The 109,717-nt window shown below is 52.4% G+C and overlaps 3 protein-coding genes across 11 annotated transcripts; all 3 read left to right on the plus strand.

Annotated features, from left to right (window-relative positions):
• Positions 1-413: 413 nt before the first annotated feature.
• Positions 414-19,727, plus strand: TNNI1 (troponin I1, slow skeletal type). Of its 2 annotated transcripts, none has more exons than XM_074977424.1 (8): positions 414-432; positions 7,011-7,045; positions 8,411-8,452; positions 11,753-11,884; positions 13,385-13,474; positions 15,456-15,632; positions 18,462-18,572; positions 19,148-19,727. In XM_074977424.1, the coding sequence occupies exons 4-7, from the start codon at positions 11,759-11,761 to the stop codon at positions 18,567-18,569; spliced, it is 501 nt and encodes a 166-aa protein (XP_074833525.1). In that variant the 5' UTR covers positions 414-432; positions 7,011-7,045; positions 8,411-8,452; positions 11,753-11,758; the 3' UTR covers positions 18,570-18,572; positions 19,148-19,727. The 2 variants fall into 2 exon arrangements, with proteins under 2 accessions (XP_074833525.1, XP_074833524.1); XM_074977423.1 differs by lacking the exon at positions 414-432 and adding an exon at positions 961-1,079.
• A 17,613-nt stretch (positions 19,728-37,340) lies between these two features.
• On the plus strand, positions 37,341-57,794 carry LAD1 (ladinin 1). Its single transcript, XM_074977446.1, has 10 exons — positions 37,341-37,483; positions 44,926-45,069; positions 45,807-46,332; positions 47,086-47,211; positions 49,895-49,938; positions 53,019-53,091; positions 53,535-53,663; positions 54,306-54,395; positions 55,655-55,714; positions 56,209-57,794. Exons 1-10 carry the CDS (start codon positions 37,446-37,448, stop codon positions 56,212-56,214), a joined length of 1,236 nt encoding a protein of 411 aa, XP_074833547.1. The 5' UTR covers positions 37,341-37,445; the 3' UTR covers positions 56,215-57,794.
• Positions 57,795-67,313: 9,519 nt separating this feature from the next.
• Positions 67,314-109,274, plus strand: TNNT2 (troponin T2, cardiac type). Of its 8 annotated transcripts, none has more exons than XM_074977286.1 (14): positions 67,314-67,376; positions 70,989-71,045; positions 72,588-72,617; positions 73,774-73,809; positions 74,083-74,104; positions 76,991-77,051; positions 77,396-77,512; positions 77,912-77,989; positions 79,100-79,210; positions 80,524-80,633; positions 81,179-81,269; positions 85,932-85,972; positions 105,655-105,714; positions 109,065-109,274. In XM_074977286.1, exons 2-14 carry the CDS (start codon positions 71,003-71,005, stop codon positions 109,078-109,080), a joined length of 816 nt encoding a protein of 271 aa, XP_074833387.1. In that variant the 5' UTR covers positions 67,314-67,376; positions 70,989-71,002; the 3' UTR covers positions 109,081-109,274. The 8 variants fall into 8 exon arrangements, with proteins under 8 accessions (XP_074833387.1, XP_074833388.1, XP_074833391.1 ...); XM_074977287.1 differs by lacking the exon at positions 109,065-109,274 and adding an exon at positions 108,730-108,754; XM_074977288.1 differs by lacking the exons at positions 105,655-105,714; positions 109,065-109,274 and adding exons at positions 91,224-91,229; positions 92,694-93,019 and having other exon boundaries at positions 67,315-67,376.
• Positions 109,275-109,717: the final 443 nt, after the last annotated feature.

Genomic DNA, 109,717 nt, shown 5'->3' on the forward strand with positions numbered 1-109,717 from the left:
AAGCTACAGACTAACATGGCCACCTCTCTGATACTGAGGTCCTGCAGCACCTGAAAAATTAACACTTTTATTTTGGCGTAAGCGTCACTGGGCTGGAGCCCACTTGGTCAGCTGTTGTGTAAGAGCTATCCGTCTGTCCAGCCAATTCATTCACCATTGCTCTGTCTGTCCGTCTGCAAAACACCAGGTCCTTGTTATGGACACATCTGTGTGGAGTGTTTCTGCAGCACACCCCCTGCGAATGCCTGTGCATGTGCATACAGTGGGCGGTCAGTCTCTCTGCGTGTGGTGCTTATGTGAGTACAGTGAAAACAGGTTTGTGCACACATGGCCCTGGTGGGTTTATGAGTGTGTGTCCCGGGGGATTTCTGCTCGTCTTGTTGGTGATTCCTGTCCTGCAGGAGGCTCTCTGGTGAATCCCTCTGAGCTCTCGTAAGTCAAAATAACCCCTCACTGCAGGTCTGCTGGGGCGTTTTATCCCTGCTCAGCCGCAGGGCTCTCCAAAGCCAAAACGTGAGTCTGAGGCGCGTGGGCCGGAGTCAGCACTGCACTGTGTCGGTTGCACATGGGTGTCGTTCCTTGGACCTGGTGGGGAAGCGGGTTCACTGTGTTTGTGAGCACATCACTAGTGCTTAAGCCACGTGCGTGGCTGGTGTACATTTGTATTTTGTGGGCCTCTGACTGCTGCCAATCAGTAGAGCTGCACCAGTTTGAAGGATCTGAAACCCCAGCCCAGGGCATGTGTGACGTGTACCTGTGCAGGAGTGTGTCAGTGCACAGCACCGGGGCTACATAATGTGTGTCCCTGGGGGGGGAGTGGTGTGGGTGCTTAGCTGCGGGGGGAGGGTTTATGCCCTCGGCTTGTGCACAGAGCGTGTGGTGATCTGTGCGTGTGCCCCAGTGTGTGGTGTGCGTGTGTCTGCAGTGAGCCTACGCGTATAAAAGGGTGAGATCTCCCTGCTCTATTTTTACCGGCCAGTTGCAGTCAGGCTCGGATTTAATACTCTCATCCCTTCCCTATTCCCTGGCAGTCTGCAGCTTTCCAGCTTCCAGCCTCCTCTCCGCCTGTACTGTACGAGGTAAGGGGCTGCCGGCAGGGTCAGCCTGGCCCATTCCCCCGCCCCATGGATTGGTTGGGTCATGCTTCGGCACCTGGGGGCTGGGAGAGGAGATTTTTACCCCTTCGCACTAGCCTTAGCTAGACTAATTGTGCTGGTGGCCAGTGTGTTGGTGGGCTAGGACCAGCAGCTGGAATTGTGCCATCTCCTAGGAAGAGATTCAGGCTCCAGGGGTGGGTAGCTTAGAAATGCCTATAGATCTGTCCTCTCTCCCTCGAGCTGGCTGTCTAAACGGACGCCGAGACACTGGTTGATACAGAGGAGTCGCCTCAGGCCAGGCACTTTCCTTCAACAGCGTTTTATCCCTTCTCAGGGGATCTGTGCCCATGAAAAGCTAATCAACTTCTGTCCCTCCTGCCAAGCCCGGTGCCCACTGCTGTAGTTCACAGGGGCCCTGCGGATCAAGGTGGGGGTAACCTTCCACAGCTCCTGAGTGACATCAACGCCTGGGCCCTGGAGACCTTAAAAGAGCCCAAGTCAGTGCCAATGGGACTTAGGGTTCCCGTTGGGGGGGGTGGGGGTCTGTAGAGAATGTGGCCCCAGGTGTAAGTCGAGGTGGTTGCTCCAGACTGGCTCTTTTGAATGGTCTACTTTGCTAAGGGCTCTTGAACTCTGAAACCAAATGGCACTTAGCTATTCCATTGCTGCCTGGTCCCTGGGAGGCAGGTATGTCCCACTGGCCACGCAGGGAGATGAGCAGCAGAGGGGTCTAAAACCTTCTGTCTCCCTTGATGGATGAGTTGGACAAAGCATCACAGGGCACTGGCTTGCCAAGCTCTTTGTTTTAAGGCTCTATTCCCAGCACCCCCTATTCAGGGCAGGATTTGCTTCAAGATGCACCTTTGAGACAGCTGTCAGTCACACACAGCTGTTGGGAGGTGTGTGCGTGGGGGGGTCGTGTGTTGGTAAGAGTGTGTGTCTTGTGTTGGGCTTGTCTGGTTGTCAATGCCTGTGTGTTTGTCTCCTTCCAGCTAGGTGAGGTTAAGGAGTTTGGTGTTTCCCAAACCTTCCCTGGGAAGAATTCTCCTGTAGAAACTGAATTTGAGGAGCTATCTCATTTCATGATTTTCCTAGCAAGCATTTGGGATAATTAGGGCATCCATTCCACTGGGCACAGGAATCTAGTCCAAAATTTACCAAACACTGGTCTTGTAGCCCTATCAGACAGATGGAGGATGGAGCCATAAAACTATTGCCTACGGTCAGGGCTCCCTCTAATTTTTTTCCATCCACGTGCAGAATAAATTTTCTTATGCGCATTAACACACATATGGATGTACACCACCAGTAAAAACACAGGCTGCCAGCTGTGAGCGCTTTGTTCATCAGCTGGGTGGCATTGGTGTCTCGCCTGAGCAGCTGCCCGAAGCACTCAGGTTACAGGGAACTCTGCCCACAATACCCCATAAAAAGGTAGGTCACTTTAGGAGCAGAACCAAACCTGGCTCTCTGAGCCCAGCTGAATATGGCTCTGCAGGAAGTGCTGACTCTTGCTGCATCTTATGGGCTAGCCAACCACGGGTGCAGTCTGCATGAAGATTCTGATTTCTGGCTGCCAAATGGGAGCCATCAGAGCCTGAGAATAATCTTTCCCTAAAAATTGATTGACCCCAAACCCCTGGGTCACGGCCTTCTGCAGGCTCAGGTTTCTGGCTGAATCTGGTGGTTATGGGGAATCTATGGGGCCTGATTGCCCTCTCCGTCACTTTAGTGTTAATTCAAAGACACTCCATCAAAGTCAATGAAACTACACGGATGTCAAACTAGCGTGAGAGTTCTATAGGCTTTTTTGAAGTGGTATGAATCCAATCTGCTGACACCCGTCTATCAGGAACAAATATAGATTTAACCCTTATACTCCAGTTCAGAGAAAGGTAAGTGATGTCTAAAAAGACCTCAAGAGACTCGCCTGCCTCCTCCAGATATTTTCCGAGGCCGGGATGGAGGGTGCTGAGATCCAGACACTTTGCTGTATCAAGGGAAAGCTTCTCTTGGGTGTACAAGTTCTAAACCAAGATGGAACTGATACTGCCTTGAGCTAAAGTCAATGGGAATGGCGTAAACCCACGTAAACCAGGGTTAGAGCTGACTTAAAGGAGATAGAGTTTTGGATGAACAAGTATCTAATTATTATGATGTCAAGCCAATTACTAGAGGTGGGACTGATGAGGAATGGGAGCCAGCCACTTGCTTCCGAGTCTTGCTGAATGCAATTAATATGTAATAAGGGGTCTGTTTGCATTCCCATGATTGCAGCTGCTATATTAATGTGTGGGTGGGGGTCTAGGCAGAGGTTTTCAGCCAGTGTACTGAGAACTTTCCAAGCGTGCCATGAAATTTCAGCAATTTCCCCTCCCCGGGGCTCTTTGTAGAGCTGCCGCAGGGGGAACTTGACGACCCTACCACTCCAGCTGGGGCTCAAGCAGCAAGGCTGCCTGAGTTCCAGCTGATGCGGGGTCGGTCAATTTCCCTCTGCGGGGACTCTTTGCAGAGCCACTGCAAAGGGAAATCCTGACCCCCACAGAAGCCCGTTTGCACTGGGAGGCAGCTGAAATGCTGCTTCCTGGCCTGAACCAGCTGGTGGGGAGGCCTCATCACAGCTCCAATGGGCTGGTGCGGCGAGGACCCTGCTCTCTGGGGCTGCCTCCTCCCCCCTGGAAGTCATCGAGTAACCTCTGAAATTTTCAGCGGTTACTCAATTCCTCAACATCCCCGGCACGGTGCACATTCACTTGTCTGCCTTTTCGTCCACCTGTTGAAGCCAGTGGATCTGTGGTGGATTTGAAACGTTAACACATTTGATCCTTGTTCAGCCTGTTGCATGCACTCCTGTGTTGCAAACCTCTCTAGTAAGACCGTAACTGCAGTAAATGTAAGTCAACGTGACGTTTACGAGCAATCAATTCAGCTGGAAAAAGTAGGTGTGCCATGGAATTGTTTGTCTCATTGAAGTGTGCCGTGTCACTGACAAGGTTGGGAAGCGCTCCTCCAGTGGCTGAGTGTCAGAGGAGATGGATTTTATTCCTGGTTTTACCATTGATGTATTTTTTGGGGAAGTCGCTTCTTTTCTCTTTCCCATCCCCAGTTCTTTGGCTGTCTAGCACCTATATCTATTGCAAGCTCTTTGGGACAGTGACTGTGTATCCACAGTACATGGTGCAATGGGGATCTCTCAGCACTGGTGCAATATAAAGAGTTACTCATCATAATGTGGCATTAAAATGATTCGCCAATACTCTTTCTGATCTGATCCCAAATCCACTTCCCTTGCAGTTGTTATGACCCTCCTTGTGCTTGTTTCCTGGGTGAGCACAAAGGATACCCCAAGGCAAGCGCAGAGCTATTGAGAAAACTAAGCTGGGGACGTCAAAAGGATTTCCTGGATCAGAACAAAATGCTCAACCATTGAAAAAGTTCGCGGAACAAAAGTTCCTGAAAGTTTCGAACTGGAAATGTCAGCACAGAAAACACTGACGTCTTCAGTCGAAATGAAACCATTTGACTCTTCCAAAGACAAAAATGACTTGGTTTGGAAACAACAGTTCAAAATAGGCTTTTTCCATTTCCCTTCTCCCAATCGGAGAACCAAAAAGCGTTCCCAGACTGACATTTTGCTGCAGAAAATACAGGATTTGTTAACGAAAAATCCATGGGAACTTTGATCTGCTCTCGTCCTCTGGCCTAAGTGGCAGGTACTATGTTATTTTTGTTTATAATTCATATTACCATAGTGCCATGGACCAGAACAAAGCAACGGTCCCTGTCCCGAGCAGCTTACAATCTCAGCATGTCAGGAAATTGCAAGTCGCTGGGGATGGATGGGGGAGTACAAGGAGACAATGAGACAGGATGGTTCAGTGCAGATACGTTGGTTTCTGCACACCACCAGCCTGTTGTTGAGTTTTCTGTAGGCGTTCCGGCAAAGGAGAGCTCTGACGAGGCCATTTTGCTGCTGCTCTGGAGAGGTGAGGTGCTCCCTTGGTAAAAGTCTAGGGCAGGGATGAGCAATTAGTTGGAGATAGTTTGCCTGGATTAGCCTCCAGTGGGCCTCCAGATTTTTATGTACCTGCATGTCTGCATGTACAGCTGCTTGCAGCTTCCATTGGCTGCAGATTGCTGTTCCTGGCCAATGGGCACAGTGGGAAGCGGCACGGACCAGGATGCGGATTTCCTCAGCTTCCGTTGGCCAGGAATGGCAACCTGCAGCCAATGGGAGCTGCAAGTGGCTGTACCTGCAGACGTGCAAGGAAATAAGGCACCAGCCCTGGCAAACTGTATCTGTCCCATGGGCCATGTAGTGCCCACCCCAGGTCCAGGGAGCGAGGGGGGAACTGAGGGGAAGTCGCCCATTTTAAGCAGATGGCAGAGAAATTTCAAATTTGTACTTGTGGCTCCTCATCCCTGGGCTCCTGATTCCCAGGGTCTGTACTGCCAACCCGACCTGCTGGTGTTTAGAACTGGGAATACGGAAGAGCTGCAGAGAAGTGACCTGCTCAAAATGAGCTGCAGCTGCAATTTGGAATAATGGCTCCGTTTGGGGGAAAGTCTGCGCTGTTCCTGGACAATCCGAAACCAGGCCAAGAGGCCAGTTTTCCAACCAGCTTCGTTACAGCCCTCCCTCTTTCTGCCCTGCCTTTATCTCGGAGATACTTGGCTAATGGAGCTGCCCAGCCCATTAATAATGGCTTTCAAAGATGCAGGGGAAATGCGCCACTGCTCTCTTTATCAGGTGTCTGCTCTGCTTCTGGTTAGCTTCTCTGTCTCCTTTGTGCTCAGAGGCCTCCACTGGGGCTGTGGCCCTGCAATCTGGAAAGCAGCCTGAGAGGGGGGCTTGCAAGGGGACAGGAAAAGCAACAGGATGGAGGCAGGAGGGGCTTTTCCCCCAGCAGCTGTTGGTGGGGGTGAGGCTGGAATTTTACGCCTGCAACCAGAACTGTTTGGAAAATGTGTATCTGAGCCATGGGTTTTATTCCCACCCGCCCTTTGTTCACGGCCTCGTGGGGCAGCTTGGCCAGAGACATCTCCGCTGATGGAGCAGGATGTCTCTCGTGGATGTTCGAAGAGACCATGCAAAGCCATCGTGCAGTCAACTATCTGCCAGGAGTGGGGGTCTCCGCAGGCAGGGAAGGGCGGGAGGGACAGGGGGAGCGGCACAGCCCTGCACAGGAAGCACCAGGGTCCTGTTTAGCGCTGGGCTTGGTGCATTGGTCTCATCCCGTCAGGAGCTGAGGGCCTGCTGAGATGCAGGCCAGGGTGTCTCCAGGGCAGTTTGCTGAGCAGTGAAAAGTCCTGGTTGCGTCCCTGGAGCACAGAACTCAAATACAGACTCTGGGGCCAGCTGGGGCACTAGAGGCGGCAGCTCAGCTGGAAACACAGGTGGCCACCTGAACAAGGCACGTTGTTACTGCAGCTCAGGGACTTCTGCACGACCCCCAATGCAACTGTAACACGCACGCCTAGGGGCGTGGGTCTCTGTCCCATGTCCACCACCTACCAAAACAACGACTCTCCTTTACAGCTGCAGCTGAGAGGCAGCCGGCTTTTGGCTCAGACTGGAGAGGTTCATCCACTAATTGCCAGAGGTCCCAGGTTTGTGGGTGCATCCTGACCCGCTGCCCCTGCGATCTCTGCACACACAGCTTTGTCTGTGCACCACAGTCCTGACCTGCTGCCCCCAGCTCTGGCAGCATCTGCTCTATCCACAGCTCTCTGGCGTATCCCAGTCCTGGGCTCCTCTCATATACGCCTTAGTTCTAGCCAGAGCTCAGCTCTGTGAAAGCTCCTTAGTCCTGGCTCTTTGGTAAGCGCAGACTGGGAATTGTTCCCATGCATGGACGTTGGCTCACGTTTCGATTCCTCGCGATTGATCATTTCGCTTTCGGGTGATTCCAGGTGCAGAATCAGCCAGCACAATGCCAGAACCGTAAGTAGCAATGCTTCCTCCGGCTTTTTGCTGAACTCTCTGGAGCTTCAGGCTTCTCGGGGAGTTGCGGGAGAGACCTGACTCGGCTCTGACCGGCAGCAGGGTGGGAATGCATGCCAGAGTATGCTGCAAGTGCAGGCTTCTAGCACTGGAGCTAAAAGAGGGAGCAGACTGATCACAGCCTTTGCTGGCTCAGCCACTAGAGGGTGGCAGATTTTCGCACTCTGCTACCACAGGCTTTTGCTTCGGCTTTGTGCGAAAATGGTCCAGCTTGGGAGGGAAGCTTGTGAAATATGTGGAGATAATTGTCCACAGAGCAGCTTGAGTTTTGGTGCCTGGCCAACCTTTTACACTCATAATTTACACTCATAACTCACCCATTTCCAACCCCCAACATTTTCACATTTCTTCCAAGTTTTGACTGTCCATATTCCACACTTCACCTCAGCAAAGAGCAGTTTCCCAAACCACAAAATGTCCACACATGGGGAATCTCCATGTGTTTTGATGCAAACTTTGCACCCGTCAAACTGCCCAAAGAAACTATGTATTTGCACATATGACAATAAATTACACAAGTTTTCACCAAAGTCAGAATCTCTCCCATGCTCCACAGCTACGAGCAGCCAGGAATCAAAGCACAGAGCCAGCTCCGGCCCTTGAGTAGTGATTCTGCGCCTGTGTCACAGACAGGCACTTATACCTGTGGTTCAGATAATGGCATGTGTTCGCACATGAATTGTGTGATCTCATGATTACTAGATGTCAGGCTCCTCGGTCTCATCCACAACCCTGCCTCCGATTTGCAGTGTAATTTCGAGCAAGTCAGCTTCCCTGTGCCTCCATTTCCCTACGTGTAAAATGGGTTTAATATCACTTACTGTATGTGGGTGCTGTGAAGTTTGCTTAATGCTATTTATTACCGTGGGTTGCTTGAATTAAAGATTTCAGACACGTGCATCTCTTTACCATTGCTTTACAATTCTAATAATGTATATGTAATGCCTCACTATCTAAATGTTGGATCATAACTGACATAAACTGGTGTAGCTCCATCAATTTACACCTAGAAAGATTCTGGTACAAAGAAATACAAGGCTGTGGCACATTTTGCATACAGCAGCAGAGTCCACCTGTAACCTTTAATTGCATCGGTTCTCTGAGCGGCTCTTGTTGTCTGTCTATTGATTGTTTTGTTTTGTTTTTTTTCCCTCCCTCTTTCTTCTACTTGAATGAACAACTGCAGGGAGGTAAGTGCGCCTGGACTTTTCTTCTTTTTTTCGGCCTTCAGCGATCTCCACCTTGATGTTCATTTTCTGCAATAAGTTTGCATTGCAAATGTCTTTTCGTTTGTCCTTTTGCTTCGTAGAGAAAGTCCAAGATCACAGCCTCGCGCAAACTGCTGTTGAAGGTGAGTCCCTTTGGGCCTATTCTGTTAGAGAGAGTTTAAGTCAGGGCTGGTTAAAAGCATCAGTGATGAAACATGTTCTCAACATTTCCCTGACTAGACACCTCCTTTCTCACTAGCCAAAGGGTTTATGGAAAGAAAAGCTCAGCTGTCCTCTGGAGACGGGCAGGCTCTGGGTTTTTGAAGATGCCAGCCATGTTCACACCATCCTAGAACCTGTAGCAACCCATCAGTTGCTCAGGACTTCACAGTTAGAAATGTAACACTCCTCATCCCCAAGTTATCAGTATGGATTGAACCTGGGACCTTTTGCACTGAAAATACAGGTCTACATCACCACCAGCCATATCAGCAGACTCTTGTGCAGACCAGCCACTGCAGGGGAGCAGGGGGCACACTCTGCCAGTGTGTCGCATGTATAGGGTTGGCAGAATTTGATTTTTATTGTTTGTGATGGATAATATCAATGTTTATTTTTAAAGCCTTTTTGATTTTGTTTTTCTCAATTTACATTTCCACAGTTGTAGGAAATGTGGGGGGCGGGCAGAACACGGGGGGGGGGCTCGGACAACAATGATTTAAGGACAATGGACACTGAATTTCAAACTGGTGTAATGCTTTATTCCTGTTAAAACACTAATTTGGGAACATTGCTTCCAAATGTACAAATCAGGCTCACAGGGAGCATCTGCCTGCCTTTGCCTGTTGGTAGAAACTTAGTGATTGTAAATGGAAATGTTTTTCGTCAGTTTGTGAGTGTGCGGTGAAATCAACAGTGACTGTTACCAGTTTGCCCATTACTCTGGGGTGTGCTCCTTTAGCTGGGGTTACTTTTATGTGGGTGGGTGGGAAGGGTATAAATCTATCTGCATGCTGCTTGTGTTACTTGTGCTCATGTGGAGCTTTGCTTCTCTCTTCAGCTGGTTGCCTCCCCATGAAGCCACCCCGCAGGATCTAGGTTCCCCGGGACCATTTCTTCCCACCCTAGAATCAGAAGAACACACCCCTCACATCCACTACCCCAGCACTCCTGAAAGGACACAGCACTCACAAACTGACCCCTGGCGTCAGCAGGCTGGTTTGCACAGCAGTGCCGAGCTGGGACCCTTGTGTGCCCTTGGAGTCCAGGGGCTGGGTTTAACCAGCACTTTAAGCTGCCACCCTCATGTGCCCCTAGTTTCAGCACCTCCCCGTCCCCTCTTTTACACCACAACTGTTCTGCTAGTGATCCACTTGATGGGCAAATCCCACAGGCTTTTTGAGTGCTATGGAGATCTTTAGCTTAGGTACAAGGGGCATTGTTGCAAAGAATGAGGAAGCCAAAACAACACCTCCGAGGCGGAAACGGGGAGAGAAAAAGAGAGAAAAGCAACCAGCTTAACTATGGCAGTCATGTATTTCCAGGTCGTAGCCATACCAGGGAAGTCAAACAAAACAGTTACAGTACGAAATCTAACTTCAGTCTGATTATAAACGTTAGGGCTCGAAAACCGGAACTGATCACATATGGAAGGGTCAGGAGGTTCTAAAGTAAACCCTCGAGTTATGCAGGGGTTGCATTCCTGCAACCCCCCTGTAACTCAAATTTTCGCCTCTTGTTCCTGGCTCCCCTCCACTGGCTGGAGCCGGGAAACTGACCAGGACTGCTGTCCTGCTAAGTTTCCCAACTCTGCAAGGGGAGCTGGGAGCCAGACTGCTGCCTGGTTTCCAGCTCCCTGCCACTTGGGGGACCGGGAAACTGACCAGCTCATGGCTGGTGAGCGTCCTGGGTCTCCTAAGCCACGGGGAGCTGGGAAGCAAGGAACACAATCCCATATAACTGGAGGGTTTACTGTACCTAGAGAGAGAGAGGAAGAAAGAAAGGGACCTCACCACTCCCTGAAGCTTGAACTGATCGGGGTTCCCACTTGGTGATGGGAGCTGGCGGTCCAGAGTTTTGGAGACAGGTAGAACAAAGCCCCCAACATGACTGGCACGGAGAGGATGAAGTCCCAATGGAACTGATGCTGAGTTTAGATGCCAGAACAAGTTACTGGAACATGCCAGGTGGTTTTCTAGGGAACCAGCAATGGTTTGAGAAGGAACAGTAGTTTTGTTAGGGATAAACAGACAGTTAAAAGGAGCAATCAAAAGTGGCTCTGTATAGGGTAGACAATAGACAGGGCTCATTCCCAGCTATGGGTGGGGCTCCTTTGAGGGTGCTCTCAATACACTGAGGCAGTTTCAGTGCATTGGATACCAACAGCGGATTTAGTACTCAAATTGGCCTGATCCTCACTGCTCTGGGTGTGGGCAGGCGTTGGTTCCCTCGCATCAGAAGCGGAGATTTCCGACTAGGCAGTGCTCGCCTGCTTTCGTACCCCAGAATTCAGTGCAGTTTGTGCTTTTCTCCATTCTGTATGCCAGTGGAGCTGCCTTCTGCGCTCCTAGCCCGGACACAGATGAGGCTGGGGAGCTTCCTCAGTCCAGTCACCCTGGGTGGTGGGATTTAAGTGTGTCCAACGCTGCCGGTTTTGGTCAAGCTGAGGCCCCAGGTGGGGCCGGGGGTGGGGGGAAAGGGGGCGCTTCCATTATTGTTATCAGCTGGTTCCCCAAAAACACAGAGCTGGCAGGTACCACAACAAAAATTGAACCCTTCCAAGCTGGCGGCACTCAGACCACTGATAAGGCCAAGTGAAATCCATTCCCCAGCCTGAGCAAGGAGGCGTCATGTGGTAGAGGTCCCTGGTTTTACTCCTTACAAGTTCAGCCCCGCCTACTAAAGGGACTTGCACTGGGTTTCCCGAGGCAAAGGGCACTTACTATCCTCAGGAAGCAGGTGCTGCCGCTCCCTCCTTGGTGAACAACAGTACAAATAACCGGGTCTGTGCCAGTGGTGCAGCAGGCCCCTGGCAGACAAGACGCGGCACTGGGGAAAGGTTTCTGCTAAAAGGGGAAAACAAATGCCCGGCTGTGTGTGTGTCAGCAGTGGCAACTCCATGGAAAGCAAGAAAGTCTCTGAACCAGACACGTGGTCCACCCTCTCCCACTCCTCCCTGCAGCTCTGCCGCTCCCTTCCTCCCTGGTTTATCGCTCCCCAGGGGGTCCTTTTCCTCCCGCCCCCAGCAGCGCCTCACCCCACTGGATTGCAGACAAGAGGGGTGGGGTGTGGGGAACATGTCAGTTCTCTGTCCCGCACCGGACCCATGCTGAGCTGGATGTTGGTGTGCTCTTCGGTAGCCGTGTTCCCCTGGCGGGCTGGGGGCGACCGGGGGGCCTGTGGCACAGGAATCCGCTCAGACTATTGCCTGCTGTGTGCTCTAGAGTTTGATGCTGGCCAAAGCCAAGGAAGAATGGGAACACGACCAAGTGGTCAAGCAGGGGGAGAAGGAGCGCTACCTGGCTGAGCGGATCACACCGCTTCGGACCAGTGGGCTGTCCTTCAACCAGCTGCAGGTATGCGCCAACGGGGACCTGCCTGAGGTCTGACAAGAGTTTGGGTCTCCACCCTCTTCTTTACAGCTGAGGCGGGGCTTCTCCAGTTATTTGTGGTTGGGTCCCCCTGGCAGGGTCCATAGGCAGTGGAAGGTGAATCAGCCCAGTGGTATCGAGGTACAGGGGAAGGTGGCTTCCCTGGGCCACAGGAATTTCAGGGCTGGTGACATGGAGACTCACCACCACTGCTGGGGGCACCATGAACGTCCTGCCTGCTAAAATATTTGGATGCCGGTAGCCCGTCCGCAGCAAGGCCTCTCCCCCAGCCTAGAGGGAGGGGCTACTGAACCCAGCAACCAACTGATTATGGGGGCAACAAATGAGAAAACGGGTGGGGGTGCAGGTCACAAGGGTAAAATGAGGAAACCAGAAGGGGACACTGAGCAGCAAATCCTGGACAATGCCACTGCTCTTCAAAGCCAGCCAGGAACGCCACCCAGAGGAACTCTGCTCAGATGTGGGAGTCAGGCATTTCCAGCAGATCTAGAGAGTTGTTATTCCCCTCTGCTCGCCACTGGCGAGGCCACGTCTGGAGTATTGTGCCCAGTTCTGGGCTCCCCAGTATAGAAAGGATGTGGACGTATTGGAGAGGGTTCAGCGGAGGGCCACAAAAATGATTAAGGGGCTGGAGCACAAGACCTATAAGGAGAGGCTGAGGGATTTGGGGTTATTTAGTTTGCAGAAAAGAAGACTGAGGGGTCATTTAATAGCAGCCTTCAACTTCCTGAAGGGGGGCTCTAAAGAGGATGGAGAGAGGCTGTTCTCAGTGGTGACAGGTGGCAGAACAAGGAGCAACGGTCTGCAGTTACAGAGGGGGAGGTGTAGGCTGGATATTAGGAAAAACTCTTTCCCCAGGAATAGTAAAAAAGAGGAAGCTGTGCTAGTCTATACACTATCAAAACAAAAAGCAGTCAAGTAGCACTTTAAAGACCAGCAAAATGGTTTATTAGGTGAGCTTTCGTGGGACAGACCCACTTCTTCAGACCACTTCTTTGGTCTTCTTTGGTCTGAAGAAGTGGGTGTGTCCCATGAAAGCTCACCTAATAAACCATTTTGCTAGTCTTTAAAGTGCTACTTGACTGCTTTTTCTTTCCCCAGGAGGTGGTGAAGCACTGGAATGTGTTACCTAGAGAGGTGGTGGAATCTCCATCCCAAGAGGTTTTTAAGTCCCAGCTTGACAAGGTCCTGGCTGGGATGATTTAGTTGGGGTTGTCCCTGCTTTGGGCAGGGGGCTGGACTACATGACCTCCCGAGGTCCCTTCCAGCCCAAGGAGTCTATGACAAGGGAGGAGCAGAAAGAGGCCCCACTGTCACAGAGAAACCCCCGTCCCCCATCCGCCTCCTGGTGTCACAGCTGGCCACTTTGGCAGGCTCGCACTTTAAGCAGTGCGGTAGCAAGCCAGGGCTCTGTGGGGTGGCTCAGAGAGCTCATGGCCTGGCCTTTGTGACCTCTTGCTGCAGGATCTGTGCAGGGAGCTGCAGGAGAAGGTGGAAATCGTGGATGAGGAGCGGTACGACATTGAAGCGAAATGCATCCACAACACCAGAGAGGTGGGAGGCAGCTGTGCGTCTTCTGCATCAACCCCGGACCACAGCTGTGGTCTCTGGTTGCTCATTTATGTCTGAGTGAAAGGGGGGTTTGTTCTGGTACCAGATGTGTCCCTCACCCCGGCCATTAGTGAGGGACACATCTGGACACATCTGTTTGTGTTGTAGCAGCAGGGCCAGACAGCCCCTGCAGGCCCCAGGGCCAGGTGGGAGAGGGGCCTGGCTCTGCATGCTGGAAGGGGCGGGGCCAAGGGGAAGGGGTGGGGCCAAGGGGAGGGGCGGGGCCAAGGAAAGTCTACCTGAGTTTGGTGAGGACTGCGGCACTGCCCCTCCTCCCACGCCATGCAGATCAGTGCTACTGGCATGTCAAAGGAGCTCGGAAGGCCAGGCCCCAGGGTAATTGTCTCCAGGGGCTCCCCCATCAGCAGGGCTGCATTACAATCATGTCCAGAGGGCATCCGACCAACGCAGAGACCCCTGGCACCAGGGGCTGCCCAGATGCCATGAGAGAATTCCTGTCCCAGAGAGCTCACATCCTAAGTAGCCATGGGTGGGGGGACTCAGAGCAGGAAGGGAAACTGAGGCACAGAGCAGGGCTGCGTCAGTGGCTCTCAGAACAGATCTCAGGCCTCCTGAGTCCTGGCCCACTGCCCCATCCACCGGAGCACGTCATGTCCCGCTGCCTTCTGCTGGCTGAAAACCTCACACCCCAGCCATTTGGCAAGAAACGCACCACTCGCACGGCTCCCCCAGCCACCCGAGCCAAAGCCCTTCGGCCAGGTTAGTGGCTGCGCTCCAGGCCTGCGCTGCAGAGGCGGGAGGGCCTCTCTGCTCTCCTGGCCCAGCTGCTCGGTGCTTTGTTGGCTGGCGGGTGCCCATCGGTTGGGGCTCTGATGTCTGTACGTTGTCCTGCAAGTGCTGGAGCCTTGCCAGAGCTGGAGGTGCGGGTGCAGCAGCCCTTGCAGGGGCCTGTGCTCCATTTTTCACTGCGGCTACGTCTACACATGAAGCCTACATCGAAGTAGCCTATTTCGATGTGGCGACATCGAAATAGGCTATTTCGATGAATAACGTCTACACGTCCTCCAGGGCTGGCAACGTCGATGTTCAACATCGACGTTGCGCAGCACCACATCGAAATAGGCGCAGCGAGGGAACGTCTACACGCCACAGTAGCACACATCGAAATAAGGGTGCCAGGCACAGCTGCAGACAGGGTCACAGGGCGGACTCAACAGCCAGCCGCTCCCTTAAAGGGCCTCTCCCAGACACACTTGCACTAAACACCACAAGATCCACAGAGCCGACAATGAGTTGCAGACCCTGTGCCTGCAGCATGGATCCCCCGCTGCAGCAGCAGCAGCCAGAAGCCCTGGGCTAAAGGCTGCTGCACACGGTGACCACAGAGCCCCGCACGGGCTGGAGAGAGCGTCTCTCAACCCCCCAGCTGATGGCTGCCATGGAGGACCCGGCAATTTCGATGTTGTGGGACGCGGATCGTCTACACGGTCCCTACTTCGACGTTGAACGTCGAAGTAGGGCGCTATTCCTATCTCCTCATGAGGTTAGCGACTTCGACGTCTCGCCGCCTAACGTCGAAGTTAACTTCGAAATAGCGCCCGACGCTTGTAGACGTGACGGGCGCTATTTCGAAGTTGGTGCCGCTACTTCGAAGTAGCGTGCACGTGTAGACGCAGCCTGCGAGTGGTACTGGGAGCAGGGCAGTGAGTGACCCCGTGGCAGGGGGAGAGCACCCCATCCCAGCACCGCCTCTTCTGCCCGAGGCCCCACCCCCGCATACTCCGGGGAGCGGTTGGATGATACAGCCTAGCCTCCAGCCTCTGCCACTGCAGGGAGCCTGGGGAGCCTGGGGTGGAGCATTGGTGGTCTGAAGCAGGCCTGGGGCCTCCCGCGGCGCAGAGCAGCCGCACCGTACCAGCCACCAGCCTCCTTCCCGGCGGCTCCTTTCTCCCTCCTCCGGCAGATCAAAGACCTGAAGCTGAAAGTGCTCGACCTCCGGGGAAAGTTCAAGCGCCCCCCGCTGCGCCGCGTCCGGGTCTCCGCTGATGCCATGCTGAGGGCCCTGCTCGGCTCCAAGCACAAGGTCTCCATGGACCTCAGAGCCAACCTGAAGTCTGTCAAGAAGGAGGACACGGAGAAGGTGGGTGGTGAGATTCTCCCCTGTGAAAAGGGTCCCCGGGAGGCTGACATAGGACATGGTTGGGGCTTGCACCTTTTGGGGACCCTTGCACGGGGGCATGTGCATTTCATGCAATGGCCCAGTTCTGCTTGCACATATGCTGGCGTGACTCTGGAGTGTCTCCATGACTTCACTTCCCACAGCAGCTCTCTTGCTGTGAACGAGACCTCCCGGGATTTTATGGCCTGGAGGCAGGTGGATGCAGCTGGGGCCGCTTCCCAAGGTCCGTGCAAGGTCCTGATTTACACGGAGTATCAATAGACAGAGAGCCATCCACAGGGTCTGTATATTGGGTCAGCCTTCTAGTTCAGCACTCTGCCCAGGGCAGAGGCCAATGCAAGATGCACCAGAGACAAGAAACCCAAGATGCACCTGGCCCATTGTGGAGTGTTGCACAGGGAGGGAATATTCCCCCTTTGCCCCCTTGCCCAGGGACTCCTGTGGTGATCAGCTCATGTCCTGAAGCAGCAGGTCTGGTGACCTCTGCTCCTTGTCTGTCTCGTTGTGATTGCTCACTAGATCATCTAGCTCCTGCCGGATCACCCTGCTCTGCACTCAGCTCCCCAGGGGTAGACATTCACTGGCAGGGTGGGATGGAGAGGGCAGGTCTGGTACTGGCAACACATGCCCCACCCCCACCCTCCCAGTCCCAAGGGGATCTGTACATTGCAGGATTGGGGCCCTTTCACACTCGTTTCCCAGCTGTAGAATCCCAGAGTCCTAGGGCTGGAAGGGACCTCAGGAGGTCATCTAGTCCAGCCCCCTGCCCAAAGCAGGACCAACCCCAACTAAGTCATCCCAGCCAAGGCTCTATTGAGCTGGACCTTAAAAACCTCTAGGGATGGAGATTCCACGACCTCTCTCGGTAACTCATTTCAATGCTTCACCATCCTCCTGGGGAAAGAGTTTTTCCAAATATCCAACCTCCCCCTCCCCCTCTGTAACTTCAGCCCATTGCTCCTTGTTCTGCCATCTGCCACCACTGAGAACAGCCTCACTCCATCCTCTTTAGAGCCCCCTTCAGGAAATTGAAGGCTGCTCTCAAATCATTCCTTGATCTTCTCTTCTGCAAACTAAATAAGCCCAAATCCATCAGCCTATCCTGATAGGTCATGTGCTCCAGATCCCCAATCATTTTCATCGCCCTCTCCTGAACCCGCTCCAGTGCATCCACATCCTTTCTGTACTGGGAGGTCAGAGGTGGGCAGAACTGGACACAATACACCAGGCGTGGCCTCACCAGTGGCAAGTAGAGGGGAATAATAACTTCTCTAGATCTGCTGGAAATGCTCCTCCTAATGCACCCCAATATGCCATTAGCCTTCTTGGCTACAAGGGCACACTGCTGACCCATATCCAGCCTCTCATCCACTATAGTCCTTTTCTGCTGCACCGTTATTTAGCCAGTTGGTCCCCGGCCTGGAATAGTGCTGAGGATTCTTCCGTCTCAAGTGTAGGACTCTGCACTTGTCCTTGTTGTACCTCATCAGATTTCTTTTGGCCCAGTCCTCCAATTTATGTGGGTCACTCTAGACCTTATCACCACCCTCCTATGTATCTACCTGACCCCTATCTTAGGGCCCTCCAAAAATTTTTGAGGGTGCAATCCATCCTCTCATCCAGGTCATTAATAAAGATGTTGATCAATACTGGCCCTGGAACTGATCCTTGGGCACCCCACTTGAAACAAACCGCCAACCAGACATTGAGACATTGACCACTACCCATTGGAACTGACCACCTAGCCAGCTTTCTATCCATCTTACAGTCCATGGATCCGACCCACACTTCCTTAACCTCTGGGCAAGAATGTTGTAGGAGACTGTATCAAAAGCTTTGCTAATATCAAGGTATATCACACCCATTGCCTTCCCCATGTCCACAGAGCCAATTAGCTCGTCATAGAAGCTAATCAGATTTCTCCTTTCCCAGCCATCTCCATTCTGTACTGACTCTAGGGGCCTCAAACCCTTAGAGAGCCATGCCTCTGCCCTGGGCTATAATTCAGCTTCACACAGAGCAGGTACAGGGAAATGACAGGTCTTAAATGACCCACAGAAAACAGGGAGCTCTTGAAATATCTCTGGGTCGTCCTTGCTCCAGCAGCCAAATGCACAGGCCATTTAGGGTGGGTTATTGCTGACATACGCCTGCACCATGCCAGGTCACCCCAGAGCTACAGGCAATGAGTACAGTGGGGTTTGGGGGAGATGCTATGGGTAAGGCTGTAGAACCTGCTGTCCCCTGTGGTGGCCCCTAGACCACTTACACAGAGGAAGACCAAGTCATCCCTACAGCCTTAGCTGTAGTGTTTAGTGCAAACTGCAGATGTGCCAGCACTAAGCTCCCAAGGACCCAGGTTCAAGTCTGCCTGTGAGTGGCTACAGCTGCCCTGGGGGGTCACTGCTGGAGTGGGTGTTCTGGGGGATGGGGTAGGTCACATATCAAAAAGCCCTGGGGATTTAAGTGTGCTCAGACCTGGAGCAGTTTGTCAGCCAAGACAGAAGAAAAGAACACAATCAACTTCTCCTGGCACAATTTTATACCTGCAACATCTCCATACACCCACCTCCATGAATACACGCCCTCTTCTTGCCTCCACCCACACATTCATACCTGGTCATGCACCGTACCCAACCCGCCCGCCGTGTACGCCCCCTGCTCATGCACATGTACCCATGCCCATGGAATCTGTTGTCCCCCGGCCTCGGAGCTCTGCTCAGGGGCACAAACCCAAGGCTGCCTGGGCTCTGCGTGGCTGGGCCCCCTGAGCCCTGCGTCTCCCTGCAGGAACGCCCCGTGGAAGTGGGTGACTGGCGGAAGAACGTGGAGGCCATGTCCGGCATGGAGGGCAGGAAGAAGATGTTTGATGCTGCCAAATCGCCAACAGGCCAGTGAAAGGTACCGTGTTCTGGACACAGTCAGGCTCTGTGAAAAACCCTCTCAGCCCGGCTGTCTGCATCACAGGCCAGCCAGGGGCCCAGCCCCTCTGCAGCCGTCCGGACTGGCCAGCGCCCCAGGTTTGTATGCGCTGCAGGAGCAGCAGAACTTTGGCAGCTTGTGCCCTCTGAGCTGCTCTGCCCGGCCCCTGCTGCCTGTCTGGAAGCATTTAGAGGGCACCGCCGTGGCTGTGCTACAAGATAGGACAGGCCCCCCTTGCCCGGGCACACGTCAGTGCTGCTCGGAGCCTGGCTGTTTGCTGGCTGCAGCTCCGCCATGGTCTGCCTTGACTCGCTCTTTGGCGGTGCCCATCCTGTAACCAGCGTGTGCCTGCGATTGCACTTCAGGGGAGTGTTCTTTTGCTTGTGGGGACTCGCCCTGATTTCTCATTGTCCGCATAGCTCCTGAGGCAAACCCCTCACTGAGCACGGCTGGCTCCGGCGGGGTGTTCCACCTTCCCCCCAACCCTGTGGGCAGAGTCCAGCTACGCAAACCCGGGGCCGCACGCTGAGTGCAGCTTCTGTTCCGATTCCTAGGTGCTGCCGGGATGGATGCAGAGTCGCCTTCCCCTACTGCCTGCAGCTTCGCCCCCTGCTGCCCCCTGTGTGCCCTCCTCCTGCCTGAGCTGTCGAGCCAGCGTGTACGCAGAAAGCTCCTGGAAAGCTCATCCCGTCTGTGTTAAACCAGCCCCCTGCCCCGGCCTGACACGGCGCAGCCAACTGATCAGCCCAGCTCTGGGTTCCTGTTGTCCCCTGAAATTCCTGGCACGGGGGACCGACCCATTGCATTGCCACGGAGGTGCAGCTGCCTGAAGACCTGTAGCCATTGTGGCCTTGAGTGGCAAGGGTGAGAGCCTCGCCAGCTGTCCTGTGTGAGCCCCAAGCCATGCAGAAAGGCACTGCCCATGCCACATGCCCATGGCGACAAGTAGCTAACACCCCGGGGCCTCAGGCATGCGTGTAACCTTGGAATGCTGCTTGGGACTCTTGAGCTGTCCTCCACCAGCCGCTGCAGACAGCCCAGGGAAGAACCTGCTGCTCTGACCTTTCAGCTCTGATGTGTACAGGACGTGGGATGTAACTGCTCTGTCTCTTTGTTCATTAAAAGACAGTTAGGACAGAGGGGCAGGGTCTGCGCTTCGCTTTATGCTTCTTAGTATTCAGTATGTGCCTGACTTTTGCAGCTGGGGAAGGCAGGGATGGGTGGCTGGAGCGTAAGCAAGAACTAGAGGCAGAGGTTGAGGGGGGGGTCACTGTGCAGGCTCACTCGAGCTTAGAGAGACCTCGGCCTTCAACCACTCCACCCCCCCGTCTCCAGAGCACTCAGCCGTGCCGTGCCCCTCAGCTGTTCCTGCCTTGGCTCGTGGCACTTCAAAGAGCCCCCATCCTAACCTGCAGCAGCCCTGTCTGCGCCAGCCTGGGGGGTTCCCAGCACAGCTCGGGTTTACCCCGGAGCAGCTCTGCCATTCAACCCTGCGTGCAATTCACCCCGCTGGGCCCCACTGAGACGTTACAGCCCCGGCGGGCAGGTCCCGGCACTTGCAGCCCTCAGCAGCACCCTGGCTGTAAGGCTGCACCCTCTGAGTTTGTGCTCATGCAGCCATTGCTCCTGCATCTCCCATGGGCCCCGGCTGTGTCATCCGGCCCCTCATTCCCAGCTCGCAGGAGGCTCTGGGACAACTCACTCAGGTGATCCAGACTCAGGTGCTTCTCCCGCCTCCTGTGGGATCAGGAGCCGGCTACAGCCGCCACCCCTATCGTATGGACAGCCCCACCCTCCCCAGGTGTCGGCACTGTGGAGAAGCGCAACGACCTCTGGGCTAGCCCCAGCCACGCAGATCCTCTAAGAGAGGAGGGCGAAGGGAGCAATTCCATTGGGGTGCAGTGGACTTTAGGGGGCCCGTCCCAGCCCCATATCTGTAGTGCTGCTGAAGTAGGGCAGTAGAACTGCAGGGAGCCCTGATCTGTGGAGCTCCAGGCAGGAGGGGGGCCCAGAGGTTGTAACCAGGGGCATGGAGGTTGTAAGCAAGTGAATGAGTGGGGTGGGAGCAGCCGGGCTGGGAGGAGAAGGAGGGACCGAGCTCTGGGGTAGAGCTGGCAGGGGACTGTGGGGAGTGAGGGCCGAGGGGGCAGAGGAACCAGGCTGGGAAGGGAACACAGCTGAGGGATGGGAGCAGAGATAGGCAGAGACAGCTGGGAGAAAGGAGCTGAGTTGGCGGGGGCGGATCAGGACCGGTGAGGGACAAAGGTGGACTTGTGGGGCAGAGGGGAAGGGGCCCAGCTGGGCACAGGACTGATGTGGGCACAGCTGGGCAGAGGGCGGCTGGGGTACAGAGAGGAGAAGGGCTGAGGTGGGCACAGAAGATCGGGGGACAGCTGGGCTGGGGGGGGCAGAGGGGAAAGTAGCCGAGCTTGGCCCAGGAGTACCGGGGGGGCACAGCGGGGCAGGGTTGATCAGAATAGCAGAGAGAGGAAGGAAAGGCACCTGGGGGCAGGGCTTGCAACCGACCAGGAGCTCCTCCTCGTGGCTCTATCCGAGGGTGGAAAACAAGGCCCCATTAACGGTGCGGACGGGGGCCCGGCATTCCTGTCATCTGGCCTGGCCACACCGCACAATGGCCTCTCTGCACCATAGCAGCCGCCACAGTTCTGACCTTCGCCATTACGTGGCCTCGCAGCCACGGCCACTGTCCCGCAGCAGAAGAGGGCCCAGTGGATGGGCTGGGCCAGTGTTTTATGTGGGTGCAGAATCAGGCCTTAGGGACCTTTCACCCAGCCCTGCTTCCAGGGCTGAGGCTGCCCCTGGGGTGGGATGTGATTTCCAGCCTGGCCAGGCAGGAGCCTTCTGTCTCCTCCCCCCGGCTGGGCATCGCTCCCCACCAGCTCTGCGAGGACAACTTGGGGGAGGGGTCCTGCCTGTGAGTCTCTGGGACAAGGATGAGCTCAGCCCTAATGGCACGTCGCTCCCCACTGCAGCGAGTGGGACTCTCCCCTGGGCTGCACTGCTGGGGAGCCAAGGCCAAGCCCTGGGGCTGGGGTGGTCTCAGGAACACCTCCATCCTGCTCCAGGAAGAGGGACGGAACAAGCAGCAGGCGGGAGAGGGAAGGAACGCTCAGCAGTCCGGCTCCAGCAGGGACTTTGCAATAAGCACTCACTTCTGCAAGTCCCTGGTTTTGTAAAGTGACCAGTTCTGCCTTTCCAGAGGGCGCAGGAGGGGCTGTGCCTTGGTGACTCCCAACAAGTTCGAGCAGGAGCCACTGAATTTCCCATTCTCCCCTTTATTTTGCCTCCAAGACCAGTTAGCTAGAAATATGGAGCTGGCCCTTCTGCCTGCATGTTGCACCCCCGCTGCTCTGCACCCCACGCACACAGGACCTGGTTACCCGCCCTTGCCTGGTTCATGGAGGCTATAAAAGATACAGGGAGCTGTAAACCCAGCAACACGGAGCAAAGTGCAGGCCCGCGCCACTTGGCCGGGGGGTGCAGCATGAAGCAGGATCCTGCCGGGAGAAGCTGTTGCTTAGCTGAACGCCTCTGAGGATGGAAGTGCCCATCCTTGGGTTACAAGGAGCTCACACGTGGTATAATAGCTCCGTCCCAGCGCCTGTGTGGTTTTCATTGAGCAGACAAGTGAACCAAAATTAGATGAGAGTTCTAGTGAGTATTAAGTGCATTATGGTAGCACCTACGGAGCCACACCAAGATCAGGTTTCCTGCATTATATAGACACCATAAGAGGTAGTCCTTGTATTTAGTCCATGAGTCAGATGCAAAGTGCAAACCCAGGTGACTGGCCAAATAATCAAAGCTGCTTCCTGTCTGTGGTTAATTGCCTCATGGAGCTTTCTGACCAATTGAGCGTTTAGATGAGGACAGGAGCCATGGCCCTGCAGTTAGAATGCTGGCCTGCAATTCTGAGAACCGCATTTGGTTCCTGGCTCTGACACAGTCTGCCTGTTTGACCTTTGCTGCATCACTTAGTACTTCAGTGGCCCACCTTTAAAAGGAAGATAACAGCTGTTGCCATGTCCCATGGTTTAATGTTCAGCCATTGTGGGCACAGGGGCCATAGAATACCTCATGTAGGAAGGTGACACTGGCTTTTCTTTTTACTTCAAGGGAATTGTTTTTCTCTCTCCACTTACCTCAGTCCCAAAAATGGTTTATGCATCATTGCTTAGGCCAAGACCTTCCCAATCTACTCCCCTTGGGTGGAGACCAACCCTGGGAACTCTCCGACCGGAAGGCTCACGTTTCAGAAAGGTACAAGCAACTTTTAAAACATGGTCTTATACTGGGAACTCTTAGGTAACCTTTAATACTGTTCCTAGCTCTCCAGGAGCAACTACACCTGGCAAAGGAATCACTTGATCTGCCACTGAACTACAGCAGCTGTTGAAGTGAAGAATTCTCTGTAGGATTTACTCTCACAAGTGATTTTTAGGGACAAGAACTTGAGGTGAAATTAATCCAGGACACCAAAGTTAACACCTGTCTCTTACAACCCAGGCCACAGATGGTCAGCCCACACGTTTCATCTGATGTGTAAACCAGCAGCATGGCCTCCACTCCAGCTTCACTACCAACGGACAGGGAGGAGCTCCCCTTGCAATCAGTAATACTTCCCGGGGCATTGAGGATTTTCACTGGAAATCTGCTAGCCAAGCCAAAGTCTACACAGCAGCTGCAAGCTCCTGAGTTCACAGCCAGAGCCGTAATTGCTGCATGCTAGCACCTGTCCCTGCCCTAGACAGCTTGTGACAGGTCTCGGGCCCGGTGGTGACTTGTCACAGGCAGGTGCCAGATTATGCCTCAAGCCGAAATTGTCTGCAAGTTCAGTGGTCTATTTTGGCCCTGAGTCAAAACCACACCTTATACACTCACAGAGTGAACACAGAGAACGAAACTGGCAGCCACCGTAGAGGACTGATGACTACAAACAGTTTCTCGTGTTGAATAGTGACAGAGAAGTGGCCGTGTTAGTCTGTATTCTATCTGAACAAAGTAGTCCAGCAGCCCTTTAAGGCCTAACAAAATAATTTATTAATCATTTATCAATATATTGAATCTGTTCTGGTCTGGCTCTGGTCTGAAGAAGTGGGTCTGTCCCACCAAAGCTCATCACCTAATAAATTCTTTTGTTAGGCTTTAAAGGGCTACTGGACTGCTCTTTTGTTTTGATACAAACAGCTTCATAGTTGAGACAATTGCAAACTGCACTGGACAGATGAGATGAGCTGTTTCAGACTGATAAATGCCCTGTCCTCAGCCTGAAAATCAGAAGGATTAATCTGTGGTTTTGCCATTTCAGTCATTATTCGGTACTCCCTTTATCAGCTGTGGTTCAGTAGTTAACCTCAGTAGTGCTGAGACACAGAAAATAACCTCACTGACACTTGTAAATTGCAGCTATTTTACAAAACGAGAGAGGAACATGTGATGCTTAAATCAGACGGTCATTAAGGAAAAGACGTTACCTGGATGCTTCTAGGAGAAGTGTGTCGTTGGATTGAGCAAAGCCTGGAGTATGGAGGGTCTAGTCCTAGTTCTGCCACTGGCTTCCTGGGTGACATTGGTCAAGTCACTTCCCTCTCTATGCCTCAGTTTTCTGGCTGTAAAATGGGAATAATTATAGTTGCCTACTCTAATGTGGTGGGTGAAACTCACTTAATGTTTGTGAAATGCTTTGAGGGGCTCTGATGGGAAAAAATGGATAACGGTAAAGTTCTTGAATCAGGACTGATTCTACCTTCCCACTCTTTTTTTTAGTTTTGACAGAGATGATTTTTAAAGTGTTTTTAATCTTTTCCTTCAAGATGCTTCAGGCTTTCCTGCCACCTCCACTGCCCCTGGATGGTCCACTTTTCAGCACCCACAAAAATATGTAAGATTTTCAGCTGCCAACTCCCCCCACCAATACTTTTTGAGAGAAATTGACATTGTTTCCGAAAACTGTATCAGTTTAGTCAAAAAGCTGTTTTCCACGAGGAGAAAACAGCATCTTGCTGTCCAACAAGATCTAATCTGTGTGTTAACAACAAAGGAGATTGAGAGAATTAAAGCTGATGCTGCCTCTTAAGGAATATCCCTTCAAGTCATTTACAAGCTGCCTATTTGTTTGCCTGTGTCTACTCAGCAATTAAAAGCCCAGGTCCTAGAGGCAAGGCTGCATCCCAAGCCCAGAGGGCTACATTGCAATTCATAGAATCATAGAAACACAGGGTTGGAAGAGACCTGAGGAAGTCTTCATGTCCAATCCCCTGCTCAAAGCAGGACCAACCCCCAACTACATCATCCCAGCCAGGACTTTGTCAAGCCGGGACTTAAAAACCTCCAGGGATGGAGATTCCACCACGTCTCTCGGTAACGCATTCCAGCGCTTCACCACCTGCCTGGAGAAATAGTTTTTTCTAATATCCAACCTACACCTCCTTCCACTGCAACTTGAAATCATTGCTTTTTGTTCTGAAAACATCCTCTCTCCATCCTTTTTGTAACCCCCCTTCAGGTAGTTGGAGGCTGCTATCAGATTCCCACCTCACTTTTCTCTTCTGAAGATTAAATAAGCCCAGATCCTTCAGCCTCTCCTCATAAGTCGTGTGCTCCAACCCCTTAGTCATTTTTGTTGCCCTCTGCTGGACTTGCTCCAATGCATCTACATCCTTTTAGTAATCAGGAGCCTAGAATGGTGGAATCGCCATCCCTAGAGGTTTTTAAGTCCTGGCTTGACATAGTCCTGGCTGGGATGATTTAGCTGGGGTTGAGCCTGCTTTAGGCAGGGGGCTGGACTAGATGACCTCCTGAGGTCCCCTCCAGCCCTTGAATTCTTTGATTCTATGAATTGGGCATAATATTCCAGATATGTATCAGAGGGGTAGCCGAGTTAGTCTGTTTCTTCAAAAACAACAAGGGCTACGTCTACACGTGCACCCAACTTCGAAATAGATTATTTCGATGTTGCGACATCGAAATAGGCTATTTCGATGAATAACGTCTACACGTCCTCCAGGGCTGGCAACGTCGATGTTCAACTTCGACGTTGCTCAGCCCAACATCGAAATAGGCGCAGCGAGGAAACGTCTACACGCCAAAGTAGCACACATCGAAATAAGGGAGCCAGGCACAGCTGCAGACAGGGTCACGGGGCGGACTCAACAGCAAGTCGCTCCCTTAAAGGGCCCCTCCCAGACACACTTTCATTAAACAGTGCAAGATACACAGAGCCAACAACTAGTTGCAGACCCTGTATATGCAGCACGGACCCCCAGCTGCAGCAGCAGCAGCCAGAAGCCCTGGGCTAAGGGCTGCTGCCCACGGTGACCACAGAGCCCCGCAAGGGCTGGAGAGAGAGTATCTCTCAACCCCCCAGCTGATGGCCGCCATGGAGGACCCCGCTATTTCGATGTTGCGGGACGCGGATCGTCTACACGTCCCTACTTCGATGTTGAACGTCGAAGTAGGGCGCTATTCCCATCCCCTCATGGGGTTAGCGACTTCGACGTCTCGCCGCCTAACGTCGATTTCAACTTCGAAATAGCGCCCAACACGTGTAGACGTGACGGGCGCTATTTCGAAGTTACTGCCGCTACTTCGAAGTAGCGTGCACGTGTAGACGCAGCTAAGAAGTCCCGGGGCGCCTTATAGACTAACAGATATTTTGGAGCATATTCATATGAGTGCAATATTCCAGATGTGGCCTCACTAGCATTGAATAAAGGAGAAAAATCACTTCCTAGATCTGCTGGAAATGCTCCTACTAATGCAGCCCAATATGCCATTAGCCTTCTTGGCTACAAGGGCACACTGCTGACTCATGTTCAGTTTATTGTCCACCGTAATGTCCAGGCCTTTTTCTGCTACACTGCTACTTAGCCAGTTGGCCCCCAGCCTGTAACAATGCTTGGGATTCTTCCGTCCCAAGTGCAGGACTCTGCACTTCTCCTTGTTGAACCTCTTCCGGTTTCTTTTGGCTCAGTCCTCCAATTTATCTAGGTCATGCTGGACCCTATCCCTACCCTCCAAAGTATCTTCCTTTCCCTCTAGCTTAGTGTCATCTGCGAACTTGCTGAGGGTGCAATCCATCCCCTCACCCGGGTCATTAATAGATGTTGAACAAAACTGGCCCCAGGACTGACCCTTGGGTTACTCCACTTGCAATTAAACTCCCTTACAGACTGAGCCTAAGCCAGCTGGCCCAGGCCAGCTGCAGGTGTCTAATTGCAAAGTAGGCAGGCCCGAGAATGTTGCACCACAGCTGAACAGCCAAAATGGTGCCTGGGTGGGGCCGTTTTCAGAGATGTCCAAATTTTTGCCCCAGTTCAGCTGCTGGCTGGGACGTTGCCTTGCCGTCTGGGATGGTGAGGAGCGGGGCAAGAAAGGGGTGCTTAGTCACAGCACAGCTTGCTGCTCTGCACTGGTTAATGACCGGCTGGGGTGCTCAGCTGCAGAACAGAGCTGGAAGTTAAACATTACCTGCCCAGGGCCCCCTGCGGAGCCTGTCCGTGCCCTGTTTGGAGCACGCAGGCGAGGCAGCGGGTGATTAAACTTTGCAATCTGCTCACAAACAATGCAGTCAAAAAGCAGCAGGGCTGGATTCTGATCTCTGTTACAGCCAAGTAAATTCAGAGCAACCGCACCACTGTCGAGGGTGTACTGTGGGTTTACATTGGGGTAAATGAGCCCCTCTGGGCAGATCTTTAGGGAGCAGAGCTGAATTGCCCTCCTTGGCTTGGCCTCACTCCAGAGTCCGATTGAATCTCTCTCTGTGCTCGGGGCCAGTCGGCTGAGCTGACCTGGGAGGACTGTAGCTGTTTCTAGCAGGAGAGCCCCTTCCTGCCCCCGGCTCTGGTATGCGGGCAGTCTCTCTTTCCTCCAGGTGGAGACGAGCTCCCTGCTTGCAAGGGGGCAGCAGATGATCCGGGAAAGGCAAATGCTCAGGCAGTACCATGCACCAATGGGAGTTATGCTGGAGATGCCCTATGGCCGGTGACACAGCAGGGGGTCAGATGAAACGAGCCCCATGCTCTCCTGTTTGGCCTCGTTGACTTTCTGAACCGTGCTGCCAGGGCTCAGCCGATGGCCATAGGCCAGCCCAGCCTGCAGCCAGTGGAAACCCCACTCCATTCCCCTGGGTGCTTGTAGGTGCTTGAAATGACATTGACTCTGTGACTTCACAGACCTCTGCCAGCATAAAGCCTCCCCCCACCTTCCACTCCCACCCCACGCAGCCCACGGTAGGAGGGAAACTGGCACACCTTGGGCCTGGTCAGCTAATCCAGGGGCTGCTGGATCAAGGAGCAGGGGTGAGTTCAGGCTAGGACACCTGGCACGGGCCCGCTCTCTCTATGCCCTAGGGAGCTGCCCCTGCCACCACCCCACCTGCACAGGCAGGGAGAGTGGCAGAGCTCAGGAAGCTGCTGCCGTGTTACCGGGGTGAGTCCACCCCACCCCACTCTGGTCTATACTTGAACAACAGGGCAGATCAGATCAAGTGGCCACGCTGAAAGCAACAGGACCACTCCTGGGCTGTTACACGCACTCTTGCGCATGCAAGGACCTCTGGGCCTCACTCAGTGGCTCTCGCTTTGCAGAAAAGGGGATGGATTTGGGTCTCGCTCAGAGGGGTGAGTGAAACCTCTTGTGGCACCCAGCATTGCTGCAAATTCAGGGGCTGTGCTCCCAGGCAACGGGCCAGGCAGGTCTCTCTGCTTGAGCAGAGCCACACACAGTTTGTTTGATGGGGCTCATTTCCCCAGGTCATTTAACAGTTTGGGCAGGGTGGGATTCCCACCAGAGCTGGGGGATATGGGTTCTTTGGCATGTGCCGGTACAGACAGATTCCTCAAGCCAGGCCTGTTGTTCCCAGAATCACTGCCTGGAGTAGCACGTTCTTCTTCCCCACTCGGCCTTGTCTGCACAGCGGCGTTATCTCATCCGCACCCAACCAGCTTAGAACCCCATGTTCTGGGTTGCAGGATGCTGTTCGGAGCAGGAGTAACCCCACGTTGCAGTGAGTTTGGGTGGATGCCTTCCCAGTCACTGGCGCTCCTCCACCCACTGTCCCACGCCACATGGCTAGAGCTTGTCCAGCTACCTGCGTGTACACCTTGGCTCCGGGGACATCTCGAGTGGCTGCCACCTGTCTGTTTAAATGCAGGTGGGGCAGCCAGGCAGGACTCTTTCTGATACCAGGGAGCAATGCCTTTGCTCAGCTGGCTTCGCCCACCCATTATAAGAGTGCTAGGTCCCCAGCCTGTGCTCCTAGACGGGCCCATGCAGAGCTCCTGGGCTATACTGCACACCCTGTCCTATCTGGAGCAGAGTGACGAGAACACGGGCAATACAGGGCACTCCCAGAACCAGTCCTACGGCTGAGTCAAACCTGTGGAGTTCTGGACAGACCTGAGAACAAGCGACGTCCATGACCTGCCCAAATGATGAGCCACCCGACCATGTGTTTGAAAGTGATGTCACTGTCGACTCAAAGAACGACGTGGTGAAGAGTTAGCCATGAAGCACTCCAGACAACACCACCAGCCACCACGAGCTCTTGGCAAGCACCCAAAAACCCACCGAGAGGTCCCACCCCAGGAGATGTATCAAAGCAACCAAGAGCAGCATGACTCAGCGGATACGGACGTGATGTGGTACTTAAAAGAATTATGCAGGATCTTTCTCAGGGGGATAAGGCAAAATGCCCCATTTACTGGCAATACATATATCAATCACTACTTTACCATGTGCATGTGACCGCCAAGGTCTCCTCACAGTGAGATTGAGCCAGAGTCTGAGCCCAGGACCTGATGGTGCATCATGGGAACTGTAGTCCAACCAGGGCACATGAACTACAATTCCCAGGAGGCACCATGGGAATCAAAATATTTCAGAACTCTTAGGGTCTCCAACTTTTCTATAAAAAGTTTAAATTTCTCAGAGGAAAGGCACCCCTTGTTTGACCAGATACAGAGATGTGGTACTGACACGGGGTTCTCAGCGCACCAAGCGCTGGGTGTTTTAAAAAAGAAAACCTCCTTTCAGTTTCCTGCGCATGGAAAGAACTTTGTTGACTGAGTTGCTCTGTGTTCCCAGTCTCCGTCTGCCAGCAGCTGACTGTGGATGACAGGAACTGGTTCATACTCGCTGGGGCCCTAGGCAAGGCAGGGGCATTCTTCATTCTCAGAAGAGGCAGGGCTTCAGGCAGATGGGGCAGGGACTAGCCTCCTCCTTCGGCAGCCCTGGGTGCAGCCTTATGGGGCTCTGGTGGCGATTTAAAGAGCCCAGGACCACTACGGCTGCTGTTGCTGCCGTATCAACAGCCAGGAATCCCGGTCCCTTTTGAATCCCCAGGCCCCAGGGCAGCTGCCCCCTTCGCCATCCCCCTCTTCCCACCATCAGCAGGCCTGATTGCAGTGTCTTTTTCCAATTCAATTCTAATCCCCTTCTAGGTGCCTTGAAAGTCTGGAGGGTTTGAAGCTGAAATCACAGGGCTGAAGCTGGCCCCAGCCCTGGTAAACTGCCTTAACATGAAAGGCCTCCTGGGAGAATGGGACACGGATCCCTTGTCAAGGGCTCACTCCCACCCTAAGCCATAAAAGGCCCTGTCAGTGCCAGCTCTGTGGGTTAGAAAGAGGGATGAAGGTAATTGCTGTGAGCTCTGAGGATGGCATCACTGGGTGTTTGGGAAATCACAGTCAGTTCCTCGGAAGGCAAGACAATAAAAATAGAAAAAGCTGAAAGGTGGGAGGGGAAGGAGCCAGGGCGCCCGATGAAAGGAAAGTCACTCAGCAGCTGCTGTTCCCTACGTGTGCCTGATACTCCCTGGGGAACATGTGTGACGGTTGAGGATGTGGCTGCAGAGAGCAGAGGTCATTGTCCCTTTTGGGAGCCAGGGCTCCAGACTGGCCTGGGTGGCTCTTGTGTCCAGCAATGGCTGTTAGCAGGGTGCAATGCACATGTTAGACGTTCCTAGCCTCTGCTTGCCAGCAGCTGAGTGTGGACAACAGGAGATGGATCGTTTGATGGTTTCCTGCTCTATTTGTTCTCTCTGAAGCAGAACATGAGACACGGGGCTAGACGGACCATTGGCCGTTCTTAGGCTAGAAGTTGTGTGTTGTGTTTTTCGTAGAAATGCTGTGGTGGAAGGGACATTGTGAAGTCATCAAATCCTGCTTCAGTGCTGAGGCAGTACCAAGTAAACCTACAGACCATCCCAACCTGGTGTGGCAAGGTAAGGCTGGGAAGGGGTAAGAAGGAGAGGGAAAAGCAGGGCAGGAAAACAAACAGGGTGTGAGCAGCTGGGGGGGAAGATGCCCTGGGTCAATTGGGGCCATCTGGTCCCACTTAAGCCTGCTTTTAAAAGAACCCTTGCCCAGTAGGCAGGGGAAGAGAGAGAGGAGGAGAGGAGAGACAAGGACAGGAGCAAAGCAAAGCAAGTTTTCTAGAGGGACCAGAAGAAGGAGAGGAGCGCTCAGCCACAAGGGGCTAAAGCCCCTGCCCAGGAGGCCTGGGATTTGGAATAAGGCCAAGCAGGCTGAACACATAGGAGGAGCCGTACCAGGAGGGGGAACAGGCGGCTGCTGCTGCTGCTACTACTACTGCTACTACCTGGAGGAGGTACGGCAGGGTAGGAATTGTCTGGGGAAGTGGTCCAGGGAGGGGCTGTGGTGCTCATAACAGGGGAAGACCTCCCCCTCCACCAGCAGCCACACAGGGTCCCTGGGCTGGAACCTGGAACAAGTGGGTGGGGCCTGGGTTTCCCCCAGACCACCATCTTCCCCCTTCCCCCTCCTCATGAAGGGCAGCAGTGTCCGGACCAGGGGAGAGTGGACTAAATAGAGGCCTGGAGCCCAGGAGCCTGGCCAGCCTTGCCACACTGGTTTAAAACATTCGTCTTCTTGATATCCCCAAACATTGTTACGGGCTGGGGACCGACTGGCTCAGCAGCAGTGGGTTGAACTGACCTGGGACATCCCACCCCAGCCCCTCTGCAGAGACTTCCAGGGCTTGAGTGGTGCTCAATGTCAACTTCACCTCTCTGCAAGTTTCCAGGAGGCCCTGGCTGGAGACTGCAGCCCATCCCCACATGTGCCCTGTGGCTAGCCAGGACCCCAGACAACATCCACACCTGGTGAGCAGCGGTGTGGGATCCTGGCCCATTCAAGAAGCCTGGGGGGCCCCAAAACAGGCTGCAGCATGGTTGCCACTGGTGATTTCACCACTGCAGTGGGGCAGGGCTGGAATTTCTCTGATCATGACTGGCCCCAACCTGCCATGGGGGAAGCTTGTTCTGAGACTGATGCTCGCCCATGGTTGCAGCTTTCATCAAAGCCAGTTTGGAGGCATTAACATAATGGGGAGCAGAACTTGGTCCAGCCTGGACAAATGCAAACCAGCATTTGTGAATGTGACACATTATTGCAAAGAAATACATTGGCCTCTGCCAGTCACACCATGTACATGGCATACACAGAATTTGCCCCGCGCTATTTGCGGGACCTACAAGTTAAAGCAAATGGCAGTTCAGACTCACTGTTGGTATAAATGGGTCTCATTCTTCAGTGGATGTCTATCAATTCATACATACTGAGCACCTGGCTTGTAGGTTCTTCTCCATGCACATGGCAAGATAGGAATCCCAGATCCCCCTCAAAGATGCTGGGAAACAGCCAATTTGGCTTCTCCTCCCCGATCCAGAAGGAGACGCCTAACTGAATCACCGAGTTCACAACTCTCCATTAAGCTGGGTGAGGGACTGTGTGTGGTGAATTGATTCTTCTTTCTGGGATCCTGCAAACACTTTGGGCCAAATTCTGCTGGTCTCAGCCACAGGAGTGTGACCGTGAACCTGAACCTGGGACCTCTAGAGCTTCTGCAGGAGCTACAGTTTGGGCTAAAAGCCAAATGTCTCTCAGAGAAGGCTGTAGTGGAGACTCATCTTTTCCCTCTGTAAGTGCCACTCTCGGAGAGACTGAATTACACTCCTAGGTGTATGGGTTACAACTGCACTGAAGTGAATTGGTGGGAAAGAAAGCAGAATTTGGCCCCGCATATATAAAAATACCTTGGAGCACTGGAATTTCCACATGGATTGAATCAGACTGATAGCCTGTCTCTCACAGGCTGAGAGGAGACCTCAGGGGGTCGTAAAGTCAAACCTGCTAAAAGCAGGACCAATCCCAACTAAATCATCCCAGCCAGGGCTTTCTCAAGTCTGGACTTAAAACCTCTAAGGATGGAGATTCCACCACCTTTCTAGGTAACCCAGCCCAGTGCTTCACTACCCTCCTGGTGAAAAGGATTTTCCTAATATCCAACCTAGACCTCCCCGTCTGCAACTTGAGACCATTGCTCCTTGTTCTGCCATCTGCCACCACTGAGAACAGCCTCTCCCAATCCTCTTTGGAATGCCCCTTCAGATAGCTGAAGGCTGCTATCAAATCTCCCCTCCCTCTTCAGCAAACTAAATAAGCCCCGTTCCCTCAGCTTCTCCTCCTCAATGACCTCCCGAGGTCCCTTCCAGATCTATGAGATGTGTATCTCCTCATAAATCATTCACCCTAGCTAGCTCCTTAAGACTCTCCAAAGGCCATTTGGCCCAAATCCTCAACTATTTAGGCTCCTAACACCCATTGCTTTCAGTGTGGATGAGGTGCACAAATACCGTTGCTATCTGGGATGTTTTTCCTAAACGTGTGTAATTAATGACAGGCCAGGATGGCTGCTCGTTTTTCTTAATCCAGGAAGCAGTGAGGGTTTACATCCCACTCTCTGTTTGTCCTAGCCAGCTGTGTTCCTACTACCCTAAGCCTTTCTGAGAGCCTGAGATACCCTTTGGCACCAGATTTCATCGCTGTGTTCTCTTTGCTGCTGCTGAGTCATAGGTAGACAATTTATCGTTTGCAAGGGACAAGTTTGCTATTCTCTGGCATATTTTTGGCTTTCTTGCTTATGCCGAAACCTGTTGCGTTTGCTACACATGCATAAACATTATTTAAAGACAGCAGGTGACAGAGACAGAAAAAAGCTGATGATGAGTCTTGCTTGGAAGAGATTGGTCTTTTGACAGATATATCTTTTAAAACCATAATTACAATAAGAAACCCCTTGTTTGCCTGATGCTTTATGGACCGTCTAGCCCGACCTGCCAAAAGCAAATTAATTCACCTTCCACTCACCCTGCGGGGCTGGGGATTGCATATGTGGTAGGTAACAAACAAACTAACCAACTTGCGAGTCAGGTTGGTTAAAGAAAGGACTGAAACGTAGGGAGGGGGAAAAGTTGGCAACAGCAACTCACGTCCTACGGAAGGGAGAGTTGCAATTGTTGGCAGGCACCTCCGAGCAGGTTCCTGCAACGCCCACGCCAAGCAGAACTGGATTGGAATACGCAGCGCTGTGCAGCACCCGAGCACTTTGCAAACCCGAATGGTTTGGCATCCACAGCAGATGGGGAAATGGAGGTGGTACTGATGTATCTACAGCATTTAGGTACTTGATTCCAGTTGCATTTCTCGGAGTGTTGGACCTTAAAGCCCAGATTTCACTGGAAGTGAGGAGTCTAAACACCTGTCCGGATTTGGGCCAACTCCCTGGGTTCCTTGGGAAATCCCAGCACAAGTAAGTTGCCAAATGTCCTGGGGGAGTTTGTAAAATAACTAGATTTGAACCTAGGCTCCATAAATCACAGTGTAATATGCAGGCCACAAGTCCAGCTCTGCACCCCTCTGAATACCAACCCCAGCATTGACTAGTAAAAGAAGTAGCCGTGTTAGTCTGCACTCCAACCAACCAAAGCAGATGAAGTGGATCTGTCCCATGAAAGCTCATCACTCCACTCATTGTCATTCAGAAAAAAAATCATGTTTCCAATTATTTGGTCAAAAACAACCCCCCCTTCCCTTCTCATTTACTCTGAGTGCTGTGCATGTCACAGGGCAGAGCCAGTCAGACAGGACTGGTACCTCTGTCCTTCCCCTTTCCTGAGGGCCAGGAAAAGCTGGTTCTGGATTTTCTAATTCCAGACATACACACCCTGCTGTAACCAGAAGGGATTTCCAGCCTGGCTGAGAGACAGGTGTTCTGCAAGTCTCAAGGAGAAAACACCTGTTCTTAAGCACTCAGAGCCAGTTTTTTTTTACCTATGTGCAGAATAAATTTTACAATATGCGCTGAGGCATGAACAGATGCGCACCACCAATAGACATGCATGCCCCCAGTTGTGGATACTCTGCTAATCAGCTTGGAGGCACCTGAATCTCTCCTGGATGGCTGCCCCAGTATCCAGTTTACAGGGAACACTGCCCAGCAGCCTGGTGTTGCAGACCCAGGGGGCTTAGATAATTTGGTTTTGATCATCTAAGGGGTGCAAATTTAAAAGGGACTGAAATATATTTGTTTACTTTCATTTATTATAGGTACCATGCATAGTTAACCTGTAGGACTCACTGCCACCAGACACAGCTGAATCTAAGAGGATTCCCAAGAGAACAGACATTGATATGGATAGCAAGTACAAGTTATTGTAGACAGGATAAAAATGTGAAAGCAGTAGAAACTTGGATACCTCTGGGTATAAATCAACCACACAGGGCCTGATCTGCAATAGAAATCAGCATCCACTGAGGCTCTGTGCCCTCACACTGAGAACAATGGAAAACACCCCCACCCTGTTCAGAATAACAAGATGCTTGGTGCTTTGGGAAGCTTGGCCATTATGTTCATCAGCCAAAATGGAAGGTGAGGGTTGTTTTTTTTTTCAATTGCCAAGGGGAATTATATACCTAAATAGATCTGTATATTTGGACCTATCTGCATGTGATGGGGAAGCAATTTCCACTGATGGCCAGGCCTGTTATTCCAGACATGTCCAGGCTTGGGATTCCTTGTGCCTCCCTCTGAAGCAACTTCTAATGGTCACAGTCAGAGATACGATCCTGGACTGGGTGGACCATTAACAAAGCCAAATCCTGTCTGTCCTTGTGTACAGTCTTGGGAGGATAGGTGCATGAACACAGGCATCCTGGAAGAGTTGACCATGACCAGCACTGATGCCATTATCATTCCCCAACAACTTGGTTGGACTGGTCACTTGTCTGGGTGTCCAATCAGCACCTCCCAAAACAGAGGAAACGATATCAGGACATGCTGGAGATACACATGAAACAGTGCATCCCCGGTGTCAAGACTTGGGAGAACCTTGCTCCCCAGTGGCAAGCAGTAATCTGCAAGGGGCTGGCACAATCTGAAAGGTACCACCGCAGTGCAGAGGAGAGGGAGAAAAGAGCCGAAAAAACTGCCCCACCTCCTTCAAACAGCAACCACCACCCGCCTCTTCTGTAGTGAGCTCTGCAACTCCAGAGTTGGGCTGGTCAGCCTTCAATAGACTTACAAGCAGGCAGGGGCAGGAAGATGTCCTACCCATTATCAAGTGACCGCCAAGATGCACATCATCCGTTTCAGGGCTTCTCCTGCATACCCACTGCCTCGTTTTCTGCTGTTCCCAGGGATCTGTGTGCAGTAACCAGGGAGAAAACCCCCTGACTAGTAGAAAACCGCCCTGTAGCACTTCAGTGTTTGTTTTGTGAAAACACAGGCTAACCCCGCTACTGCTCTGTCCCTCAGGGTGTGTCTACACTAGCCGGCTACTTCGATGTAGCCTGCACATCGTCGAAATAGCACACCACATCTACACGCACCGTGTGCTATTTCGACGTTGAAATCAACATCAGTGGCGAGACGTCAAAATTGCTATTCCCATCCAAAGATGGGAATAGCGCTCTACTTCGACGTTCAGCATCGAAGTAGGGCATGTGTAGACGATCCGTGTCCCAGTACGTCGAAATAGCGGGGTCCTCCATGGCGGCCATCAGCTGAGGGGTTGAGAGACGCTCTGTCCAGCCCCTGTGGGGCTCTACGGTCACCGCATGCAGCAGCCCTTAGCGCAGGTATTCTGGCTGCTGCTGCTGCAGCTGGGGGTCCATGCTGTGTGCACAGGGTCTGCAACCGGTTGTCAGCTCTGTGGCTCTTGTGCCGTGCAGGGCAAATGTGTCTGGGAGGGGCTGTTTAAGGGAGCAGCTTGGGGCTTTGCTGGCCCCTGATTTCGACGTGCGGGGGCACTCTGTGTGTGTGGACACTCCACATTTCCTTCCGGGGCGGCTCCTTTCGTCGTTCCCCAACACCAGCCCTGGAGGACGTGCAGATGATACGCGTCGAAGTACCCGATTTCGATGTCCTTGCGTGGAAATCGGCTACTTCGACGTAGCGTGCTAGTGTAGACGTAACCTCGGCGGCAGGGAGAGGCCATTGCAAACCCATGGGCCTGGGCAGAGGAGCGGGGACAGCTCCTGAACGTGGGAACTCAGCCTCTGAAACTGACCAGGCTTCGGGGGTGGGATCCCGGGAGCTGCGGGCGCTGGAAGTCCCTGGCCGGGCACGGGGCCGGGGGGTTGGCACACGAGGGCGCAGGAGGCGGGTAGAGCCGGTCCCCAGCAGGCAGCCGCCCTTAGAGAAGCCGAGCAACCCGCGGCGCCGTGTCCCGAGCAGGGGCCGCCGCGGGAGCCGGGAGCCCAGCCCAGCCCAGCCCAGCCCGGTTGGCGGCCGGCGCAGCGGCTGGGGCACGCCCGCGCCGGGTGCCTTTTGGAAGGTGCGGCTAATAGGCTAATTACAGCTCTCCGCGCCCGGGCAGGTAGATAAGGGACCACGTGACGCCGCCCAGCGCTGTGGGCCGGGGAAGGTGCGCGGGGCCGGGCAGCGGGTGCGCGAGCGCTGCGGCCGGCCGGGGGTCGGGTCGGTCTCCGCCTGCATGTCCGGGGCCGCCCCCAGCCAGCGGCAGCCGCGATGTCCTTCAGCAGGAAGAACTGGTCCGCGCTCTCCAGGTGGGCGCGGGGGTCCCCAGGGAAGGGGGCGCTGCTAGCTGGGGCGGGGGGCTGCTCCCCAGGGAAGGGGGCGCTGCTAGCTGGGGCGGGGGGCTGCTCCCCAGGGAAGGGGGCGCTGCTAGCTGGGGCGGGGGGCTGCTCCCCAGGGAAGGGGGTGCTGCTAGCTGAGGTGGGGGGCTGCTCCCCAGGGAAGAGGGTGCTGCTAGCTGGGGGGGGCTGAGGGAGGGGGTGCTGTTAGTGGCAGTGGGGTCAGGGAAGGGGGTTAGCTGGGGGGCTGAGGGTAGGAAGGAGGTGCTGTTAGTGGAGGGGGCTTGGGGAAGGGGCAGTGTTAGCTGGGAGAGGTGGGGCTGCTCATGGGGTAGATGGGGGTGCTCAGGGAAGTGGGGCTTCTTGCTTGGGGGCGGGCTGGGGGCAGTTAGCAGGAAGGGGGCTGCTAGCTGGGAGAGGTGGGGAGCTGTTGGCTGGGGTGTTACCAAGGGGCCTCAGGGAAGAAGGGGCTTGGGGTGGGGGGGCTGTTATTTGCAGGGGTGCAGAAAGAGCCATGCCCTGTAGCAGGGCAGAACAAACACCCCTGTGCCTCTGGGCTGGGCAGGCCTAGAGGGCTGTCAGGCGTTTCAAACAGGGGCCCAGCCACAGAGGCTGGAACTAGGGGTCCTGGGAGTGCTGCAGCCCCTGGGCCAGAAGCAGTTCCCATCATACACAGGGCTTACAGAGAGGGCTCAAGGCACTCAGCACATCCCTGAGGCACTGGTCTGGCAGTGCCCGAGGGCGGGGGGGCCCTGAAGCAGTCCCCTGGAGAAGTGAGAGGCTGCCTGGTGCAGTTCTGATGGGCTGTCCTGTGTTCCCTGCAATCCAGCCCCTGGTAGCTGGGTTTCTAATCTGGGCTGGAGACTGGAGCTGCTCTCCCAAGCACTCAGGCCCTGCCTCCCCTCTCAGTGGTGTGTCTGTGCAGCCCTTGGCACCCTGGGGCAGGGAGGTGTCCAGGTGCTAACCCAGCCCCACTCGAACAATAGCACAGAGCTGTGTCCATGGGTCTCTTTCATCTCTGGAACTGGTCCAGGAAAAGAACCCCCCTTGGGTTTGCAAAGGCCTTTAGGCACCCAACAAATGCTATTAAATTGCATGGCGGTTAGACAGGTAAATGTGTCTACGAATCTGCCTGTTAGTTGCTCTATGCCTTAGTTTCCCCATCTGTGCAATAGGGGTAATGGTTGCAGGAGTGGATGTATTATTGGAGGGGGGAGCCCCCCCCACTTCAGACAGCAGTTATGGGCATGCAGGGTGAACTTGTCCAGCTTGTGTGGTGCAGGGAGTCAAAATGATGGGTCTTCTGGTCTTGAAATCAATTATTGGATTAAAATGCTCATGTGAGTATAAAACCTGTGACTGTCCCCATGATGGATAATTACACAAGGTGCCCAATCAAGGGCCAGAAAGAATTGCACACTGAAATGGTTCCCTGTGTCTGGACACCTCGTCCCCACTGAACAAGGGGATTAATCTTCTCTCTGTCCCCCCACATCCTATAGTGTCCCAGCAGAGGAAAGGCTATGCATTGGTGGTATGGGCGGATGCTTTAGCTTAGAAGAAGATGGGGAAAATTCCCCAGGGGCCACCCAGCTGGTGCAACTCCCATGCTGGGGAGTTGTTCTGTAGTTCTTTTATATGGTTCTTACTATAAACATCCTGTGGGAAAAGCCTGGGCTGGCTTCAGCAGTTTGGCTTCTGCTGAGTCATTCCACCTACAACATGAATGAATATTATCAATGGTAGTAGTAATGCCCAGACACCAGTGGCAATGGGGGTTGTGGTTCGACAAAGGCTGCACGTATAATGTAAAAGAACTCCCTGGCTACTTGGATGAGACAGGCAGAACACCATGCAAAAGACCCACATGGTGATGGTCAACTAAGAATTATTCATGGCAGAAATTTGCAAATATTTTTTGGTAACAAATAATTGGGAGACTCTTAAAATGGGAAGAGAGGAGACATAATGAGCACTGGCTTATTTAATCAGCTGTGGTTAACAATTTTCTTGATGTCTGAGGCAGAACAAAATCTAGCTTCCTCATCAGCAGCCCATTTGGCTCTGTGGGTGAACAGGCATGTAAAGTGCAACCAGCTTATTTTCATCAATAGTGATGTGCTGGTGTGCTAAGGACCAGGGAAAGCCCTACACCCGACTTAAAATCCACCAGAAACTGACCAAGGTCACAAAAACCAACATTTCAACATGTCTATGGAGGACAGGGTTTGAAACTGACCCCTTTTGAAGTCTGTTATATGTGAAATTGCCCATTGTAGTTCTACTGAAATATTTATTGGAAATTTGGCTTCTGTCGCAATTTGCTTGAATCTTACCAAAAACCCAGAATGAAGGATCTGGTACAAAGAAGCTTTTTTTTTTTTTTTTTTCCCCCAGAACAAATTCTAAGAATTGATTAAATACATTTGGGAGGGAGAAGGATCTTGAAAGGGGGGGGAAAAGAAGGCTCACATGAAAGAGAAATCTTGGACCAACGTCTTCCCATTCCAAAACTTTCAACCAGCTCTAGAGCCCTACCCTAGCAGCAAGTTAATGCCCCATAGACATGGGTCTAGCCCTCAACTGAGGGACATGTTCTTAGAGAGAAATAAACAAGAGTAGCATTCTTGTTAAGGCTCCAGCCTTGCAAAAGCTTAGGCACATGTTTAACTTGATCATAGGTGCAGCTATAATAAAAATATGTAATCCCCACAGCTATGTGTGGTTAACTGTCCCATGCATCTGATGAAGTGGGTCTTTGCCCACGAAAGCTTATGCTCCAAAATATCTGTTAATCTGTAAGGTGCCACAGGAGTTCTTGTTCTCAAAGGTACAGACTGACACAGCTGCCTCTCTACTTGTCCCATGTAGTGATGCCTAGCCCACCTCACCGAGAGGCTGCAGAGGACACATTCTAACCTGAGCGCTAGCTGGCCTTTAGCTCAAGTTGTAGAGGTGCCTGCACTAAGCTTCAGAGGTCCTAGGTTCCAGCCTGCCTGCAGGCTGCTATGAATACATAGCTCACCATGTGCTTTACAAATAGTCAATTTATTATCCCCATTTTACAGGTGGAAAAGCTTAGGGCAAGGAAGGTGACACTGCCCAAGGTCACCAAAGTTAGTGTCAGAGCTGGCAATAGATTCAAGACCACCTGGGTCCTATTGCAGCACTTGGAAGGCATTGTTGCCAAATACAGTCAAGTTTAGTGGGCTGATAGATACTTGTGGGACCTACATGTGCCCCTGGAGATAATAACAAGGGTCAGTGAGGCAGAGTGCTGAAATTTGACCTTTTGATCTCCAGGTACAGTCTAAACATTGCTGATACTTTTAAAAGTCGCTAATAGTCCTACTTACAACTGCTTCATTAATAAATAAATGAAGGTGCAGAGCTTTACTGTGTAGGTCATGGTTGGTAGCATTAGCTGGTCTCCTGGTAATCCGCAGGTGGCCTGGCTTTGAGCAAGCTTGAGCTGCATGGGGGAGGAGGGGCAGGGCTGAGGTCTGACTTCACGTGCCGATGATAACTGTTTTGCATGCCACTCTTGGCACGTGAGCCAGGGGTTGCTGACCCCTGGACTGTGACATCACGTGCAGTAATAGCACAATTTTGCACACCTATGCAACTGATGGCCAGTATAGAAGGGCTGATTAAAAGCCAGTTTGGTACGATGGAAGTGGGGTTGGGCCCAAAATGCATGCACAGCTAGGGTTCCAGAACACAAGGATCCGAACATGTGCCAAGTGCCAGGGTTACAGGAGATTACGCCTGTAGACTAGCTCTAGGCTCTGGATCTATGGGCAAGTTTGGTTGTCACAATGATGTTCCATTGTAGTGTTTCTTAAACTGAGACCCCGCAGCACCAAATGATTTCTTATGAAGAACACCTATGAAAATTTTCTTCAAAGAAAGAAATTGTCAGCCCAGAAAAGAGAAACAAACAGCAACGTACACAGGAGACCCTTGAGTTACATGAGGGTTGTGTTCCTTGCAACCCACGCATAACTCAAATTTCACAAGTCAGGGGAGACAAGAACCAGGTGGCAGACTGGTTTCTGGTTCCCCTGGGCTTGCAGGAGCTGGGAAACTGACCAGCCCACTAGGGCTGGTCAGTTTCCTGGGTCCTGCGACCTGGATGTGGGAGCCTGGCTGCCAAGCTTCAGCATGGTACTTGTCTCACCATCAGGAAATTGACCACCCTACTAGGGCTGGTCAGCTTCCTTGCTCCCTGCCACTCTGGGAGGCAGGCACTGCTTCTCCATAGCTTTCCCCAACTGCAGCAGTTGCCTGCCTGCCTGGCTTCCCCTAGCTGGGAGAGTCTGGCATATGGACAGCTGCAGAGTGGCTTTGAATTGCACTTAACTCGCACTCGTGTGAGTTAAGCACAACTCGAAGTCGTGCATTTTGAGGGCTTACTGAACAGCAAAACCACAATGGAGTAATTGAATCAGCTATCATAGTAGTGAAGTAACATTTATACCTGGCTTTATAACAGAAAATCTAGAACATCAGTGTCTTCTTCCAATCGTTAGCGGCGCGCCTGCGAGTGGTTCACCGGACGCCAGTGTTCCATGGAACGCTGTTGAAGAAACACTGCTCTCGTGAATGTTGTATTTCTCGGAATAAGGTCATCTCAAGAGAGGGTGGGGCCATCTTTATGCTTTTAATAAAAAAAAAAACAAACAAACCAAACCCAGCACACTAAAGGAAGGGAGCATGACTCATGCATGCTAAAGTACCAAACTCCTTCAGTTCCTTGCATTGATTTCTGATGTCAGTTCCCTCTCCTCCACCCGCACATGCACCCCCTCCAAGGAAGGGCAAGTAGCTTTCTACCTAGAAAGTGAAGTTTGAAAGTGCAGCGGTTGATTGTAGCTCCCTCCCCACTGCCCACCCTTCCTGCTTTTCTCCTGTCCCTTTCACTCGAACAATCTCCTTTCCCTTCCTCTCTCCACACCTGGCAGACTGAGAACAGGGAGTCTGGCAGGGAGGAAATCTGGACTTGTGTAATCATTAACTCACCCAGTGACAGCTACAAGTCACGTAGGGCTGGTAATAGCACCAGTGCTAGTCTAGGCTGGATTCTGATCCCTCTCATTGACTTACACGGGTCAGGGTTGAATTTGCTCCAACCTGGACACTTTCAAGTGTCAAACTTGGCTCCAAGTTCAGAGTCTGCGAAAGCCAAGCTTGTGCTGACCCACCAACCACGTGTCAGTCCAGTGGTTTTACTATCTCCTTTTATTTTACAAATGTGCTGCAGTGCAGGGGTCAGACCCCCCCCTGCCCCGGCACAGGTGCCAAGAGTGGTATGCGAGCTGATTTTCGTCGGCATGCGAAGGGGGAGCTCGGCTGTGCCACCCATGGATTAACAAAAAACCACCCAATGCTGCCAAGCACCACCTAACCAGCGAAGCTCTGTGTCTTTTTATTAATGAAGCTGTTGTAAGCAGAACTATGAGTGACTTTAAAAATCATCAAAGGCATGTGGACCATATAGCAGTCAAAAGGTCAAATTTTGGCACACTGCCTTGGAAAGATTCCTGACCCGTGCTCTGGTGGAAACACTTGTTCCTTTTTTTACAAAGATACACCCCCCAGGAAGATGTTGCAGCTTCAAATGCTGCAGGGCCCTGAAACATAAAAGAATCGAAGCAGGCAGGCCAGGGTTCTCCCTGAATATTGGGTGGGTCAGGTGTGTAGTTGTCCTCCACCTCAGTGGGCTGCAACATCCTGTGGCCCATGGGGGTTCCACCTGTGGTCCCCTGTCTGCTTCTAACCCCCATGCACCTCTCGTGCACCGGGGTACTAGAGCCCTGAACTTTCCTGATGCTTTTGGCGCATGCAAATTGCCTGATTCACAGCATACCAGCTCTGGCAGGGAGGAGGAGGAGCAAGGATGAAGCATGAAAGTGGTGGGAGGGTGGAGGAGTAGGAAATATGGGGCTCTATATGTGAGAGGCGCATGGGGTACCATGGGATGCAGATGGAACCCCCATGGGCCACAGTTGCCCTCCACTGAACTATGGTCACTTGCTGTTGGTCAGAGGAACTCTAACAGACCATAGTAAGTTGAGAGTCACCTGATGATGGCTGCTCCTCCTTGTTTTTTGCAGTGGCAGGAGACCTCTAAAGGCTGGTGAATATTTCCATGCCACATTGCCACTTCAGTGCCTCGTTTCCATTAGGCCATTGCTGAAGCCTGAAAGGCAGGGGGAATGCAGGGGTGAGGGGCATCAGCTGGTGAATTAAGATGTGGCCTAGGCGCTTACTGTCTGCGCTCTTCCATTTTTCTGTAGAGGACAAGCAAAAATAAAACTGACATGTAATTGCATCATGTACGGGCTTATCTTGGTGGGGAAGTTCTACCTGTTAGACACAGTATAATTATACTGGTATTAGGTCAACTGATTGCATTATGCTCCTGGAACTCCCTATGCAGCTGCTCCTAGGCTGGAATAGGTGTGGCTTTAGCAGCACCCTTTCCACACCAACTGGAACTAGAATGTCCACACAGGACGTTCTCTCAGCTTAAATTTAAACCACAGCCCATGCCCGTCTAACTCTTCTGCCCAGACAAACTGTGCCCTGCATATCGCAAAAAGCCAACAAACAGCCTCTGACGTGGCAAACCAGTTGGAGTTGTAAAATTCTTTGTTTTTGAACTGCCTTGGGCATTCTTTGCAGCACAGTCAGGGACTCCTTTAGAGGAAGCATGTGTGGGAGAGGGCAATGAAGTAGGGCGGGGAAAAGACCTGTTTGAAAGATGCCAGTTTTTATGGTAGTTGGGAAAGAGGGTGTGCAGGGGCTAGGGGGAGCAGAATTCCTGCTAGAAAATGCTGTTCCCACTAGAGCAGGCTTCCCTGCAGAGCTGGGACTGGTACCCAACCTTCCAGCATCCTAACCTTGTTGACGACCTCTTCTGGGGGACGGGATGGTACCATGGGATGGAAACGTTTTGTTTATATAAACATAGATTCTTAAAATGCCCTTCCTCCGTTAAAGCAATGCTGAGCTGCAAAGTCAAGTGCTAACTTCAGGTATTTGATAACGTTTTAGAACGGCATTTTCACGTGTAGATGTCGATATTAGCATCGTGTGGGGTGGGTACGGACACTATCCCCTGTGTTTCTGCTCCTGTTTCCCATCCTCCCGCAGCCGACCCCTGCTGGGGAGGGGCGTGGCAGCAGGTCTGAATGGGATGTTTGCAACTGGCCAGCTGCAAGCTGCTATCCATGTGCTCCTTGGATGCCAGGTGGTAGCCATGTTGGTCCCCATGCATTAGTGGGGAGGTGAGTCAGGTTATCTCTTAGCGAACCTGTTTCTGCCTCGGCCCAGCAGATGTAGATCCAAGGTCAGGTCTTGCCTAACTCACCTGGCCTCTGTTGTGCTCTCTTGTCGCCTCTCCGGAACAGCCTGGCCAGGCAGAGGACCCTCGAGGATGAGGAGGAGCAGGCGAGAGAGCGTCGGCAGAGAGAGCGCCGCCTGAGCTCTGCCGTCAATGCTGAGGACGAAGCCCCGCCCCCCACACCAAACGCCAGCGAGCCGGCACTGCAGAGGTGGGTGGGGAGAGGGGCTGTGACCAGAGCCAGCTTTGCCCGAAAGGCAGCACAACAGCTCGGCTTGTCTTACTGTTTGTTGGGCTTTGGCGCGAGTCGTCCCAGGAAACGGCTGTGGAGCAGGCCCCAGGGTGGTGCTGTACGGAGCAGTTAGAAGAGGGGAATCCGAGGTCATGGCTGAGGCGGATGGGGCGTAGTGGCGAGACTGGCGGTCACTCTGGGAGCCTGGGCAGATGGCTCCTGCCCAAGGCCTCAGTTTACCACCACGTAGCATGGGCATAACACTCTGCTACTTTGCCAACCCTGTTGAGAGCCGCGGAGGACAGATGGGATCAGATGATCATGGCTCTCTTATGACAAAGGTGAAGAGCGTCCAAAAGGCCCCGGGGGGAGTTGGGTGCAGGTATTACCTTGAAACCACCCATCAAAATCCCCCAGACTCCTGACAGTCACCCCCATATATTCTAAAAGGCAGCTCATGGGTGTGAATACCTTCTTCTGCGTATTCCCCTGACACTTCCCCGCCACGTTCTCCCTCGCCCATCCAGCCAGGTGGCTGCCCCTCTTGAAGAGAAGAGCAGGACCCTGCCCTCTGCAGAGCAAGCTAAGGCTGCTCTGAACATGCTCGTAAAGTGCTCCCAGACAAGGGACAGAGGCTGATCTGGGGTGTGGAGCCTCTTCTCGGGGCCGGGGTTGTTCGCTGGCCAAGGGTGTCAGTGGCCACTCTGTTGCTGCAGGCTACACAGCCTTGAGAAGGTAGAGCCACCAGCAGCCTCTCCAGCTGAGGAGGAGATGCCCAAGCAGAAGCTCACGGCAGAGCTGCGGCCGCAGGCAATCAGGAGGCAGAGGTGGCAGGTGGAGAGCTTAGAAAACCTCACACGGGAGAACAAGCGGCTAGAAAACTGCAGGGAGCCAGAAACGGGAGCAAGTGGCCCGGAGGCAGCCCTGCCCCATGGGTCAGCTCAGGCTGGAAGCGCCCTGCTAGGGGAAGAGTGCCAGGGAGTGGCCAAGGAGCCGACGGGCCCTACAGCAGAACAATGTCCCAAGATTGCTCCGAAGCAGCATCCGGGGGCAGCTCAGAACGAGAAGGACCTGAAAGTAGACGAGCCCCCTCCGAAGCAGGAGGTGTCGGGGAGCCAGCCCCACGGACCAGCTCAGGGGCAGAAAGACCACAGTTACCTGGAGGTGAAAATCCTCTCGCGGGCAGGAAGCCATGTGCAACAGAAACCAGGCTCCCCAGTGACGCCCTCCTCCGTCCAGCAGGTGAGTGACACAGCGGAGTTGCTGGTTTGAGGCACTTCAGCAACACCCTCACAACAGTTAGGGGCTTTTCCTCAACACCCCAGCTCCTCAAGGGGAGCTAGGTTCCTAAATCCCCCTGAGGAGCTGGGTCTGTGTGACTTGGAGTAACCTGGCTCCTGTCAAAAAAGGAGCTGGCATCTCTCCATCAGGAGAGAGGGTGGGACCCAAAGGCTCAGGCCGCAGCAGACAGAGAGGTTGGACCGCATGCCTTCAGACATGGGACTTGGCTCCCTTCTCGTGCCCTCTCAAACAGGGTTTTTAACCTCCTGGGGTGGCTATGCAATGCGTGTGTGGCCATGGGGCAGAAGGGTAGGGGTACGTGGGCTTTGACCCTTTCGATGAGGTCATGCCATGCTGACAGACTCTGCTCCTTGGCAGGCCAGCCTGGGACCTCTGGAGCAAAATGCCTGAGCTACAAGCCATGTGCCCCTAGCTAAGGCTGTTACTCATTCATCTAGAGGAGATCCGAGCACCACGCCCCAGTGGTGTGGGGGGGATTACAGTGGGGCAATAGCTGCTTCTGCTCATTGAGCCTGAGCCCTCTGAGCAACTCTTCCCCCCGACCCCATAGCTTCAGTGATGACTTCGACTGGACAGGCCAAAGCCCAGGGTCCTACGGTCTGAAGCTGCTGAGCTCCCAGGCTTCACTTCCTGACCTCATAGTGATGGGCCCAGGCCCCGTTGGCTCTTCCCTGACATGGCTTTCTCCCCCAGGCTCAGGAGTCTGCAGGGTCCCTTTCCACCCAAGACAAACCCAGATGCACCTCGGTTGCTTCCCCGACTCAGGTCCTCTACAGCAGCTCGTTCAAACGCATCAGCCCCAGGACCGTCTCTTTCCGGGTGAGTGCTGAAGTGGGCTGGGGACTGGACCCTCCATTCCATTGGTGCAGGGGTAACTCACTCCGGCAGTACTTTGCTCTGTCCTGGCCAGGCTGGGGCTTGCCAAACCCATTCCAAATACCCACACAGATCCAGTCTGAGGTTTTTTCCTTCCCATTATCAACTTGAGCCCAGATGGAGCAGACTCTCTAGGTATTCCTGAATAACAACTCCTCGTAGTGCTCCCTGGGGAAGGTGGCTGGGCTGTGTTTTGTTCTGGGCCCAGATGAAGCTCTATTACAAGCCTCCAGGGGATCATGGAAGTTCGGAGAAGCTGTAATTACCGTTCTTGGTCTCAGGAGCGATACAGGTGACTCCACTCTCTCCAAAGGCTGTACCTACGTGACGGGCTTCAGCGCTGCTCAGGTTTCCCAAAAGGGCCTTGCAATGCTGTGTTCTTTCCCACTGCAGCCCCTATGAGGGGCCCAAGAGGTCCGCGAGCACAGCATTAAATGGAATGACTTCTCCATGCCCACTATTAAACTGCCTGGCCTGTTGTGCCTTGGCATTGCCCCCGGGAGGAAGTCTGCCCCAGAACCTGCTGCCCACCAGCTTGGCAAGAGCCAGCTTTGCTGCTGCTAAGCTGTCTGGCCAACAAGACTCCACCAGTCTAAATGCTGCCTTGTAGGTAATGTTAGTGAAGCCCTGCTCCTGAGCTCCTTGGGTACGTTACCCAGCCATATCCAGTGCCTCTCAGCAGACGCTGGCAAACGTTTTTGCTGCCTCCAGAGAAACTGTGTACATCCCAGTCTGCCAAGTTAGCTTCTCTTCTCTGGGCTGTTTTAATGAGATGATGGGGGCGGGGGGGGAAATGAGGTAAAAGCTGATCATAGAACAATAGAGCTGGAAGAGACCTAAGAAGCCATCAAGTCCAGCTCCCTGCCCAAGGCAGGACCAAACTCATCAGATCAGCCCAGCCAGGGCTTTGTCTAGGCGAGACTTAAACACCTCCGGGAATGGAGACTCCACTACTTCCCTGGGGAGACCATTCCAATGCTTCACCAGCCTCCTAGTGAAAAAGTTTTTCCTAATGTTCAACCTGGACCTTCCCAACTGCAACTTGAGACCATTGTTCTGTGTTCTGCCCTCCATGACCACTGTGAACAGCCTCTCTCCAGCCTCTTTGCAGCCTCCCTTCAGTAAGTTGAAGGCTGTTTATCAAATCCCCCCTCGGGACTGTTTAGTCTGCAGAAGAGAAGACCAATTCCCTCAATCAATCTGATTTAAAACCCATGTTCTTTGTTAATGATGATTAGCAAGAACAAGAGGCCACCACAGTCCAGCTTCTGTCTCAAGCTAGGAAGGCTTCGTGGGGTACAGATTCTGTCCTAAGGTGTGACTATTAATCAGTAGTCTTCCCCCGCTTGATATCTTCATCATATATGTAAATATCTTTTCATGGTCCTGCCTGTGATCAAGCTGGTCAGACAGGTAAATATGCATTCCTTTGCCCAGAGCAGCTGGGTCTAAGCTCTCCCTCCAAACACCTTTTAAGAGCTTAGCTACGGATGTGTTCTGAATCTCTACACATCCCACAATGGTTTTAGGGAGGGGCACGTCACCAGTTCATATGGGACGCCAATTAGAGCCCTATTGCTACGCACTGATGTCGCAATGAGCGTAATATGGCGGGGGGGCATCTGCCAGTTGGCATTAAGGGGCTTATAGGGTCATACACCACCTAAAAAGGTATCTTGCAGACTGAGGCTGATGGAGGATTGTATCCACCCTTCCTGGCTTGCTCCGTCCCAGCGACAGGCCTGTCCTGCAGCACATACTGTACTGGCCCCAGGACTTTGCAAGCTGCATGGCTACTGAAGCTCTCAGACTGCCTGGTTCTGTGCTGCAAAATGCCCAGGGGACAGTGCTGGGAGCAATTCTGCCTGGGACGGGTTGCAGCTGGCTGGATTGCCTGGGGGTAAGAGGAGAGGAGATGGAACTGGGCTTCTGTGCCCCTTGGAACAAAGTCTGGGGGCTGCTGCCAAGCAACCCGCCCCCCGCCCCCCAGCTGGCTGGGTTTGGAGCTGTTTCAGAAGGGTAGGACCTTGGCACAGGTTGCAGAGGTCACATCTCAGAGGGTGTGAGGACACCTGCCCTGAAGGTCCTTGTGCTGTGGAGTTGCAGCGGCAGGAGGAGGAGGTCGGCTGGCCCTGAGAGGTCGGGCAGTGCAATGAAGGAACTGAAAAGGGAAGCTTTGAGGGCAGGGGGCGAGAGGAAAGTGAGGCTAGAGATGGCTGAGTGTGGGCTGAGGGGGGACTAGATCCAGAGAACCTCTAGCTCAGGGTGGAAACAAGACCTGTTCTTGGTTCAGGATTCCCCCCGTACCTCGGCCAGCTGTGAGGAGAGGGGCCCAGGCTTCAGAAGTGATTGGGACCAAACCTTTCCTGAAGCCTGGAAATATTTTTGCCCCACCTACCCCAGGTCCTGGTCCCAGCAGGGATCCCCTCTCTGAAACTGCTAGCCCAGAGTGGTGGGTTTTGAGACATGCCCAGCATTGGTAGAGCCAGTCTGTGAAGCACATTGGGACCAGCTGGGCTGCATAAAGTTTCCCACTCATAAGAAGGGGTCCTTCTCAAAGCTTATCACACCTCCCACCGTGACCCTGGGCTGTTCCATGCCTCACCTCCTCTGCTTGCGTTTCCAGGTGATCTCTAGAAAAGACCAAGAAGAAAATGCCTTTATCAGAAGGTCAGTGCTCTTGTCTTGTTCATGCCACAAAGCTGCTAATAACTCCAGTCTCCCCCACCCGCTGCCATCCAAGGACCTTGAAGCATACCCTGAACCTTAATGCCTCCTTCCACCTCTCTGATCCCATTGCACCCACTGTACAACAGGGCAAACTGGGTCATGGAGTGGGGAAGAGCTTTGCAGAGCAAATCCAGTGACTGCTTCTGCTCCAGAAATAGAACATGGATCATAATTCAAAATGATCTGGATAAATTGGAGAAATGGTCTGAGGTAAACAGGATGAAGTTTAATAGGGACAAATGCAAAGTGCTCCACTTAGGAAGGAGCAATCAGTTTCACACATACAGAATGGGGAGAGACTGTCTAGGAATGAGTACAGCAGAAAGGGGCCTAGGGGTTATAGTGGACCACAAGCTAAATATGAGTCGTCAATGTGGTGCTGTTGCAAAAAAAAAAGCAAACATGATTCTGGGCTGCATTAACAGGTGTGTTGTGAACAAGACACGAGAAGTCATTCTTCCACTCTACTCTGCGCTGGTTAGGCCTCAGCTGGAGTATTGTGCCCAGTTCTGGGCACCGCACTTCAAAAAAGATATGGAGAAACTAGAGAGGGTCCAGAAAAGAGCGACAAGAATGATTAAAGGTCTAGAGAATGTGACCTATGAAAAAAGGCTGGAAGAATTGGGCTTGTTTAGTTTGGATAAGAGAAGATTGAGGGGGGACATGATAGCAGTTTTCAGGTATCTAAAAGGGAGTCATAAGGAGGAAGGAGAAAACTTGTTCTTCTTGGCCTCTGAGGATAGAACAAGAGGCAATGGGCTTAAACTGCAGCAAGGGAGGTTTAGGTTGGACATTAGGAAAAAGTTCCTAACTGTCAGGGTGGTCAAACAGTGGAATAAATTGCCAAGGGAGGTTGTGGAATCTCCATCGCTGGAGCTATTTAAGAACAGGTTAGACAAACATCTATCAGGGGTGGTTCAGATAGTACTTGGTCCTGCCATTGGGGCAGGGGGCTGGACTCGATGGCCTCTCGAGGTCCCTTCCAGTCCTAGTGTTCTATGATTCTATTATCTCCCTCCCATTTGGGTGTCCCTAGTGAGAAGACCAGTAACCTATCTTGTCTAAGTCCCTCTGTCTTATTGTCTGGCTACTGGCTTGTACTGTAGTCAAGTTGATTGAACCCATATGAGGGTTCACAGTTAACCAGGGCTGAAATGCCTCATTGTCTGCCAGGTTCACACCAGCTCCTCCTGAGTGTGGCAGGGCCTGCTCAGGATCTCAAGACGACCACTGGTGGAATTTGGGATGTTGCCTTTTGCATGCAGGACACCCGCCCCCGGTGCATCATTGCCATTCAGTTTGCACTGGAGTGGTGGTCTACGGTGACCTGTTTCTACACCCAGGGAAATTGCTGGCAGATCTCTCCTTGACCTCTTTTGTGGCAGAAATAGGGCCCAAAGTCCGTGTTGTTCTTTGACATCATCCAGGCCAAGAGGGACATAGGAAGGGACACGTTCCTGGGCAAGGCACTAAGTTGTTGAGTGCTTGGCTCTGGTGGGAACACCTCAGCGGTGCCCTTTCCAAGGGTGGGAGTCTGTATTTGGACTTCTTGGGTTAAAACTGAGCAGAACAAGTGACTTTTTTTAGTAAGGTCTCCTCCCTGAAGTCAGATCTGCTGTCTGAAATCAGGAGAAACACCATCCTCGGTGGTCTCTACTGGGGTAAAACTGATGTGAGATCAGAAAGTGGTGGGGGGGTGTTTTCCCACCATCAGGGCAGGCTGTCCTGCACTGGACATAAAAGGCAGGGGATGGGCTTCCCCTGGAAAGAGATTCAAAATCTGGTCACTGACCAAGAGGGAAGCAGACAAACAGCGGGGCCAACAGCCACCGCCAGCCCCAAGGCAAGGTGGGAGGAGGGGCCCGGATCCACCCCCCAAAGGGGTGGAGTCTACAGCAATCCAACCCTAGCACTGCTCAGATGGCAGTTCTCTCCCTCCCAACCCAACGCGACGCGGCCGAGCAGCGTTGCTGCAGTATTTCAAAGGGGCCCAGGGTGCCCTCCCCTGCCTGGGGACAGTCATGAAGCCCACTTCTCTCCGGGAAACAAACCTGAGCGAACCCTTCTCTACACCACGGAGCCCCAGCCTTTGCCTCTTTTCAGGCCCATAAATGACATACGTTGCAGCTTGACAGGGTGGATCCCCCCCCGCTGTTTTGCAACTGCAGTAATTACACCTTTCGGCCAGTCAATAGACACAAGTTCTTCCACTGATCCCGGAGGGTCGTGCGTCCCTCCTGCTCTGGATGGAACTGGAGACTCAAGGGGAAGAGTAACTAGTACGGGGGCTTCATTGCCCTGAGGACCCAGGGAATCCTGGAAGAGGCACTTTTTGTGAGGGTGTCTCTCGACACTTGTCATCTGTGTTCTGAGTCTGATGGAGGGGAAAGGGGGATGCTGGGTGTGACGGAGGGATGGGATGGGATGTTGGGTTGGCTCATGAACAGCCAGCGATTGCAGTTGAGCAAATCTTGATTTCCTGATGGCCCCTGACAGGGTAAGCAGCATGACCCCCTACGTTTGACAGCTAACTCCTTGGAGAGAGGCTGGTTGCGTGTGTTAAGTGCTTGCCTGGGACTTTAGGAGACCCAGGGTCTGTTCCTGGCTCTGCTCCATGTGACCTTAGGTACCTGGATACCTCTGAGGACTTGCTCAATTCTCACTGTTGGGCTGGCCCCTCAGTTCTGCAGCTGTCCCATGTGGGGATGGTTGTGGTCCTCGGCCTCCTCAGAGCAGCTGCTGAGGACGGATCCATCAAATATGTGCTCAGGTTTAGTAACAGACCCTGAGGTAGCTTAAAAACGACTTCACTTATAGGACTATACTGCAGCCAGTGGTTATAGAGGAGAAATTGCCCAATGTTGCTCTTCGAACAGCTAGGGATAGGCAGGCAGTACCATGGCATAAGCCTGACGGGAGAAGAATCCAGCTCTGCCAATGCTGTCACCAGGCAGGCGTTGCTGCAGCCTGAAGGATGCTGGTGGGGATTTCTCACGTCTCCATCCCTTCCTCCTCTCCAGTGCCAGCATGAGAGTGCCAGCCAGTTGCACCCGGATTGAGGAGAAACTGGAGCAGTATACCTCAGCTGTGCAGGTAAATGGCACCCCCAGGAAGGGTGATGGTCCCTTTGCTGGGCCCTGCGAATACCAGACTAGTTCTGTGGCCCCTGGGCGGAAGCGGGTGGCTACTGAGCTCTGTGTGCCTGAGAAGGGGAAGTAACGGGGAGTTGGGGAAAGTCTGCCTGGCAGAGGTCAGAGCAGGGGCTCCTTGAGGCAGGCCCCCACCTCCCCACTCACCCAGAAGGGGCACCCCTTCAAGGGACAGAGGATGTATCTCCACCAGCACAGGGCTGCCTGGGGGCGGTGGGAGGAGGCGAGCTCGGGTAAGGAACCCAGCTGCCCGTCCTTTGTGCACTGAGAGGCCTAGCAGGCCTGCGGGGTGGGGGGACACAGCCCTGTACAATGCCTGCTCTGGCCTTGGCGCACACGTACCAGAGCAGCTCCTCTTCCCCTCACACCTCCTCTCTCCGCTCCTAGCGATCGGAGGTGAAGTTGCCCATGTCCGTGCCAAGAAGCTTCGTCCCATCCTCGCAGGGCGTGGCCAGCAAGCGCAGCATCTTCGAGGCCAACGCCCCAGGCAAAGCTGACGCAGCTCCCCTCAGGAAGGTGAGGGCTGAGGGTGAGGTGGGGGAGAGCGGCTGAGAGTCTGGCTGTTTGCAGACCTCACTCCCATCTTCCGGGAACAGTGACTGGGCAGAAGGTGCAGGACCTCCACCCGTCAGGATCCACAATGGAGTTAGCTGCTCGCTCAGCTCCATAGCACTTCCCAAGCACAGTCTGGGTGGCCACATGTTCCAGTGGCCCCGCCACGTGCCATGTATGCGTACCACCCCCTTCTAGCTGCTGGCTGGGTTTCCCTTGCAGTACCCTATGCCAGCTGTGCAGCCAAGGACTCCCCTGCAGCTGGGGCGAGGGGGTAACTCGAGCACGGAGGACTGGTATTAGGGGAACTCCTCTGAATCCTGGGAACGCTCCGTTCAGGTCAGCTGGGGGTGCCCTGTCCTGAGTCAGTGCTGAAAAGGCCCCAGCGCAGTGTTGTCCAGGGCTGGCTACAGCAGGCATCCTCGTGGCTCAGGTTTGAAGCTGAGCTCTGCCCAGATGGGCCACTTGCAGTTTCTTTTGTTTCGCATGGGATGTGAAGGGGTGGGATAACCCTGGCAGCTTGTGCTAAGCCACATGGGGCCCCAGAGGTGGCTGTATGTCCATGGTGGGTTATGTGCCATCTTAACAGGTCCTTTTGTGTGGCAGGAGAACCTGAGGCTCCCTGGTGTGGTGTCCTCTCGCATTAACCTGTGGATAAGCAGGACCCAGGAGCCCAGCAAGGACGGCAGAATGAAGGTATGGACTGTGCTCTGGTGCCAGGAGAGCAGCCAGGTCTTGAGTGGCTGAAGTGGGTCTGATCAGCCTGTTCATAGACCCATGTTCCAGAAGGATTTAAGTCCCCTCCACACCTCTGACTCGAGCCACCTCACCTGCCTTGGTGTTTCCCACCAGGTGGGATGTTGAGGCTTCTCCACAGACTCCAGCAGAGAATTACTCCTCCTCCACAAGGGGCACTGGCGTGCTGCACTGCCCAGGCCCAATGCTGAGTACATTAATCACATTGGTTCATGCACAGCAGAGCCCTAGCTGGTGGCTGCTTGTGGGTCAGAGACCAGCCCCACTTCCTCCAGGACCTCATGACAAACCCCTCTGCAGGGATGGTGGGCTGGCACATGATGAGCAGGCCATTTGGGTGTGGGTGTGCGGCAGGGACTCTCTGCTCCATGCAGTATCTGCAGAACCCTTTTAGAGATTTCTCCATGGTAGCTCTTCCATGAGCATCCCTGGGCAGTGGGACTCTGCTGGAGATGTCCCTGAAGCAGCACAGAGGCATGTGGGGCTTCAGGATGGATGGTCGCAGGTCTCTGCATTTCTCCTAGATGCAGTAGTAGCCATCCTCATCTGCAGAGAAGGTGTCTCTGAATTGAAAGCCCCAGGGTATGGGTGTTCCTGGGCAGAGGGAGAATCTGGATCCAAGATCTCTGCTCCTGGGTGCTGCAGAGCCCCTCCAGTGCAGCTGCATGCTGCTCAAGTCCTGTCAGCTGAGCCCTGGGGCTTGTAGCACCTTAGGGCAGAGCATGCTACATCACGTGGTGGCTGAAGTGTGAGTTACTACACCACGGGCTGACCTGCTTTCTGACCCGGCTGCTGTTGCAGTGCTGGGGAGAGTGGACTCTGAGCCATGCCTGCTCCTGCCCCAAGCACTGCTCCCTGCCAAGCTGGTGGCTCTGCACCTGCTGGGGAGGCTCCCTGTGCTGCTCGTGTTTCTGGAGGGGTTTCATCACGGCCAGTATAAAGTGCCTGCCCTCCAACTACCCACTTCCCAGCCCCATCCCATTAGCCACCTTGGACCTGCTCCAAACAGGCTAATGTGATGGCCTGGATCTGCCAATTCCAGCACTCAAAGGCTTTGTCTGTGTCGGATCCAAACCACTTGGGTCTGTCTGGAGCCAGGGTTCTGGGTCGGGTCCCAGTGTCAGTGGAGACCAAGGGAACGTTCTGAGCAGGGCAGTCAGGCCCACAGCAAACCCTCTTACAGCCTGTTCTCCATGCAGGATGCTGGGAAAAGGGACCGCGTGGCCGAGCAGCCCGATGACTCCTCCAGCGACACCCGGGTAAGGGCTGTGCTTGCTCACGTGACCTGCCTGGATCATGCTGAGAGCTGGTGGCTGAGCTGGGCTTGGGCTCCTAGAACCTCCCTGACAGAGAAACACAAAGTGGCCCCAGCAAGGGCCAGGATTTGTCCCTTACTGGCCACAGTGCAGAGGCCTGAGTGTACAGGCAAGGCTGCCTGCTTTCCAGGGTGTGTTGGGTGCGAGAGCCCAGTGTCGTTAGGGAGTTGCTTTAGCACAGAGGAGTGGAATTAGGGGAACCTGCATAGTGGGGCAGGTCACCAGGAAGGAAAGGACATGGTGGGCAGGGAATTAGGGGTCTCCCTGGGTCAGGAGCAGCCAGGCAGTCGAAGGCAGAGCGCTCCCCAAACCTGGCAGTGGCTTGGGCGTGGTAGGAGAGGCAAAGTCTCAGTGCAGACCCTGATCTCAGGAGTTAAGAGCACTTTTCTTCCTCCTCCTGCCTCTGGGCCAGCCTGATGATTTCCTGTCTCTTCCAGCTGTGACACTGCAGGACTGCCTGGGAATAATCTCTCAATGTGATCAAAGCCTGGCCCTATGCAACTCTCCAGCACCCCTTCCTGGCTGTCTCCGAGAACCCCCTCCTGTGAAAGGAGACCTGCTGGGAGCCCTGCTTCCCTCTGATGGTGCTGGGGACCTTGGGGCCTCACGTCTGACTGGTGGATGGGAAGGGAGAAGATCTGAAGGTGACGTGTGTCCCAATCAGCTGCTGTTCCTTCCCACCACCCACCCTGGCTGGGATGTATCAAAGCCACGAGTTCTGTCTCCACTAGTAGTATAAGGCCTCTGCTGACCTGTCCCTGGACCAAGCTGCAGTGTCCCCAGTTCCCATGTGTGGTGACACCTGCGGTACCTGCACCAGACCAGAGAACCTGCATCCAGCAGCTGACGTCTGCCCCAGGGGCCGGCTGCAGCTCTGCCCCTGGTTCAAAGCCAGCCCAGGCTACACATGGTGGTGGCTGTAAGTCGGTGTTGGCTCAGCTCTTGTTCCTAGCCCAGCAGGTGGCTGCAGCACTCAAGCCATCAACAATATGGTGCTACACCTAACTCAGAACTGGAAGGGACCTTGAGAGGTCAGAGTCCAGTCTAGTCCCCTGCCCCCAGCGGCACCTATATTGCCATCCCTCACAGATTTAGTTTTCCTTTGCCTGGGATCCCTAAATCCCAGTACAGCCGTGTGTCTCTCTGCCCTGCTCAGCAGAGACCCGCCAGGCTCCTGCTTGACCCCAAAGCTGTCCCTGTACGCGAGGGCTCCGGCGGGTTGGCCAGGTGTGGTGCAGGCAGGGAACGGTTTCAGACCCGTGGCTAGTGGATTTCTGCCCCAGGGTATGACGTTGCTTGGGCCAGATTCAACAGGGCTACCTTGACTGGCACCACTGAGCATCTGGCCAAGCCCCCGTCACTGCCTCTTACCCCCTCAGTTCACCTGAGTGCACCTCGCTGCCCCTCACGGGAGCTGTCTGGGGCCGGGGGTGGTGTCTTTGTCCCTGGTTTGGTGTCGGAGGCCCAGGGCCCCTTTTTAGCTCCTTACTCCCAGCATGTCCCTCAGCGTGGCAGTTCTCACCCTGTCCCGTGCTGTCCAGCCCTCCCGCACACCTCTCCCGTTGATCTCTGGTGCTTGGGACGTCCCTGATGCTGCCTACCTGCCCTTGCTCCCTTCCTCACCAGAGCCCGCCTGCGCTAAGCCGGGCTGGCTTTGTACAGAAATGAAAAGCTCCTCATGCCCTGAGGAGGCTGCCCCAAAGCTCCTGCCCAGCCTGGTCCTCAGACCCACCTCTAGCACTAGCCTTCCCCAGCCTGAGGAGGGCCAGGGTCTGCTGTGGGGCAGGTAGAAAGGGGGCACACCGGGAAGCCCTTAAAACGTCGGTGCCCAAACCCGTCAGCCCGAGGAGCAAGCACCTTAATGGGGAAAGGTTGAGAGCTGCTTTAGTGAGCCCTAGGCTGGGCTCCTCTAGCATCACCTGCTGCGCTTCCCCAGGGCTCTAATCTCACCTTGCTGGCTCAGGAAGGAACCTGCTGCTTTTGACAAATCTTATTTTCCTAATAAATGGCGCTTTCTTTAAGACGCTCCTGGTCTTAGACTGTTCTTGGGGGTGGGGGCCTTGCTGAGAATTACCCTGAACAATGAGATGAAAGTATCGCTGGCCTCTGGACGAGGGTGGGTGGGGTTGGATGGGACCTGAGGTGGACTCCTCAGCCACAGGGCAAGCATGGCTCTGGGTGTGGGCCCTCCCTATCTCTCAGGGTGACCAACGCCGCTGTCCTCGAGCAAGCTGGAATCCCAGCCATGCACACCCTCCTCAGGCAGCGTTGGCTCCGCTGGCTTGGCCACGTCCACAGGATGAACGATGGAAGGATTCCAAAAGACGTCCTGTATGGTGAGCTAGCCTCTGGCAAAAGACCTCCCGGGCGCCCCCAGTTGCACTACAAAGATGTCTGCAAGAGAGACCTCAGAGAGGCAGACATCGAGCTTCACAACTGGGAAGAAGCAGCAGACGACCGCAGCAGATGGAGGCAGGGGTTACACAAGGGCCTTCAGAAGGGCGAGGTGAGGGTCAGACAGCTAGCAGAGGAGAAGCGAGCGCACAGAAAGCACAATAAGGACTTGCCAGACACCCACCACATTTGCAAGAGATGCAGCAAGGACTGTCACTCTCGGGTGGGTCTTCATAGTCACAGCCGATGCTGTAAATAAAGCCCTCAATTGAAACAAAGGATATGATACGCGCAATCCATAGTCTCTGCGGACTGAAGGATGCCGCCTACTACTACTCCTCACCTGACCTGGGTGGCTCAGACAGCAGAGAGCCCCTCCTTGTGGTAGGCTGGGCCCAGCTGCAGGGGAGAACTGAGAGCTCTGGCTCTGAGCTCCAGGCAGCCCTAGGGGAGCTGGCAGGACATCTGGGCTTGCTGGTGCTTATGACGCCGACCTTTGAGTGCCCCCATGCTTCTGTGCCTCCTACGGGAGGCCCCACGCTGAGATTCACAGGCTAGCAGCACCCTGCGTCTGAAACCAGCTCCTCGGGGCAAGAGCGCTTTGCTTATCGGAGTTCGGGCCACTTGAAGTGACAGCTGGCTGGCTTGTGTCAGCCCGTGGGGACTGGTCTGTCTCAGCCAGCGGGTTTAAAATAGCAATTCTCTGAGGCCATACCACGGCCTGGGCTTATATGGGCTCCGGGGGGGCGGGGAAGAGTTGCACAGGAGGCTGTGGTCCATGCTGCCGAAATAGCAGCAACTGTTTGCAGGCCAAGCCCTGCCACGCTCGCATTCCTCCAATCAGGCGTCTGGCAGGGTGGGCTGCAGAGCTGCCTTAAAGCCTCGCTCTCCCCAGCTGCCTTTCTCAGATTGCACTGGCTCCTGCTCGGCGGCGAGGGACCCACCTGTCTCCTGGGCAAGAGGTAAGGAGGCTGCCTCATCACAGCCTGCCAGGCTTATGGGGCAGCGCCACCCCCCCCCTTAAAATGGGCCCATGGCCAGCTGCTAGACTGAGGTGTTAATGGCCCAGAGGCAGAACAGGGGTCAGCCCCAACCTCTGTGGCCAACTCTTCCAGTGATAGTGGCCTATGCCAAAGTGATTCCGCTGAGTGGGGCACAAGTCTTCTCGTGCGAGTGCAGCTCCATTGACTTTCACAGAATCCCAGGGCTGGAAGGGACCTCAGGAGGTCGAGTCCAGCCACCTGCTTCAAGCAGGATCAGCCCCCACTAAGTCATCACTGTGGTGGACAAGTATTGGAGGGGGAGCCGTGTTAGTCTGGATCTGTAACGGCAAAATGGGTCCTGTGGCACTTTATAGACTAACAGGAAAGTTTTGAGCATGAGCTTTCGTGAGTGCAGACTCACTTCATCAGATGCTGGTCTTGGAAATCAAAAACCCGTAGGAGAGCACTTCAGTCTCCCAGGCCACACAGTAGCAGACTTAAAAGTAGCTATCCTACAGCAAAGAAATTTCAGGACCAGACTCCAAAGAGAAGTTTGAGCTACAATTCATCTGCAAATTCGACGCCCTCAGCTCAGGCTTAAACAAAGACGGCGAATGGCTGGCTAAATACAAAAGCAGCTTCCCCTCCCTTGGTGTTCACACCTCCAGATCAACTGCTGGTAGTGAGCCTCACCCTTGCTGACTGAGCTAACCTTGTTATCCCCACCCTTGCTCTGGCTTATTTCTACCTGGCCCTGCAGATTTCCAAGACCAGCATGTGATGAAGTGAGTCTGTGCTCACGAAAGCTCATGCTCAAAACTTTTCTGTTAGTCTATAAGGTGCCACAGGACCCTTCGTTGCTGTCACTGTAGTGAAGTTACCCTGGGTTTACAGTGGGATGGGCAAAGAGGGGAGGATAAATGAGGAGCTCAAAGCCTATTGTGTATGTAAATTGCTTTGGGATGAGGCAAATGCTATTGATACCCAAGAGACTGTTACACTACCAGCACCCTCCTTGGCAGGCAGAGAGCACAGTGCAGGACAGTTGTGCTACCACCCAACGCTGTGAATTGTCCAAGTGGCAAATTAAACTACTTAGTGGCAATGGATTTTTTTTTTTTTTGCATTGTTCTTTGCATAAGCGTTCCGGAGCCAAGCATTTGGAAATAGACCTAGTGGATCATTTCCTGTACAATGATGATTTGTTACCTAGGTAATGCAGTTCTAAACTCATCTGCATTAGAGCACTGTTGACAAGTACATTAAAGCCAAAACAAGACTTCATAGATTGCAATGTTGGAAGGGACTTTTGGGGTCATCTAGTCTGCTCTGTCCAACATGCCAGAGAGCATTTGTCTCCAAAATAAACCCTAGAGTGAATGGTTTGGAAAAAGTGTTTTGAAACATTCAATCCTCAGTTAAAGCTGGGTGATTACTGGCTGCAAATAACATATTTAGCTCTTTGTTTTATGAATTGTCCCCAGATGTCCTGGAATTTCTTTGTAGTTCAGAAGCATGTAATTAAAAGTTCTGTGCAAATGTATTTTTAACACTGTGTATGTCATGTGCTGAATGATACTGGCAATTCATCTTTGCGAAACATGCAGAGTGCATAGTACGTATGCCTGGCTGTAGGTAACCCCTGAAATCAAGTTTCTGGCACAAATATCACAGAATTTTGCTTTTTTTCTTGAATATTTGCTTAAATGTTGCAGCCTCTGCTAAAGTGATTTGTTGGGATCTTGTGGGGAAACGAACACAGCTGAAGAAAAGTCATCTAACTTATTCGCAAACATTCATATTTTTGCCCAACTCTGTCCAGGACAGCCTTGAGTGCTTCTTTACAAAAAAGGGTCATGCAGAAGGGCTTGATGTTTGGGAACTGAATGGTAGAAACTTTTTTAGCAAGAGGGTGAGGATGTGTGAGCCAGCTAGCAGTATGTGAAAGATGTAAACACCAGGAAGCATCAGGAATTACCAAGAGAACTAGGATTAATGGAAGGCACTTAAAATGAGCATTTGCCATGGAGAAATTGCCTAGTGGTCAGATCTATTACAATGTGGAAGGTGGTTATGCCACTGTTGAAATACTAATTGTTTCTTAGATACTGACAGCCATACCAGCAGCACCGTCGCTCAGACTCTGACCTCTAAAGGAATAGCTGGGAGGCTCATCACTTATAAGGCTTAACACGAGAAACAGCAGAGTACTATCCTGTTGCTTGAGGACCAATTCTAGGCTGGACCACAGCATGTAATAGGTCTTTTCTGTCAGTGTTTCTGAATCTGGATTTAGACAGTAAAGTTCTTTTAGGCTTCAGCCTCTCTTACCCAGCTGGAGTCATAAATATTGAAAAGATGGTGCCAGGATCAGCTGTTACACAGCTTTGGAAAAGGGGCCCTAGTACAACAGAGCTGATTTTCTTACAGGTGGTTTGACACATGGGAGTTATTTGTAGAAGTGCCTGAAACTTGGGGTTTGGCTGGAAAGTTTCATCTAGTTTGGGGTTCTGGGAGTCAGCAGAAGGCTTGGCAAAGGTTCAGACAAGTTTCAATGAGCTGGGAGTCAGGCAAGACTCGGGGGATGGGGCTTAACTTCCTCAATGGCATCAGGCGGGAATGCAGCAAAAATGACTGACTTGGGCAGAGAGCCACTTTGGGGTGGTTTGAGCACAGAACTCAGAGTGCAGAGCGTTCACGTGGACCTTTGGAAACTCCCTGACTTTCCAGGTCTGTGTTCAGAGTGCCACAGGTAGAGCTGTAGAGTCCAAGGCAATGGGTAATAAAATAATTGCTGGGAGCAAAGTGGCTTTGTTTGCATCACTGCTGAGTTAAGATTCGCCAGCAAGGCTCTCTTAGCTGTTTGAACATTTTCAGAAAGGTCGCCGTGTTAGTCTGTGTCTTTGAGAACAACAACAAGTCCTGTGGCACCTTTATAGACTAACAGATATTTTGGAGCATCAGCTTTTGTGGTGACGAAGAGGGTCTTTCCCCATGAAAGCTTATGTTCCAAAATATGTTTGAACATTGTCACTTCAGATTTAAAGCACTTCCCCAGTGCTCAAAGAGCAGCCTTGTGTTTCCTAAATGTTTCCTCATGCTATTTCTGTATGATTGGGCCATGAGGAATTCTAGGGTCTACTTAGAAACCCCAGTAGTAGGTAGCTTCTGATACTGTCCAATAAACCAAAGATTATATACAGAGTAGATGGAGCTGAGAATCCAGATCACGTTGTGAAACCCAGCCCCGCTTTTAGCTTTTTAACTGGTTCCTAGCTACTGTTTTTGCTTTCATTTCATGTTGGGCTTTTTCAGTTAAGAGCCCCAGATCCCTGGTGAGTGGCAGCTCTTGGTTTACAGTCACATTGCAAAGGCAGGTTTTGAGTTACTTTCTCGGCTGGCTGGAGAAAGATAATGAAAGCAGATGCCTAGGACTCCAATGGAAATAATAATTGGGTGGTATCTGTCTTTTCACTGGAAGAACTAAAAGCCTCTGATTGCGCATTGTCTCCATTTTACAGAGGCAGAGAAGAGTTAATGCCCAGATCCTCAAAGGTGTTCAGGCTTTGAACTTCCATGGATTTCAATGGGAACGAAGACTCTAAATGCCTTGGAGGATTGTGGCTTAATGGTACATTACATTTTGGAGTAAACTCCTCAGCTCAGAGCCAGGGGCCATTGACTGGGCTTGGGCTGCAGCGCTAAAAATAGCTGTGTAGATGTTCCTGCTCTGGCTGGAGCTCAGGCTGCAAAACTCAACAAGGGGAAGAGTGTCTTGGAACTGGGGTCTGAATGCAAAAGTCTACTTGACTATTTTTAGCCATGCAGCTGCAGTCAATGCACCTAGGCTCTGGGAGTTGCTGCTGCAGGGTTTTTCCTGTGCTACAGCCACACCTGAAGCGACTTCCCAGCATCCCAGGGCAGGTCAGGAGCACAGCTAGGAACAGAATCTAGGAGCCTGGACTCCCAGTTCCCAGTGCTACCTGCTCGCTGCAACGTACGCATGCAGACAGGACAACCTTCTCCTTGACAGGGTTTGGAAAGCTGGCAAGAGAGTTTAGGGAGGCTTCACGTTCTTTTCTGTGCACGGCCGCGGTGGGTTTAAGATTACAGGGTGTTCGAACAGCTGGTGAATGTTGCTAGGCCTCTGGGAAGGGGCTGGGACCCAGGGTAAGCAGCACCTCGGAGGAGCTAATGTGAGCTCTGAGCTTCAAGGCTGGAGATGCCGTGCGAGCTTCTCTGAGGGGAAAGTGGCTCATTTCTGTGAGGAAAAAGCCAGTGCCAAGGCATGTGTTCAAGGGGACAGAAGGGAAAAGGGTGGCTGGGCATGAGCTGGCCTCCATCCTGAGATGAATGGGCTGAGCGTCCTCCCCTGCCTTTCCCACTCAGCACAGCTCTCTTACCTCATCTCTGTGCAGACAGGTTGTTCTGTACCCTGAGCCAGGCTCGGTGTTATCAGAGCTGGCTGCGGATGGTCTTAAGCTCTAACTTCCTATTTAAGGAGAACTATGTTGGTGAGCTATAGAGAGGGGAAAGGGAGGGGGTCGGGACGCAGGAAGGCTTAACTCGGCCAAGATGCATTTAGGCTTGGGGCTGGGTTACGTCCTTTTTCTTTGTGAGGTAATTCTGGCTGCTTCTACCTGGCTGCGTCAAGCACAGAGCCTCTCGGGAATGGGCAATTGTCCCCCAGCTACGTCACCCTCCCCCCTCACTCAACAGGGGGTTCAGGTGCACCTGGCCACCCCCAAAAAGGAGGCCTGGAAAGGGATTCCATTGGCAGTGGCATCCCCTGACTCCCCAGCCTCCTTCTAGGACTTCCTGCAGGACACAAGTGGCCATTTTGTTCTGGCCGAGGATCCATGGTCCATATCCTGCTGCGTCCTAATGTGGTCGAGTCACTCCAAGCTGCTCAAAACCCACAGGAATGTTCTCTAGGGCCCTGATTCCCAGCCTTGCAACTAGCGTGGACCCCCAAACTGTTCATGGATCCCCAGTCACCTCCCCATACCATTCACTGCCCCCCAGCAAAGCCAGTCCCAGCTGCTGCGTACGCTCCTTAAAGGAGACGCAAATAATTAACAGTTGGACGTTCCACTTGGGAGAGTGAAGCCTCCACACCAGCCTCCTCTCTCTTCGGCAAGCCTGATTTCAGCCACCGATGCCCATTGAGGGGCTGGCTGATGTTTGTATGCCTCTAACCCTTGCACTTGTTTCGTCACGCAAAGGCACCATACTGTAGATTTTTTTGGACAGCAATTAATAACGCTATTGTAAGATATTTAATTTAAAAACAATTGATTTAACTTTACAATTTACTTTAAATTTATTTTCTATGATTTTTCTTTCTTCTATTTTTTTTTCAATCTCCCCAAGGACCCCCAGGGGTCTACAGACTGCCAGCTGGGAACCACTGCTCTAGATACCTTGCAGGAGTTTTTAAGTGGCTCCTGAGCCATTTGGCTGCCAGCCCCCAGTTTCGAAGGCAGGGCTGGTGGCCAGAACAGCGCCAGGTGGCCCTCAGGTTGGGAAAGCCAAACTGTTCCACCCCTGTGCTGCACCTCCACTTGTACCCCACAACTCATGGTGTGCGTGGGAAAAGCAAAAAGTCCCAAATGACAAATGACTTTCTGTGCAAAAGCCGGGAAGTTGGGGGATTTATTCATGCCATAAGCAACCGGCTTTCCATGCCATCTAATGTGGCCATGGAGCGGAGGGAGGAGATGGTTCAGGCTGCATAAAATGGGGATCTACCTGAACTTCCACCCCAGACTCTGACCTTTGGGTTTTACTGATGGAGGAGGGTGCCATCGAATTCAACTCTGGCTCCAGACTTCACTGCCTCCAGGACTCTCCAAAGCACATGGCAGCTCAGGGCCAGGTGTGGGGAATAGGAAGAGGGGATGGGTCTGGCTGCAGTGAGATTTGTGGGGCAAGCAGAGAGGAGGAGATGGGAGTGTGGAGCAAGACACAAGTGAATCAAAGTCAGAATTCCCCCAACACATATTTGAGTCTTTGCCAGGCAATTCAGGCTTCTCTGGTGGTAGGTGAGTTACCGTAAATATCTCAAAAATCAACTGCATTTTTGAACCCAGCCACTCATTTTGGGTGCCCCGATTTCTGGATGCCAACTTGGCCTGATTTTCAGAGGTGGGGAGCAGAGCTTTTAGACGGTGCTCAGCACCAGTGTTCTCTGTAAGACGAGTCCTTGGGTGGCCACCCATGAGAAATTCAGGTGCTGCTCAGAGGGTTGGCACAGTGCTCCCGTGGGCAGCACGTCTTTCTATGGGGTGGTGCGTATCTGCACATACCTTGGTGCACATAAAACTGATTACACCCACGGATGGAAAAAAAGTTCGCGGGAACGCTGCTCAGCACCACTGAAAATCATCCAACTACAGCGCTGCCCAGAGCTCATCCCAGGCAGGCACAGCAACTCTTTTCCCATGCGTCTAACAATGAATGACTGATGGTGCTACTTTGGTTTTCGGTGTTGCTTTCAACATGTGCTCTCGGGGTACTTTTTCCCTGCTAGATCGTTGAAAATGTCGGACGTTGAAGAAATCATTGAAGAATACGAAGAGTAAGTGCTGTACGTTCCAATATTTTCTCCCATGCCCAGACCCCTGGATGCGGGGGGACAGCATGCCCTCGCTCCACAGCTGTCATTATAATTATGCTGCAACTGCATCAAGTCCCATAGAGAGCCCTCCGTTCTCTTTATTGCCTCAGCCTGTCTGGAGGTGTAGGAATGACTGATGTTTGCATTAGTACAAACGACAATAGCCACTAGTTTTTAGACAGAACTTTTCATAGTGAGGCACAGCCTCGCAGGTCAGGAAGCCATGATGAGGTGTGTTTGATCTTGTTTTTCTCTTTACCAAACCTCCGGTGGGTGTGACCCAAGCCCCCAGGTCCAAACAAAACAGTTCAAAATGCTGACAAATGGATTGATCAGGATTTTGGGGTGTTTTGACTCACAAATATTTGAGTTTTTCATTCTTCATCCTTGTTTGAGATTGGGAAGAATTTTGGACTCTCAAAAATATTTGCAAGATGAGAGAGCCTGTTTCCAATGTACCTTTACTCGGTGGGGGCGGTTTTTGGAAAGCCGAGGTCTGGATGCAGACCAAAATCTTCCAGCACGGTCCCCTTTCTGCTGTCGCGTAACAAGGGGGACCAAACACAAAGGAGTATTAAACTTTGAAACTGTCCCCACCGAGTAAAGGTACGTTGGAAACAGGCTTTCTCATCTTGCAAATATTTTTGAGTCCAAAATTCTTCCCAATCTCAAACAAGGATGCAAAATAAAAATCTCAAATATTTGTGAGTCAAAAAACCCCCAAAATTCTGATCAATCCATTTGTCAGCATGTTGAACAGTTTTGTTTGGATTTTGACTCTTGTCTTTTTGACTCTTCTCCCGTGGCTAATGAGCTTACATTTTGAACTGAAAATTCATTCTGAACCAGAGTGTTTCCTTTAGTGAATTTCTACTTACACAGTTGCAAAACCAACAAGAAGCCCTGTGGGACCTTTATAGACTAACAGATATTTTGGAGCATAAGCTTTCGTGGGTAAAGACCTGCTTCATCAGATGCGTGTCAGGGTGAGAGGCGTTCAGAGGAGGATTTAAAGAAGGGCGGGGGGTCTCAGTAAAAGGGAGGGCCAGAGCTGACAAGGTCTATTCACTCAGAGTGGAAATGGCCCATTATCAGAAGTAGAGATCAAGAGAGGAGAAAACAGGTCAGGTCAGTCGGGGGATGTGGCCCATGTCAGATGCTAGTGTGGAGGTGTGAACATCAAGAGCAGAGAAACTGCTTTTGTAATGAGCCAGCCGCTCCCAGTCTCTGTTCGATCCTTGGCTGATGGAGTCAAATTGCAAAACATTTTTCCCAGACTTTTTTCTGAACTGGGAGATTGGTTGGTTGAAACTGACGTTGTTTTTTGACAATTGCTTGTTTTAACAAGTGGGCAGTTTTCAATTAAAATACAACATATCGAAAAATCCTGAGCAGCCCCCTTCCTCCCCTATAACCCCCTGTCCCTGGGACCAATCGGTGGGGGAAAGGAATCCAATTTTTATTCCTTCTGCTTTGCAGGGAACAGGAAGGTAAGAGGAAGAGTACAGTAGCACAGACTGAAGCTATAAAATGATCGATACAACCTGCTCTCAATAACCTGCTCTCTCTCTCCGCTTTCTCTTTCCCGCAGAGGAGGCTATTGAAGAAGGTAGGCTTTTCTCCTGTTGCATGGAAGGGAAAGGAGGGCAAGGGGATGGGGTGGTGACTATGGGTTACTTATTTAGATGCTTTGTTTCATGTTTTGCTTGGAATGGCTTAGCTGGGCATGACTGCAGGTGGGCAGAACGGTGCGATCACTGTGTACAAAGGTCCTGGAAATGTTGCTTCCGGTTTTTAAACAAGCTTTACTTCAACTGATGTTCAGGTAGGGTGAAATTCCCGGCGACTGGCTCAGCCCACAGGCCCGAGGGGCGATTTAAGTGGCCGGGGCCTCTGCACAGGTCTGAATTTCACCCTGTGTTTATTTGACCTTTGCTTTATTAGTGACGATGACTGGAGAGGCCTCTCCTAAACCCTCGGGTCTGAGCACTGGGGGAAATTCAGGACTGAAAACTTTTGCAGGTTGGGCCTGTTGGCAAAAATAATGTCGTAACTGACCAGAAGCTGGAATCTCAGCTTACTTCTGTGAGTGGCAGATGAGCGTGAGTCAGCTGCTTTTTCAGTATGAATGAATGAATGAAAGCTGAAGCTTTTTTTGATGCATTGAGCAGTTCTGCAACCTTCCCTGGCGGGGCGGGGGGGGGGTGTACATGCACGCTGTATGTCAGACAAAACGCTTTATTGTTCTAGGGTTTTATTAACCCCTGGGTTACACCCTGCACTGCAGGATCTGATAAACGCCGAGAAAGCTTTAGGCCATAAGGCAGGAAGTGGAGCTCAGTAGAAAACTAGATGCCTCCGCTTTGATACCTGACTAACCTTTTGCGCTTACTCCTTTTGCTGTTGCCACTTTCCACGGTTAAGAAGAGGAAGAATGGCTAGAGGAAGATGACGGTAGTAAAACATTTCTTCTTTCACTTCCCCACTGCTTGCCAACGCTGCGCTCACAGAATGTCTGTGGCTTGGTTGTGTGCCCAGACCTGCGCTATCTAGGGAATGGGGTGGGACCTCTTTCTTCTTACTATGGTCTCTTGGGGTTACTTGATATATCTTCTTCTCCCTCCTTCCTTCTGCCCTAAGATCTCAGCTGAGTCCATTCTGGCTCTTTGTATTTATAAATTTCATCCACTCGCTGAACTCTCCCATTATTTGGTTCCTTTCTTCTGTTCCTTTTTCTTTCCTCCATGCAGCACCAGTGCTTTTAAATCCCTTCTTACAGCCCCACTTGCTCACCAGCATCTCCTCTAGGCGCAACACTCTGCAGTAATGCTGCATCCGTTGCAAGGAGGCACTCGGGGTATGTCTACACATCAAAGTTATTCCAGAATAGCTTATTCTGGAGTTATTCCAAAACAAGCTATTTCAGAATAACAAGTCCACACAAGAGAGAAGCCCCGGAATCAGGAAAATTTACTCCAAAATTAAAAAAGCAGTAAAGTAGCACTTTAAAGACTAACAAAATAATTTATTAGGTGATGAGCTTTCGTGCGACAGACCCACTTCAGACCATAGCCAGACCAGAACAGACTCAATATATAAGGCACAGAGAACCAAAAACAGTAATCAAGGTGGACAAATCAGGAAAAAAAATTATCAAGGTGAGCAAACCAGAGAGTAGAGGGGTGGGGTGTGTGTGTGTGTGTCAAGAATTAGATTTAAATCAAGTATGCAAAAGAACCCCTGTAATGACCCAGAAAATTCACATCCCGGTTCAAACCACGTGTTAAATTTGAATATGAGAGAGGTCAGCAGCCTCTCTTTCAAGACTGTTGTGAAAATTCCTCGTCAGTAAAACGCTTCCCCCCCACCCCTCTCCTTTCTACTTTGCTCACCTTCATAATTTTTTTTTCCTGATTTGTCAACCTTGATTACTATTTTTGGTTCTCTTTGCCTTATTGAGTCTGTTCTGGTCTGGCTACGGTCTGAAGAAGTGGGTCTGTCCCACAAAAGCTCACCTAATAAATTATTTTGTTAGTTTTTAAAGTGCTACTTCAGTGCTTTTTTTTGTTTTTTTTGTTTTGATAGTATATAGACTAGCACAGCTTTCTTTCTGTTGTTACTCCAAAATAGTGTGTCCACACACAATATATCGTATTTTTGATTAGCGCCCCTAAAAGCAGTGCTTCCAGGGGTTCTAATCTGAAATACCATGTCTGCACAGCAGAATTATTTCAGAATAAACTATTCCAGAATACTTTCTTTCGAAACAGCTCTTATTCCCTGTGTACACAGCCCTTATTCTGAAATGTATCAGAGAAGTGGCCGTGTTAGTCTGTATCTTCAAGAACAACAAGAAGTCCCATGGCACCTTATGGACGAACAGATATTTTGGAGCATAAGCTTTGGTGGGTAGTGGGTTTTTACCCATGGAAGCTTATGCTTCAAAATATGTTATAAGGCGCCACAGGGCGACTTCTTATTCTGAAATGGCTCTTTCGGAATAGGTGTTCTTCCTCATAGAATGAGGTTTAAGAAATTTGAAACAAGCCGTGTGCTATTTCCAAAGAGTGGCTGTGTTGTGTAGGTGCTGGCAAAGTTATTTCGGAACAACAGCTATTCTGAAATGACTTGGCTGTGTAGACACACCCTCAGAGACACCAGTGGTATAAATAGAGCATGTGATAGGGTAAGGGGGGAATGATTAAAGGCAGTTTCCTCAGGTGCTCACCAAGGCCACATTGTCTTTAGCCTAGAAGTGGTAAAAGACAGGCCTGTATGCAGGACTTTCTGGGATGTGGGTGTGTGCATTTTGTAAATGTGGACCACAGGTTGTTTCTACTATAAAGGAGTTCAAAACAGTTATGCAATAGGTGTGCATAAGAGAGGGTAATGAAAACTTTGGGTGGAAATAGTGACTGGTAAAAATGATTTTATTATGATGTATTAAAAATGTATTCAGTAATAAAGGATTTACAGAAATTACCTCCTGGGATTTTGCTGTAGCAGCATAAGTGAAAAACAATATTCCAAAATACTTGGCCCCTCACTTTCGTGCTGCTAGTGGCCAAGGGCATGCTGGAAAATGTAGCCCCTTCCCGGCTCTAGGGCCAGCTCTCTAGTTCGGGAGCTGGTCAAGAAACTACGACTCCCAGGCTGCCTTGTGTTCCCCCATTATGCCCTGCAGGCTTCCCCTGCACTGGGCAGCAGTAAGGAAGGGAGCGAAACCAGACGCGGGGCAGGGGGTGTGTTCATTTGCACCTTTCATGCATGTGTGCCCTGCCCATGGGCCTGCGAGAGAACATTGAAAATTGTCCCCTCCCTGCACCCCCCCGGGAAGAATAGCATATTGTGTCCCTTACTGCCCTGAAGACTGGTGGATCTCAACTGGGTGTCCCAATGTGACCCTGTCAGACCCTTTTGGAAATACCAAGAAAGCCTACCTGCATTTGGCCCCTTCCCCTTCTAGCCATGCTGGGAATATGGCAGGGCACAGTCGCGTGGAAATGAGGGGGACATTACCTCTCCACCCTCCCCCATCAGTAAAACCCAAGGTCAGAGTGTGGAGTGGAAGTTCAGGTAAATCCCCATTTCATGCAAACTGAACCATCTCCTCTGTCCATTCCATGGCCACGTTGCCTTTCTCTACGTGGCCGGTCACTATAACATGTACTTTTATACATCAGCCTCAGCTGCAACCCTCAACTTGCACATTGTTCTGCAGACCAAGAAGAGCACATGGAGGAGGTGGAAGACGATGCTGTGGAAACACCAGCAGAAGGTATGTGGCTGAGCCTCTAGGTGAGGCCTCCCTCTGCCCAGTTCATGCCTGCCAGGGGTGCCTCTTCTCTGGCTTGGTTTTCAGAGCTGAGCAGGAAAAACTCAAGGACGTGTAGGACCTGTGCTGGGATTCTGGTGCAGCTTCCAGCATGTTAATGTCAAAGGTAGATCCAGGGCCAATCCTGTGAGGTGCTGAGCCCCTCAGCTCCCACTGTGAAGGCACCAGGAATTCTGTCAATTTGATTGTCGGTGCTTTGCTGAACTGTCTCTAGGATGTGCGAGACATCTGAGTTGAGATCCAAGAGCGCGTTGCCTGTAGGCGGGATACCCCATTACGCTGGCCCAGCTGCACTGGTGGTCAGGCTAGGGAAAACAAAGCCAACGCTGCACCCAAACATAAGGGGTCTTGGTTTCCTCTGCAGGCCTCGTGTCCGAGTCGTACTCCTGCTCTCCATATTCCCAGCTGCACCGCTCCCCAAAGAGCCCTGGAGAAACTGCATCCGAGCTGCTCCCCAAGGCTCCATGCCCCCTGGGGCTGCTCTTTTCTACTGGGGCTGGAGGGGGAATAGGCAGTCAGCCCTTTGCAAACTGCAGCAAACTCCTCCTTCCCAGCTTGCTCAGCAGACTGGCCCCTTGCGAGCAGAGCCCTGGCTCCAGTGACTGCCGACCCTCTCCAGGCCCAGTGGTTTTCGTAATGCCCACCAGCTCAGCTGACAGCAGGGGCTAGAGCGGGCCCTCCGGAGCTCACGGCTTGAGTCGAGAACTGTGCTCCCCATAAACTGTGCTCCCCAGAGACTGAGTTGCTGCCCCACTGCTTAGCAGAGTCCCCACAGTGGGCAGCCTGTGTTGTATTGGTGGTGCACCTCCGCCCAGGCCCTAGCTGGGCCCTGGAACAGCCCGGTCCACTGTAGCTCAGCACAGATGGGGGCACCTACCAGACTGGCAGGGGGCTGATCTTGCAGAGGAGCTGTGGTTTAGCAGGGGATGGACCCAAAGGTAGCCCTCAGGGGAAACTGTTCCCTCTCCCCGTCCCCCAGCCCTCCAGATCTTAGGAAGTTTAGATCCCAAGCCTCTCAGTTCGGCACTGAGCAGTGTGAACAGCCCAGGGGCTTTACACGGTGGGGGGGGCTCCATATGGGTCTCTGGGAGGTGTACAGCGCCCTTCACCCTGCAGGGTAAATAAAGAGAAGTAGCAGTTTCTGCAGCTGGAGAGGCCTCAGCCCCTTAGTTCCCAGGCTTAAGGCCAGATTCTGATCTCTGTACGGACGCTGGAAATCCAGCCCCACTTTGCTAGTTTCCTGGGGCCCCCTCCCGAGAGACGCCAGCAGGACTGGTATCGGAATCTGCCCCCATGCTGTGCAAAAGCTGCCAGAGCTCTCTGGGCTGGGATATTTCAATACCAACCGGCCAGCTGGGCGGCCCCAGACCATGCAAAGACTGTGAGGAATTTCTCAGGGCGGACGCATCCCACGTCAGTGTCCCCTAATGGCTCCGCGCTCATGGCCCGGCTCTGATCTCATTCTCTTCTCTGCTTCTAAAATAGAACATGAAGACGACACGAAAGAAAAAGAAGGTAAAGGCAAGATGGGGAGAGGGGTCTCTGCACACTGATCTCCCTGGTCTGACCCCAGGGCCCCCTGTCTGCCTCAAATTCTGCTGCTGCTAAGAATGGAGTCTCTAACGCCTGCTGTGCGAAGGCTGCCAGCGAGGTGGGATCTCCCCTCGCCTGCCCCCCGCGGAGGGTCCACGCAGCCCCAAGGGCCGTGTGATATTGCTGTAATCTAGTCTTGTGCGGCACAGGGGAGAATATCGCGCACGGTGTGCAAAGAAGGGAACACTCGCCTGCTTCCAGGGCTTCGGCACCAGGGCGGGAAATGGAAACGTTTGTTTGGGACTCGCAGGCTTTCCAAGTGAGCTAGGGTGTGGAGTGGAAGGAAGCAGGGTTGTCACCGCTGAAAGCCCCCAGGACTCATGCGGCCGGTTTTCGGCAGGGATTTACCCACATTCCCGTAGTGCTCCGAGCACCATCTCGCCCTCAGGGCCAGATTTTTAAAAGGATCGAGGCGCTTAACAGCACAGAGAGGGACCAAGCGGGATTTGCAGAAGCAAAATCTGTCCCGAAGAGCCCTGCATGCGCCCTACAGGCTGCAGAGCGCTCTGGCATCCTGCTACCGGGAATAGCAATAAGGGCGCTCAGCACCTTGCAGCATCAGGCCACCTGAGCCAGACCGGCACAACACGTTTGCGTGTGTTCCCCCACAGCCAAGCCTCTGTCGTTCCCAGGGCATCTACTTCCGCCCCTTCCATGGGGAGCAGGCGTTGGGAGCTGCCCTCACCCTGCTCGTGTGTGTGTGTTGGAGCTCCTGTTGTAACCTTCTCGCCCCTTCTCACACGGCACCCAGAGGTGCCCAGCCTGCCCCTGGCGGGACAGGAATTTTGATGCTGGGGCTGGCACAGTAGCAAATGCTCAATGTGTTGGACAAGTTGCCATGCATGGTCAGTTGCTCAGCTCCACCCCTTCATGCTCATTCACCCCCTTTGGCTCAGCTGAGGCCCACGGCGTCCCCAGAACAGAAGCACTAAAAATCCAGGTGGTGGGAATTGCCTCTGCAGGCAAAGTCTTCCGCCGCCACGCCCGCTGTGCTGCCTCCTGGAGAGCAGGGCAGGTGCGGTGGCCTGGCAGGCTGCGCAGGTGTGGATCGGGGGCTGAAGCTCTGTGTCCCCCACAGGTGGCGAGGGGGAGCGAGAGCAGGAGTCTGGAGAAGGTAACACATCTCTGCCTCCCAGGGCCCCAAGGGGAGATGGGCCGGAGGGAAGGAGCCAGCACTCTCTCTCAACACCAGCGGGAGGCCCATCCCAGCCCTAGTTCAGCACCCGACTGTGCCACGCATTTCTCCGGGCTGCTGGCTTGCCCACAGCTTGCTGCAGAACAGAGGGGTTATGGGTGGGCCTGGCCCTTTGCTGGCATTGCCCCTGGAGGGGAAACCCTCTGTCTGCCATTAACGCCGTGTTTCTCTTTGCTTGCGGGGGACCTGCAGGAGAGTCCAAGCCAAAGCCCAAGTAAGTGGAAACGTGTTTGATTTAGCGGGCCGGGAAGCTGGGATTGTGCGTGCGCGGCAGGGCAGGGGCTGTGTGCGGTGCCACAACTACGGGAGTGAGCCAAGGGGAAAGGAAGGGGGATGGATACGTGCAGAATAGAGGAAACACAGGAGAGAAAGTGGGAGTGTGAATGGGTGGGGGAGAAGGGAAAGAGAGAGGAAAACAGAGGACAGAGGGAAGGGGACCTTCCCTGGGAAGCCAATTCCCTGTGAGCTGGACAGAGCACTGAGTGGGGTAGCCCCCCAGCAAGGAGACACCCTTCTAAACCTTCTCTTCTTTCCTCCCTCCCTGTCCTTCCTAGTGTTGCCAGGTAGGCTCAGCTTGCTAAGCCCAGGCTATAATGCTGCTGCATAACAATGGCTGGGTGGGTGCTTAGCTGGTCTGGAGATGCAACTACAGTGCTTTTGCTGATGGACTAGCAACGACCTCTTGTCTCTGGGGTCCAAAGCAGTGTTCCCTGTACGCTGTGCACGGGGGCAGCCACCCAGGAGAGAGTCAAATGCCACCTAGCTCATTAGCAGGGCCCTCACTGTGCTCACAGCTGGCAGCGTGTCTTTCCACTGGTGGTGCACTGCTGCACATTCCTCAGCGCCGCAACAAAACTTATTCTGCACACGGCTGGGAAAAGATTGGCGAGAACATTGGTCCAAAGGAACAAGAAGAGTTCTGGGGAAAGCCTGGGCAATACCAGCCAGCAAGCGCCATCCACACACCGTGCTCCAGCAGAGCAGGGCTCAGAACGAGGGATGTGCCTGAAGTAAAACTCCTTCAAAGCTGGAGTTGGCTTGAGAGTCAGAATCTGCACCCCAGGCTCCCCGCCAGCCAGGAAGGGCTTCAGGTTCCTTCAGAAATCCCTTTGTAGTCAAACACTGGCGCTTCCATGTATGGACAGCTCTGGGCCCAGCAGTCAGGTGTATCACAGAATCCTAGGGCTGGAACGGACCTCAGGGGTCATCTAGTCCAGCCTCCTGCCTAAAGCAGGATCAACCCAACTAAATCGTCCCAGCCAGGACCTTTGTCAATCTGGGACTTAAAAACCTCAAGAGATGGAGAATCTACCACCTCTCTCAATAACGCATTCCAGTGCTTCACCACCCTCCTGGGGAAGTAGTTTTTCCTAATATCCAACCTCCTGCTCCCCCTCTGTAACTTCAGACCATTGCTCCTTGTTCTGCCATCTGACTCCACTGAGAACAGTTTCTCATCCTCCTCTTTAGAGCTCCCCTTCAGGAAGTTGAAGGCTGCTATTAAATCACCTCTAAGTCTTCTCTTCTATAAACTAAACAAGCCCAAATCCCTCAGCCTCTCCTCATAGCTCTTGTGCTCCAGACCCTTAATCATTTGTGTTGCCCTCCACTGAACCCGCTCCAGCAAATCCACATCCTTTTTACAGTGGGGGGTCCAAAACTGGACACACTACTCCAGATGTGGCCTCAACAGTGCCTAATAGAGGGGAATAACAACTTCTCTGGATCCGCTCAAAATGCGCTTCCTAATGCACCCTAAATGCCGTCGGCCTTCTTGGCTACAAGGGCACACTGTTTACTCATATCCAGCCTTTCATCCACCATAACCCCTAGGTCCCTCTTCGTCATACTTGCTGCTGAGCCACTCAGTCTTCAGCCGGTAACAATGCTTGGGATTCTTCTGCCCCTGACTCCTGCAACCCCTCTTCAGCTGGCCACCCGCCAGAGTGGTTCTGGATGTTGCATGATGCTCCTTGTGAAATGGACCTAGGGGGAGAAGGGGTTGGTGCCGAGGGACAGCTGCTTTCATTGTCTAATCAATAAGAACATAAGAACGGCCATACTGGGTCAGACCAAAGGTCCACCTAGCCCAGTATCCTGTCTGCCGACAGTAGCCAATGCCTGGTGCCCCAGAGGAGGTGAACCAAAGACAATGATCAAGCGATTTGTCTCCTGCCATCCATCTCCCACCTTCAACAAAAGGCTAGGCACCATACCTTACCCCTTGCTAATAGCCATCTATGGACCTAACCTCCAAACATTTATCGAGCTCTTTTTCAAACTCCTGTTAGAGTCCTGGCCTTCACAGCGTCCTCTGGTAAGGAGTTCCACAGGTTGACTGTGCGCTGTGTGAAGAAAACCTTTCTTTTATTAGTTTTGAACCTGCTACCCATTAATTTCATTTGGTGTCCTCTAGTTCTTATATTATGGGAACAAGTAAATAACTTTTCTGTATTCACTTTCTCCACACCATTCATGATTTTATATACCTCTATCATATCGCCTCTGTCTCCTCTTTTCTAGACTGAAAAGTCCCAGTCTCTCTAGCCTCTCCTCATATGGGACCCGTTGCAAACCCTTAATCATTTTAGTTGCCCTCCCAACTGCTCTTTCCCCGCCCAAAACCTCCACTTCCTCCATTGGGCTGAGCTGAAAACGACCTGCTCTTTGCCTATGCTGGGTGTATGTACAAATGACATCTTCTGCAAGGTTTATCTTCCAGGTTTTCAGCCGCGAAAAACTTGCATAATTATTTATTTCTGCTTGGCCCCATGGGGCATGAGCCCGTTGTCGTGGTAGAACATGCCAAAATGACATTATCACTCTATAAACCCAGTTATCTAGGCAGTTGACTCTAGGCCTGTGAAGATCATAAGTAGCTAATAGTAAATTAACTCCCTGCTAGCCTCTCCCCATTGAATTACACACACACACCGTGCCTTCTGCCACTTTTCACAGTGCCGTGCTGCCTAACAGGGCCGTATGAATAGAAGATTAACCTCCAACAGAGCTGCTCCTAGCTGGCATTAAACAAGGGCATGGTCCTCAAACAGGGGTTCCAAGGCAACAGAGGCTCATTCCTTTCTACTTCTGATTGCAGGCTCTTCATGCCAAACCTGGTGCCTCCCAAGATCCCAGATGGGGAGAAAGTGGATTTTGATGTGAGTACTGGGGAGCCAAAAGGCCTCTGAGCCTGTGCTGTTGGGGGAGCTGTGGGCTTCAGCTGTCAGGCTGGCATTAAATGCCCTTTCATGCAAATATCCCCTAGCCCCTCCAGCCAGGTACCGAGCACACCTACACAGTGCTGAATCTGCCAGCCCCTCTGGGTACACAGCCAGCAGACCTAGTACCATGTCTGCAAGTACCTCTGGGCCTTTGCCCGGTCCCAGGGCTGTCTGCCAGCACCTGTTCTCCTTATTTCATAGCCCTGGCTCCCACAGAGCCCTGGGGGCTGTTGCTCTGGGAGGCTTTGGCATTGGCTGGCTCAGTGCCTTGTTCGCTGCAGGACATTCACCGCAAGCGCATGGAGAAGGATCTGAACGAGCTGCAGGGTCTCATCAATGCCCACTTCGAGAACAGGAAGAAGGAGGAAGAGGAGTTGATCTTCCTCAAGGACCGAATCGTATGTCCAGAGGGCCCCGATGGTGTCATTGCTCTCCCCTCACCCAAGCACAGGGCTGTATTCTGCCCCTGCTGAAGACATGGGAGCAGGATGGGGCTCTAAAAGTGCAAGATGCTGACCTGGGGTAGGGGACCAAGTCTGATCCAGATTGAGGCACCTGGAGATATCAGGATCCTGGGGCTTGGAAAGCGGCCGCTCTTTCATTACTCAGCCCCAGATGGGGTCGTGTCCTGCCGCCCAGCACCCCGCTGCCCGGGCGTGTCTGGGCACAGCAGAGCCCCATGGTGGGGAAGCAGGCATACCAACAGAGGAAGTGCTCTCCCTTGGGCCCACGGTGGAGCTATCCCTGGGCCCACGGTCATCCCCTGGCCCCTAAGCTCCAGCCGTTTCCCCCTGCAGGAGCAGCGGCGAGCAGAGCGGGCAGAGCAGCAGCGGATACGCAGCGAGCGGGAGAAGGAGCGCCAGGCCCGTTTGGCTGTGAGTGTCCGGCAGAGGAAGGGTGTCACAACCCTCAGTGATGGAGCTGGTCTGGGCTTTTCCCAGCTGTCCTGTTCGTGGGCGAAGCTGCTGTTCCCCCTTCTCGGCGTGCAGGGCCCTTCCTTCTAGCTGCACAGGGATGTGGGGGGATAGATCAGCCAGTGGGGGCACTCAAAGCTCGGCTGAGGCCAAGACATTCTGAGCCACAGCCTTGGGCTGGGCTGTTGGGGGTGTGTGTGTGTGTGTGTGTGCGTGTGTGCGTGTGTGCGTGCGCACGCCAACAACACCCTGACACTATGTGCATTGGACAGACTGGGCAAAACCTTCACCAAAGAATAGATCAAGAAAGTCAGTACATGTAAGCCAGTCGGTGAGTGGACCATTCTGCTAAAGACCTGAGAATTGGTGTCCTGGAACAAAAGGAATTTAACAACAGACTAGAGAGAGATTTGTGAGTTAGAGTTCATATTCAAATTTGACACATTAACATGTGACCAGCAGAGACATCAACTACCTCACACATTACAAGGTCTGCTTCCCTTCCTTTGATGCTCAATTATCCCAGACAGGACAATTAACATCCCCCCACCTCTCCCTCTCTTCCTTCAATCCTATTTGATTCGTCAGTTTTAATTGCAATTTTTTTTTTTTCTTTTTGGTCTTCTGTATTTATCAATGCCAGTCTGTTTTGGAAATGAAATTGATCTGAAGAAGTGGGTCTGCCCCACGAAAGCTCGTCACTGAATAAATCCTTAGTCTTTAAGGTGCTACGTTCCCTCTGAAGATGGTGATAGTGGCATTTGCTTCAGCACGAGGTGCTCCTCCCTCTTGGCCAGTGCCTCACTCAGCCAGGAGCCTGCACCACTTACAGTGACCTTAAGCAGTAGCATTGACATGGTGACAAAGCTCATTGTCCAGGCCGATGCTACATCGGGGGAGTTGCTCACAGCTGGTGGGTGACTGCTTCTCTTGCAAGGTGGGAATATAAGTGGTTCTTGTGGCACGTTTCCATGCAGCCTGTAGTCGGGCGTGTGGCCATCTGTAGGCTCCCGGCAGCAGAGTACCCTGGCTCCTCTTTAGACCCCTCTCACTCTGGCTCTGCCCCGACAGGAAGAGAGAGCCCGCCGAGAGGAAGAGGAGGCCAGGAAGAGGGCTGAAGAGGAGGCCAAGAAAAAGAAGGCTTTCTCCAACATGCTGCATTTTGGGGGCTACCTGCAGAAGGTACCATTCCAGCTCAGGGGCCAGCCGTGGCGGTGGTAACCAGACTCCCCACCTGGTGGGATGGGTGGGTGGGGGTGTGTGTGCGTGTGTGTCTCCTGCCTGCCTTCTATCTGGGGACGAGATGCAAACCCAGGGCCCTCGTCTGCCTGTATCTCTTTGCAGCATGCCCAGTCGCTGTGGCAGCCAGCAGTGCCAGGGGATCCCTGTGACCTGGGCCATGCCAGGCAGAGGCTGTTCTCATGTTACAGCTGCCTGCCCTGCCCGCGCCTCATTCTGTCCCTTTGTCTGGGCTCCTGAAAACCAGAGGTCCCTGTGCTCTCGGGGGCTGCAGCCCTTGGAGCTGGCATTACTGAGTGGCTGGAGGCAGGCACAGCACCAGGGGAAAAACAACCCAAAGACGCCAAGGATGGATTAGCACCAGGAGAGGAGTCCCCTGCAGCAGCCCAGTGGGAGATGGCTGCCTTAGGACTGTGAGCTTCATCCCACAGCTAAAGAGACCACCTGTAGAAGGGCATGCTGGGAAAATTCCCACGACCGGATGACCCCCAAGTGGAGCATTAAGGGGACGATGGAGGAGGGCCCTGAGCACTCACCCCCGCACCGTTCTGCCCCCTTTGCTCTTTGCGAGGACGTTGTGCTCAGGTCAGAACGTTCCAGCGCCCAGCTGTCTTGCTGCGAGAGAGAAGTGAGGCTCACGGAAGCCACCAGCCAGGGCCTAATTTCCTGTGCTCATTGAACGCTGCCCACTCCCCTACCCCTTTAGACAGAACGTGCCAGTCCTCTCGGGCAGCCTCCTTGCTCTTCTCAGTGCAGGGCACTCAGCTGGCAGGTTGTCACCCCCTCGTCGAAGCCCTCGGGGGAGACATGCCATTTTTGGTAGTATTGCAGCTCCACCTGGAGGCCCAGCTGAGATCGGGCTCCCTTGTGCCAGGTGCCTGTGTCCCCAGTGAGATAGTCCCTGACCCCCCAAAACGGCTCACAAGCTCAGACAAAGATTGGAAAGGGAAACTGAGTCACAGAGCTGGCAAGTGCTAACCCCAGCAGGTCATCAGAAGAGCTGGGATTAGACCTCCTGCCTCACTGAATCCCCATCTCGTACCCACCACCGCCACAGCGCCAGCCAAAGTCTGGCTGGGTCAAAGTGGATGGTGGATGGGCACCTTGCTCAGCTCCCTGGGTGCCCTCTTGAGAGCCTCCCCATGCCATGGGGCTGTGGGACTCTCTCCAGCCCGGAAGGGGTGGGCGAGCCAAGCTCCGGGGGAGGGTTGGAGGACAGTTAATTCCCTCTGACTCGGGACAGCTGCTGTTTCCAGACAGAGAAGAAGAGTGGGAAGAAGCAAACGGAGCGGGAGAAGAAGAAGAAAATCCTCAGCGAGCGGAGGAAGCCCCTGAATATCGACCACCTGAGTGAAGAGAAGTTGAGGTGAGGGGATGGGGAGCAGGGGGAGGCAGGAACCCCCCAAGCCTGTCAGGCTGGGACCACCTGCTTGAGCCCAGGAACTCTGCGTCACTAACCCAGAAGGGCAGCAACTCAACCTGCCCACTTCCCCTGACCCCCGCACGGCCCACCCAGGCACGGCCAGCTGCCTCCCTCCTCACACAGGCTGGGGCAGCAGCCTGCATCACCAGGGCCAGCGCTCCAGACTGAGCTGTGGCCTCCATGGGGAGGTGCTGCCGTGGGGGGAGCCCTGAAAGGCAGTGGGGGCACAGTGCTGGGAGCTGTACGATGCATTACCCGGCATTGCTCTCACTGCAGGCAGGGGAAGGTGCCATTGTGCAGCTACTGCAGTTGCTGGTTGGGACTGAACTTCCGAGCCCCCAGCCTGTACCTACCCTGCTGGAGTAAGGGGGAGGGGGGCAGAGCTTGCAGCCCAGTGGGGGTCAGAACCGTGTGTGGCTCGGTGAATGGCATGGCCCCCATGCCCTCCTCCACATCTGCTCCCTGGCTCCCCGGGGCTCTCCCCACAGGGACAAGGCCAAGGAGCTGTGGCAGAGCATCTACAACCTGGAGGCTGAGAAATTCGACCTGCAGGAAAAGTTCAAGCGGCAGAAATACGAGGTGAGGCTTGTTCTGACTCAGCTCCCCCTGTCTGCCGTGGGGAGGCCTGTGGTGGTTCAGGGGGTGGTGCCCGGCCTGTTCCTCTATCACAGGAAAAGCCAAGCAGAGTGCCCCCCTTCTCCTGAGGGTGGCAGCTGGGGTTTTGCTCTGTGGATAATGGTTCATCCAGGGGTGAGCTGAGCTCCCCAGTCACTAACCTGGATTTGAACCCAGCTCTCTGAACGTGCAGGGCCGAAGCGCTGAGGCGAGCCGAGCCAGATCCTCAGCTGGTGCAAATCGGCAAAGCACTATTGATCCAGCAGAGTTACACCCATTTGTGCCAGCTGAGATTGCGACCCCAAGATCTTTTAGTGAATGACTCATGGGCACCACAGGACTCCAGCTACCAACCCTGCAAAGCAGCCTGCTGGATGCAGATTCCTGGGACCATCTAACCAGCCAGAAGTTGTCTAAGCCCCAAACACCCAGGCACCAGCTCAGTACACTCTCAGATCTCCTGATTGCTGGATTCTTTTATGCCCGGTCCTAGCCCAGGGAACTGATAGCTGAACTGGCTTTGAAATAGCATTTGACTATCATGTTCCAGGGCACCCAGGTTTCACTAACATTGTTTTCCCACCACCACCCTCTCTTGGCCCATGCAGCACTTCGCTAAACCTTGGGAGGACGCAGCTGGTGTCTTAGCAAATGGGATTCAGCTCTGGCTCCAGTAACTGGTTAAAAAGTTGTACCAATGAAGCCATGGTATCTCCTGACACCTGTGGACCATGCTAATGGTGGCAGGCTGGCCAGGGCATTTCCAGCCTCCTACCTAGTTCTAGTCCTCCTTTCAGTACATCTTTGCTCTGGGTTCACTTCTGTGAAATGTCCAGGGCCAGCTCCCCCAAGCCACTTAGGTTCCTGACTCCCTCTGAGTGCCCATGACATGCAGCGAAGTCAGAGGGAGTTGAGAGCCCATCACAGCCTCTCTGTTAATCTCCCGTCTGTGTGCTTGCTTGTGTCTGTCTTTCAATGCTCTCTTCTTTCTAACTCCACCAGATTGTCACGCTCACTGCTCGCTGTGATGAGCTAAGCAAGTAGTAAGTACCACCCAGCCCACCGCCGGCAGCTTCCTGCTTGGGTTTGTGCTTGATGTGCTGGCTGGCTGAGAGGGAGCAGACTGCTCTGCTGTGTAGGGAAGAACATAAGCTGAGATCTGTATCTGTGAGCCATAGATCCAGGTGGGATGGATGGAGGGGGGTCAAATTACCTAACAAATAGATAGTTGGGAAGGCAAGTGAGTGAGAATATAGAAACTGCCAGCCCAGATCAGCTCCCATTCCCCTCCTGATAGTGGCCAGAACCTGTTGAAGCAAAGGAAAGTGCAAGTAATTCTGCAATAACACATCCTGCCCATAGAGGGAAATTCCTCCTGACCATTAAGAGCTTATTCCCTGAAGCATGACAATGTTTAAGTAGTGTTTTGAAATCTGTCTACCGTGGACACCGGAATGAAATAAATAGGCAGTGTTCTACATTGAACACCATGTTTTAGAGCTATTGACAACTCGGAAGGGCAGGATTTTGAATGCATATGAAGCAATATGCTAATTAACAGAGTCCAGGATGGGGCACTGGTGAGGCTATTTCAAAATAAGGCCACTTATTTCGAAATAGCAAGCGAACGTCCATACGACCACACCCATTACTTTGAAATAACAGACCTTATTTCAAAACTGGCTGCTCGTATAGCCCAGGGCCATAAGGAGTCATGCTTATTTAGAAGTAGTAACAGAGAGGGAGCCGTGCTAGTCTGTATACTATCAAAACAAAAAGCAGTCAAGTAGCGCTTTAAAGACGAGCAAAACAATTTATTAGGTGAGCTTTCGTGGGTCTGTCCCACGAAAGCTCACCTAATAAATTGTTTTGCTCGTCTTTAAAGCGCTACTTGACTGCTTTTTGTTAGAAATGGTTCTTATGTAGCCATAGTGTGGACGCATTATTTTGATTTAGTGATTTCAGGAGTCAACTCGATTTTGATTATTTGGAAATAGCTTCCCACGGTAGACGTGGTGTAAAATAGACCGACTCAAACGCAAGTTTAGGATCAGTTACGCCTTAATTCCCTGTTTGGAACGTGTGGAGAGAAAAAACATGTTTTATGGCAACTTACGTTTTGGGAGAACTTCTGAGGAAGTCTTCTGCAGCCAGTAGAGAAATATCATTACAATTTTAAGGGCAGAATTAACACATTTATCGCACCAGCTCAAGATGGCTCCATTTTGGCCATCGTTATAAAAACTGACTGATCTCTGGATGAGAAGTTGGTGGGTGCCTAGAGGACTGAGAATCACATCCTGATTATATTAATCAATTGATGATTCCAAGGTCGGGCAGGGCCACTGGGATCATCCAGTTGGACTTCCTGTAAAACAGAGCTGTGAGAACTGCCCCAAAAGAGTTCCTAGAGACAATCTTTTAGTTAAAAACAGCCAATCTTGATTTTAGAATTGTCCATGATGGTGAATTTACTATGACCATTGTGAAATTGCTCCTGTGGTTAATCGCCGTCTCTATTATGCATTTACACTTTATTTCCAAACTTAGCTTATCAATATGGACTCTCGGATGACTGCACCAACCACCAATATATTTATCCTTGGTGCTTCCTGGGGCTAATTTCCCAAAGCTGAGGAATGATCTGAGTGACATTGATGGGGAAGGGAATTCAGATAGAAAACCTGAATGAAAACTGGGAGGTTTTACATAGGAGTTGCTTAGGTTGTCGTCATTGTTATATTAACAAATAGGACAGAAGTGTTCAATAAATATTTCTGGTCTGTATTTGGAAAGAATCAGGATGATATGTTCATCAGGTGAGGATGGTGAATTACTGAGGAGGACATGAAACAGTTGTGACCAAGTTTTATATCAGCAGGCCTGGACAACTTGAATCTAAAAGGCCTAAAGCAGTTGGCAGAAGAGATCTCTGGCCCATTGATGTTTGTTTTGAATAAGTCCTGGGAAATCTCTGAATCTAATATGATTGTAGATGTTCCCATTGTCTCTCTAAAGGTCCCACCCTTGTTTTTGCTCTTAAAACCAATTTTCAGAAGTGGCTCCTTTTGGGGTCTTGTTTTGGGGACCTTTAAATGAGACATCTTGTGGCCAAAAAAGGAGGATTTCTGAAGCCGAGTGCTCCACCCTGTCTGTGTGCAGTGAATCAGGAGGGGTGGGTGAATAGATTGGAGAAAACTTGTGTGCTGTGAGAACTGACTTGGGCTCGTGCCTTCATGAGGTCTTGGGCGTGGGGGGTGGCCTCATGCTGTCTGCTCTCTGTCTTTCTCTGTGAAGTGTGTTTGAACCTTGCCTGCTTTGCAATGCGGCCTATATCCTGGACTTACTCAGCAAGGGAGGCCATGTGCCCCTTGCCACAGGGCATGGCTAGGTAAGTACAGGAGCCCCCTCTAGACTGTTGATGAGCTGTAAGTGTCCTGTCTTCCCAAACTGTTGGACCCACCGAGACAGGGATTTTTATTAACCAAACAGCTTATCTTCCTAGCCAGTACGAACCAGCAGCCCTGTAGCACTTGGAAGACGAACAACATCATTTAGTAGGTGGTGAGTTTTTGTGGGGCAGGCCCACTTCTTCAGATCGGGAGGTAGTGCTGCACTGGAAATGTTGCTGAAAGAGAATTGGCCTGACGATTACAAAACACAGAGAAACAAAAAAACAATCAATTTAAAAGCTGACAAATCAGATACATAGGACAGAAGGGGACAAAGGGGGAGGAGGAGGGGTGAGACAATTACTAACTGTAAGCGTCCTGCCTGAGATCACTGCGAATATCAGTGCGAATGCTCTTCGCCCCCATCCTATGTATCCGATTTGTCAGTTTTTATTTCTGCTGGTTTTGTATCTCTGTGTTATATAATCATAACAGCCCAACCTGCCGTTCCCTTCCTTGCCTCTTGTGCCCATGGTTCACTTGGCCCCTAGAAGCAGGTATGTAGGACCTGTGTGTGAGGCTGGAACTGCACGGAGGTGTAGCGAGACCGCACCCAAGACATCAGATGTGTGGGAACCCTGGAAGGAGGGCTGCTGCCCCCTCTAGGCACCGCTGAGAGCAGCTTGTTCCATCCCACCATGGGTGTCAGGCTCTTCCATCCATCTCGGCGCGGAAGGCGGTGGTCTGGTTACAGAGGGGAGAGACGTGGTGGAGAACACCCGGAGAGGCTTCGGAAAGAATCTCTGTCCTTCAGTTGCTCCACAGGAGGCAGACTGTGAGCATCTTTCAACCGATAGACAACGGCCAGGCAGGTTGCTCTCTGCATTCCCATTCACCCCTCGAAAGTGCTCTTGGCATCAGAGAAAAGCCAGGACTGCTCCGCGATGAGAAGAAAGGGGATTCTCTTATGGAGGAGCAGGTGACAGGCCCACCTTATGGTTGTCTAGCTCCTCACCTGGCTTAATGCAGCCTGGGTGCCCAGCATCACATCCTGGGTGTCCCTGTCTCCTAGGCTGGACTAACCAGAGGGCTGGTGGCTGCACTGCTTGGCCAGGCTGCTCTAGAGACCAGGAGAGACATTTTCCTGCTCTGTCTTCTGCTGCCCGTTGGCAGCCCCCTTCACAACGCCGGGGTCAGCCCCAGCCCTTACTGTCCTTCTGTATTTCTCTTGCAGATTAATGTTCTCCGAAACCGCATTAGTGATCACCAGAAGGTGTAAGTACCCGGGATGCCTTCTGTCTCCCCCAGCCCAACCCTGCCAGCTCCCTTCGGGTCACCATTCACCTGTGCTCACCTCCTCTGCTCTCTGCCTTTCCTCTTGGCCTCTCCTTTTCCCTCTTGTTCCTCCTGTCCCTCCCCATCACTCTTGGCTCTTCTCCCTCATCTCTTTCCTTGTCTGTACCGTATTTTGTTCCACCATCCTGTCCTCTGCCCTCCCTGCTCACCCTCTTGCTCCTGCACATCGACAGGCACATGGAGATGAGTCAATGTCTATATCTTGCAGTGCTTTTATTCTTCCTTTGCTCCTGCTTACACATGTCCCTCTTCTGCCTACCTTCCTCCTCTTCTTCTTCTGTGCTGCTCTGACCTGTTCACCGCCACCCTCTTTTCTTCGCTAAACTCCCTGTCTGTGTGTCACTTTCCCCTCAATCTGGCACAGAGCAAGCCACATCTGCCTCTAGTGGCTGGCCCACAAAGACGACAACAACCTACTCTTGCTGCCAGCGGAGACTTCTTTAGCTCAAACATCAGTGCTGGAGGTTCAAACTGCGAAGATATGGGCAGGAAAGTCCCCACCCCTTGGTCATGAACCTGTATCAGATACCAACTGGCTGCACTGCTCACATCTAATTGAGATGCATACCATGTGTATTCCTCATAAGGTCTCTTTATGCTCTGCCAGTTCAGGCTCAAATTTGCCTAAACAAGGCATTTTATACACAGTGCCATGGGGTGGCTGAATGGTACAATACATAGTTTCACAGGGGTAGACATGTTAGTCTGTAGCTTACAAAAAACAAGCAGTCCTGTAGCAACTTAAAGACTAACACATTTATTCATTTAGGTAATGGGCTTTCGTGGGTGAGACTCACTTCAGATAGGCGATAGATCTGAATAAGTGGGTCTTACAAAAAGCTCATCGCCTAATAAAGACATTTGTTAGTCTTGAACGTGCTACAGGACTGCCTGTTTGCAGTATAACAGAGCTTGTATTCCATTGCCTCTACCCTTTTGTTCCACTTTCTGACCATTAGCAATATTTATGCCATCATGCTGCTTGTGAAGCTCAGTACAGATCAGTTTGTCAGGGGTCAGGAAATCATACTGTTAGCTTGGGCTTCTGGCTGTCCATTCGTTGCAATGAGTTTAGTTGTGGTTGGAATCTGAGTCATCATCTTGTTCTGCATCCACCATCTGCAGAGTTTGCGCTGTGGATTATTCTTGCTGAGGAACACAGTGTAGTTGTCGTTGGTTTCTTTTGTACTGTCCAGTGTCAATCTCGATCACATGATCTGGTTACGACTTTTTTTCTTTACAATAGCTGGAGAGGTCCATCTTCTCCATCCACTTACACTTGAGGTTAACTTAGAGCTGGTAGCACTCTGAGAGAAGTCTCTTGTAAAAGTGTTCATAAGCTCTTTTAGCCTTTTCATACAATTTGGCTGAAGTCCTTATGTCCGGCCAGTTTGGAGATAAAACTATTATTGCAGTTTTGGAAAAGACTATGGAGCTGAACATGACTACATCCAATAACTGGTGTTGATCGGTAGCTCAGAGGAGCAAGGAATGGTTCATTTCTGTCACTACTTGTTTTGGAATACTAAAGATAAGCAAAACTGCTCTTCAGTGTCTTTATAGCAAGTCACAGTATTATCACATATAGTACAGGTTGAACTCTTAGCCAGCAAACTCCGTAACCTGGCATGATTTTAGTTAGCCAGGTGACCACTCATCAAGCGTGTGACCAAGTTTCCTGTGGCCCCATAAAGTTTGTCTTCAGCCTCCAGTCTTGGCTCTGAGCGTTTGGTGCTGTTATTTAGCTGTAATTTACCCCTAAACATCTTCTAAGAGCTAGTAAGCAGTGGAAGTGTCAGTAATGCTGCTAGACAATACTGACCTCCTGTGGTCCGGCAAATTCTTTTGTCTGGCATCAGTCAGGTCCTGAGGGTGCCAGATGAAAGAAGTTCAACCTGTATTTCTATATACCTGCAAAAATAGTCCATGACAACCAGGTAACGACGTCCTCTAAATTGAGGTAGATCTTCTACTAGTCCCTTCTGACATCTTTTTGGTATCATGTTTAGTTTGTTCTGCACTCTTCACAGATAGATGCTCTCCTCTTTCCGTCCTTGCTGATGCCTAGCCACTGCACCAACTGGTTTTCTCATTCCTCGCATTTAGCTGATCTTTGTTGTCCTTCAGAGATGAGGTTTAGGATCTCCTCTTACTTCATTTAAAATTACAATGCAGTTGCCATTAATCATGAGTAGATTTGATTCGCTTAATTATCCACACACTGCAAAGCAGTTTCTTGACACTTGCTCAGTTACATTAGGGCAGGCTGGCCCACGTATCTAAATAGTAACTTTCAACTTCCTGCTGTTGTGTGTCTGTCAAGATTGCTTTTTGTCTTTGTCTTTTTTTTTTTCCCCCTGACACTGGTCTGGATGTGTCCCCAGATGCCGTTACATTATCTTCCAGCTCACAGGTAGCTTAGTGTGCTGCAGGGCACTATGACAATGTCTGCTACCACCAGATTTCTTCCAGGAACACATTTAGCAATTGTGTTAATTGCAGTAACCTCAGCAATCAACACAGGCATCTGACTGGTACTTGATTCAGGTCTTTTTTTTTTGTTGATGAAGATTACAGGTGGTCTGTTCCCTTGGTGTATAGGAATCCCGTCCACACGAATATCTGTAAAAGCTCTTACATGCCCATACATTTGTCTGCCACACCATTTCAATCTGTGCTTATTGGTTTTCTGCTTCTGTGAGCAGGCAAGAGAAAAACGCAGCTGTCTCCCACTCGGAGCCGTGTTATTGCAACAATACACAGCCAAGTCCATAGCTGTTTGCATCCACCTTGAGAACCAGGAACAGCAGAGATCATTTCTATTACCATGGCCAAGATATGTTGGAATTTTACGGTTGATTCAATGGTTCTGCTAACATAGGGCTTGTTGATATTGACCAAGGTAATTTACCATCCCCAACACGTCTCAGTTCTGGTGCCCCAGTGAAGGCATCCAATTTTTGAATGGCGTTTACTGTCTCAAGATTAGGAGTGATTCTGTTTTTGTTGACTGTCCCCCAAAATTCAATTTGTGGTAGGCAGAAAATGCACTTTTCCTTCTCTAGCTTCTGTCTGGCCTAACCAATTGGGCTAAGGACTTCCCAAAGGGCTTTGCTATTCTTCCAGTGAAGAACCACATATCAAAATGTTGTTGTCCATGCAAAGTACCACCTCATCTGTCTGTGTTAACGGTTCTGCCATCTTTGCAAAATTTCAGATGATCCCAAAACGTAAATCTTCAACAACAAAATCTCCCAAGAAAGCAATAACTGTAGTCAGTTTAGCACAGCTTTTGGCGAAAGGAATTTGCCACAAATTCCCTTCATTTGCTCCTTCCGTGTGTGTGTGTGTGTGTGTGTGTGCGCGCGCGCTACCATCACATGTCACGTAGGTGGTGAATTCTTCTTCTTTGCCAGTGGGAGTTGTCCGTCCTTTTTTCCTTTCCCACTTCTGACTCTGTCATGCTCCTGGATCAGGTACAGGCTGGCTCTGGAGCTGCTTTCTGATCAAGTTACGCTGGGGATGGCAGAGTGTAGCCTAAGCACAGTATTTTACACACACTGCATACTGGGGACTGAACAGCATAAAAAAGTTTTTAGCATTCCAGTACACCCCTCACCCAGCTTTTCTCCTCCTCCGAGAGCCTCTGCCCCTCACTCATCTTGCCGCCTCCTGTTCTCTCCTCAGCTCCCCAATGCCCTCCTCTCCTTCTTCCCCTTGTCTTTATTCATCCACCACAGTTCCCCCACCCACTTTCCTAGGTCTGGCTCAACCATGGTCCTTCATGTTTCCTCCTCTCCTTCTACTCACTGGAATCTCTCCCTCCTCATTTCCTCTCCCCATGTCCCTCCACACTGCTCCTTTTGGCCCCCCATCACTGCTGCCACACACACCCCTTGCCTTCTTGGGTCTGGTCTTTGCATCCCCCTTGTTGCAGTTCTTTGCGCTGCTCTTGGTTTCTGGAGATCCACCTGTGGGGAGATGCTGGGGGCCTGTTAATACTGTTCCCATGGGGCGGGGCAGGGGAGGCGGAATGGTGGAAGGACCTCCGTATGGAAGCTCATTGCCACCAGTGGTTCTCAGAATCCACAGGGGTAGGGAAGAAAATCCCAGCTCCTGGCCCCCCCGGGAAGTCCTCCCTCAATCGCCTCACTCTTTTGGGGGACCGAGGCAGAGCAGGCAGTGTGAAAACCAATCCAGGCTGCTGTAAGGCAAACCTTGCCCTCCCTTCCACCAGCCCAAGTGGCACTGAGAAGGCCCAGTCCAGAATGGCTCAGACCTATGGTCTATCTGAACCAATATTGTGGCCTCAGGCAACCATTCATGCAATGTAAGAATGACAAGATTGGGTTCTCCAGTGCCATGGATCTCACCTGGCCAGCCCCCACCAGGGTAAACCGGATGGGCTCCCTAGGATGTTGGGTTTCACCTTCTCATCCGGCCCAGCCTGTCTGGGTGCAGTTCTCTCTCGCCTCAGCAGCAGGTGCTTATTTTTTTCCTCCTTTCACAGAACCTTCTAATGTAACCAGGCTCAGTGGGTTTGTGTGCCCTCTTACACCTCTGATTCCAATGCCGTTTTCACCAGTGCAAATGAAAGAGGAATCTGGCCTTAGGGCAGGGAAGTGACACCGGAGCAAGCGAGAGGTGTGTCACTGGGAGCTTCTGAGAAAAGGGCTCTAACTTTACAGAAACATTCTCAAAAGTTTTGTCCCTTTCTAACAACTTTGAATGTCAGACCCTTTCAGCCAGTACCCTGCGTCCATCCCCAAGCCTGCATCAGACCCGTCTGCAGCTGCATTTTGACACACTGTTGGGGGCAGTTTGGAACGATGGTGGCTTTGCGCTTAGGGAGGGGAACGAGAGTAGTGGCACGTTGGTAAAGAATCAGGGCCGTGTTCCCATGTCGATGTCTCTCTGGCCATCAGCAGCACGGGGCAGAGATCGATGAGGGAAGCGCTGTAGCTAGAAAATCATTTAGCCTTTGCCTTGAGGCATCAGCCAGTCTTCAGTCCACACCTAGAGGTAATGTCCCACTGGCCCAGCCACCTCTTGTCTATCCTGCTTCCTGAGAGTCAGAGGCCCAATCCTATCTGGGTGCTAGGAACGTGCAGCATTTGTTTACACCAAATCTCTCTCCTTTCTTCACTGCTGATGTGACCTGGCCCTACAGCAAAGGGTAAGTAACCTGGCTGTCTTCGTGCTGTGCAGGGCTGAGCGGGTGCATGCTGCATGGGGAAACCCCTTTGAAGCTGGATCGGGGACAGGCAAACTCCCTGTGGTCTAAGCAGCTGTAGGTTTGCTGCCCAGAGCCACTTTCCATACTGCCCTGGGGGCTGGTCTGGGCAGCAGCAAACAGAACACAGCAAGAAGGAAACCAGGCTCCTGCAGGCATCTTATCTGAAGGGTCCAGGGATTACTGTGAAAAATCTGACTCCTCAGAGTATTAGGATTCTGAGCAATGTGATTGGCTATTAAGTCACAGGGGCTGGTTTGTCTTCCCCGATTGGATGACTCACCCTTATAAAGCAGAGGAATTTCTGAGGCCTTGAACTTGCAATTGAGAATTGCAAGTAGCTGGAGGGCTCTGGGGCTCATTGGTCATTGAGTTAATACCTGAGCTGCTCCCTAGCATTGGCCTTGAAAACCCAGGGTTTTGAGCTCAATCCTGGAGGGGGCCTTTCAACGGCCTAGGGCTGGTTAGATTAAAAAAAACAAAAACAAAAAACTGTCTGGTCCTGCTGAGGCCCATTGCCGGGCTGCTAGGACAGACTTGGAAATTTGTTCCTAACCTCTGGAAAATAAAGGTAATTTTTGCCCTCACGGATTTGGACTTGGATCGCTCCTGGTGTAAGGCAGCATTGCTCCCTTGATCATAATGGAGCTGTGCTAGACGATGCCAATCAATGGTTTGGCCCAGGCTCCTTAACAAGCTGCCTAATACTAACGACCACAGAGACACCCTCTTGGCTTGTATTCATCACTGTCTGGGCCGTTCCTGTATGCCTGAGCAGAAGGACCACGTGAGCCATGCTGGTGACTTTCACTGTAAAACACATGGCCTGGAAGGCTCTTAGGGGAGAATTTCACCCACTCCCACTGGGCCAGATTCTCTCCTCACCTGGCATCTGGTCCACATCCGTTGGGCTGCCGTACTCGAGAAGAGACTTGGGCCCAGTGCTATTCATCATCACTGACACCGAGCAAAGGGCGATTGTGCGTAGCTGTTTCTCTCCCTGCCGCACCCTCAGGATGGAATTCTTCCCCATTCTCCTACAGCCTCTTGGGGATCAGAGAAAGCTATTGCCGAGTGCCGAACCTCCCTTGGCAAAGCATTTTAGCCAATCTAGCTGGGTGCAAGAGTCTCGTCCAACTCTAAGAACTGCATTAGCCAACAGCTGCCCAAACTTAGCTCCATGAAAGCCAATGACACAGGCCCGTTCACCTGGATTTGGCCCTGGGGCTGGAAGCCTCAAAGATTTCCTTGCTGTGTTTGCAGTGAGCGTGAATTGTTCCTTTCCTTGCCATCCGGTCAGAGAGCATAGCCTGGGGGGTACCCAGCCCCTATGCTGCTCTCAGCTCCCCTTTCACACCCTCTTGCGGGTAACGCATTTCAGCAGGTGCTTCTCCGCTTCCATTTCAGCTCAAAGGCTGCCCGTGGGAAAAGCGTGGTCGGTGGCCGATGGAAGTAGAACCTGCCTGGTGGGCCTGAGACAGAGGAGGGGCCCAGGCATTGAGAGACGCATTCCTGTTTGGTCAGCCAGCTGGATTCCATTCACCATGGACCCACACACCACCCCAAAGGACACCAACCAGTTGTGCTTTCACAGATCTCACTGCAGGGGCTGCACTGTTGTGTGTGAAGCTAATGCTTTGCTAGGTGCTGCTTGCTCGTTTCACTAAACCCCAAGATGATGATGTGTCTGTAAATAAAGAGAATCAGGAAGGGGCATGCTCCTTTCCCATCCAGCCGTCTTCCACGTGGCCAGCTTGTTGAGCTTAACCCTACTGCCCTGTGTCCAGAAGACATGGGCTGTGGAGCTGGCCCCCAGCAGGGTTACATTACATCTGTAACTCTGCTGAATCATGCTAACTTATGCTAATTGAGGCTCACGCTTGCTGAGCTCAGTGACACTACAACAAGCACCAGCAGCTGAGTGTCTGCTCCTTGCTAGGGATGGAAGAACCTTGAAGTGTCACAAAAGTCCCCAACCTGTTGGCCCAAACCCATTTGATTTTGAGAAAATGTGCCAGGAAACTCTTGAAAACCAATGAACCTTCAGGGCCCTAGCCTGGCATATGTCACGCAGCCATGTCTGATGCGGGCACTGCCTCCGTGTGTAGATGGTCCTGTGAGCGCTTTGGCTAGGTCTATGCTGCAGAGTCAGTGCTGACCTGACAGAAACCCCTAGGGTAGGTGCAGTGTGCCCTGCCAGCTGGGACAGTTCTACCTATCCCAGAACACCAGATCCCTAAACAACACGAGCTTGCTTCTGATTGCAGAGCTATGTCCATGCTGGAGGTTGTGTCGGCACAGTTAGGTCACTAAGGGTGTGGTTTTTCACACTGTGAGGAACAGAGCTTGGTGACTGTTAACTCCAGACCCAGCCTTCCTCTGGTTTACGAGCAGTAGCAGCCGCTGCAGACTCTGGGTCTCTTGCTGCCCTGTAGCAGTAGCTACATGCAAAATTGCCACTCAGCAGTTCAGTGGGCTGTAGAGAGATACCCTGGCCAGCTGTACAGTAATGTCTCCTGTAGACAACACCTAATTGTGCTAAGAAGTCACTTGCAACTGCTGGATGGTCCAGGCATATCCTGAGGGTACAGCTCCTCTCCTGTACTATTCCAGTGTTTCTTCATCTGATCAAGAACTGCAGAGCAGCCGAGAAATTAAGCAATAATGGAAAACCAGGTCTCTCTTTTCATCCCCTTGCCTCTTGATTTTGAGGTGCAGTGCCTGACCAGAAGCACGTGGACAACCTGTGGAACTCCTTGCCAGAGGAGGCTGTGAAGGCTAGGACTATAAGAGAGCTCAAAGAAGAGCTAGATAAATTCATGGAGGTTAGGTCCATAGAAGGCTATTAGCCAGGGGGTAGGAATGGTGTCTCTGGCCTCTGTTTGTCAGAGGCTGGAGAGAGCTGGAAGGAGACAAGTAGCTTGACTGTTGTCTTCAGTCCACCCCTCTGGGGCACCTGCCGCTGGCCGCAGATGGGATGCTGGGCTAGATGGACCTTTGGTCAAACCCAGTAATGGCTGTTCTTATGTTATGTAGGGCCACGCCCCTAGTTTAGTCAGTCAGGGTGATTTGGTCAATCTCTGTCCTAGACTTAGGGCTGTGGGCTTGTCCAGCTTTTGTCCCTGTGTGTCCGACACAGGAGCAAGGATGAAAAACTGACCTCTGTCCTGCAAGTCCCAAACAATTCTCTTGCGAACCTCAAATCCCCTCGGTCTAGTTTCCTGACGTAGCTCTTCATGCTGAATGCGCCCCCCCCCCCCCGCCCCCGCCTCCGGTGCAGGGGAAGAACGTGCGCTTTTGTCATGTGCCATTCTCGGGCTCTGGAGATTGCCGAATGGCTTCTTACGCTCCCCCTAGCAGGCACAGCAGATCCCCAGTGATTTGGAGCCTGCCCCATGGGGCAAGGTAGGGGGTTGTCTCTGCAACACCTCTTCCTCCCACGAATAGTGGGGTGCCCTGCTGCCAGCTCATCCCCATTCCCTGCTTTGCCTTCCAGACTGGTCGTCCCAGCAGCCTTTGTTTGCTTTTGACACCATCTGCTAGGTGAGGGAGGCTGTGCTCTCTCCACATCCCACCCTGTGTGGCTCAAATCAGATTTCTTCGCTAGGTAGCCTGGCTTGTTGCCATGCTATAATAATCGCTCTTGTGGCCAGAGAAAATCCACTGCAAATCCAGGGGGAGCGGCTCTCTTTGCAGTGGGGCTGCTGTGGGACTCTGCATGGGTGTGTCATGGGACAGGATGTCTGGTTCCTGGGTGTGGAGCTCTGGCACTCCCCACTGGTTTACTCCTGGGACAGTCAGTACCTGGCTGTTGCCCAGCAGAGTCCTGCAGTAAACTAGCTCTGGGCTCTGTAGAACTGGCACTGGGCAAGGGTCACCCCTTGGATCTACAATGGGCTCTAGCTGCCCACTCCTGGAGGATGGGCGGAGGGGGCAGCCTCACAGGGGTCCTTCATCTTACACCGCTGACTGGCTGCCCTCTGCGTGCTCCTCACCGCTCACGAACTCAGCTGGCATTGGGGGCAGCATACTAGCATCTCCCTTCTGTTCCCTGCAGGCAGATCCCCTCAGGAGCTGGGGGTTCTGCAAAGAGCCCTGCTAAGAACAGTGGCCCCCCGCTGAACTGACAGCCGAGGAGGGCAGAGCAGGCACCTGGACCCTTTGCTGTGGGGGCAGAGGGCAGCCAACGTAATGAGCTGAGAAGCATGTTCCCTGCAAACCTTCCTCCCCACACCAATGGCCCACGTGGTCCAACAGGTGCGGCCCAGGTGACGCTGTCCCAGCACGGCCCACAACGGCCTGGCTCATAGAGACTGGCTGCTGGCTGCAAAGGCCTCAGCTTGGGATTGTTTCCCAGGTGTCCTCTGCCTCCCCAGCTCCAGGTCCCTTTGTTCTCCCTAAGAAGCTCAGCCCAGCGTCCCTGACTGTGCCAGGAATGGGGCCCTGCAGCCACATAGTGAAAGGGTCCCTGCCATGCAGCGCATGGGCTCACCACACGATGGCACCAGGAGCCCTCTCCCAAAGGCCCCGTGGGCTGGCCACACCCTGGGGTGCCAGCTGGCTTCCCATTCGGGAGCCTGTTTGAAGCATGGCTGGCTCCCAGCCAGGCCGGGCTGATGCTATTGTCTCAGGTGGCCACACCTGTGTGTTCTCCCAGGCAACGCCTGGCTGCAGCCCCGCCCCAGGCATGGTGCTCTGGAGCCGAGTCAGCGTGCGGAGAGGGCCGGAGCTCGCTCACAGCCAGGCCTTCAACAGCCACAGCCCCCTACCCGCCCCACTCCCTCTCCAGCCTGCCTCAAAGGCCTCTCCACACTGTAAGCTGCCTGCTGGGTGCAGAGGGGTCACTGGGGATGGTGTTTTCTCTGAACGAGCCAGGGACCAGCAGAACAACACAGGGCAGTAAAAGCAGTGGAGAACGTTAGCGTGATCAGAATCCAGCCCCATGTGCCTGCTGCCTGGGGCAGGTGGCAGAGCACCAGGTAGGCCAGCCAGCCAGTAGCGGCCTTCCACTCTCTGCTCACTAGTGGGGAGGCGCCAAATCCCATCAGAACGTGACTCCCGGAAGCCAGAGACGGGTGGTTTCTATGGCTGCCCCAAGGCGCTAGAGAGGGTGATGTGGCCCCATGCACAAAATGCGTCCGTCTTGCACACCTTTGGACCTGGCTCTATCCTCAGCAGTACAGCCAAGGCAGAAGACCTCAGCACGGTCGTAGCAGTGAACACCAGAACCTCAGCAAGGCCTGAGGGTCATGTAGGCGTCCACCCTTCAGAGCCACGTAGCTGGAGAATGAGAAGCCAGGTGACTCTGGAACCCCTTGCCATGCCATGCCTGGGAGCCATCATGTGAAGTGTCCCTCCTGGTCCCAGCCCTGCAGAGGAACCAAGAGGAGCAGTCAATGACGCACCCTGCCCCAAGTGTGTGGATAAGGGCCAAGATGTGACTAAGGTCCAAGTGACGCACAGGGCGCTGGCAATGCCATTGGACAGTGCCTTTTAGCAGGCAGCCACTGCATGTTGTGGCATCAGCAACCTTGAGGGGGTTCCTCTGCACCGGCACCATGTACAGAGGGTTACTCCAGCCAGGCTTGGGTAAGTGGGGATGCCCCTTGCTTGGTCTTCATTCTACACTGGCTAGGACGGTCTCCTCTGCCAGCTTTGGGCAGAAAGAGGCATTCTTGGCCCCTACTACTCTCTGGGAGCCCAGGAGGGGAGAGGAGGCTGAGACGACAACAAACGGTGCCAGCAGGAACACCAGCGTAAGGCCCATTCTGCCAAGGGGCTGGGGCTGGCAGTCCTTCAAAGTGCCAACCAAAGCTACTGCTTTTTGGCTTGTATTGAGCCCGAGTCAGCTGTGCCTACCTCTTCCACTCAGGGCCAGATCTCCCAAGGAGCTTAGTGCCCCACAACACACTTAATGTGCACTCAACATCCGCCCAGCATATCCCCAGTGTGCGCCCAATGTGCAATGAACAAATCCACGGTCCTGTTTTGGTGTCAAAATGGGGATGAGTTCACTTTTAAGTCTGTGACTGGGCTGTTGCCATCCAATTCGGCTGAAGAGAAGACACGTGGGCCCCGTGAAAAGTGAGCTAGGCAGGGGCAGGTGACGGCCGCCTGAAAACAGAAGGAGAAATGGCAGCTGGGGGAAAGATGTTACAGGAGTGCTGCACCTGTGATGAAGGGTGAGGAAAGCCGTTAGGAGGACTGGCTGGTGCTGGGGATCCCTGCTGAGTTGTAGGAGGGCTCGTGTGAAGGAAGGAGGGGAGGAACCTGCTTAATCACCGCAAGCGGTGCTGGAAGGGAGGGTCTGGCGCTGCAGGGCAGCTCTCCGGAGCTCCCTTTGCAGCAGGTCTGAGGAGCCCAGATGCATCCCCAGAGCAGGACTGTCAGACAGGTAGGGCTGGGAATGAAACTGGTGCTCTCGGGCAGACAGGCTAGTGAGTGCAGCCCCAAGGCAGGGCCTGACTGGTCAGTGGCTGGCCACTAGGTGAGCTGGGGGTGGGGAGTTTTGAACAGTCCTGAATAGTTGTTGTGTTGTAACCTTGTTTTACCTTGGGGTTTGGGGTGAAGCTGCCTTCACCACAGGGGCTCTGCGGGCTGGGGTGCTTCATCTAGATAAAAGGGTTTGAATTTGCTGATGATCCCATGTGAGGATGGGTGGTGAAACCACGGTGGGTCGTGTATGTACTACCACGACCGGTGTTGGTGTCCGTAATGGTGTTTCTCTGATCATCAAAGCCCATGCTTCTGCTGTGGTCGGCTGTGCCAGAGCCTAATGCGGAGATGAATGGTTGGGATGAACCCTGATAACCCACAGCAAAGGGGCAACAGGAACGAGCCCTTTGGGAAAAGACAAACAGTTGTGTAGGAACACCAGGGAAAAGTGCTAAGCCCCAGGCCTTGCAAGCCAGAGTGAGTTTGCTACAGCTGGGCTAGAAGGTGTCCAGGGGAATCTGAATGGGCCACTCAGCCATGCTGGGTTTAACCACAAGGACTTCTGTGCAGGAACTGGAATCTTATTGGTATCTATTCATGGATGTAGTCAGGGCAAAGTTCTCCATTCCCCCAGGGGGTGTGGGTTCTCCTGGCACCACGAGGTGATGTGGCCCTGGCAGAACATGGCAGCACTGGGCACCGCTGGGGCAGTTGGTGATCTTGCAGTCTACTCCTGGAGACTCACTTGTCTGGCCTCGGGCAGGCCATGTCCCCTCTCCCCGTGCCTGCTCCCCCACCTGTCATACAAGGATAATAGCAAAGGCAGCTCTTGGGTCCGGATCCTGAAAGGTGGTTAGCCTCCCATCATGTAACTCCGGCCCAGGATAGGTTTCAGCTGGTGGCCGTCATGGTGTGGTCCAGATCCACTTTCTCTTGCCCAGTCTAAATGAGCTCGCAAGAAGCTTGTAATAGAGCTGCTCAGGAAATGGGTTTTTGGTAACCAAAAACCAAACAACTAGGGGCTAAAAGCAGCTGCAAATCCAAATGTTTTCAGCTGAAACATCCCCCCACCCCCATCATCTGCAAAACTGAGGGTTCAATTTCTTCTTCTGAAAAAAAACCAGACACTCTGCAGAAAATGTTCATTGAATCAAAAATCCAGCTTCCTGCTCCTACTACTTAAACCCTTGTACTCTGAGTGGAGCATAGGCCACCTACAAGTCTCCCCCACCTCACTCTGTCTTGGGACAAAACTTCTAGCTGACTTCAGAAGTACCCAGTTGTTGTCCTTCAATCTCGGTAGATCTTCTCCATGTTGTCCGAGGTCTTCCTTATTTGCATTTTCCTTCCGGGTTCCATGTGAGAGCTTAATGGACTCTGCTGGAGGGTGGTTTTCTGAGAGTTTGGCTGAGCCATCTCCACTTTCTTCTCTTGATTTGAGAGTCAAGTGGTTCTTGTCCTGCTCTGTTCCAAAGCTCCTCATTTGCGACAAAGTCTTGCCATTTGTTGTGAAGGATGTGCCTCAGGCATCTGGTTACGTATGTCTGTAGCTTGTGATTTGAAGACTTTTTAGTATGCCAGGTCTCGCATCCATACAAGGGCACATTCTTTGCATTTGTGTTTGAAGATCCGCAGTTTCGTCTTCGCAGATAATATTTGTGAACTCCAGATGGGACAGAGTCTTGAATGCAGATGTTGCTTTCCCTGTCCTGGCACTGATACCCTTATCTGTTCCTCTGTCTCTGCCCATAATACTCCCCAAATAGGTGAACTGCTCCACGTCTTCCAGATCATCTCCTCTCAGTGTGATGATGGTGGTGTTGGACTGGTTGATCCTCATTGTCTTGGTCTTTATCTTGTTAATGCTCAGTCTAGTCATTGGGGCAGTGTTGTCTAATATTGTGACCCTTTTCTTCCATGCTTTCGTGTTGGTGTGAAAGGAGGGCAACACCATCAGCAAAATCAATGTCCTCTAGCTGGTTGAAAAGTGTCCATTGAATGCCCTATTGATGGCCATCTGTTGTTCTGTTCATAATCCAGTCAACTGTGATCAAGAACAGGAAAAGTGACAATGGGCACCTTCGTCATCACACTCAGAGGTAAAAGGGGTTGGCTTAGGGTTAACAACCCTATTTGCAAAAACACAAAAGCTATGGAAATATCTACAAAGACCCGTACAACCACACAAGTCTTGGGAGGAGCTGGCAATCTGCTCAGATTGAGTACAAAGCGTGGTAGGGAAAGCCGAAAGGACAGCAATGAGCTGGAACCAAACCTTGCAGCTTGTTGGTTTGGCTGCTTCACCCGTGACACCTGTTCTTTGTAATTGCATTGGCCTCCTAATTTGATTTTGAGAGCGATTCCTTGGGTTTGAATTAGGGATGGGACAGATGAGGTCCTAGCTCCGCAATGGTAATTAAATGCCTTACTCCCAGGAGTTAGCTAAATATCAAGGATCTGGGCCTTGCAGCAGGTCATGCTGAGTGGCAAGTCCTGTTTCTGGAACTTGCTTCCTTTCTGTATATGACTGATAGAGTTAAGGCTAGAAGGCACCATAAAGAACATCTACTCTGACCTCCTTCCCATTGTAGGTTGCAGGCCCTCATCCACCCTCTCCTGCAATAGGCCAATAACCTCAGGTTGCATTACTGACAGTCCTCAAATCTTGGTGTTTAAAGTCTTCAGGTTACAGAGAATCCACCCTTCACTCTCCTTTAAAAGAGATGTAAACAGCCCATGCTCCACACTGCAGGGGACGGCAATTTCACCCAGGGATATTCTTTCCTGACCCCAAATATGGCAATCGGCTGGACCCTGACCCTGTGGGCAAGACACAGGAACTAGTTACTCTGAGCAGTGAGCTCATGAATCTGCAACAGCACAGATTGTACAAGCCACCCCATGATCCTTGGCGATTACTCAGGGGCTGTGTCTACACTACAAGACCAAACTGAATTTTTTAATATCGATTTTGTAACTCTGGAATTTTTTAATTCGATTTTGACCATCCTCACCTGCCCCCGTCCTCCTCACAAAGTCGACTTATTGCTGCCACACTCAACTGGCAAACATAGACTCTTGCAGCAGTGCATTGTGGGAACCTATCCCCCTAGCATTCTGGGTATGCTTGCTGGTCTTTGACATCGTCTTCCTGCATTTTCCTCCTTCCCAAGCAAACATCTGTTTTTCCCGTCGGAAGGAAAAGTAGGGTGTCCACAGAGATGGCAAAGTTAACAGCACTCGCTTTCTTCTGTAACTGAATTCTTAACTGGCCGGCCACTAACTGGCCCCCTTCCCACGATTGCATCCAATCCCTGAAAGTAACACAGGGCCTGAATGTATTCTCAGCTGGCCCTCCACCCACTCTTCCCTGTGTGAAGAGGGGCAAAGTTGGACGAAAGAGGATAGAAAAGGCTAGGAAGAAAGATTTTTGTCTTCCCTCTTCACTACACAGAAATTGCCAGCACAGGGGCAATTTGAACTTATAAAAGAAACAGGAATCTCAACTGGCCCTGCACCCTGTGTTTTATGGGGACAGGTCAAAGCATGAAGACAGATAGGAAATGTTAGGAAGAAGATTTTATTATAGAAATATCAACACAGCAGGTGTCTGCAATGGGTAGCAAGCCCCTGAAAATACTTGGTGGAGGGGCTGTGATCTGGGGCTCATGAGCAGGTTGAAATGCTGAAGTAGTCCCCCTGAATATCTTAGCCGCCGACGGAGTCGTCTCAGCAGTGGCAGCAAGCCCCGGAAAATCTTTCCCACCCTTGGATCCCTAACAGCGTACAAGCCAGGCCCTAGCGCTGCCTGGCGACATGGTCAGCACCAAATGGCAGGCCCAGCCTTTTACAGGGCGCCTGTGGGAGAGGAAGGGGGGTTGGCCCAGAAACGTAAACTGCTGAGAAGTTTTTCAGCTTCTTCTGCAAGCACAACCCCCACCACAGCCTTGTTACCATGTGTTGCAGTGGGGGCGTGGCTGGCACCAGGCAACGCCAAAAAATTTCCAGATGTAGAGACAGAACCAGGAACTCCGTGCAGGGCTATTTGTAATGGGTAGATGTGCTCATAGCCCTAATAGCAAAGAAAGACAGACGGTCCTCAGGCTCTCATACAAACATGAGCCCACAGCCACAGGCTTCCAGGTCCCAACTTGAAATTCACGGTCCTCCTGCTCCCTAATTCCTGCACAGCTGGAGAGCAGCACCCAGAGCAGAGGACTGAGGGGCATTGTGGGGTACATACAGTACACCTCTGGAGGCTAATAACTTCGATTTTTAAGACGTGGTGCTTCAACACTGGCCCTTAATTGAACACTTGCGTTCGAGCTTGACACTACACCCATCAGGCCCCAACGATATTGTGACATCAATATGAGGGTTCCCTAAATCAAGCAAATGGTATTTACCCTGAAGACAGTCACGTGGTAATATCAAGCTAACTGCCTTAAGTTTGAATTTATCTTGTCGCGTAGACGCAGCCAAGCCGTTGAATTCCATGCTGCAGTGGCTTTGCTGCTACTGGTCCCTGGGCTAGCCGAATCAAAGCTAATTTGTGATGGCCACATGATGCAACCAACTCCCCCCACTAACTCTTGCGATGTAGACTTCTCTAATGCCTCTGTGGGACAGAGCTGGGGCTTGGACCGTGATTCTCATAGGCCCCAGCCAATGCTTCACCCACAAGACCATCCTCTGCTGCTGGTTTGGTTAGGTTATACAGGTTCAATCTCTCTTGTCTGGCACCCGCGGGACCTGACCAGTACCAGAAGAGAGAATTTGCCAGACCCGGGAGGTTATATGGTCTAGCACATTACCAACACTTCCACTGCTTACTGGGCTCTTAGAAGACATTTAGGGATAAATTACAGTTAAATAACTGCAACAAACGTGGAGAGCCAGAACTGATGGCTGTAAACAAACTTTATGGGACCACAGGAAACTTGGCCCAATAAGTGGTCATCCGGCTGATCAAAATCCTACTCGATTGCGGATGCTGCCGGATGAGAGAGTTCCAGATTAGAGAGGTTCGACCTGTAGTACTGGAGACATCTGTTGGCTCAGGCTGTCTGTTTTTAACTAGAGCGAAAAAGAACAGCCCTTCCCAGCTATCTTTGGCCTCTACATTTTTGGCCACTGGAGCCAGTACGCAGATGTCAACTGAAGCTGAATTAGTAAGTGTGACTGCATGCTAGATTGACAGCTTGATTGCTTGATTGAAGCAATATGCACAGTAGTGCTCTGGGAAGGCACTGACGGGCGCAAAGCTGGATGTAGATCACACCACACTCTTGTCTTTGTCACCCCGAGTGTGGCAAGACACGTACCGTCAGCTCCGGCTGCTGAACAAGGGGCTGGGCTGAAAACAAAAGCTGTTGTCTCAAAGCTGCATTTTATAGGAAAGAGATCTGGCTGTAAGATAAGCTCTTGAGTCATGGCTTTTGCATGTGGTCTCATGCCCAGTGTTTGCATATAGGTATTGGCTGCAAGCTGTGCTCTTCTCTTTGCTCAGCCCAGAAGACAATGGGAGGTGCAGAGTGTGGTGCCTGGAGTTATTAGCAGCCTGGAACTTGACAATGGTTGCCTGATATAGGTGTGTCCATTTCACACCAGCCCTTGGCATGGGGCACAGGGCCTCTCCCTGCTGGTGACGAGGAGAGAACAGCTTGTCCCCAGATGCACGTCAGTGTCAAGGAACCTGCATGTTCCGTCCCCCCCGCCCCAAACACCTACTCAGTGAGTGTGGCCCAGCAGAACCCGGCAAAGGCAATGGAGTTTAGGCTGTGCCCATAAGTGTAGGCAGTGCTGCTGCTGCCTTGGTCCTGGGATATCAAAGACCAATCAGTGAGCTAGTATCTTTCTCTGGCCCAACTTCTGCTGGTGACAGCAGGCCGGGGAGGGAGCTGGGGGGGCCAGGTGGGGGACAGCTGCACCAGGTCTTGGTGATTTACGTGTCTCGGGCTCCTGGGCTCCACTGGCCAGAGCCCCAGGCCCTTTTAAATCACCACCAGAGTCCTGAGTGATGCTCGCCAGGCTGGCTGAGGCCCGCTGGCCCCCCAGCTGTGCCCCTTCCAGCTGAGATTCCACCCTCTGGAGGCCTGGTGCCACCTCGCCCAGGGCCCAGCAAGTCTGGTGGCTGCCCTGAGAAGGGAGAGGAGCTTTGAGCATACACTAGAAGCAGAGCTCTGCGTAAAATCTTCTCCCGGGCTCTCGCCTACCTTGTCTCCAAGCACTGGGAGGTGGTGACAGGGAAGAGGGAAAGAAATGAGGCAGCAGGAATTGGAAGCTCATGTTAATCAAGGAGAGGAGAGGGGGTTTTCCAGGCTCCTGGCCACACCCTATACTGATCTGGCACGGCCCCAAGCTGGCACACAAGCCCTGCATGGAGAGAGAGAGTGCTGGGGAAGGTGGGTGTGGTTTTATGCTGGGCTTGGGTTTAGTCACTTGGGGCTGGCTCCCTGATGAGCCAGATGGCAGGAGATTAGCATCTCCCTTTCATTAGCGCTCTCCCAGTCCCTTGTTGCTGAGGAAGGTGTGGTGCGAACTCCAGGCACAGACTCCTCCAGAAGCCTGGGAATGTCTCGGTGGGGCCAGCCCTCTGCAAACGCCCCGGGGGCTCTGGGGTTTGTTATTATCCTTTGGGTTCCTTTCTGAAACACTGCCCCCCCCCCGTGGGAACGCACCACAGCCTTTCATGTCCAGACTGGCTGATCGCCGCTCCCCTGCAGAGGAGAGTTCCTTAGTCTCTCAAGGGCACAAAAACAGCAGGTCCCCCTTGTACACGTGTGTGCATGCACACGGCACGTACTTGTGCACAGTCAGATTGCACGCTCCCACGCACGCGTGTGTGTCTTGCGAGTACCAGATCTGCCAGCCACCAGGCACACTGGGCTCAAAGCTGCTGCAGCCTTCGGCTGGGCATGCGGCATACGACTCAGCGCCCCACAACGCATGATAGCCTCAGCTGATTGGGTGTGTGATGAACGGGATCCTGCCCTGGTCCCTCTGATAAACCGTCCCCCTGTTCCCATAGGCGTGGTACTTATTAGCCTCCCGCCAGGACCCAACACCCTGCTGAGCTGAAGCTTTATCAGGCAGGATTTATGCTGTGATGCAAAGGAATGAGAGGGTGGTGACATACCGGGGGGGGGTGGGAAGTGGCTGAAGGTGCAATGTGCTTCCCTGGGGACCACCCCCATGCCAACGTGCAGAGCAACCCCCACCACACATGGCAATGCACAGCTGGTCTTGCTTCAAAAGGGCTGGCACCAGCGCAGAGGCTGTGGTGCACGAGGGCAGGCCCCTGCCCCCCCCCCAAGTGGCACATCCTGCGGCTGCCCGGGCGTGGGGGGCTCGCTGAATGCCGGATGTCCGTGACGACCCAGCTTTGGGCTCTGATCTCTCGTGCTGCAGTTCCACAGGACGGCTGCGCTGAGTGAGGGGTGACGTGGCCAGAGCAGGAGGGAGGGGAGAGGCCTGCTCTCTTTCCGGACTCTAAACCCCAGAGACCTGGGGAAAGTCATTAGCTGGAGTCCTGCCTCCACTGACATTGATAGCAAAACCTCCATCAACTCCATGGCACCCTGCCCCCGGTAATATTTAGAGCGTGAAATCAACCATTGTCTTCAGCTCAGTCCTGGGCCCATTGCTGTCAAAGGGCCTTAAATGCCTTCTGAAAGGGACGCATGTGCTTCAGGACTGTGCTGTGCAGGACCCCTGGACCCAACCCAGCCCCCATTTAATTCAGTGAGGCGGCTGTTATGGATACGCACACAGTGCATCGGAGACGTGTTGCTGTGCTGTTAAGAACCTGGGTGTAACCACTGCCACGCAGGCTAGCGCGGGGGCTCAGAACCCATGGGGCGCCGGCTGACTCTGCTGCTGTTCAGCCAGAAGACTGACTGCAGTCTCTGTTTTACTCCCTCCTCGCTACCAGAACCGCTGGCCTTGCTGGGAGAGGGATCTCTGGTCCTGTTTGCCGCACCAGTCTCATTGGGTAAGCTTGCTTCTGAGCCCCCCCCCCCAACCCTTCTGGCAGGGGTGGTGCTGCAGCCACAGCCTCAGTTTCCCCTGCTTAACGCCATACACAGGATTCCATCCAACATCTTCCCCCTTCGGGGGTCTCTGTTGTTAACAAAACCAGTTCCAAATGAAAGTGCTCAAGTGCATCCATTTATCCCAGCCCTTTCCTGCCTGTAGCGTCACTGCCAAGGTCTTCCGCTGGCACCTCCTCACTCCCAGCATCAGCTCTGTCCAATCTGAGCACTCCTCTCCTGCTGATCTTTATAGTGACAGCTGATCCCTGCTCAGCTATGCCGCCTTCATATCCAGCAGGACCTGGCCACCAGGACTCTAGCCCTTGAAAGTGCCAAACACCCTGTTATGCAGTTTCTCATTCCAAGGCTTCCAGTGGTGAGGAACAGATTCATGGCATGGCGGTCAGTGAGAAAGGTGGGACTCCATGCCTGTGTTTGCTGCTGTATGCTGAGCTGACTCTGTGCAGGGCGCCAGGACAGCAGCCAATGTGCGAGCCCCAAAGACCACACCATCAGAGAAGGATTGAAGGCATCGGGCCACGTTTATTGTCCAAAAAAAGTTCCTTAATAGTTGGCAGTAGAGTCTGCTAAACTACACGCGTCACTACCTCCCCCCGTCCCCCCCCCCCCCCCCCGGCTCCTGCCCAGGCTGTACACAGCCAGCCCCTGCCAGACACATCTTTTTTACACAAGTTACACATAACTCCAGGGCAACATCTACACTAGAGAGTTTGGGTGACAAAATTCATGGAGCCTCCACACCAAAAATGTGTTCTGTTGACCAGAGTGTGACAGAACATGGCGCTTTTATCGACAGACTTCTGCCTCGGCCCCATGAGGCGGAACACCTCTCGCGACGGAAGCTGTCAAAAACACATCATATGGACACTCCAGAGGGCCTTCTGGCGCCAGACAGGGCTTCCGGGTCACTGGGCAGCCCTGTCTACTGGGCTTCTGGTTGGCCATTTTGCTGAGCCAGCAGCTGGGCAGCCTGGCTACTCGCTGACAACAGAGTGAGTCGACAAAATGATCCATTTCCATGTGTGGCCGCAATCTGTCAACAGACATTTTGTTGGAGGATATCTTCTGTTGACAGATTGCTGTAGTGTAGACATAGCCCAGGCATATCAGCGAGCCACCCTCTGATGTTCGTTAGATACACCCATCACCTTGCCCCCAGGTGGTGTGAGCAAAGCATTGCTAGCCATCATGTCAGACCCTGTCCTGAACCTGGGTCAGTATGGCCCTGTTATTTGTGGGGCATCAAAGTGCTTCTTAATGAGGTGTTACCCTGCCTTGGGAATGTGCTTTCAGCCTGTGCCCAGTCCAATTAGTCCTTTACACCTGTGCCTCATAACGATTACTGTTTGACATGATCCACCCAGTTCTGCAACCTGGGCCTCCCTCTTGCTCATCGCTGAACTTTGCTGTACAGTAGCAAAATTTTGACCAATGCTGGCCAGGGCAGGCCTCACACCAGGTCTGTGATAACGTGGGCTTATGTTTCAGGCCCTCGTCTTACTGTAGCGTCAGGCAGCCCGGCCTGTGTGTCCCAGCCACCTGCTGCCCCAGGACCAAGAAGTCTGGGGGATCACATGGTCACCTGGCATCTGGGTGTGTGCTAGCTTTGGTACCAGTACCCAAAATGGCGGGATTGGGGTGTGGGACAGGGGCCAATGGCCAAAATGGGAGCTGGGTTGGCTCCGGTGGGCACGTACGGGGTGGGACATTGTGTGGAAGGCAGGGCAGGAGAAGGTCTGACCTCCCCAAACCATCTGTTCACCCATCACTCATGTGAGAGTCTTAATATAATCACATGATTCTAAGCACTCATTTCAGAGAACAAGCAAATAGAATGGGACTTTCAATAAAACCACAAGAACTTGCAACACTAGAGGGTTGCAGGACCATAATCATGCCACACGAGTTCTTTAGTCCCCAACTTGTTTTGCTTTCAGATAACAAGCAGTCCTGTAGCACTTTCAAGACTCGCAAATTTATTTATTGGGTAAGAAGCTTTTGTGGATAAGACCTACTTTTCCACATACTGAAAAAATCTGAAGAACTGCGTCTTCCCCATGAAAGCTCATGACCTACTAAATAAATTTGTTAGTCTCAAGAGTGCTACAGCACTGCTTGTTATTGTGAAGCTACTGATCAAAGCCTGCTCCACACTAGGAAACAAAGTCAATCCCAGATACACAGTTCTAGGCATGCCATTTGCACAGCCAAAATCAATGTATCAGGATTGACTTTCTTCCCTGGTATAGATCTGGCCTCTTTGGACTCATTTCAACATCCCTTATTCTATGCATCAGTGTGGAGTACCAGGGTTGACAGCTGAGCCCCAAGAAGATTGATTTTGACGCATCTTCATTCATGCTGCAAAGCTGATCCCCAGAAGATCAATTGTGTTGAGCCAATTCCCACCCCCCCACCCTTTAAGTGTAGACGTACCCTTTGGGACCCTGGATCTCAGTACAGGAGCTATTCAACTACAGGCTGAGCAGGTGCAGAATGGTGGTGGAATGTGCCTTTGGCCATTTAAAGCCAGGTTCAGATACTTTCTGACCCACTTAGCCCTCAGTGAAGATAGTAGTCCCCTTGTTTAGGGGCTTGTTGTATTCTTCATAACATTTGTGAGGTGGAGGAGGAAAATTTCATGCCAGTGTGGAGGGCAGAGGCAGATCTCCTGGTCAGTAATTATGAGCAGCTGGACCCAAGGGCAATCAGGAGAGCACAGAGAGGTGCAGTGCAAATCAGGTATGCTTTGAAAACCACGTTTATGAAAGAGCAGGCAGGGACTTGAATCTGTTGCCAGTAAGTAGCACCCCCTCCACCCCTGAAGTGTGATTGCCCTTTATGAAACCACCTCCAACTGTGAGCCTCCCCGCACCCCCACACCCAACTCCAAAGCATGTTAACTAATAATTGAAACTTTCTTTTTTTTTTTGACCTACATTGTTTTTATTCAGGGGTCCCTAATGGCAGAGGGGTAGATATTGGGAACGCAAGAGGATCATGAGCTTACCTGTGGTGCAATGTCAGCCTTCTGCTCTGCAGTGATTCCATGGGAGCAGACTGCATGGATGTCCATGACCTTCCCCCTCTTGTTCTGGGGCCCCGACGAGGGGAGGGCACTGAATATGGGGCGGGAGGTCTGAAATTGGGCATAGATAGACGCGGGGGATCTACCAGCATTGTGTTCACCTATGGGCTGCAGGAGCTCTATCTGCCTTGCGATTAGGGGAGCTTCATCCTGATTTTCAAGCACATTGTCTCTCCATTGTTGTGCATGGTGTCTCTCCAGGGCAGCTGGCACATGATCTTTGCGTGCCCCTTCCAAGTGGTTCAGCCACGAGCTCCTGACTTGGCATTTCACTCTGCTGTATCTGCTCAAGTCGAACTTCAGCTGGGGGTGGCCCACCGTTCCTGAAACTCCTGTTTCCAAGGACAGTGCCTGTAGGATATTCGAGTTCAAATATTATGTACATTGAGGGCATTGTGGGATACTTGTGGAGGCTAATAAAATCTATTTTAATGCTGAGTCGGCGCAAGTCCAAGGTCGTTATTCCAAATTCAATTTTGGCATTACTCCTTGTGAAATCAGATTTACAGAAGTTGACCTTAGAGCCCTTAAAATCAGCCTAAGGAGCCCTGTGGTGAAGACTGATGCTTTATAAAAGGCCTTTGAATTCAGATTGAACCTCTCATGTAGACCAAGCCTTATTTTGCTCTGTCAGGCTTCCACTGAGCTGCAGCAAAGGCCTCTCTTAGCATTCCATTAATCTCCTCACATGTATAAGGATGATGTTATCAATGGAAAATCAGGTCCCAGAGGTGTCCTGCAGCAGAAGCTTGTGCCTCATTTGCATAATTGAAGGGATGGGCTTAATTAATATAAGTACACTCAGCACTTCATAGACACAGGCTCAGATCCTCAAAGGTATTGGGTCATCCCTC

This window comes from Carettochelys insculpta, chromosome 26, assembly GCF_033958435.1.
Source record: "Carettochelys insculpta isolate YL-2023 chromosome 26, ASM3395843v1, whole genome shotgun sequence".
In the NCBI taxonomy this organism is placed as follows: Eukaryota; Metazoa; Chordata; order Testudines; family Carettochelyidae; genus Carettochelys; species Carettochelys insculpta.

Bases quoted from the DNA above. Each gene is read 5' to 3' on its own strand.
- TNNI1 (XM_074977424.1), top strand. From the start codon at position 11,759: ATGCTGGCCAAAGCCAAGGAAGAATGGGAACACGACCAAGTGGTCAAG. The intron at 11,885-13,384 runs GTATGCGCCAAC...CTCTTGCTGCAG, and splicing joins TGTCCTTCAACCAGCTGCAG to GATCTGTGCAGGGAGCTGCA. The intron at 15,633-18,461 runs GTGGGTGGTGAG...GTCTCCCTGCAG, and splicing joins AGAAGGAGGACACGGAGAAG to GAACGCCCCGTGGAAGTGGG.
- LAD1 (XM_074977446.1), top strand. From the start codon at position 37,446: ATGTCCTTCAGCAGGAAGAACTGGTCCGCGCTCTCCAG. The intron at 47,212-49,894 runs GTGAGTGCTGAA...TTGCGTTTCCAG, and splicing joins CCAGGACCGTCTCTTTCCGG to GTGATCTCTAGAAAAGACCA. The intron at 53,092-53,534 runs GTAAATGGCACC...CTCCGCTCCTAG, and splicing joins AGTATACCTCAGCTGTGCAG to CGATCGGAGGTGAAGTTGCC.
- TNNT2 (XM_074977286.1), top strand. From the start codon at position 71,003: ATGGAGGAGGTGGAAGACGATGCTGTGGAAACACCAGCAGAAG. The intron at 73,810-74,082 runs GTAACACATCTC...GGGGACCTGCAG, and splicing joins AGAGCAGGAGTCTGGAGAAG to GAGAGTCCAAGCCAAAGCCC. The intron at 77,990-79,099 runs GTGAGTGTCCGG...CTGCCCCGACAG, and splicing joins AGCGCCAGGCCCGTTTGGCT to GAAGAGAGAGCCCGCCGAGA.